This window comes from Lasioglossum baleicum, chromosome 15 (assembly GCF_051020765.1).
Source record: "Lasioglossum baleicum chromosome 15, iyLasBale1, whole genome shotgun sequence".
Lineage (NCBI taxonomy): Eukaryota > Metazoa > Arthropoda > Insecta > Hymenoptera > Halictidae > Lasioglossum > Lasioglossum baleicum.
This window is the reverse complement of record NC_134943.1, coordinates 5852899-5974794: the sequence shown is the minus strand read 5'-3', so window position 1 is coordinate 5974794 and position 121896 is coordinate 5852899. Positions and strand designations below refer to the sequence as shown.

The 121896-nt window shown below is 44.1% G+C and overlaps 2 protein-coding genes and 2 long non-coding RNA genes across 6 annotated transcripts; 3 read left to right on the top strand and 1 right to left on the bottom strand.

The window, feature by feature from the left end:
* Positions 1–13784: 13784 nt before the first annotated feature.
* On the top strand, positions 13785–73939 carry LOC143216143 (sodium-coupled monocarboxylate transporter 1). 3 transcript variants are annotated; one of them, XM_076438966.1, is made up of 6 exons: positions 13785–14004; positions 60808–61210; positions 62602–62776; positions 63503–63654; positions 63880–64020; positions 70550–73939. In XM_076438966.1, the coding sequence occupies exons 2-6, from the start codon at positions 60852–60854 to the stop codon at positions 71679–71681; spliced, it is 1959 nt and encodes a 652-aa protein (XP_076295081.1). In that variant the 5' UTR covers positions 13785–14004; positions 60808–60851; the 3' UTR covers positions 71682–73939. The 3 variants fall into 3 exon arrangements, with proteins under 3 accessions (XP_076295081.1, XP_076295079.1, XP_076295078.1); XM_076438964.1 differs by lacking the exon at positions 13785–14004 and adding an exon at positions 14030–14389; XM_076438963.1 differs by lacking the exon at positions 13785–14004 and adding an exon at positions 14433–15836.
* Positions 15821–42513, bottom strand: LOC143216145 (uncharacterized). Its single transcript, XR_013010521.1, has 4 exons — positions 35560–42513; positions 35220–35388; positions 30910–31083; positions 15821–29299 (listed from the first exon to the last, which is right to left on the bottom strand). It is a non-coding gene; the product is annotated as an uncharacterized LOC143216145 (long non-coding RNA).
* A 7268-nt stretch (positions 73940–81207) lies between the features above and the next one.
* LOC143216144 (putative aminopeptidase W07G4.4) lies at positions 81208–98967 on the top strand. Its single transcript, XM_076438967.1, has 7 exons — positions 81208–81486; positions 85074–85182; positions 92366–92513; positions 95161–95513; positions 96606–96884; positions 97487–97726; positions 98250–98967. Exons 1-7 carry the CDS (start codon positions 81209–81211, stop codon positions 98667–98669), a joined length of 1827 nt encoding a protein of 608 aa, XP_076295082.1. The 5' UTR covers position 81208; the 3' UTR covers positions 98670–98967.
* An 18065-nt stretch (positions 98968–117032) lies between these two features.
* Positions 117033–118430, top strand: LOC143216499 (uncharacterized). Its single transcript, XR_013010571.1, has 2 exons — positions 117033–118012; positions 118100–118430. It is a non-coding gene; the product is annotated as an uncharacterized LOC143216499 (long non-coding RNA).
* The last annotated feature ends 3466 nt before the right edge of the window (positions 118431–121896 follow it).

Sequence of the window (121896 nt, the reverse complement as noted above, 5' to 3'; positions counted from 1 at the left end):
CGAATCATTATGATCGCGCGCTGATAGGAACGTGTTGGCAGACGCGCCTCGCGAGTACATCCGTGTATAACGCCGTTACAGTGTAATATAATCGCGACCATTGATTCGACGCGACATTAAACGCTGCCGGCGCTCCGGTGCGTTAGGGTGGGGGAATAAATTACTTCGATTATAGTTATTCCCCCCGTGAGAATAGTCTCGCGTTTGCCTGAGACGTACGGCCGCGCATTGCATGGGGGCACACGCGGTGCACCAGGATTTATGACGTACGCGCGGGAGGATCGGGTCGATAGGCGTCGTGCGTCATTAGACGCCAAAAGGTCCCACAGAGTATCGCATGATATTTAAGCGGCGTTTGCATTTCGATCCGATTCCCCCTGGTGCATCGTATCGCCGATGCAGGGGGATCCTGTCGCCGTGAAATATCTTTGCTGTACGCGCGAGGGGGCACAAGGGCTTGCAATTGGGCCTGGACTACTGGCTTGTTTGTTGTTTGCGCATAGGTTGTCAATGGATGTTTGGTATCGGCGCTTTCCACACCATCCACATACTGTCACTTTACACCTGTTTACACTTTCGTGTCGCGTTCAACTCGCCCCCCATTGTCGCCTCTCCCTTTCAGTCGCAGCCCGACGGAATTTTATGGTGAATCGGATGACAATTGTTGGCTTTCTGGATTGTACCATTTGCGTAATCTTCACTTCCTCGTCTCGCTGATGGTGTGGGATATGGTTGATCCTCTCTTATTCAAGAAATTTGGGGGGCACCCTTTTTGACAAATTGATAACGTTGGCTTCCCTCTCGTTCTCTTGTGATTCTCTCTCTCTCTCTCTCTCTCTCTCTCTCTCTCTCTCTCTCTCTCTCTCTCTCTCTCTCTCTCTCTCTCTCTCTCTCTCTCTCTCATTCACGCTCCTATCCAAGATTACCTTCAGATCTTTCAGAGAATATTCTATTCTGAATTCTTATGAGAAATTAACTAATTAATTTCATTAGAGATGGTGTGATGGTTGTTGTTTTTAGATCGATTAATTTTAATTGGCGTGACTTCATTCATTTTTTGAACATTTTTGTGTCACTCTATTATTCCACTTTTTTCATCCAAATCATTTACGACGTAGGCAAATTGTTCATTAACTATATAGATTATCTGGATGGATATGGATGGGCGCTATCATATTTTCATTCTACAGAAAATAACAGCGCAGTTGAGCTAATTCCCATGGGGATTCGAACCCGCGTCGACGGCTTGGTAGACTAGAACCTAATCCACTTCACCAATGACCTTACATTATCATTAGAACACTTTACAAGGATATATCGCACCTAAAACAAGAGAAGGGTCCACGAGAAATAGGAGGAATATTAATATGAACAACATGTTTACGCATTATACTGTATGTACTTTTATAACGTGCGTGTACAGTAAAGGAGGATGAATGAAATTGTGAATTAAATAACGCATGTGTTATCAAGTACACAACATACTAAGTGAACGTTAAAAATGGCACAAAATAAATTGAAGAATAAATGCTAAATTTTGTCGCTCCTCCTTTTTATCAAGGATTCTGTGAACTGTACCATTTTGGTGTATACAGTCCAACCTGTTTAAAAATTTGTACAATGTCTATTTCCATTCACATGTTGTTCAGATGTAAGGTGCTTGAACTCGCAAATGTTTTCGCAGAGTTCCGCGCGTACACACGGTAAACTTCCGGGTAATGGGAGCTCAGGATGTTGGGGAAATCGGGTGCCGTGACAAAATTAGCTCGGATAGATGGAGTTTTACTGCAACGACACTCCGCCGGTCAGGAAGTGACGATACACGGCCATAACTAAAACAATCGGAGAACTTTCGCGACAGCGACGCTGTTTCCGCTCGATTTTAATTTCGCATAAAGTTCGAGCAGCTTTCGCGTAACGGGCCGATGTGTTTCGGAACCGGTAAGAGAGACCTCCCCGGGAGTTTTAGAACTTCCGTGTTGTCGAAGGACAAAAACGAAACGAACGACAACACGCAGTTACTTCTAAATTCGGCTCGTCTGACACGCGAGGGAGCATGATCGATGGATAAACTTCTACGAATAATTAGCCAACACCGTTCCCATTATTAACAAGGCTGCTCCCGTCCGAAAGCGTTGACTGCGCGCGTTCGCAGAGGCTTTGAATCTCAAGTGGACGAGGAAGATCCGAAGACAGCCTCCGCACTTTTTCATTACGCGAACGATGCGAAACGGCCACGCGAAAAACCGTAAAAATCTCGTAAAACGCCCGATGATGCGAAAAAATCCACGCCGCAGAGGCTGCGCCACGCAGTAAACATTTTATGGAGGCTCTGTTCGAAAGTCGCAGAAAGGCTATTTGTCTGATTTGTTCCCTTCTTCGTTCCTTCGCTGACCCATTGATTCCTGCTTCCCCTTTACGGTGTTCCGAGACCAGGCTCCCCGAATCCACAGTCGTAAATTTAATTCTTGAATATCGCTACAAAGTGTTGACTTCAAGCTGTCGAGAGATACAGTCACTAACTGTCAAGCTGGGGGAAGAACCGCGCGAGAAAAACTTCCAGACTATTACGACGACTACCACTAAATCCTTCTAGTGTGTCTTCTATAATTTACGGCTTCAGAAAGTAAATAGAGTTACACGTTAACGAGCAAGGGTGAAGTTCGGTTGTTTTGTTGCCGCTGATAAGTCTGTGGTTGTCAGGAAGAACGCCGCATGTCACATAATTTCACTTTCGAGATATTGCCGTTTAAAGTTTTCATCACTAATGCTTTTATATAGGACATCGGTTAAATTGAATTATTTTTTCAGCCTTTCGAATTTATTTTCATGACTTTTCTGGTAAATACATAAATCCTATACTATAGAGCTCAATTAATGTATAAACTCTAATTTTTGAAATTGTGATATGCGGCGTTTTTCCTTGCAACCACAGAAGTAATGAGGCGAAAGTTGTTGATAAAATCGCATAGCAGGGGAGAGATTTGCCTGTAAGGATTGTCAGGATCTTCTCGACTTATAAAACTCTGTAACAAGCGAGCAGGCAAGCACACGTGATCATCGTATCCAATTTTCCTCTTTCCCTGTTATTTCGTGAATGAATCAGCGTCGGTGTAAGCGAATCTGGGAACTGATTGCAGCAAAGTGGCCCCGTGCAATTCATATGTTTTCGATTCTTTCTACGGGTGCGTCGGGATCGATTCGTTTCCAATCGACGAGTAAATTCATCGGGCGAGCTCGTGTGGACTGTTTCAATTTTACATGACCAACAACCGGGGAGAATAATTGGTCGAATTAGCAATTCAATCTCTTCGAGAGAGGATATCGACGAGCGTCGACGATCCGTCTCGCTGTTGCGAACGTGAACGATTCGATCGCGGATTTCATTCGAGTTTCGTCGAGCCTTCGACCGATAGCCTAGCTATCCGAATGCGATAAACAATCACTCCGATGCAAGATGAATTATTTAAAATATGAGTCATTGTAGCTACTATTAAATCTTGTTCGTGCGCAGGTAGGTACTCGTGTACTGTGCAGGGTAGCCTCTAACAAATTCCTCCCGGTAGACAGATTTCAAGTTCTCGACGTTCTCGTGTATCAGAATCGACCCGGCCATCAGGTTTCGTTAGAAGTTCGCAGGACACAAGTTTCGAGAACGAGCGCATTCAGGATTCAAGAGTCCCGGAGGCTGTCGTTGATCCTTCGAGACCACTTATATCCCACACCACGGTCGCTTGTGTAATAATTTGTTGCTATAACTATGATCCGTGCCCGCTGTGTGACCGTTCCGTTCCGTTTCACGCGGCGCTGACTCGCGTTTCGGGAATGAGCCCGTCCGGGGTATCTTGGAAAATTTACGGGGGCGAGAAATTTAAATTCAAATCGCAAGGTCCGTGCATTCCAAGGGATGATTCCAGGATTCAAGCCTGGTAATGGCTTCCGGAGTCTCTGTGGCGGACAAGTAACATCTCGGAGAGAGCGGTAATTCTTTTGAAGTTGTCCAGCTAAAATGGGGAACAAAAAGCGCGGAACGAAATCTCCCGTCAGTCTTAAATATTACATCGAACGAGGATATATAGTTTGCCGGAAGATTTATCGTTTCTTACGGCGAGGAAGATGTATCCTCGATCGGCCAACGATCGCCGAGGGCTCGACGGAAGTGAACGACGGCGTTAACGATGACGGAACGCGAGCCGACCCAGTTTCATCCTTTCGCGAGCACGCTCGGACGAAAAGCTGATTTATCGCAAGCCCCCTCCTATCGTCAGGTAATGGTACATTAAACTCCCCCTCGAATTTATGGTGCATTATTTCGGACGAGTGTATATCTTCTTCGCGGCAACCGGCATCGGTGCCCATTCGTCCAACACCGCAAAGCAACAGAATCGTAGGTGCGATTTAGGCACCTTCCTTCTCGCGAATTGGCCATAGACTCTTCTTATTTTTCTCTTCAGTGTGATATCTTTTTCTACCCAAAATAAATAATACAAATAGATAGATGAAGTTATAATTCTTCTCTTCGGTGCGTTGATTTTATTCTTGACAATTAATCGAGAATTCCTCGAGAAAAATAGAGAATTTATTTCACAGATATTTCCACCCGGTTTCCGAATTAACAATTCGTGAACGTTCGCAGTGTCAAAAAAAATTTGCCAATGTTCCGTCTCATTATCCCGGGTCTTTCGATTTTACGGGAACTCGAAAATTTCAATTATCGGCCTCATTATATCGTCGCCGGTCGTCTCACCAGCACAATTACGCTAACCGAGTAATTTACTGTCTTATATTTCGTGGACGGAATGTAACCGTGCGCGCTGTTTCCAATTTCCTGTAAAATGCGAACGGTGCGGCGCCATGTTTACGAGACGTGGCTAAACCATGGGGAAAACAGGGGCTACAATGTGTAACTTTGCTTATTGCATATTTTAATGAAGCTACCGATGCCTCGGGCTGATAGGTCGCAATTCCTTGCGCCTGTATAAAGAAATTGTAATTCAAATAAAACTACGTCCGCTTCTATCAACTACGATAAAACATTTTGCAAATGTTCGCAGAGAAATAATTTCTCAGAGTTCAAGTACTTTGTGGTTATAAATCGCGATATATTAATATTTACATTAAATGCCGAATTTATATTGTATTGATCTGATGCTTCGATAGCCGGAGCACGATCTTGGCATTATCCTGGCTGAGGGTAGCAACCATAAGAGCCATAAGAGGCGTGTCAGCCGAAGCCATCGCGATCCTTTCCCCCATTTCCGCGTTATCATAGAACACGGTCGCATCTGTTCCTTTTTCTTCAGGAAGCAGATAAATCTCCCGGGACATGGGCGTTCCCTATAGCTGATATTATATCATAATTGGTAACACGGAGACTTAAGGGACCATCTTATAGCGTCCTGGTAAATGTATCGAGTGGGGTCTGTTACGGACATAATTTACAACCCTACGAATCCCTTCCTAGCCACGTTCCGGTGGAGAAGAAGAACACCCTTTTCTCCATATGTTTCATTCTACATGCTTCCGTCCCCGTGTATCTTCCTCGATGACATCCCATCCTTTTGCTCCTAATGTTTTGCTCGAACTGCACCCTTCAGCGTGTTCCATCCTTGCTCGATACTATCCAAACTAAAAAATTTCATACACGAATGAAGATATTTTCCTCGTGAATATATTTAAAATCCCAATTCTTTTCTTGCCAATTAATAAAAAGCTATTGCAGCCATCGTTCCGCAATAACGTCGATTACCGAACATAATTCTAGTTTATTGTGCCGCACAAAGAATGATAATCCCTTCGGGACTTTTTCATTGAACCAGCACCAGTCGTCGTCGTTGTCGTTGTCGTCTGCGGGGAAACTGTTGACCATTCTTCAGCAGTTGTGCATGGTCGTTCATTACAGCTTCAATTCTTTTCTTTGCCCAGGATCTCGTCTTCAGGTCTTATATTTAGTTCCTCAAGATTATCTCACCGTCCCAGTTTCGTCGGTTCGCTCGAGGTTCTTTAGTATTTCTTGCCCCGGCTTCTCTTAACCATTATTCTTCCACATTTTTTTCTCCCCCGCTTTTCCCCGAGCCCGGTATTCTCGTTTCGAGTTTCGAGGGATCGCGACGTTTATACGCGTTCAGCGATCCTTGACCCAATCAGTCGCGAATTAATTCGCAAAACCGAGGCCTCTCTCGCGGATCGGCAAACGCGGACAGCTACGAGTTCGGTCGCTGCTTTGTAGTCGGAGAGTTTCCGGACACCTCCGATAGTTCGTCAAACTAGCTCTCAACATGGACTATTCGCTAATCCGGAATACTCTGTAATAATTGTACTGCTTCGACCCTCTTGACGCGGATCTGCTGAGTCTCGAACGAATTTATTCGTTGACAATAATCCTATTAATAGTTGAGACCCTCCCGGATTCGCGAGATACATCATTTCTTGATAACTATTAACCCCGAGATTGACGAGATAATACGCCGCCACAGAACTTTCGTAAAACCGGATGGAACTACGGAGGAAATGCCGATAGTCTGTGCCTCGCTCCATCGCACAGTGGTCCCAAAGCCCGAAAACGTGGCCAAAACCTGAAAAATTAAATTTCAGCTAGGTAAGTTTTAATTATGGGGTTGGTTATTTTAAGAGTGTTTCTACTTGGGGGTAAACGGCAAGAATGTCGCATTTTATTACCTGTTCGGTTTCATTAGACAGTGCTTTCATACTCTTCCAAGCCTCAGTGCGAATTTTAAGTGCACAGTATGCAAAATCACGCGCTAAAACTTGTTTGACCACCTATTTCATACTATTGTCTTGTAAATGAAATAAAAATCAATTGCAGATTTGTTTGTACCACTATTTTTTGTATTGTAGAGCAGGTATTCTGTGAGCTTTGAAAGGGTAATTGAAAACATTCACGTTCCTGGATTAGATTGAGAATTTGTGATGTAATGCTTTCAAGGTCGCTGATTACGATTCTGAACTTAGAATTTCGAAAAACAAAATGTCCGATCCAAAATGGCGGACGGGTATTTGAAAGTATGACTCGACTTTTATCTGGCATAAGAAAACTGTCGCAAAAGAAGTTGATGAGGACAGTGACGAAAATTGAAATTTCTCTTTAACTGATTTCATTGCTAGACTGATTCAATAAACGCAATTTAATGATAGGTGTATTAAAGTTTTATTTACCAATGCCTCATACCTCCATTGCAAATATTGCCATATTTGAATCAACCTTACTGTTCCATCAAATTTTTCAATTCAAATTCGTAATCAGAGATCTCTTGATAACATCGATAACAACAATTTTTACCACGTTTTTATTAGCTCGTTATAGAAATCGAATCATTTTTTCAAATTCCCGTCCGCCATATTGGATCGGCCATCTTGTTTTTCTAAATTCTGAGTTCATATTCGTAATCAGCGACCTTGAAAACATTGCATCACAAATTTTCAATTTAATCCAGGAACGTCTTGAGGTTTTTGTCCACGTTTTCGGGCTTTGGGACCACTGTGCATCGGTGCTAATCTCGCTTTACTAGCTCGCTTCAATGATTATTATTAAAGGCATGTTATCTTGACATGTTCATTTGTTTCTTAAATACTATTCTGCATGACCTAATTGTCTGAAGTTACGAAGAACGTGTGCCAATTTACAGGAGAGATGGGACTCGTTAAAATGGCTGACTGAAAGGTCTCACGTCATGCAGCTTCAAAGGCAGTAGGTTGAAATGATTTGTTCAAAGGACTCGTTAATCTACGGTGGAAGAAGCGACACTAGCAAACGCAGAGATTGATCGAAACTCCATTGGAATCGAAGCAGATTTCCTCGGAAATCGTAGACCTGAACTTCAAAGAAGCTCCTGAAAGTAGAAGGTTGAGTATCAATACCGAAAGTGCTTTGTAACTAAAGAAATAACCACCGTTGTTATCAAGAATTAGAACCTCTCTCTCTTTTCAAACTACTATTCTTTGATGGTAATATACAGGGTGTTTTATTTATCTAATAACGGAAATATCTTGTGACGCACTGAAGTTACAAAAAAAATTTATTTACATAAATTGTTCGGTATGAACAATCATATGGTGTAATTTTTTTCGGGACTATGATGGCGGGGAGGGGGATTTCAAAAACAAAATAAACGTAGTTTTTAAAATTTTCAATATAGGCTCACATAAAAAAAGTTGTAAAATGCAACTTTCAGTATTTTTTCTACAATTTCGATCAATTGCAATTTTTGAAAAAAATTTTTTTCACATCCTGTAATAAACTAATTGTTCTAGCTTCCCAAAAAAGGTCAAATCGTATAGTACAATATTTAAAAAATTATGGTCTTTTTTAGAGCGTCCGAATATTAATTCGAGTAACCGTATCTACATAGTTTTTGTTACAATTTACTTTCGATTCTATCACTCCACCTTTCTTCGTCTTTTTCATCCGTCTCTATCCGACATTCCTTCGAGACTCATCTGGTCTCACTAGTCTAAAGTTTACACATCAGAAAGTTTCAAATTGATATGTGCGTCCGTTTATTCTAAAAAAAATTCTCAAAGTTGCCAGTTTCTTGTAACTGTCACAATGTAGAACCCATTTAAAAATGGCTACCTTCTCCTTCACATACCAGAATGATGCGACACGGTCGTTATCAAAGCAAACACATAAATGGCCACAGCCACGCCCACCACAAAAGATGACAACACGAATGAGGTGTGGGGAAAATCGGAATATTGTCGTAGAGGGAGCCTTCTGGATGCGTCCCGAATCCGAAGGTCAATTTCGTCAGTTGCCGGCCTTCAATCATTGTGGGGTAAAGGTGGCCAAAAAAAAGAGAAACGCGCGCGACTTTTTCAAAGCAAACGACGAATGGCCGGGCCGCGGGCAAACGAGCAATCCAGAGTGTCCGCGGGGCTGATTTACGACACGCGCGGAATACGGGTGAGAATTCCAATAGGAACGGGGATACTTTATTGCAAACGGGTCCCCAGTGCCTGGTAAAGATTAACACGTAACGCGCGCAAAAATGGGATTACACTGTAATTTCCGGCTCGTAACGTATGCACGCGCGGAAAGAGGATTATAGTTGCTCCCGGGACGTCTGCGTCAGGAGGATATGCTTCGCTCCTGGAACCAGCGAACAATCTGCAAGTGACTCGAAGATTTTAATGAATTTCGCATATACAATGTTCCCGCGATTGTTGTGAGAACCTCGGAAGTATCGAGTCTCAGGAAACGAAATGGTACTACGTTTTTTTACGTGTGTGTGCCGAACATAGATATCTTAAAAACTTTTCCAAGTGTAAACGACGATCCTGGGTAAACAGCGGTGCTAAGCGGGAAATTGTTGTATTGTACTAATGCTATTCATATCATATGATACATCAAGTATCATAAAACCCCAATTTAAACACCCCAATACCTTAATTTCTATGTAGCGCAATTGACCACCCAAGAGGTAACCCCCTAGTAGTGCGGATAGAAAAGTCACATCATCCGCATACCCGAAAGTCACATCAATCGCGGGAACACTGTACATGTACTTCTGAGCAAAGCTCTCGTTTACAAAGAAACTCCACTGATATCCACAAAAAAAATTTGTAAAAATCACTTTTCTTTCAGATCAATTCAAAATTCATGAAGCAGGTAGCTGTCTCTGGCACGAGAGTAACACGTGCCGGCGCCAACATTCAGCGCGGGTGGATACAATTCCGCTTGAACCTTGCCCTGATATGCGCGCGGAATGTGTGCCAGGAACTAATCTTTGCTTTGTGATGGAAACAACCGAGGGCGTGGGTGGCAGAGAAGACGGGGGTGGATCGAAAATGGCGACAATTGGAGATACGCGGCGCGAAACACTCAAGTTCAACGGCATACACGAGTGCATATGTTTGAATTAAATGCAAATGTAAACGCGAGGCAAGTTCCTGTCCCGGTGCACACGGATTCGCCGACGAAAGTGTCTCCTCTCGTGAACGACGAGGGAATTTCTCAGGGAAATACTCGCCCTCGCGCGAGGGCTGTTTAACCCCTTGCTATATTATTTTCTTCACGCCTACTATGATTAGAACGTTTCTATCCGCAATTTTGAATCACATTCTACTGAACGTAGTTCCTTGAGTGTTTGATAAATTACCGCTTGCTGGTTATTCTCCCTCTTGATATAATCACGAACTAGTGATATGATTATACGGGATGATGAACGTGGTTCTACGAAATTGTGCTTGTCGGAAGCTTGTTAGCAAATTGTTAGTTAAACTCATAAATTATTTCTGTTTCTGAGAATACATTGCAGTACATAGTGTGATATGTAGATTTGTCGTGGCAATAATGATGCAGCAGGCTTGAAACACTTGATAAATGGCAGGTGTCATTGCAAATGATGCTGGATATGTTATTAAGTAAGATGTAATTGTTCTGACGTTTATATTGGAAAATGAAATCTACATAAATACACTTGGATACTCTCAGAGCATCTACAGAAGAATAAATTTCTAACAGATCCAGTCTAATAAATGAAACGGTGCATAAAAATGAATACTCTCATGCATATCCATAGTCTACTATCAATTTCTCTGCAATCCTCCCGGACCTTGTAGGACAAAAACGAATTACCAAAACCGCGGAAATAATTGCGTCACGCACGCACGTATGACACGAGAATTTAATCCTCGGATCGGCGCGGCTCCTAGCTCGAAGAGGCTGCCAGGCATTCGTGGGATATAAGTCCAGATTATACTGCTCGGTTTACCGAATTTCGCGACACCGCGTATGCTCGGCGTATAACTCATCGTCCTGGAAGCCGGCGCACCTGTAGGTGACGATGCCTGTCGCACCGTGCTCCCTCGCTGTTTGATTATGGGAGACGTCGCGACGCTGAGGCGTCTCTTCGGACGTAATCCATCGTAACAGGAGGTACACAGGCGCGTGACAAGCTTGACGTCAAACGACCGTGTTATCGCGGTGCCCTGGTCTCTCGGTTTGTTTGCCCTGCGAATTTCCAGAAATCGTTTGAAAAAACAGAAAGTAAGGAAAAGGCAAACACGAAGACGCACTGATTTACAACGGCTCCAGGCACAGGGGGCGCTACGGAGATAGAGAAAACGGTTTCGGATGGTTCAAGGAAGTTGGAGGATTTACGTCGCCGGGTTTGATCAAATATTATTTAGCAGATGCGATTCACTTGCCGGTCACGTTCCGCGGCGGTGAGTAACGGACTACGATCGGTCGGCGACTGCACCCGGCTATTGTAAATCAAGCCTTTAACGCCACACGTGGAATCAAGGACGACGGGATTGGCCAGCCAGGAATTGATCGCTCTAAATATTTCCACGGGATCCTGAAGGATTTCTAAGCCCTAGAGATGGAGGGCCTTGTCAACTTTTATGTCTCCGCGGCGTACAGTTCCTCGAGAGAAGTCACGTTGCTGCCACTTCGCAACGTCATGTTTGTACTTTATTAATTTCGTCGAAAAAGATTCGCAGAATTGCCAGGTCTTTACATTAATTTTCCTAACGTGTCTGAAAAAGAAGATTACTCGCAGCAGGTCCGCAGTTCAGCGATCCACGGACAGCAAACAGTGCAAGAACAACGAGACCCGTGGTGCACGAGGAAGTGGAACATGGTCGGGAAACCACGAGAGGAAATCGTCACGGGGTTATGACGCCGCGTTTGTTTACGAGGCGGCTTTGGCGTGGAGAGGAGGACTTTATCGGGTTCTCTAGAGGTGAATCACTTCATCTACAGATGTATCGAGAGGCTCAGCCGGGAGTTCACGCGATTACGTAAGCGAGAATATCGCGAAGACGCGCGTGTATTCGCGACGCTTCTGGCATCGTCGTCGTCACGCTTCGAAGCAAGCAGAACGCGATCAACCGGCGCGGCGTTCGGATCAACCTGATTTCTTCGAATAAAGGAGCCAAGCCCCGTGGCAATTCGTCTTACCGTTAGAAACGAGCCGGTCTAATGGCCGCACGACCCTAAAATCCATCACCATGACTGATTCTACGGACTCATTAAACTGGAAAGGGTTTCGGAACTTTCGGGGTAAATGTTGCTTGACAAATGGGGGAGAAAATCCCAATAAATAATTACAGGAGAACCTTTCTTATCTGAACTTGTCTGGGGACAAGGCTGTTCAGATAATAGAGGGCTCGCCAGTCATTCCCAGCGCTTTTATTAGATCTCCTTTGATAAGAGGAATGGACGTTTAGATAAGTGAGCTTGAAGATCAATTTTAGGGTTCTTAAGATAATACAGGCTCACTTTGTTAATTCATATTGCCAACGGTGAAGGCAAACTTGACGACAGGTTTCTTTTCTTAAAAAATTTTTTTCGTGGTTGTACGAAGAGCTTCCTCTTCTTATTATATAGATTACCAAAGACATTTTCAAAACAAGTAGGATAACCATATCAGATGCACAATGAATGAACGAGCGAACGGACGTGTGGACAAATTCATTGAGAAGCAAAATGCATGCATGGTTGTCGTTTCGAGCAGAGGCTGTCGCTGCAATTTCGAGTTTCGTTGACACAGTGGAAACATTAGGCGAAAGTTAGCATCGGCAAATTGCGTTTAATGCGGAGCGCTCCGAATAAAATAGAGAATTTCTGCTTCGAAATATGTTACTGAACCCGGAACTGGACGTCACGTGTTCTAACTGACTGAACATTCAAAGTACATACAATGGTATATAAATAAATCCTTTCTTTTTGTTCTTCACGTGTATCATGTTCGCTAAAAATTATAAAAATTATTCTTTATGGTTGTCGTGTGGAGAGTAGACAGAACGATTTGCATCGTTGCAGATGGACCTCGTTTTACCCCTTATTCCCCCGCGGGATCACGCGATCGTTACGCAAAAATCACTTGTCACGCTAAACATCGCTGATAGCTGAGACTGGTGGATCGGTTACCGGTGTTCGGTTTCAGCCTAACCGCGATTCACCGTGCGCTATACGTTGCGTGACCCATGATCTCTCAATCAGGCGATTATCATTAAACGGAGGATGTTTGTGTGAATACAATGATTTTGAGAATTACGTCAGTGTGACTAAACATTTCTGCGAATTATCGAGGGCTTCGCGGAATTTTAGTTGATACCAAACTTTCGATTTCCTCGATTTTTTATAATGAACCATCATGAAATCGTATAATTAAACATTTGCTATAGGCGCACAACAACACAATTCAGAGAATCAATTTTTTAGTCAGCCATCGCTTCATAAATTACTTTGAAACGTATCCAGACATTTTACATGTAACACTGTTATCTCTTTGGAAGAATAACGAAGCCTTTAACAAACTTGCAGTTTGCCTCTGCCAACAAGGCGCTAAAAATACCTATCTTATTCACCACTCTAACAACAAACGACTCGGTAAATGATTCAGCTATCGAAGAATAAATTTAATAAACTCTTGATGCTCTGCGCCTGCTAGAATTACTATATGTATATAGAGTTCAAATTTGAATAGATTGCTCCATAAAATAAATGTCTGCGACTATCTTCTTTCGTATCAGTTTCCTAAGACAATTTGATAATGTTTGGCTCGAAGCGTCAATTTAGTAACGGTCTAACAAATTCGTTTCGGCACCCGGAGCTCTCGATGATGAACGTCCCGCGGCTGGTGCTACCTGGTGCCTTTATTTATACCGAATGGTAATAGAGACAACGCACGCCGGCAGCATGTGCTCGCCGCAGACGTTGCCAGTGGTATTGCACGGTGCCAGTCTGTCAGGGGAACACGGTCGCGGCTACGTTTCTGCCTTTTTAAATATACCAGCCCGAACTCTCCCGGCTTCCCAGTATTACGTCGTCGACTGACCACGGCGCACGTCTTCTGATCCGCTTGGATCGAGCTCGATCGCGCGGCTTCGGCACGATCCGTCTGTTTATCGAACCGACGCGACGTACCCCCAGTGTGTTTATTGATCGAGACACCTTCTCTGTCGTCGATCCTCACCCCGCTTCTCTCACTCTCGCGATCTATTGTTCCCGCGATCATCCTTCGATCCAAACCGGTACGTAATCTTCTCTGCTTCGCTAACCGCGATTCGATCGATGACTACTAGCTTATGTAGCATACTACTACGAAGCTTTCGTCCGTGTTGTGCAACCATTGTCAATCGTAGACAGCGCGTTGCTCCGCTCGTTTCGGATGCAACGTGTATGATGTAAGAAATATTATAGCAAACAGCCCGAGCCGAATGCCAGCTGTACCTCGGTCCCGAATGATTTATGAAAGAGCCGCGTGAAAATGTGACCGGTGTTGATAAATGAAACGAGAGACCACGATACTTTCGCGTGACTCCGTGGACACGCTGTGGGAGTTTGAATGTCAAGTTCGGTGCCGGTCGAGCGTTCCGCCGACTTGCGGAATTGCGAGCCAGCTGAAAGAACATCTTTGTATGTATTAGTACAGTTTAACAGTAAACTTAATGCTTGTTTATTTTATTTTTAAAATATTTCGACAGAATCCAGATTTTATCAGATCGATGTATAAGAACTTTTTTAGTGTATTCCTTGATTCAAGTACATGTTATCATAAATTTACACATTCGTGCATTTACCATTCTGAATCTCTGCAATTCCCTCTCAATCGAAAACGTCCATTAACCGCGATAACCCCGCACGAACCACCGGCACACACCGTAATCGGTTCAAAGGAAAACAGCAAACTGCAGAAACGGTGCCTGGGGTTTGCCGAAAAAATCGCAGACTCTAATCGAATCTCCTTGAAAGCACAGATTAAACCCGAACGGCGCTGGCCGGTATGGAAATTCTCGGCTCGAATTTTTTTGTCAAGCGAGAGTCGGTGGTTCGATTGGAGGGGTTTTCGGCCGCGGCGCATGCCGGGTACGTTTCCCGATACACGCGTTTCCGGTGTCGCATCACGGCGGGAAACGTGTCCCGCGGACTTCTCGGGCCACGTACAAGCGACTGCTTATTGCAATGCAACTCGATCGAGCTAACGAACCAGTCGAGCACGTCTGTTTGAGTGAATTAACGAGGACGAGTCCAGTTTCGTCCTCCTACCCCTCTGGCCTTCCACCACGAACCAACAAGGTTCGATTCTCGCTCTCCGTTTCCATCCGCGTAGAGTTCCGTCTCTCTTCCACCGATTGCTACGGGTCTACCCGTTTTTCTCGTCCCACGACTTGTTTCTGTGCCCTCTCTTCCCTTCTCTCTTGCTCTCCTCGGGCTCCACAGTGTCCCTTTTTGATCCACGAAGTGCCCCGAAACGCTGCTCGCCTAATCCCCTTAAAATTTTTACTTCGAGGGTCCAGCAGTTCGGGCGTGAACGCTCTATCGGGTCTGTTGACGTTTGCGGTGATTGTTTGTCAGTATAGTGAATTGTAGGAGGACTTGAGGAGTTTAGATAGTAGGACTTGTTGTGTAGAGTGGCCTGGAAATCGTGAAATAATTGAAATTCATTGTTTGTATAAAAGTTGTAGAACAATTTTATCAGTGGACAATTTTAGAAGATATTTTAGTACAATGCTGTTGGATCATGTACAATAGATGATTGTGAGCTATTGTGGCTGAAGTTATAAGTGAGAACTGGCGCCAGAAAAAGGGACAGAGGGTTCCAGGAAGGGGAAACGAATTTTTCGGGTGTTGTTCGAGTTCGGAATCGACCGGACGTGTCACGGAGCTGGTCCGTTCCTTTGTACGGGAACACGGAGGTCCTCGAAGGTAACTCGGCTTTCGCGAAGCTTCGAGATATCGGGTTCGTTGCTTTGACGAGGCCCAGGACTCGGCTCGAACGGATGCTGGACACGCGGCACGCTCGGGAATGAGAGGATCCACCGTGCGGAGGCGTCGTTGAACTCGGATTAAGAGGACCGAAGAGGTAACTGCTTCTTTGTCCCTCGTTTCTCCTTCTGCGACGCGCCGTGTTTACTGAAACGATGTTCCACAGATCCTCGGGATGCTTCTCGAATGCAAATTAATCGATCGATTTTTCGCGATTCGGCGCCGGCTGAGATATCGACGATATACTTCAAAATCCACGGAGAAATATAATTATTTTTTTATTAGTATGATTTTTACTGTATTTTACATAATGAGAATCTGTAGATATCGACCTCCGTTTTACGATAACCGGTAGACTGATCGACCGTTTAGCATAATAGGTTGCACAGTTCACGTAAACAATTTGGGAAGCTTCTTTTTGTTATATTGAGTGGCTCATAGAATGTTTAATAAGATGAATAGACGTCTCTTTCGCTTAGGATTATGTAGATGAGAAGGTCGAGCTGTAAAATTCCCCTTTGCATGAACATCTGTGGTTATTGATGAATTATTTATAAAATGTGTACGCTGAATTACGCTTCCTCGATCGAACACGTTTTATTTTATGATTAAGATTAAACTGGCCTGCTAATATTGTTATTAGTAATACTTCGTTGTATATATATTAAAGAAATACATATATTTAAAATTTGCTACGAAGCAAAAGAAATGACACAGGAAAATCTGATTGAACCATTACATCTCCGAACAGTCTCCTTCGAATACGGAAAGAGCGAGACATTTTATGAGATCTTTTCGTTCATTCCATAAAGGAATATTTAAAATCTAATAAAACACCCCTTTGACAATTTATTCTGCAACGCTTCCCAGGGAAGAAACACGAATGCGATAATGATACGAAAGAAGTACGCGAAATATTATTTTTCTCCTTCCGACGTGGAATTTCCGGACAGTGATTTAAAATGGCAGATAAGATGTGCGGTGCAACGAGAGCGGAAAACTTTCTTTAATCAATTTCTACGCTTAATGTAGCCAAAGGTGCGAATATTTCGGCACGACTAAATGCTCTAGCGTGTTCCTTACGCACCTCGTAGCGCTCTTTGGCAAATCGAATGGAATCGCATACATTCGGAATGGAAAACGCTCGAGTTCCGCTCCGGGATTCTTCGTCCCGCTCGGCGGTCATTTGCAAGAGCGCGCGCATTACGCTTGTGCACGCGTGCACAGGCCTCTTCGGGATGAAACGAGCGTACCTACGAGTCTCATTATACTCGCAAATTTGTTCGATTGGTAGATACGGATTCTGGGCAGGAAACGCTCGGATATTAGCCATTAGCATCGAGGAACGCGATCAGCCGGCCGGATTTCAGGCATGATTATTCGTGTCGCGTGATTTTCTATTGTGCCGCGCTGAAATTCCCTCTAGAAATGCATAACACGCCGCGGAATCGCGAGCCTCTAACACCCCTCTCCCCTCAGTGCCCCTCACTGCCGGTTTTCGCCGCTCTTCCGCGAACACCGCCATTTTATTTTCGCCATTTCCCTCCGGCCAGCCTTTATATTTAGATTAAGGGAAAAACGACGAGCGCGCGGATAAATTAAAACAAACGCGAGACTCGCCTCCGTTGCACTCGCGCGTCCGACCGCGATAATGGAACGAAATTATAGAAAAGAACAAAGAATAATGAACGGCCTCCGGGATGAAACCATTCTCTTCCCGGGTTGATCGCGTCCCAGGCGCGGATCCATCGATTCATTCTCGTTTCGCCACTTTTACGGCCCGAACAATGAATTTCCGATTTTGTGTTCAACATTTTATTTCATTGCACAAATTAGTATGATTTTATCGAATTTCGGCATCGTTGTTGTCAATAGACATTTTACAAGTAATTATCTTCGGGCTAAGGAAGGTGAATAGTCTATTTTTTCCATTAATTTGTCTATGTAATTGGCAAGATACACTCACAATCAGTAAAATAAGTCTCCGTACACCCTTTAAAACAGAATAACTTTTTTATAATTATACCAAATGACTTGATGTTTTGTAAGCAATTAGAAGCATTGGTTTACTAAATGATGTGCAAAAAATATTTCCTAAAAATTACAATTTACAAGGTTGCATGCAAAAATAAAAAAGGCACTTTTCAAAACTTTTTTATTTGGGCCCTTAATAATAAAAATTTTAAATATATGTTTTGTAGATCTATAGTAGTTACACACCTGCTGAAAATTTCATCGAAATCGATTGCCATACACACGAGCTACAAGTGGTTAAAATAGGTGAAAACCGTAGTTTTACACGACTTTTGATCAGTTTCTGCTTAAAATCCACAGAATCGTACATCTTTCGACGCGTGTCGTTTTTTCCTGCGTCAACCGATTTCGATTAAATTTTCAGCATGTATATAACTAACATGGATCTACAAAACATATATTTTAAATTTTCATTGGGGACCCAAATAAAAAAGTTTCAGAAAATGCTTTTTTTATTTTTGCATGTAACCCGATCAATTGTAATTTTTGGAAAATCTTTTTTGCAGATCATCTAGTAAACTAATGCTTCTAATTGCTACAAATAATCAGATCGTTTGGTACAATTATAAAAAAGTTATTCTGTTTTAAAGGGTGTACGGAGACTTATTTTACAGAGTGTGTCTGCTTATTTTCCAACCAGTAGAATAATAAGCCCGAGATAAGGAAGATTCTAGACGTAGATACTAGTTCCATTAATCCTAAGGCATACGTCAGCAGAATCTTTAAGAGTCAATTTGTCAAACCTTAAGCTTTGCGTGATTAGATTGAATGCCGACTTAATTCGTTTCCTTGTTCGCTTTCGGTTGTTAATGTGTTACCGGCATCAGAAGAGAAGTACTGTTACTGATAAATTATTCTGGAACTGTGAGACATTTAGTTGTAAGAAACCAGTATTTACCGTTTCTTATCCTTTTTGTATTCTAACAATACTGGGATTTATATTCATGAGCTGACTAATTATTCTTTTTATAAAATCACGACGAACTCATCTTTTTCGTAGAGGGAACAAGAGAAAGAGCTCTCCGAGAGAAAGCGTCTGTCCCAAACGAAAACCACGCGCAGAATTGCATCAACCTCGAATAGTTCGAGGCAGAAGATCGTCGCCAAACTGGCCGGTCAGTCTGCGTTCCGAGTGTAAAAATAGTTATCGATATAGCGAACTCGAGAAATAGACGTGCGACGCTCAAACTCCTCTTGTCCTTCACGCGACACGTGTTTACCTGTCCGTAGAGGCGCGAAAACAGGTTTGCGGAGGAAACGAACTTCCTACGGCTTGGCGCCATGGCGAGGATTCCTCCCATGGGACGAATCGGCTCTCGTTTGTTCCCATGGACCATCGACCCTCGTTTCTCTCGTTCGTTCGCCCAGAAAATTATCGAGAATCCACCGTACTGTTCTCGTTCGTGCATTCAGCACAAAATGAACAGAAGAAACATCACACGGTGGAACTACAAGAAGAATTTTAAAAATATTCTTGCACAGACGGAAAACTTTAATTTTATGCAAAGACCCACACTGTGGTTCGACACCACACTTTGAACTTTATCAATACTACTTTAAATGAAACAAAAATCTGCATTCACTAAAAATGCTCGCAGGCAATTCACCGCACTCGAAAGAATAAATGCAGGGTAATAAAAGCCCGCTTAGGAATTTGATAACGCGAATCCGGTCTGCCGCAGCGGGTAGAACCGGGTCCTGAAAAAAAGGAAACCCATAAAAAATAATAGAACAAAAAAAGAGCCGAGTCGTGCTGACCGTGGCACGCGTTAAGCATTTTTTTTATGCCGTCAGATGTGCTGGTTGTCTCCCGTTTCATAGACGACCATTGCGAAAAGTTCGCGCCGCGGGCAACGACAGTGGCTGTAGAAAAAAGCACGGACCTTCGAAAGTATGAATATTAAGGAGGCTCCGTTTCGGTCCTGAGATGAAATCTGGCCGGGTTGTAACTACTAGAAGAAATTTTCTTTATTAATGCCCCGTGGAAGTTTCTGGCCGAACAAGCACAAAGCGCAGAGCCCTTTTCTCTCGCTCGTGATAGAAATAAATGTGGCTGCCGACATCCTTCTCCTGTCTACGTGTGTTGGGAACAAGATAATTGAACAGCTTGAGGAAATTGAGCCGCGAAAGGGGAGAGATTTGGACGTTGCTCCTTCGACCCACGTCACTTTCCCAATTTATTTGTAAATGTCTTCTCCGTACTGTTCGCTGTCGCACTTTCGTTTCGATTTTGTTTCTTTGTTCGCCTTCTCGCTTATTTGGTGCACTTGATATTTCCCTCGCTGAATGCTGAAACAGGAATCTTGATCCAGGGTTGGGCATTAATCGATTAAAACTTTAATCATGATTGATTGATTAATGTGTACAATTAAAAAAAAAGAAATTATCGAAAAATCGACGATAGATTCAATCGATTGATGAAGTTAATCGTCAATCGTTGATTAAAAGAAGGAATCATCGAAAAATCATTGATGAAGTTAATCGTCAATCATTGATTAAACAAAGGAATCTTCGAAAAATCGCCGATTGATTCAATCGATTGATGAAGTTAATCGTCAATCGTTGATTAAATTTTTGCCCAACTCTGTCTTGATCGTTTATTCACTTGTGAACAGAAAACTCCAACACTTTGCTGATGGTTTCAACCTAACGTAAAATAAATTAAGGATTGGGCTGGAGAAATCGAATTTCAGTAATTGTAAACTGAGAGTAGGCACTTTACTCTTTAAAACAAACATAGAAACAATGTCGTATGATTTCTTTACACGTAGCTGCGTAGTTTCAAAGTTCCTCAATTGTTCATGGTCACGAATTAATTTCTGCATCGAAATCTCCGAATCAAAAAATGTTTTACAGGCGACGTCGTTTCACGGGCGATTTGTAACGCTTTTTAAAATGATTATAAAAGTTCTTAATTCGCGTGTTCCGCCTCTGAGCCGAGCAATTATTCTGTAACACTCTGTTTCGATTTCGCCGAGCGAGATACGATACCGTTTGACGGGCAACGTTGCGTTGGCCTCGCAGAGGAAGAATTTTATTCCGCACAGTTTTTCTCCATTCGAACGCGTACCAGCCCCCCTACGTATCGCAACACTTTTTTCCCGGGGCTTGGTCTCTGTAACAAGAGAACTCTGTATTCAATTAGCCGGGCACCACACCCCCTCTTTTTTATCCGTTCGCCAGGAATTTCAGGCGAATTGCACCTTCCCGTGACCGATTTTCCTATTTCTTTTTCTCCCTATGATGTACACGCGTTCACAGAGCTCGCCTTTTGCACAGCTCCGCCCATCGGGAACGATCGATAGCCGCTGTTCGAGCGAAACGGGACGGGTTCGTGAACGGATTCGTCGGATTAAGTCATCGCGAAAATTACTCGGCGGTCATGCCAGTCGGGGACGAATGGTATAGCTCGACAAAAGTACCCCGCAGGCTCCTGTACAACGTGTAGATGATTTAATCGAGACGAGGCAAAGGATGGGTCCGCGTGGACCCATTATGAAATCACGTCGACCGAATCTTCTGGCACCCGGCTCGTCAACTTTTTAATTATATAGGCTGTGCACGATCATTTCCAAAAGCGTTACTGCGCGAAAATGAATCATTTTAATATATCTGTGCAAAATGTGTGTGTGTGTGTGTGATCCTTAAAAATGTTCATCAACTAGAACGAAGTCAATTCAATTTAATTTAGTCGCTGTCTTACCAGCATTTTCATGCTAAATAATTACCCGGAATTAATCCAGCTTTAGACTTCCCCTTTAATGTGAAGTGACAATGTTCCCGGAGAACGTTCCGACAAAATCGGTAAAATTAAAAATAATAAATCTCGTCTGGCAACGTCTCACGCTCTGGTTCCGGAGGGTCCAGCGAGGTTTAACGATTAACGACATCAGCCCCGGACCTAGTCATTCACAGTTCCCGTCGTCGACCCGGTTTTTCATTGGGAGAAGCATCACTTAGTCCTTTAATTAGAACGCTTGTTTCTTGTCGTCGCCGTGGAAGGCTGTGCGTCAACTGTAATACAAAAGATGCTTCGACAGTGGGAGCTTGTTTATTAAAACAGGGAAGCGCACTTTGCGTCGTGACGACGACGACGAAGACGCGCTGTCGAGTTCCCCGGCAACATTCGCTGTCATCCTTTCTCCTTTTCTCTTCATCTATCCGTCCATCCATCTCTATCCCGAGTCTATACACGTAGAGACACTCAAGGCTCTCGCTTTGCGAAGCTGAAAGAGCGCGATAAAAATACAGTTCGCGCGACAATAGCCGGGCATTAACTTTTCACCGTCTTCCCAAGCCACTGCCTTCGCGCTTTCCCCACTCACCGTCTTCGTCCATTACCGTTCGGCGGCGCTCGGCAATTCCGCCGAGAATTCTGCGACGGAATGCTCTAATTGAAATTTTCGATGAAATTGATTCCACGTCGAGGAATCAAACGGAAACTTCTGCTCAACGGGGAAGTAGAATCGATGGGGGAGGGTAGTTCGAAAGTTCTATTGTGTGACTCACTTTCTATGTGGGTGCCGGGTTACGAGTCGATTGGATGATTAGTGGAAGAGTTATTGACTAATAAACGAGTCAATCGAGAGGAAAACGCGAAGCAGATACAGCCTGCAACCCTTATGGAAACGATAGTGATCAAATTCTGGGGTGAAATGCCGGGGGATATGATACTGGGGTTGTCTTGACGGGTTAGGGTGCAGGGAAAAATTATTTTATGAGGAATGGCAGCTATTTACAAGTCCAAATATTAAATTTTATAATACTTTAAGAGGACTTTCGCAATTCGAAGTTATAACTTCGAAAATATCATGAATTATAACATAAAATTTCACAGAGATCTTCCTAAAGAATCCAATTACAATATACAGTAATAGAAAAAATTATTTTCATTACCAAAAAAGGGAGACTCTTCTTTGAATAATGCAGTAGTCCACGAAACAAACACAGACCCGATTTTCGGTGTGCCAGGTTTGAAACAAGAAAGGGATCCGTAACAAGAAGCTTTTAATTCGACCGGAAAAAGCTTGCAGCCACTTTGGGCTCGTTCGAGCGTAGCACAAATCACGTGTGACCACGAAGGGCGGAAGGGGTTGGTCCTTCGTCCTCATGATGGCGCATATCCCCGGGCCCGAATTAGCCGACCGGTCGGAGGATTAATTAAAAAGTTTCGAGCTGAGGCAAAGTTAGCTCGGCCCCCCCGAAAAACACCAGCCAAAGTGGCTCGTCGCGCTTCACCGGTTTAATCGTTGACTCGCATACATTTCCCTTCATTCGGTCACCGAAAGGGGGTTGACGGTTCCGGCCGTGGCGGGGGTGGTTTCGGGTTTGCGAGGGCGGGAACGGATTTCCCCGAGAACTGTGAATTTCGAGCCGGGTCAGCTGCGATCCTATCGACGGCTATAACTGTTTTCCAGGCCCGAGGATTCAGTGTTTGACAAGAATAACCATAATATAGTGAAACCGATACTCTAGCGGAAAAAAAAATACAAACACACGCTGACTCAGGTGTTTGTTGTCGAGAGCTGTCAGAGGTGATGTAGTCACGATTTAGCTCTGGAAGCGAGTGCATTGAAATTTTATTCATTTGAATTATATCAGATCGAAATTTGGATTTTGTTTGTGTGTTCTAAGAGAATGTGTGAGTAATGTGATTAATGCTTTTGTGTCTAATTTGGGCTTCATACGTGTGAACTTGTAAGTACCTTGTGTTTGTTTCGTAAAACGGTTTAAGGAAATCGTACACCAATTGTTTTAGTGTCAACGATTTTACAGATGTTTGAATTTGTACAATTTTCGAAAAAACATGTAAAAACAAGTCTTCAGTTTTCCATTAAATGTAGCCCGAAACAATTTTTCTCAGGAGAATGAACGATTTATTGTCGCACGATTTTTTTTCACGAAATGATAGGAGCTTAATTTATATTAACGACTCTACGATACTCGGGAATCGTTTTCATCTTTCTGGCGTCTCCGTCAATAAATTAAGAGTGTAATTACGTATTTAATTCAGTTCTGAAATATTATTTAAATTTATTATGAACAGCATGGAGTGATCTACGAGCTCTTTCTACCAGGAATGCTGACTCGTTCCCCAGCGCATTGGTCGGATCGATGCAGTCTTTCGCTGTGGAACAGCACGGACATCCCATGACCCGTCGATTATTTGATAAATAGATAATATATTTTATACGATGCAGCACGAACGAAATAAACAACCGTAATTAATGAATATACATATTATTATATTGTGTAAACGGGACACCTGCGGTTTCCAGGTTTGAATCGATTCGTGCGGTAATATCATTCGATGGTCGCTCGACGAAAATCTGTCAACGTTCTTTCCGGTTTTGCAGTCGTTTTATTGTTGATCTCGGGATATTGTAAACTGAACACATTCAAATATTGCAGTACAAATTTCTGTGCTACGGTGCTGAGCTAATTGTCACCCGTGTTGAATTTTCAGTTATTGTGATTCTCGATCGGTTTTTATATATATGCGAGGTCGGAAAATGTTTAGTACCGCGGAGAATAAAATATAATTCGTGGAACAGCGCGCGCGCGCGCGTGTGTGTGTGTGTGTTCCCTCGAGTTGTTTCATTAAACATGAATCTGGTAGACTTTTACAGAAGCTTGAGAACTATGTATTATTCATAATCGGATTATATTTCTGTCCTTTGTTTCTGTTAAAAGAAGACAGCTCCAAAGCTGTGAGGAAAACTTCTACCATCGTGTTTTATAACTAAAGAATTTCATTATAATGGATTGCAGTTAACCCTTCTAACCCTTAATTAATCGGGACATTCACAAAGTACATTTATTGTATATTTCTTTAGATATGTAGAACATATTGACACTCCCTCTCTTTTTCCGAATGAAAGCTGTAAAATAATTTCAGGGTTTCCCACGAGCTCGCTTGTGTCCAGGGGTATTTTCATTCCCGAGAAGCTATCGGCCGTGACAACCACTTCCCGTTCAAGGAAGAACTTAACAGTTCTAGTAATTTCCTTCGTATCCATCGCGAAACGGGCTTGTGGGATCGTCAGTCCCGGCACGTACGCTCGACTTGCGATTTCGATATCCCGTTACAGGCAGCAAATATTTGCGTACGAGAGGTGCGCTCGCCTGAGGGAGCGGTTGTTGTGTCTGTTCCACGGGGCAGCGCTCGCATCTTTTCCACCGGCGAGATTTGTTGACCCGTCAACCCCTTGACCGAGCGAGGATCCAGATTCCGTGCTCTCTGTAGATATTTGCTGGACCTCCGGATCTCTCGTTCCTAAATTTTCTCACTCCTAGTTACGTGTGTTTCAACGCCATTTGCTGAGTATCCAGTGTTGCAAACACGATTTCTGGTCATTTACGTTGTGTTTACGAGAAGTTCCCAAAATTGATCACAGAGAAAACTGGATTACTATTTTTCTTTTATGTTGGACACACCTTCAACTTCTATATGCTTTCCAAATCACTAAATTAATTTATTCATTCGCGTCCATAAATTTTTGTCTTCCTTTCAGTTGGCCTTAAGGTGGAGTGGGGTAAGTCCGCCCTAGTTTTTGCAAAGTTGGACTTTAAACTGATGTATTTTCAGTCTGGTATGTAAAAACTTAACGTTCTTGGTGCTAAACTCTTGCCACAGTTATTACTGATGAATTACTATAATGTAGGATTCTAATTTTGCTTGAAAATTATCATTTTGATAGGATATTGTACAAGGTGTCAAATAGCCCCGAAAATGGGGCAAGTCCGTCTCTGAGAGTTAAAATTGCTTTCGAACCTTGTTTCAAGGGCTACGGGGCAAGAAACGAATTATTATCAAGCCTGCTACAAAATGCTTTTTATTGCATTAAATATATTGTTGTTTTATAGTTACCCATATAGTACGGACTAACCCCACCGTGATAGTACGGACTTGCCCCGTGTAGTAATATTTACGGGGCAAGATCATCTTAGTGCCTTTCTCAATAAATTTTAAAAAATACAATGAAAACGGTTTATTTAATGTAAACCTACATCAATATTTGTTGTACTTACCTAAAATGACAACACAGAATATATTAATAACTTGTTAACTATTGCACGTTCAGGGTAACCTCAAAGTTGTGCGTGTACCTCGCACGTGACTCTTTGGCATTGGTTGATTTAAGCGAGGAAAACACCTTTATTCTTGGGCGACATCTATGTAGAATAGTTCATACTAACTTATACTACATTGATAAATACAAGCTAGAGAAATTTCGTTCATATTATAATAAAAATAGCCAATTAACGGACTTGCCCCGTAGATGGACTTACCCACTCCACTGATAGATCTTGTTACGACTGATAAGTATACATACTACACTGACGACAACCAAAGCGTTAATAAATGATGTACATCTCATCACTCCGCTAAGTAATTGAGGTTTATTAACTTCGTCATATCAAATGGTCGACTCAGTCTGCTAATGAAGATCTCAAACTGCATTCAGCAAATAACTTCCTGTTTCAAGTTCACAAATAAAAATCATTTTAAATTTATTTCTCTCTAAGGACGAACATTGAAAAGATTATCGATTGCAAAAGAGAACAACCCAACCCTCCAGATGCCCCACATTTAATCTTCAAAGCGAACGCAGACTTGCTCCGACCGAAACAAGTAGAAAAAAGCTGCACAACCCTCTGTTCCCCAGCGAATTATTAAAAAATAAGGTATTCCCGAAGAATGCAGTAGCAAGAGAAACAAGCCAATGGGTTGGCAAGAAAAAGAATTCAAAAGATCTCGTCGAGGAGGTTGAATTCGCTTTGAAGCAGGCTAAGAAGGGGCATCGACACTGCAAGAGGAGCATTTTTGTATACATATTTTGTACCTCGGTACACGCAACGCGGTAGTCGACTCCGAGGAGCGCAGGGTGCAATTGCGTAAATAGCTGCGCCATTGTTTGCGTTCCCTGCACCGATTGTCGATTTTTTACTATTCTTGAGTTCTACTCCGTTCGTGCTCGTGAGTGTAAACACCGCTGCCAATAAACAGTTGGTTGCGCAACCGGAAACACGGTTTTCAAACGGCGGCCGATGAATAAGCGCTGAAACCACGCCGAAGATGGCATAGTAATTATATGTACCACAGTCACGCGAAAATAAACTTTTTCGAATTTTGACAGCCTCCTAAAGACGACAAACGGGCAGGCATTATCAACGAACCTGGCGAAAATCAGAAAACTAAGTAGCTCAGTGCAAAAATGAATAAATCGATGTGCGAAAGGCAGCGTCGAAACTGATTCGACGTAGAAACAGAAAGAGTTAAACTGTAAACATTCCCGATCCGATTAGAAGTTGAATAGCGAGCTGGGATTCGCAGAGAAGTACGCTCCATCCCGGATAAAGAAATTTAATTGCGCAAACAAGAACGGACGTGAATTAAATGAAAGTTTCAGACGCGAACGGGCTCTGAATATCATTAAGAAGTTTAATTAAGTTCAGCCGAAACAAATTCCCATCGCAGAAACGTTGTGTCTCGTCTACCCCGCGGAACGGACCCTCCATTCTCCTTTCATATCTGCTCGGTTTTCAGTTTCGAGGCGAGAGCACGGGGCCCGTCGTCACCAAATTGAGCTAACTTCCACCGTTATCTTTTAAACTTAGCCGAAGGAGAATCGCGTACATTCTAATATGGGGTTAAACTGGCATTATAAGCGAGACTTCGCCGTTATTAAGCGATATTAAAATCTTTCGCGGACCGGCTTCCTCGCGCGACACGTTGAAGTCCTTGCTTGTGGACACCGGACCTCGTTTATTATGGTCTTATGGCCTCGTTTCGATTCGTTTTGCATTATAAAATTGCTACAATGACTCAACACGACGCCGTGTATATTTCCTTCCTGTACATCTGCTGCGCGCAGTTCTGCCGCCAGCGGTCTAAACAATTTAAACAGCTAAATTAATCTCACCTGTGCAGAGATCCCCTGCCGCAAAATTGCGGATCGGTTTTCCGCCAACGGAACTGCTCGCGCTATCAATCAATGGGCCGAAAAGTAGCGAAATTGATGAGCGAAACGTAGAGACGGGCTCCGGGTGCCCATTTTTTTGGTGCGAGAATTGATTCCGGCGCGGATTGATTGGACTCCGACTTGGAATGTAAACGGTAAATCCGTGTCCGTATAGTATGTATACGGTGTGATGAAACATAAGTCGAATTTTTATAGACAAATTTTAATTAAAAGAGATCAAATAAAATCTTATATTCGGTGGTAATAGCCTTTGTCAACCGATCAATGTATTGTGTTGGCGTAATCAAGAGTTGGTTTTTTCCAGCAGTTACGAACCACCCTGTATACGTATCGCGTTCGACGAACGACCGAGGCTGAGATCGATGGGCTTCCCCGAGATCTACAGATCTACGAAAAAAGAAACAAAGAGTCGGCGATAGCCTTGTGCCTGGGAGAACTCCAATTACACGGTCAGCGCAGCACGCGACGAACCACGCCGCGCCGGTTCTCCGGTGCGGATTTCATCGCGCGCGCGTTGCGCAACTATCCTCTTCGAATCCTGACCACTGGTCACCCTGTTCGTTCTCAACGTTGCTTTTTATCCGTTCGCCGGTCGAGCCGGAATAAAGCCATTACCGAAGGTAATTATTTATCCGGCCGTTTGTTTCACACGTGTCATTAACGGCGGCGAACGGTCGCCACCGGCGGTGTAGCGTGCAATTTTCGTCTTCCGCGTAATCATTGAATCGCTCACGACTGTCTTCGCCGTTTGTCTCGCTCTCTCTTTCTCCTCCCCCCTCTGTTTCTCTCCCTCGGTGAGACTGGTGAAATTAGACTTGATTGCCCGACAATCTGCGGGATGCGTCGTTAGATTATGCAAATTCTGGAAATCGCTTTCTGGGACTGCAAAATTAAACGAAACATCTGGAAAAGGAATTCTAATAAACATAGTCGTAAGAGAAAATATCTCGGCCAGTAAATTCGACTGTCCTGATACTCCTAACATATTAGTGCTACGATAAATGAGCCGGCACAAAGCGACTCAAAAATCCACGAAATTCGCAAAGTTTATCCGCGGTTCCAATGACCTCCGCGTTTATCAGACACTCGTTTCTCTTGTTATCGCCGGAGAGACACTTGCTACACTTCGATAATAATAATATGAACCCGGGGCCTCGCAATTTCGCCTATTAATTGTAATTAATTAGTCACAGCGGGGAACACACAATATACGTCTAGTGGTTCTATGTGTACTATACTCTCTCTCGGTCTCCTTATCGTGACAATTTCGGGAGCAACGGGCCCAGGAACGCAGTCGAGATACCCGAAACGAGGAATTGATAACAGTGTCTCGGTATTTGGGGGACACGATAACAAGGGAAATCACGCGCTGCCGATCGTTGTTCACGCGTTTCGCCAGACACGCACGTGACGACTTATCTGGTGGCCAGTTATACAATACCCATCGATGATAAACGTCAATTAGACAGCTCGAGACGGTCGAGTTTCTGGTGCGTCGATTCCTTGCTGTTGCGATGTCAGTGTATTACTTTCCGGGGCTCTGTAAGCAGTAAAAATATTGTTAGAAAATTGATTTGATCCAGTTTGCGTAGAAAAATGTTCAAACTGAAATTTCCGATTAGAAAAATTTAATTCCCAAAAAGGTTAAAACAGTTGAATGTTAATTGGAGAGCTGAATGAGGCAGAAGTTTTTGAATGAACCTCCGGCAAATTCGATGGCGGGGCAAATTTCGGAAATCACGCGCGACAAACAAGTTTCGGCTCATGTGGCCATCCGCATCCGCGCGTCTTTCCTGCGGCCTTCTGTATAATACACGCTCTTTAAAAGTTAAACCTTGTTAGCCGCGCTCGTCAGCGGCTATTCAAGCGATAGAGTCACAGTTTTTCGGGTCACGCCTCCCTCCTGCTCGCCAATCTCTTTTCGGTATCAGAATGTTCCCGCGCATGATGATTGCGGGCATGAAGCAAACCGATATCCGACAACTCCTCCGGCGAACACGGTGATTGCGCGAGAGATCGACCTTATCGTCTCGATTCGATTAAACTAAAGTTGATTCGCGAGCTTTTCAGTCGCCCGCTATTTATACGGACGGTTCGATTGGTTTCGTACAGAAATAAATCACCGGAAACGGGAAGCACTGGTTCGATCGAACTGGTTCCATCGAACTGGAACAGGTGCGAAGACGTGCTGCTACGACGAACGTGTCGTTTGTACCTGACCTGGATGTTTATGATTGATTCATTGACTCGTTCATTTTCCGGTCATTTACAGATAAGTGATGGAATTATTTGTGTAGATTTAAAAATTGATTTTTGCAATGGTTTAGGGTACAGCAGGCATGTCAAACACGCGGCCCGTCGACAAATAGGCTCGACCAAAACGTTAACTTATATATGGTTTTCTAACCTGTGACAACACTGGATTTCTTAAAATATTAAAATTATAACAATTATAAAATGTGTTTCTTCTGTTTTTATTGCGGCCCCCGAATTAATTTCGGATACTTAACGAGGCCCTTGGTGGTAAAGGAGTGCCTGGGGTTCAGAAAGGCCAAGAGGAGTTAGGGGGATTCACGGTGCCCCCGGAATCCCGTGGTAGCGACCATGGCGAATTGGTATCGTCGGCCAGGCGATTCACCTTGATAACAGCGGCTCGGGACTTATCTCACGCTTCCCCGCAAATTACAGCGTGGCTCGCGGCTTCTCGGCCCGAGGCTGATTAGATCTAGGCACAGGCGGCCGGGGAGTGGCTATTTCACGAGGAACTCGCTAATTTCGGAGTTAATACCGCATGCGGCAACCCGTTCGATCCGCAAGGATGGAGTTCGTGAGCCGAGTGGCACGGTTCCCGCGTGTACGTGACCCTCCATTAAACGTTCATTTTAAGACAACCGAGCCCCCCTCGCTTCTACCGACAACTAGCTTGTACCCGACGCCCCATTATCTTACGCGATTTTTAAATTTTCGCGCAGGCGTCATATATGCGTCGATCTTATTTTTAGATCATTTGTTCAACTGTTGATCTACAGTCTATAGCATTGGAATTAGTTTTAATCCAGCTCGTGAGAGCTGTATTCAATATTTTTGGATGAAACAGGATCAATACTGTCAATATACGAGCAGAGAATGTTAGATTAAAAGCATAGTCACCTCATAAAACACGGAGACCGTCGAAGTCGAGGTCACGATATTTGATACAGCAACAATGGAATTCGATCGTCCAACTGTGGCACCTGGATCCTCTTCGTTCCACATGTTTCAAAGCTTCACATAATCCTCAGCTTTTGGCAACTATATTCAATATTTTTACCGCTCGCATGGAGTCTGAAAGAAGAGCAACTCTTTCAAACGTCGAAAATTGAATGCTAGACTCAGCAGCACAGTCACTTCAAAAGGTGAAGTGTTGCAGTACAAGGGGTTAAACGTAAAATCGTGGCAGCCTCATTTTATTTTTATTTTTCCAGCACGGTTCCTTCGTGTACAGCGTACGTGACCCTCCATTAATCGTTCATTTTAAGACTACCCGCCTCTCTCTCTCTCTCTCTCTCTCTCTCTCTCGACTCTCAGAATGGCAAGGAGAACGTACGCAACGCAGCTGCTCCATTATCTTACGCGGCTTTTAAACCGTCGCGTCGCACGGACGTCATTCGTGAGCCGATAAATCATCGCGATTTATTTTTACCGGCGAAACAGATGATTATCACCCGAGCCCACTGACGTGACGATCTTATCACTACCCTACCCAGTCATCCCGATAATTGCCTGTACTTCGATTCCTGCCACGCGATAATCGATCGCGCATCAAGATTACGGAATTGGACATTGATGACGTTCAACTGAGTAAATCCCTTTTGACGGTTCAAATGAATAAACAAATTTTCTAAAAATATAACCTTATAAATGACCACAAATACATACATCTAATTGCTAGACTGCAACGCGTGACACGCGTGCAGAATCTGCGTCGGGATCGAATTATATGAATCCCGTGGCGTTGTGTTCTTCGATGTGCCGACAATCAAGAGTCCATTGTTACCCGGTAGCTCCGGGAAAAAACAGAGGAGTCCGTCTGCGAATCGTATTTACCGACGACGAGTCGCGACTTCGAGGTGTCCAATATTTAATATTAAATATTTGATTTGCTCGTGCCGGTCCCTTCCACAATCTCAAACATCTTCGCCTTTCGCGACGTAGAAAAAATTTCGCAAAAACCGTCCTCTCCGAAGCTGTTACATGGTGTCGCAGGCGAGTAGAAGAAAATTGGTTGTTGAAAGGAGTTCCAACAACCGGGCCCGATTAAACACGACGGAAACTTTGTTTCTTGGGAATTCACCCTTAAGCGTGCTTAACATTTTTGCACCGGGAGCACTGCACACGGCTTTATTGCAATACGAATCTAGAATATAAGAAAATTCTTTCACCTAATTTTTGTTATCCTCGAACACCGTAAACACTGGAGCACTTGTAACTTTGGCTCTCAGAAAATTCTTCCTGAGGGCGCTCAAACTTTTCTGCAAAGAAGGGTGTGGAGAATACGACCTGCAAACTTTTTCGGCTTTTAGCACAGCCAATGTAGAATGTTTAAAATATTTTCCAGTTAATTTTTATTACTTCCTGCCGTTGGCATGAGTGTTATGAACATTGAAGCTCAGGTAAACTTTCTCGAAAATGCTTCTCTGCGGATGCTTAAAATTTCTCAAGAAGAAAACTCTGCAGAATACGATGTTTAAAATAGAATGTGCTGGTATAGAATATGCACAAATATTTTTAATTCATTTTTATGATCTGATGCCGTTGTTAACACTGTGCACATTGAAGATAACTCTCTCCCTCAGGAATGGTTTGAGGGTGCTAAACATTTTCCGGGAAGAAAATCATGCATAAAATATCGCCTTCTGAGTTTTTGTCTTTGTCTTCCGCAGACAAAATCGCGAAAATTAATAATTATACGGCGAGCGCCTGTCCTCGGCAGGGTTTGCGGGCCTTTATGCAAATATATAAATTTCCGGGGACCGGTTCCCGAGGTGTTGGAATTAAACAGAGATTTGTCCACCCTATTAAGGGCTCCGCGGGGTAGAAAATAAAACGGGACGGCCGAGAAACTTTCCAGAATTCTTCACAATGCTCGACTTTAAATCGCGCCACGCCGGCTATACTCGGGATTCTCGCCCCGCTAATGATCCTATTTTCAAGTTTCCGGGGTTAGCCGATTTTTCCAAGAAGCCTCTACAGCAGGGATTAAAAGTGGATCAACCTGGAGTCAGTTAGCCGACAATGACCTAATTTCAAGTGGCGCTCGGGCATCGTCGTCGCTGAGAGAATTGGAAAATAGAGAACCTGGAGCTAGAACCGTAAGAATGACGGAATCGTTCCTTAGGAAGGCTCTCGTCAGGCAACGGCCGTGAAAGCGACGGTAAATCAACCGGGGTATCGTAGTTAGGCTACCGTGGGAACGTATATCACCGTCCAATTTCGTCCCGCGGCCTTTTATATTCCTTCGTCGACGTTTCTTCGCGGCAGCTGTACTATACACACTGCCGCCGGAGCTCCATTTTTATCAATCCGGACGATTTACTCTTGAAATAACTGTAATGCAGAAAAATGCTCCGACCGCGAGTATCTCGCGGATCCTTCGGGCGGATCGTGTCTTTCTCCTCACCCTCTCAGAGGTTTTGCAATCCTTGGTTTCTTGCAGCTAGACTACCCGAAGCGCGCACTCTGGGAGAAATTTGTCCGTGTAAATAGTTCCCCGTGGCTATGAGCGTGTTCGAATGAAAAATCAGTTGGGGATCCCTGCGGAGAAAATGCATCGATCAGAAAACTCCGATGCAGCGCGGAATCATCGATACGCCATTATTTCGTTCCAAAGTCAACGGACTTGGATGCACCTGAATGAACAGTGACATAACCATTTTCACACTCGATCTTTTCTTAAAGGATCTAAACGTTTTTTTCAGTAAGAGAATGTTTGTGTGCAGACAGTAATTTTCACCGTTCTTATGCAAATCACGTGAATTTAGATAAATGGCAAAACTACTTTAGTATATACAGTGGGTGTACAAAGTATTCGTACACCTTTTAAAAACTAATAACGAAATTAAAAACTAATAACGGTTTACGAAATGATATGCAAGAAAGATTTTTCAAAAGTTATAATTCACAAGGTTACATGCAAAAATAAAAAAGGCATTTTTTAAAACTTTTTTATTTGGGTCCTTAATGAAAATTTAAAATATATGTTTCGTAGATCTATGTTAGTGTTATACACATGCTGAAAATTTCATTGAAATTGATTAACATACACACGAGCTACAAGCGGTTAAAAATGGTGAAAATCTTAGTTTTACACGACTTTTCATCAACTTTTGCTTAAAACCGTCGTCGACGAAAAAGAGTTGTTTTTTCCTGCGTCAATCGATTTCGATGAAATTTTCAACATGTGTATAAATAACATAGATCTACAAAACACATATTTTAAATTTTCATTAAGGACCCAAACCAAAAAGTTTTAAAAAATGCCTTTTTTATTTTTGCATGTAACCTTGTAAATTATAATTTTTGGAAAATCTGTTTTGCATATCATTTCGTAAACCAATGCTTCTAATTGATTATAAAATATCAGGTCGTTTGGTACGATTATAAAAAAGTTATTAGTTTTTAAAAGGTGTACGAATACTTTGTACACCAACTATATCTAATCATCATTATTTACGAAATGTAAAAGAAATTATCTAAATCGAGCTAACCTCTAGAGAATACCTCCCTATTTTATCTGTAGTAAGCAACACTGTATCTAATCTTCTAATTCATTGTTAGCGCGAACGGAAAAAATAAGAGTGGTTATGTGAACTCTGATAAAATGTAATTTGTACAATATATTCGCAGAAATGATTTAGTATCTTATCGGTAAATTGCATATATAATCGGGAGACCGCAAGAATTTATGAAAATTTCGGTGTTTATACAGTCCCAAGTAATTTGAAGGCTAGTCCACTATTTGTCTATATTCAGCTGATATAGAAATTTCTTTAAATTGACAGAGTAACTATTTATCTATATTCAATTCACAAAAATTTTTTAAACTGACAAGTACCAAAAAATGTCTAAAATTGATTCAGTTGAATCAGAACAATTTTCAAATTTCGTAATTGATATTTTATAACTTGGACTTATCAGTGGGATATTAGCATCATTATGATAACATCTTTGTTATCGCAGCCTGAGGCAATACAAAAGCATCGGCAAATCCATCACAGAAATCATCTCAAATTCAACAAAAACCGTGGGGTGACAATCGTCGCATAAATCACGATTTCAGCGTAGATTAAAGGCGATGCCACTCCATTTTCCGTCACTTATCAATGCTGTGCGTAACAAGGAACATCTGACGTAATTGAGAAGCGTGTCGAAGGTCACCAAGCATATTGTAACAGTTGCCGAGATCTAGATGCGTGACTCACCTTAATCATAAAACACGGAGACTGCTGGAACCGAGCCCAGGACACTTGATACAGCAATAATGAGACTCGACCATCGAACTACGCCACCTGAGTTCTTTCTAACCCTGGTTGTTCGAAGTTCATCTCAACTCTTATAAGCTGCTAATCTTTTCAGCCGCTTGCTTTGAGCCTGAAAGAAGATCAGCACTGTCATAACAGAATAGAAGCATAAAATTGAATGTTGCACATAAATGAAACATGAGAAAAAATATTTATAACACTCCGTGATGTCCCACTAGCTACTTTAATTACTGTTTCAAAAAGATCTATCATTCATCCAACACTTTACCAACTAACTCACCTCGCAAGGTTCTAACAGAATGTTCCAGCAATAGCAATTTGCGAACCCTGCAATCTCCAGCGTGCAATTAAAAGAATGAGACAATCCTTCCTCCGCAAATCGGTGTGAACCGTGAAATCAGTGGTTAAGGAGGAGCCCAGGAAAATGGATGTGTGTTTAGAAGATTGTTTAATAACAGCCGAAAAAGCCTTAGTCATCGCCTGACATGCCATAATCGGAAACACTTGGGTTCTGAGAGATTAGCGTTGATCATCGTCGACGATTTGATTCGCGGAATAGCGAAATCGCGCAGATCCGCGAGCCGGTTTGCAACTAACCAGTCTCTATTTCGCGAAGTCCCCAACAGGGTATCCATTCACGGAAGTAGATCGTGCACTGATCAGCGGATTTTGATCCCCGCTAGATCACTAATTAAATCGTCAACTCGTTTGCAGCGGCTATCAACGGCGAGTCGTGCGTGTCTCTTGTTATCCGGTGCAATGAAAAACACGTGCCGCCGCTTATCGATCGATTATGGCATTGCACGTAACCGTCGCGGCGGCTACACGTGGATTGAAAAGACGGGCTCCGGACGGCAGGTGTTCCTCTGTCAATATGTAGATTACGAGATCATGCATGTACCATCTGTGAAAGTTCCGAGGGAAATTTTTGATTTCCACGTTATTGGTTCCCCCGCGATCCCGACAGATCGATGGGGAACGTTGCTCTGTTCGAGGCATGCTTCAAGTATCGAATATTAAGCCTTCCTATCCCGTGAATTTTAAAAATTCGATTTGTCCGCCCAGGAAAATTGTCGCGAATTTGATAGAAAGTTTGGTGGCGCGGTGCGGAGCGGCGTCTCACGCGAAATGTAGTCAGATGGAACTTGGGAACCGTAACGAAGATAAAAGTGGAGAAAGGGAAATTAGTTCTTGCAAATTAGTGGATAATAACTTTTTAATTCGTAGCAGTCTCCGGACAACGGAAAAGCGACAATGTTCTCGAAGAATCGAGTTCTGCAAGTAATAATGATGTAAAATGACATGACGTTTCGTTGGTACTTTAAAGTGGTGGTGTTCCGATGAAACGAAAGCATTGAGAGTGGCATTAATACCGAGCCGTCAGACGATCGTTAATTGAATTTAGTTCGCGTTCGATCCGCAAGAATATTAATTTGCATAAACAGCTGCAGTCCGATTATAATCGACAGCGGAAATGTATGTTCGTCAAACTGTTACCTAACAGTCGGCGTGACACAACTGGTCGTTACAAATCCATTACACGATATTATCTACTATCGCGTTTAGCCGAAACCACGATTTTTCTTTACCGTATCACCCTGTGCACACGACGAGATTAGACCGCTACTGGACTGACTGTAAAAACAGTGGAAAATTTTCTCCGTGACTAAATCTGACTTCAGGATTGAATCATCCTTTTCCCAACGAGAGCAAAATAATTCGTATACTATCCACAACATCTTGTTTGCTAAACACCTCGCAGAATCGAATCAGCCTCTGGGAACGATGATCGATTCTGAAAATGTCTAGTCGGCGTTGTTAAACGAGACGACGAGTGAATCCGATTACGGCGAGGGGTAAGATAAATAAAAGAGAAGAAAGAAACATTTACGTGGTGACTGGCAGGCGGGCGTTACCCGTCGGATGCGTGTTCCTCGAAGAAAAATGATTTCCATCGAAGTTACGGGAAGCGGTTACGAGACCAAGACTATTATTCTTCGGTAAATACGTAATGCCTGCGCGCGAGCTTTTACGAGCGAGTTTTGACAGTGTTTGCGAATCCCCGCGATTCCCAAAGACCGAGAGAGAGAGAGAGAGAGAGAGAGAGAGAGAGAGAGAGAGAGAGAGAGAGAGAGAGAGAGAGAGAGAGAGAGAGAGAGAGAGAGAGAGAGAATATTCTGTCACAGGGTGTGCTGTTTTATTTGACTTACTTACACTCGGCTGTTTGCCCGGGCGAAATTTATTACCGCCTGTGTGAACCGATTGTTGACGGTATAATGAATCAACGCGCAATGTTTGCTCGCGGATAAATCGGTTAAACACCGTGATCAGCACTCTACCATAATACGTCAAACTTGCATAATATTAAACCGCTAATGTTTCCGGTCTGTACGCGGCGGAACTTTCCAGCACGACGACCATTTCTATCGCAACGGTGCGCTGCGGTGCGGTGGCGGCTGCCGAAAATTAAACGAAGTTACGCGAAATTTATATTGCACGACGCCGGGACGGGACGCGACACCGCCACACTCTCCTGCACTCTACTCTCTTCTCCTTTTTTCATTAATATTATTTGTCTCTTACCGCGGCCGCAATTTTAATTCGGCTCCCGGACACGGGAGGCGCACGCGGAATTTTAATTTCAATCACGCGACCGGCACGGTTTCACTGCGCGAGGACACTTCGCGGTCGCGTAACGCGTTCATCTGCGTGAAAAAACTCGTTTCGAAGAAACAGATGCGGGTTTCCAGTTGATCTTTTATTGACTTCCACCAGAGGGCTTCTCCCGATGAGCTTTTTTTATTGTTGGCTGGACGGGATATTGGATTTTGCTGCGTTCTTGTCTTTCGCGAGGTCTTTGAGAATTGTTTGTATACACAGGCACCCCTTGTGTAACGAAGAGTGACGCACTCGTCGAAAACGAAATTCTGGCGAAATATCGAGGAGAATTTATGATGCAAGTCTCTACTCAAACATGGCTTTTGCGATTTGCATTCCAGGCTGCATACCTTTGATAACACAAGTCCATTTTTCAAGTGTATTTCTTTGGAGGTTTCTTTCTGCGAATTACAGGGGGCACGAAGTCGAATTGAATCTTGCAGTACATGGCTTCATCCAATTACGTTCTTGCTAGTTTTTGCAAAAATTGTTAGTACATTCTTTTGTAGATGAGTAATAAAGATTTTAAGGTTGTACACAGAGAGATCAATATTAAAATCTGTGCTACAACATTAAGTATTAAGCATTGTGATACAAATTTCGTGGACGTTAACACAATAAAAAGCGCCCAACAGTGCTATCATTGTGAAAGAAACAAAAGCTTGTTTCGCGGAGAAAATAGCTGGAGGATCATGGTTTAAAAATTGTGATAAATCGCGTCCGGGACAAGGGGGATCGGCGATATTTTCAGGACCGGGGGTTTCGCGGAAGATCTGCGAAGCCGAGGGATCCGCGTGACTCGCCGCGATAAATCAATATTGTCCTCTCGTCGCCGATTTTAAATTGCAAATCTCACACGCCGGGAATTACGACTACCTGAGCGACACGCACAGCGCAACGTGATGTTCGGCACGCTCGCGGACGTCACTGGTTCTACGGGAGTAAACACCGTGTGTGTACATCGTACCGTGTGTGGAAAGGACGCACGCGTCGTAAATCTGCATAGCCGTTTTTTTCTGCCGAAAAACCACGCAGATATGCCGGAAACGGATAAGGAATAGAGACTGTGGTACATACACGGCGCAGTACGAACATCCCGCGTGTCAATGTCTGTCTCAGAAAAAAAGGATGATAAACGGCTTAAGATCGCGATCACGTGACCGCGAATTTGCCAGACGAAAGATGGATCTTCGCGAACGACTCGAAAATATTTGTAGAATATGGTAGACTGCTGAAAAACATGAGTTATGGTCCTTGGGACTGTGACGACAGTCTTCATGCACAACTTTATGACTAGACCGCTGATCTTCAGGTTACAAGAAACATTGAAATTCGAATAACAAATGCTCAATTATATCCAAAAGTATGAAGAATTAATCAACAACAGGTTTTCAAACACCTGTAAAGACATTTATAGATGCTAGTAATATTTCTTTGCTGGGACGTGTTTTTAAACATTTGTTTTTATGAAAGAATAGCAATTAGTAATATAATTGCGCAACACGTGGAAGTTCCAACGCTTAGAAAAAAAGACGACAATCGGAGCCTTAACAGTGTGTTAAGCATTAAACTGAACAATGGTTTTTCTACTCCCGTTAACGAAGAATTCATTATAATGCTGACGTATCGTTTCGTAGGATTATAAACTCAGACTTGGTGATAGTTTTCAATGAAACACTATAATGAGTTACGATGACGATCAAGATTACGTACGTTCGATCCGGTTATAGTGCACCGGGTGCTGTGGTTAGACTGACTGAGTCATCCAGAGAAAAACTACTATCCCCTTGACATTACGCATTGAAACGCGCTTAGACGCGATTGACGATCAGTTGCTGCCTCTGGCGATCTGGTAATTGGATTTGATTAGGGCGATTAGACAGCGAAATTAGGCACTTGAATATGTTCGGTTCCAGATGTGGCATGGAATTTTCTGCTGTTGTTTTAAACTTGTATAACTGATGCCAAAGCTCTGGTCCATAAAGAGTTCAAATTATTCATTTGGTCCATTACTTCCAATTCAGATTTACGGTTATTGAATAATCTGTTTCGGAATATATGTGTGAGGTTGCATCAAAGTGAATAGTGAAGTTTGGATTTCGTTCCAACTATATTAAAAATTAACTACATTCACTAGAGTGTTTTCAGCAACTTTGTAGTCTGAGATTTCTTGCTGTGTGCATAAAAAGATTTTTTAAAATTTTTCACATGGGATTCCACGATCTGCAACAAAGTAATGTCGGCCAAAGTGCGACCACTTCGAGTTTAATTCCGTCCGCGTTAGGTTTGTCCACTTCATTTCGAATTAAACTAACTCAGTTTAGATTCAGATGTCGCGTAATGAACCAGCCGCATAAAAGGGAGTCCTCCGGCAGCTTCATTCACCTCGTGACATTTTACGAACATTCCCGTACGTTCTACTCCTTTTCATGCGAACTATTTATTCATGCTGTGTAATTTAACGGTTCATTATAAATTGGCATGTCTGTGTCATAATCAATGAAAAAATAAATCACGAAACATTGTCTCATAATTTATTCGTAAATCACTTCAGTCTTTACATTTTTCTTTTTCAAACGATTCATCGTAGTTAGCCATCGAGTCCGCCTTTCTGCCCTAAAATAAAGGAGCCTTGAAGACAGCGACAACGTGGCCGAGCATCTAGCTCCGGAGAATTACTAATTTTCGTTAAATTGGTAAGAACACGGCCTGGGTCGAGCGGAGAAATTGCAAGGCGACGCCGCACCCTGGCAATTACGTGCAAAAAACAGAATGAGTGTCACAAAGAAATTCCGTCTACCTTGATTAAAGTCGGATCTGCATCGCGCGTGCGATTCTGAATTAACTAGGATCCGCCTCGCAAGAAGATATTTTACTATCCTAACTGCGCCTCAGTGGAAGACACCGATAAATTATTTCCACCGACGGACGCAAGAAACGCCCGGAACCGAAAGGAAACGAAGAAAAAAAAAGAAAAGAACGCAAACAGACAGCATAAAATGCATACTATGGGCGGTCGCTTCATCCGCTACCCCGTGTTCAATATTTCATTCTCATTTCACCGGGAGAAGGAGAGAGAGAAAGAGAGAGAGACGGGGGAGAGTAGTATACTTCATTTCATCCGTTGGACACCGGGGGAGCAATTTAATTTTCACTGAGGAAGAAGAAACGTTATCAGCTCTCGAGATGTTAAGGCGGGCGAACGCCACAAAGGAAACAGTTGCGGATAATCGCGCTCAAATATGTCCCATTAACTAGCATAAAGAGTGGCTACGATACGCGTGACGTTTAATTATGGAAAGCCGTGAAGAATCGTGAACGAACGAACACGATCGATTGATCGGATCGAAGGAACGATTTCTCCGTTGCTCGTCGTTGGTCGAATTGTAGATGCGGCAAAATACGATCTCTAGCCGCCGACAGCGACAATAAATCCTCTCGTAAATAACCCGCACGCGTCCGGCGCTGACAAATTAATTGTCGATGCGGAATACGGCCGCGTTAGTTGCCAACGAGGAGACCGTCTCCTGTAATTAACACCGTCATCGGGTGCGAACTGCTTTCGAACGGTTCTCCTATCGCAAAAAATACCGGATTGCGCAACGTCCGTGAGTCAGCCAGCTGTGAGCCGCGAAAATGAATGATTTTATGCATGTCGCGTTTTTTTTCGAGGGTTCAAAGGCTCCGCGTGAATCAAAGATTTGTTGATTTTACTCGGGAAGCTTCTAATAAATTGTGAATTAACTTCGACGATTACCGAATGCCCTGCTGTTTTCACACTTTTTCTACAGTTTTCTACAGCTGTTGAATTACTGTATTTCATTTATGTGCAGCATTAGACGTACACAAAGTGATGATATTACATTTTGTAATTGGCAAATTTTCGCACGAGGCGCAGACCACTAATTATAAACAATCGATTAGATCTCTTTTCGTCTGCTGTCTGTGCACCGCCGATTCTTGCGGCCAATAAAATCTCGCGGTAAGAAAAAGGGATAGAGAATGAGCCGTGAGTCGCAAAACGAACGGAACTGCATTTGCCGGTCGCGAGTTTGGCAAAAATTTAAATCACGTCGCGTGGCGCCCGCAGGAAAAGCCGCCGCCGCGTCGGGGTGAGGAGCTCGAACTTTCCTGGCCCGATCTGACCGCCATCGGTCCCCGGTGCATCTGGAGAGAAGCCAAGTGCAATGTGACGCAACGGTGCGCAATGACGTGCCGCGATGCATCGTAGGGATTAAACCATAGCCATCGTTTCGAGTAACGTCCGCTCAAACACGGAAACAACCTGCCCCCTCGTCGCGATTTACTGTACTTCAAAACCGGATTCAACCTCCATGCACCTTCCACCTTCAGTGTACATTCTTATTTTTAGAAAGCATGTATTGTGAGTTCATTCTACTAAAAAAAAAACATTACATCTACTCTCGAAATTAAATACCTTAATGTATATTAAATTCTGTATAAACATTCATCTCGCGTATATATGTATATAGGGTGTCTTAAAATGACCTGACGTTTTAAATTGCGCGCCATTTTTTGTGGCGAACATAGAGTATTGATCTTTGACAACTGGCATCAGGAAGTATTGAGGTTCAGTCATGGATAATTACACAATCGAGCAACGCATAGAAATTGTGAAAATTCACTACGAAAAATGGTGAAAATTTTTCAGAGACGGTTCGAAAAGTCTTGGTCGTCATAATAACCAAAAGACGTGCGTACCTTTCGAACTGTCTCTGCAAAATTTTCGCCATTTTTGTAGTGAATTTTCACAATTTGTATGCGTTGCTCGATCGTGTAATTCTCCATAACTAAACCTCAATACTTCCTGATGCCAATTGTCAAAGATTAGTATTCTATGTTCGCCACAAAAAAATGGCGCGCAATTTATAATGTCAGGTCATTTTGGGACACCCAATATAAAAAGAGAGGAGGAGGGTAATAATGTTAATTACATTTTACATGAACTTCTCATTTGTAGAGTAATTAAGCATCTCGACAACAATTGGTAAAACCTGAAAAATACAAAATCCCTTCTGTATCGACTTGCCACTATGAAAATGAAGTTGACAAGATTAGAAACATCAGAGAACACGTCTAAAATGAATTGAAGGCCTGTTGAATGAATAAATCAGGTTACCGGAAGCTTTCCTCCCCCGGCGACTTTTTAAACAAACGTTTAAAAAAGAACGTGTAAATGATAGCCGTTGTTGCTCTCACACGCGGGCCTCATTGTTTCTAACTCGCCGAGCGGAATGTAACACGCAATTCAAACAAGAAATCAGTAAACCGAGGGCGTGTTAACGTGTCGAGTGGCCGACAGTTTTCAGCAATAATCCACTGCTTTGTGCATGGTGTGCGGCACGTTGAAGCCCCGGCATTCACGTATATACGATCATTCGAAATTCTATGCACCCAGCGTACGCGCAGAATGTGTATTACTACATTTTGGTTGCTCAACCGACGAAAATAAACCGCAGCTGCTGCCAACGATATCGATACATTAAAATACAGTTACGACAGACTCACGGTTTCGGATCGAGCCTCGCGGGGTAATAAGTAATCGAGCGTGGCGCTTTGTCGTTTAGTGCATCGAGTGTAAGTTGAATTTCATTGGGACTCATCGCGTTCTTAGCTCCACCTAAATTGTGACACTCAACAGGCAATGCAGACGGAGTGCTTAGTAGATTTTCCATTCCTAGAAGAAATAGAAATTGATATTTAAAGTGGTTACGTCTACCGTATTCATTAAAAATGCGCCGAATTAATTTCCCCAGTGGATAATGGCCAATTTATTTATGTAAGTACGTTGTTCCTTCATTTTTCTAAACGATTCCCACGCCCGTCTCGTTCGCCTAATAAACCAACCGCATTCTCGTCGAGATAATGAAATTGCTGGCATCGCATTACAGGACGAGCGGAAGTAAACGAGGAAAAAACCAACATCCCAGTCGCCTGAGCGAAAAGCAACTCGCCTTCTCGAAAATAGTTTTAAGCTAGTCAGCTGTGTCTCGGCGAGATGAGACAGATATGGACAATCGGCGGGGTCTTAATTAGATACTGAAACGACGGAAAATTACCGTGACGTCCGATGAAACGTGCGATTCTACGGAGCTCGTTTTCTCGCGTATTGTTCGGTGAAAAATAAAATTGGACACTTATTTTACTATACAACATAGACGACAGTATTATTCGATCGAACATCTTGCGTCAGAGGCCGTTATCAGTCATGAGACTCGCTTCGATCGAGAACACGAAGCTACTCGGTGATAAAAACCAATCGGCCAATTAACGATGTCCTTAATGCGAGCTGATAATTCAGGGGGGCCTTCAAGATTCGAGGGAGATCAAGACATCAACGCATCACGGGTTAACTCGAATCGGTAAACAGCTGATGATCTTTGCGACGGAACCAAGCCGGATCATCTAATTAACCGATTTTGTTCTCGTCGACCGATAGCCAGTCTTCGTGACTTCTGCCACTAATACGACAGTCGTGGACGTAATAACCGAAGAATTTAGAAAAATCACGTCGAACATGGTTTACGACTCAACTGGACAAACAAATGTGATTAATGAGTTTTTTCTAACGGAGGCTGATAAAGAGTTCAGAGCGAATCTTTGACATGGTGGTCACGAGTGAGTATGGCTGCTATTATATAATTTTACGAGTGATTATGTTCAGATTTATCGTCGCCGTTTCGAAGAGTTCATAATGTGCTAAATATAGACGGGATCTAAATTTTGCCGATTTTAATTGCGTAATTAATAATTTTGTTTATGGCATCTGGGAGCGGAGGCTCGCTGAGTCAGCAAGATGGCGAGACAGGAGATGAAAAAAAATCAATTTCGTTTGTTTTCAGAAATAATACAAGAGACTTTAGTATTTTAGTACCGAAGTCGCTGAACATTCATTTCAGTGGCTGTCCAAATCGTATTTCAGAGAACTCCAATAGAAAATCTATAACATTCACGATAGAGCAAATATTAGCAGTAAAATTTTGCGAATGTGATATTCAATATGTGGATTTACTACGTTCAAGTACCTAAAAATCGAACAAATTATGATCGCGAGCCATAGCGGCTCTGAAGAAATTTAATGGAAAATCTATAACTTTTAGGGTGATACGATACGTATAATAAAATCCTATGAACGATATCCGATATCTGGAGTCATTATATTGGTTATGCCTTCAATGGCCGCCATTGGAACGTCTAAGAATCGGAACAATCCTAAACATAAGCTGCGTGGTATCGTGATTTGAAGAAATGCTGCGGAAAATCGACAAAATTTATATTGGGACGACTCTGATGTAATAATACTAGAATTTACTGATATTCGTAAGATTTATGAAATTTCAATAATTGTAAATAAAGAAATTAGGAAATCACGAGTTTCAGAGGAAGTATTAAGAATGTTGTTACCCTGCTGCTAGTCTTCGTAGCCTCTACCCGTGACTTCTGTCTGGCGGGATAATTGTTGTGTTGCGACGGTAATCGGACAATTGCACACCTGATAGATTTATTGCGACTATGACAGGCATGCCAGTGAGCGGTGTGTGCCGGTTTTACGACCGTGCGATTAAACAGTAGACGGTACGTGTACAGAGAGAAGTCTAGTCTGAAGTTTATCATCCTAATGCAACCTGGAGGCTACCAAAAGCTGTTTTGACAACCTTCCAGAGCTGCGTTCTGGCCTCGAGGAAGGCTGTGCCGATTATGACACTGTGAGGGCCGTTTCGAGGCGAATGGGGACAACTGTCACATCTTATATTCTACACAAATGCATGAATAAATTAACGCGACAACAATTACAATTGGGTGCAAAATAATCCTTTATCCAAGGATGAATGAACTAAAACAGATTGAGATTAATATACAGAGATTTAATTAAATAATTGTATGAGAATACACTTTAATTAAGGACGCATTAATAAACCTTTCTCGTTTGGTCAAAATGAGAGCGTTACTCACCAACACCGAGGGCTAACAGGCACCACTATGTCCAAAGCAGTAGAAGCGTTTATGCGCTATTCCGAGGGTACTAAAGCGTCGAAGGAGTAAACTTCGCGGTAATTACTGTTTTTATAAATCCGCGGATAGTTACATAAAGTTTTATCAACTATAGCAGCCCGGTGACACGAAAAGGGCCGTACAATAAAAAGTTTCTTAATTACGATCGGTCCGGTTAAGATGCTTGCGATACTGAGGAGTCGTTCAGCAACTCGGAGTGTTCCTAAACGAGGACAGAGAGAGAGGAAAGGGTGGAGTAGAAATTTTGCTTAAACAGGGGATGGGATAACTACCCCTATAAAATCGAGCGAGTGAAATTTCATGCTTGTTTTACTCGGTGCAGGGATAATCAAGTTGGAAGTGACTCAAATAGGCGATTTCGAGTGTCCTCGACCATCGAGCACGACGATCATCCTTGTCATGAGTCGATTCTGTCTTCGAAAGCGCTTTGATTATATCCTACCGGCGGAACTCGCGTAGCCGATGCTGATTAAAAAAAGAGACCGAAGCTCATGCAATATGCATACAATCAGCCGGCAAAGCCTCGAGTGCTCGGCATGCTTTATCGTTAATCTCCGCGAGCCAATTACAAACACCGTTATCGCGGCAACGCGTCGTGCGAAAAGATTTTTATGTGGAATCGCGGAGAACACTCTCCGTCGGACGATTGGGCTTACACTGTCATCACTGATCCGGTGATCGCCGGCCGCCCGCCAACTTGATGCCGCACGCCGCACGCCTTGTGTGGGGGATCATTACAAACCTGATCAATGTTATTCATTTATTTATCTTAACACAGTCTTTTCCCAGTAATCAGTACTACAGACCAGAATATACAGGTTGCATGCTTCATGCATTTATAACGAAAATTAACATAAAAATTTAATGGACTTTCAGAAAAGATAATATTTTTTATATGTTCGTTATCCAGGAAACACGAATAAACCAGAAATACGAAATGTACTGCATTGCCAAGAGAGGAATATTCATATTCATGAAGTCTGCTGTTATGTTTATTATGGCTATTTCTGTATATATTAATATTAATGTTTGGAACTGCGATAATAGATTTTGTTTCTTTTTTCGTTTTATTTATACACATATATTCTTCCATAAAAAGGTAGGAAGAAGCATCATTATATCTTTTAAGAACTGTCTAAATTTAATTAATGAATTTATTAGTGTACTGCTACGCAGATTTTTGTGGCCAACTGTGTACGTACTTCCCAAATATGTAATCCAATAATGAACCGAGACTGAACAATTTTTAACCTTCCACCCTTTTGTAAACAATGGAGATTAATAAAAAATATATAAAAAAGCTTTTTAAAAACCACGCTTTAAATTATTTTCTCCTTTTTAGTGCATTTTAATATAAGCGTGGTTTTTAAGAAGTTTTTTTTATATATTTTTTTATTTTCTACTTTTTAGACTTTTTTAAATGGAACCCAAGCTATAAATTATAGTTATTCGGAAGTTATAGCCTATAATAATACTGGTATGAAATAGTAAGATATAGAAACGCAAGATATGGAAATACGCGAGATAGAATGAGGGGATGACACCGAGACATGACACTCTAGACTCTAGATGGAGTCCGAAATGGAACTCTGAATGAACGGAACACCACGTTGACTGGGGATCGCTGAATGCGATGACGTACTATGTACTGAGTGTCGCGTGTGAGGTGTGACGGTTAATATTAACATTTTTTTTCTCCCGAACGCACATTTTAAAAAAAAATTTGTTTTTTAATATTGCATTGTCATCCAGGTTTGAGCTATGTTTAAAGTTTCAAGTCTCTAGTTCAAGGGGAAGTGGTTTAAAATTCGATTACAAGATTTTTACGCATACAACAACAACAACGACAACTCGGCAAGCTAATATAAGTGTGGTAAAAAAAGGTAACCATAACAACAACTGCATGTCCAACGTGAAAACCGAGTCAGATGAAATTCACATAGGACAATTTTGGACGCAGTCAAAATTCCGAAAATCCGGTGGAGGTTAACGCAAAAGCTGATCAGTCGCCACGGGAAATTCTTTTTTCCCGTGTCGTGGAGGGATCCGAGTGGCAGAAAGCTTCAATTAAATTTGCAGGCGATTGCCATTTGCGGCAACGGAACCCCGACGTTTTGCGAATCGTGGCTGGGTTCGACGTGCAGGAATGTTTAAAAGCGAAACGTTGTCGAACGCACCTGGGTTACCTCGTCGTCTCCTGCACTGGCATTGTTCTCGACCTGGCAGAATACGTTTCTTCGTGGTGGCACTTCGTTTCTCGCTCGAGTTTGTCGCGTTCACTTCGCTGGGTATCCTCGTCGGATCTCGTGAGCCGGGCGAGTCGACTTCATCGAAGTAGAAACCAGAAACCTCGTTAGAGGTCGGCGAAGTGTACGGGAACAGGAACAGGAAGTCGGGCTTATCGGTAACCACAGGGCACGCGTCGCCCATAATTTCGGGAACATCGACCGCCGCGAAAGAACCTCGGATCCTGAAACTGTTTCTCCTCGGAAAATATTTTCCGAAAACCTCGACGAGCTTCCGGGAACGCGAAATATTCGTCGGTTCGCCAAATCATACTGTCGGCTTGCTAAATTCTGATAAATGTCCATGAAATACAGAATAGAGCTTGGTACAACTGTGACTGTAATTCATAGAAATGAAATACAATTTAAAAAATAATGCACAAGTAATAGGTGTACAGATTAATTCGTAGTGAATTTACTGACCAGTTACAAACATGCACGCGATCGGTCAACATTTGCTTCATCTAAATATTGCAATTTAAAATGAAATTCAAATTAATTGACTATGAGAGCCACAAATGAATTTGTACAGCTAATAATGTTCGAGACCATTGCATACCGTCATTAGTGAACATGCATTAATTTCAATAGAAGTATTGTTTTGTTTCAATCAAAATTTATTATAGAATTGTTAAATGATACCAAAATGAATATCATTTCTTGCTTTCTTAAAAAATTATATTAAATTCGAACGATGGACTTTTGGGACATATTAAATCAATATTATTAATGCATTAATCATTGAGTACATGGCGACCAGGTCGAAGTAGAGTGAAACAGTAATAAAAGGATGTACTAGTGGAAAGATTCATTTCGTTTTCTATTTCGCTGAAATTTTTGATCCCCGAAAAAAGAAAAGCAGGAAATTTCTGCCGGAATATCCGTATGTTTCAACCGGGGAAAATCTAATTGAATTTGTATGTTCTCTGCGGAGGGAACACGTGCCGGTCCAGTTCGAGTAGATTTCATTTTGCGACGCTAAAACCTCGCTATATGGTCGTGGACATTTTTGGTCAAGTAAGGAAAGCAAAAATTGTGGGAGTGGCTTCACGATCGGTGCATGGAATGAAAAATTCAAGTCGACTTGGTCCAGCTCAGTATGCAGTTTTAAATAAAATGAACTAGCTCTTCTACAGTGATTAATTATACTTGATATATTTATGTTCAAATTCAGCTTAATGCAGTTCCAATTTCGGGCAGAAAAATCCTCCGCAAATATCGGACTGCAATTTATACGCGACTGACGCCGGACAACAAAATCGCGCAATTTCGCAACGAATATCCCGCGGACCGCAGAGGACCGTGCGTCCGATCGGCCACAAAAATAGAGAATAAACCTGGTGGCACAGTCGTGTCCTGCTCCCGAAGTAAAAAAGGGAGCATTTAAACAAATTCGGTAGCGTGACACGCGGCTCGAAATAAATTCGCATAAATGTCGCAAAATCCGCACGTTCGTGAGATGATACGTCAGCGCAGGATTCGGAGCGCGATAAAAATTTGATTGGGCCGGCTCCCGGAGAGCTGATCGTAGGATCACGTATTTCGAATAAATTTACACGCGCTCTCTCTTTGCCGGCAATGAGTCGCAATCAATGATATGGCGCGTGACTGTCGGCCCGGTCCGGCGCGACACGGCGCGGCGGGTCAACGGGCCGGCCGAGCCATCAATTAAATTCGCGGCCCGCCAATTGTTTGTCTTGTGACTACCGTTCTCGTGATCGACTGGCTTCCTTGAACTCTCGGAGTATGTGTTCGCCGGAATCACGCGCTACCAGCTAATCGATTCGCCGAGACCGCAGAAAACGGGACGACCGCTTTTCCGCGAAAACCGCGATCCTCCAGGTGCCAATCTGGTTTTCCCTCGTTGGAGAATTATTTAGATTCCGTGCCGATTATGTGTAATTGTGGTCGGTGATTGTAGCGTCTTCGTTCGAACGAGAACGGCGAAGAAAGATTCGAGACTTCGCACGTACAGTGACTCCCATTAATATTCGTTGTCTTTAGTAAAGTGGTTTCGCACATCATTATAGAGTAGATTAATTGGTTATTATTCGTCGAGGTTTGATACAAATCTTGTGTTCGAATCTTAAAATTTACATATTTCCCATGACATTTGAATAGCTGTAATTGGACACGCTATCTTCAGCTTCAATTATACTCTGAGAGAATGATTTTTGTTATTATTTCTAGCATTATTTACGCAGATAAGTGTGGATGGTTATTGGAAGAAGATGGCGCTGTTTAATAATGGAAGAGACGAGCAATAGGCGATGCTTTAGACTGCGTTCACAACTGGAAGTCATTACCGAAAGAATTCAATTCATTTCACTGACAAAATTACATGAAAAATGTCTGTACTACGATCATTTTGCTCATGATCTTTTAGATCGCTTATATTTTTCTCTGATGAAATCGATAGAGCTGCTCCGGAGCGTCACGTCGCGTCAGTGAGAACGCGGCTTAAGGAGCCACTGCCAGCGAGCCCGGTAGTCAGCACTACTCAGCACACTGACTTCCGCGATTGGGAATAAGTTTCCCGATGTCTCCGAACGATTAGCATACAATGTGTGAGGTTCTTTTCCCCCATTCTTAATGAATTCTAATCGCCGGACGAAGCTAATATTTGCCGAGGAAACTTGAGTCACGTGTAATCTTCCGGTCCTTGGCCCCTGACACTTTCCGATAAGAGTAGTGGAAAAATTACTATGAAAAATTCCATAGAAAATAATCCTATTAGGTCCCCACCCGGGTCTGATCGTTTGACAACGTCGTCGACACGACGGAAGCACGGCAAGCAACAAATTCCTACCGTTCGCTCTTTATCGCCGATGATAGATGGGTTCTGTACTAGTTTTCAGCTAATCGCACGTGTATTACGAAAGAGCCGGTTCGTCACGTGTCCTGCGTTCGTAGGCGCTCTCTCCTTTCCTCGGAACCATCTGTTTACGAAAAACTGCGATCACATCTGTCCGCCTTCGCCGTCGTCTTCGATAATAAAAACTCGTTATGACTTGATATGACCATTTCCCCATAATTTCTACCATCCAGAGTTGGGCATTAACCAAAATTGATTGATTAATGTGTACTAGGGTGGACCTTATTTTTTAACCAAAAAAATCTTTTTGTCTAACCCCCAGAATTGTGACAAATGTTGGGAAAATGATCTGGAAAAATTTGGGGCCGATTGGATCATGGTATAAAAAAAAAATTAAACCGACTTCGAAAAAACGCACTAAAAAGTATAAAATAATTTCCATTTAATTTATGTGAATACACACGAACTTAAATACAATACCATCTTTTCGGAGGCGGCGCAACATACATAGCAAAAAAAAGCGAAAAAGAAGGCACATACAGATCGAATTGAGTAACCTCCTCCTTTTTCGAAGTCGGTTAAAAAGGACGCGCAGCAAATTTGAAAATTTTGAATTTTTTCAAGCTTAACATAAATAGAGGTTATGATATTATCGTTGAATTTGTCTTTTTTTTCTCTTTAATAATCCATATATAGCATAAACAGTTGTCAATAGAGAAAATATCCGTGACCTTGGAAACTTGAAAAAATGATCTTGAAAAAATTTGTTTTCTCTGTAGTGGTTATTAACCTAATTAAATTACTCAGAGCCATGGGATCTTGCATTCTACAAATACAACTCAAAAATTTAAATTCTTAAACTTACATAGGATAAGAAAGAACGTGGACTGCTTATTAAAAAATATCAACGATTATGTTATCTTGCAGAATGATAGTAAACAGGTCTCCCCATCTATTCTCGGTTGGACAACTTAAATAACAGTAGGAATGTTTGCAACAATGCAAATATAGTACAAATTACGACAACGTTACTCAAATATGTTACAATTTAAAATTATCCATAGAATACCACATTTAAAATTTTTTGCAGATTATCATGAATGTATGCATTTTGCAATCTGCATCGAATGATCCCGCTCAAAAGCAGACAAAGTGGCACGTATTTCGGAAATTTCTAATAGCGATTCTGGAAGTTTTTCGCGAGTGAGAGCATTCACTTCTGTTTTCGTTGGCATCAAAGACCGGTGCCAGGGGATTCGTAGGAACGCGAGCGATGCTCGATCATAGGGACAGGATCAAAAGCGGTTTGGTCGAGCATGGAAATCGCGATGGGATGTTCTCGGAGAGCCGTGGCCAGGAACTCGTCCGGCAGACTTTATCGATGGCCAAGTCGAGCGAAACGTTCTCTCTCTTCGACGATTATTCCACGTGTAACACCCGCTCCCGTCGCATTCTTGCGATCTTTGATCGCCACACCGTGCTACGCTCAAACGCGGAAACGCTGGATTTCTGGGAACGGGTCCGGTTGCTCTCGCGGAACTGTCGAAATTCTTGTATCAATCGATGTAAACTTCGTATCCGAAAGCCTGAAACAGAGCACTTTGTGCCGACTCGATACGATCCCTTCCGCTGCACCTCGAACCGAATCAAAGCCTTGCCCCGATACTTGATCGCTCGTGCAAAACTGACGATGCTTTGCGTGAAAGATTCCCTAGAAATGCAAACAATTATTATAAAAATATTAAGTAGAATGTTGAATCGAAAAGAAATTAAAGTAATGAAAAACGCGACTTCGCTTGACATCATTGCAGTTTATTTCCAGCGATGACGATTGATTAAAGTAATCGAACGGCATATAAAGTTAAAATACACGGCAGCTGTTTACAATAGGAAGCGGTAAATCGCGAATATTTTTCGTTTTTTGTAAGAGCGCTCGAGATAATTGCATCGAGCGATTGAAGTATTAATTTGTATGAAACTCGTTCCCGTCACTGTTGATACTTTTCAACGGTGGACAGCGCGAACATTTCGCGAACACGCTGACGAATAAATATTTAAGATAGCATAAGGGAATTAGTATTGATTCACGTTCTCTTGCGCACTCACGCAAATACATTTTGACGGATGCAATTCGACTGCATTAAATTATGAACATGAAGCTGGCGCGGTTCCAGCAGCCCTTTGCGTATTTGTACAATATTTGCATGAGCATATACGCGTATATTTGTATAGTTGACTGAATTAAGCGACGAGCTGGTGTCTCCTTGACTTGCGAGTTTCATAGTTTCTCGCAACTTTGACTATCTTTCGCTGTGTCACGCGCGGGAATCGCGGATAGTAGAGGCTCCTAGCTTTAAAACGAGTCCAGATTTATTGTAGTACGATGTTTTTTCACGAAAAACTACAATAATTCAAATAACTTCAGTTTCTTGAAATTTGTGACAGCCATTAACTCTTTGACTGCTAAAGGCGTATACGCCCTCACAAGTCTATCAATCCATCAATATACAGGGTGAGGCGACAGAAACAGGCCATCTGAATAACTCGGCTGATATTGGTGTTAGGAAGAAATGCATCAGATGGAACTTGCTTGGTTTCGAGGGGGCATTAATCTGATGTTACTAGCTTTTTTGTAGGTGGACGCGTAAAGGACATATGAAGGTCAATTTAATTTTTTTTTATGGAATGAGGTATTTTTTAATACATCAATCGATGCAGCTGGACATTCGTTATAATGTAATAAAAAATACCTCATTCCATTTAAAAAAATGAAGTTGACCTCCATATGTCCTTTACGCGTCCACCTACAAAATAGCTACTAACATCTGATTAATGCCTCCTCGAAACCAAGCAAGTTCCATCTGATGCATTTCTTCCTAACACCAATAGCAGCCGAGTTATTCAGGTGGCCTGTTTCTGGCGCCTCACCCTGTATACGAAAGTGTAGGATTTTAGTCTATACTTTCAGTGTGTAGTTTGTAGTAAACACAAAATCCGATGAGAAGGTATATATGATTGCAAAAAATGCGATGTAGGTTGATCCATTCTGTACCATATATCACACATAGATTGATTATTAAATTGTTTCTATTATCTTTTTATTATCTTTAATCGTTCATTATCATTTTATTATCATTATGTTAAAATTGTCAAAATGAATTTGTTCCTCATTATCAATTTTGGGTCTATTTCTTTATATTTAATTAGCGTTTATTATTGAAGGAATGTACAAATTAAGTAAAGTAAATTAAAATAGCTTTAAAAGCTACTTGAAATAAATAAAAAAATGGATATTTTTAATTTATTTCTAATTAGTATTATTTTTTTAAACCCTAAGAATGGTGTCAAATCTCCGGGTATTGTTTTGATCACTAGTCAGTGGACAACCAGTCGCAGCGACTGACATGCAAGAAACGCGCCGTCCATATTGATGGATTCCCCCGAGAGCGCGCTGCAGTCAAAGGATTAAAAATTACATATCTAGAATAATTTTATTATCTTGAAAACACTTCAATACCCCCAGCTACACAATACCTTAAAAATGTAGTATTTTATATATCGTCTTAATTCGAGAACGTTCAAGGCTCGCTCGATCGCGAAATGTAATTGTCGCGTTCGATATTACGTTTCCAAGAATGTCGCTTTTATCTTGGACACAAAAGCACGGAAGAACTGCTTCGCAGGGAAAACGGTGCGCTATGCTATCATCGGAGCACGGTGTGCACGGTGTGCACAGAGATAGCACAGAGTTCTCTGCTTTCTCGCGAAGAGATGTAAGTGGCGGGGGACAAAAGGCGTAAGAAAAATTTCACGCGGTAGGTGTCGAAGGGCGCGAGGGACACCGACGGAAACGGCGAATGTCCGCAAAGGAGGACGGCCATCCTGGGCATTGTTCGAAAGTGCGATTCTCTCCCGACGAGCTCCTGCTCGCATTTACTGCGGTCGGCGTCTCATTGGCTGCTCCCTTAAAACACACCCCCGATATTTGTCAACGTTCGCGTTTTCGTGCATTGTGCAGCATACATTGTCTCCTTTTTGCCGGGACACGAGGCCGAAACCCTTAGGTTCTGATTAGAAATGGAGCCGTCCTCGAATTAAATGGGATACGTTCTCAATTTTCAAACTTTCTTTGCAACATTCTGGTTTATTTGCTAAGGTTGTTAGTAGACAGGCACTGATAATTTTAGAATTTTATAAAAATTGTTGGTTCATCTATAAATCACCGACAATCATTTCAGAAAAATGACTCCCATTCGTCTCTGTTATAAATGTATGAAATCCGCAGTAATAAAATCATCAACGAAGCGCAATTATAATTTTCTACGCAACATCATGGAAGTGTAATATACTGCCACCGACATCACGTTGCAATCTGCGTCGTATATTCCGTGAATCCTACGCAAAAGACGAAATTCTTTTCAAACCAAACAAATGAAGTCCAAAACAAACTCCTCCCAAAAATTGCGTCGCCAATCCGGTTCGCCAGCAAATTGCACGCGTCCCTATAGTGTCAGAAGCTCTCACAGGTGGGGAATAGAGTTTCTGGAAGGGGTGGAGTAGGTAAAGCACGTCAGACGGCAAAGGATTACTGTTTTTCAGGGAAATTTCCACGAGCCAGCGCCGAGCGGCGTCGATAGTCGCGCATTCTAACTAGAAGGCAGCCGCGTCTGATCCTTGTACTGGTACAAGAGGCTTGATACCTGTGCAGACGAGCGAACCGACGGAATTGACTGCGGCGCCGCGCGTTTCGACGACATTCACCGTGTGTCTGATCCTGTCTCTTGCCACGTTCCTTCCCTTGTGATTTCCTAGAAGGGTTGCATGCGGTTGCACGCGGGGTTTCACACGAGCTGGGTCGGATCGAGGGGGTTTGGGAACGATGTCGCAGTTATTAATACTATTCCTGCAAAAGCAGTCGAAAGACACCTTTTAAAGTTCTATTCTAGAGCATTGAAAGGAAGATTGCAGGCTCTGTTGTGGATTCTTCCTTATTTTGGCTATGATCATTTGTCTCTGATGAATTGATTTAGGTATCCGTGCAAGAATATTGATAATCGCGTTTGTACCGGATGATTTATTGTTATGACGCGTGGACAGCGAATGCATTTCATAAAACATTTTCAGGTTCGTAAAATATTCGAAAGCGTTTACGTTAATAAAAATTGTAGACATTTTGGATTTATTGTTTGGTATCATTTACTGAAATTTGCATAGAGGCATGCAGTTTACTGATACGAGCCAGACAATTTATCAATGCCACTGAAAAGAAAATTATACATCTGTTATCGATTGGTCGTCCATTATGAAGGACTGTTTAATATACATATAAAACAATGAGGACGTGGTGAAAATATACAATAAAATAGTATACAAGCGACTGTCAGTTTTGTTGAAAATGTGGGATGGTTTTAATTGGTCGGCGCGGTTTCCGATTTCTTCCGGGTCGCTGGTGTTTTCTTCGAACGCCTTCCCGGCGATTTGACGGAGCAGTGATTGACAATGTGAATTAATTGGTCGGATTAAACGAGTTCCGATGCGCACGCAGAAAACAAGTGGCTCTTGTGTCACGTGCCGCGAGCGATATAGTATATGAACATATGTAGAATATACATAAATACTGCCTTATTTACGAGGCAGGCGCGTATCTGCTGAACTGGAGCAGATGAATCCAGTTGCGGTATGCACGGCTATCGCTGTTTGCATAATTCGTCACGTACGCGATCTTCGTATCTCGCGTTGCTGGGGGTGAAAGACGGATCGCTGGAAAACTATACTTTTTAGTCGCGATTTTTAACGCGCTATGAACGCAAGGATCCTTGAAGGGTGTAGGATGAAACCTCTGAAACTTCATGGCATTCGCATTTTCATGATCGAGAAAGTCTATTGAACCATACACTAGTCTTCAAAAATTACAAAACATGGATTCATCTGTAGATTTAGGTTACCAGAAGATTGCACGATGTTTAGATCGTAAAGGATAGAGAAAATCACCCGTGAACGACACGTGATCGCCGAGGATAAAGCACATCATTTGTGAACGGCACGTGATCGAAGAGGATACAAGACGTTATTCGTGAACAACACGTGATTGTAGAGGATAGAGCATGTTGTTCGTGCTAGAGTTATCGTGAAAAATATATTGGTTTGACGTAGGCATCGTGTCAAAGTATTTCGACAATCGATCAAATCTGATCGAAAGCCTTTTATCGTGATCGTAACCCGACTACTTTTTAAATATGATTATTACGTGCAGAATGAATTAACGATTGTACATAATAATGCTGTAACGATGATTATCCACTATACCACGATAAGTTAAATGGTGGCGACTGAAAAATCATGCTTTTATCTTCCAGGTTATCACATTTTTTTAAGATTTTGCAACAAAATAAATTCATGCAAGTAATGCGATATATATTGCATTTAAATAAGAAACTCTTTTCAAAATGCATCCACTAATTTTTCAGAAAAACTCTTTAATAAATCAACTCTTTAAACATCTAAAAAAAGACAACAGATCAAGTATCTTCGAAATGAATAAAATACAATGACTCCAAGTAACCGCAGCCACGCGACACGTCTCGACGAAGTTTTTGCAATCGCATGAAAGTTTCATGACCGCTCGACAGTCACCGCGTCACCGTGTTTTTTTTCGGTGATGTATAATACATTTAAACAAATGCATAAAACACGAGAATCGATGCTCGAGTTTTTCTCTGGAAATCATTTCCCGGCCGTGGGGAATCTACTCGGAATAGTTTAATCTCGTTCGAATCAATTTTCCGCGGAGGTTCCGCGGCGAGTTTCCCGTAGAACCGTTCGGTTCGCCGAAGAAAAAGTTTCCGCCGGAAGTTATCTGGAACGGCAGTTCGCGCAAAAATGAAGAGGCGTCTGTCCGTTATCGGAGTTCACGGAACTCGCAGATCCGACGAGCGAACTCGTGCGGTTTTATTCGCTGGATCTGCGAGAAGAACCGCATAATCTCGATCCTGGTGACTCGTGTATGAAATGTTTCGTCCGCCCCCGCACAGCTGAAAACACTCACTCAATCGGCCGAGGGAAATGGGTTAAATGCGCCACGGTAAATAGCCGCGATTGATTTTGCATTGTAATGCCGGAAACGAGAGCTCGCGGATCTGCTAACTCGTATAGCTACCTAGCCAAAAATGTGGCGTCCTTTCTCTATCTAAAAATGTATTTGAACAACATGCATGAAATTAATTTAATTTTCGTTCTGTGAAAAAAAAAACAAAATCGAGACATACACGTGACGCTCGGAGCATACGAAAATTAATTTCTTTTTCCTCGTTCGTCTGCCGGACGGCTGAAAGTTTTACATGTATTTATTATCGTGCTGTTAATTAATATTAATTAATCGGCTGTGGAATAAAATTGTAGTGTTTGGAGGATTATAGACGAGACAAATACTTTGCATCCGTTACCTGGCAGTACGATATTTATAGACTAATGATTCATGTGGAATGAAGATTATACTTAACAACTCTAGTTGATTAAGAGCGTACTCAAACGTGTTGGAAGGCGGTTTTGAAATTTGAAATCCAAGTTGCTTAAAGAAACGATGTTCTATGGTCTTCAACTAGCCTTGGGCCAGATCCCTTTCCCACTTTCTTCCTGGAAATTACTCGTCAAGGCTACGGTTTATGACACTTCGAAAATATCCGAAATAAACCCTTAAACCGTGCTGCACCATAAGGTAAATCCGGGTCCGTGTCATAATCCGCCCCTAATTGCTTGCCTCGTCCATTCGATTTTTATGGAGACATGTTTGTATAACAATGCGATAACTACCGAGTTCTCAATAAAACGCCTGACTCAGAACGATTACTTTCTAGGAATTAAAATCGAGAAACTGAAGTACCAAGTATACTGTGCTACGTGATATAATGATCACTGCAATAAATGGATTGCAGGATTTATGCATTTATGATATAGGCAAATATTAGGAATCTAGTAGATCGGAGATTTGGAGAAGGTTCTGTGATACCTGTATTTTATTATCGTCTTAGTGAACTGTTGTAGCAATCAAACAAATTACACTGTGTGTGCCATAGTAACATTTTTATTAAACGGGCTACACTAATCGCGAAATGAAACACGCGAAATATGCAAAAGGTTAAAGAGCAGAGATATGTACATACATATGTTCGTACACCAGAGAAGAGATTATAGTTTAATTCTGTAGCAAATTAGTATTATGTATGGCTGTTTAGCCCACTACTGCATTTAAAATTAAATTAAATCTTCAAAAAATGTGCCGTACGAAACAATCGAGAACCGACTTCCGCGAATTTCGACAACAATGCCGGGTTCACGGGGTCGGCAGAATCGTCTTAAAAAATTCGAGCCATGCACCGAGTATCTCAGAAGTTCGATCGCCATTGTTTGACTAGGCCAAGAGCTATCAAAGTCCCTTTTCGAGGAAGCTACTCTTGTTTTGGCTCAGCCCTTCTTGGCCCTTTTCTCTTGCCCTCGAAAAGATCGATCGCGGTTCAATTTTCTGCTCGACCGGAGCCTTGTACTCTCAAAACAGCAATCTCGAAATAAAAATAATTCCACGGTGCTGGGAGAATAGTAATTCTTGAGAAAACATGATCGCTGGTGCACTATAGACAGCTGGTGAACTGGACTGCGAATATTTACGCCAATATTGATTTTTGTGGGATTTGCATGTGAAGGAGTCATATTTGAATTTGATTAGTTTCGTATAGGTTTACAGTGGAGGTCAATATTAATGTAATGCAATTATTGAATTGCAACTCGGCCAATTTCCCCATACAGAAATAAACATATTCCTTCATCCACCGTCATTCAATCGTGCTCTCAAGAATCGAAAACTTTTTCGGAATTCGAAAACAGCGCTCTCCGTCGAATTCCAAAATCTCGAAACCACGCGAATCACCCAACCTCCTCATGACTCAATGCTAAGACAGAAATCGTGCAGAAAATCTGCCATAAATTGCATCGCAGACACCCTCGTCATCGAAGAATCGCGTCGTAAAACACTCGGCGCTGTGAAAACAAGCCCGAATCACCTAAACGCTCGTCTAATACCGTCATAACAGAATTCCCGGCCGTATCCGAGTAATCTTCGTGCCGTCGATCGGGACGAAATATACGGTGGGTGTATCCAGGAACGAGTGTGTGCTCTCTGTCATGCAAATACTCTCGCGAAGAGACCGCGCCGATAAACAACAGCGATACGCAGATAAGAAAAAAAGCTGGACAGGCACCGGCTGTCTTGGTCTTCTCTAGTCCCTTCCACCGGCAACCCCTCCATCGTTATCCGGAAGATAGTCAGCGTCGGTCTCCGTCGCTCCCGATGGCAGCGCTGTCTGTCTCTCTCCGGGTGTTGAGCATAATAACGTGAAGTGGTTAACGGTCGGCGTTAGTCAGTACGTTCCGTCGACACCGATCGCGTCGCATTGATCGTATCGGGACCGAGAGAAAGACGAAAATTGCATTTGAACATTTTCAATTCACGCACACATTGCAACACGCGTACACACCTTACTCGAATCATTTGACGTCTATAGACACTATAAACACGCGTACCGGAAATTTTAAGGACAATCATTTCGCCTAGATCAATCTAGAACCTAGGTTGAACCTAGGTTCAGTAAACTGTCTCGCGTCCGATTCAAACACGAAGCCCATAAAGACGATCGCAGAGGTCACAGCTAACGTCGACACACTCGGTTTTCTCGGTACCACGAAGGACTCGAGGGTAAGGGTTGACACCGGCCAGCAGGACACTCCAGGATGACGATCAACCCGTCGTCCATGGTGATCGACTATCTGGTGTTCGTCGGGTGCATCATCGCCTCGTTCGTTATCCCACTATGGGAGAAGTTCCGGGGACGACGGAAGGAGACCACCAAGGCCGATTATGTGTTTGCCACCGGGAGCGTATCCATGGGTGCCATGATGCTCTCCATTGCCAGGGGGACTCTGGGAGTTAGGTCTTTTCTGGGGTACCCATCCGAGCTGTACTACAGGGGCAGCGCGATGTGGGAGACTGTTTATGGTATGCTTCTCGCGTACCCCATCGTCTGCTTCATCTTCGTTCCTGTTTACTACAGCCTCGGCATCACGTCCGTCTACCAGTACTTGGATATGAGGTAATTGTCTACTGTGTTGACCCGATTCGCGCGTGCTAGGATTGGCTGAAATAGGTGTCTGATGCTGGGGTTGGTTTGCATGGAAATTCGGGATGAGTTTTGGAGATTGATGCTGGTTGCGGGAGTGATTAGTATGAAGGGCTGGCTTTCGGTTCGAGCTCTATTTGTTCCTGATGGTTGTTGTTTTGTCTTGACGGAAAAATGACAAAAGAAAAAAAATAAGCTTGCGAAATTCATTTCCAGTAAATTAGCGAAACCCTCTGAAACAAATTTCCTCGCTAAATAATTTCGCATTTCAACTACAGCACGAGTTTGCCTCGCGAAGTACTTTACTAATCACACCAGCGACAAAAAGGCAATAGAATCTCAAAAAATAGTAGCATCAGTGTCAACAGTCTAAAGCACAACCGTCGCGTCATTACAAGAATTCAAAGCGAGGCTGCACGGGGAAAAATTAATTTCTTTGCCCCGTGAGGTCTAACGTGTCGATTCTAACACATAAGAAAAAACGTGCAAACAAGTAGTGTACGACAGCTGTTGATCCATCATCTTCAGAAAAAAAACACGTTCTTTCATACGAGAACTACAACGAAAATAGATTCGACTAAACATAATTGGCTATTAAAATTCCCAGTCCCCTAGCGCAAACACGCTTAAAAGACAGAAACATACTAGCCAATGAATTATCGAGTCGAGACCCCGCGCGCCGCGCGCCACGCCGGTGCGCGTGACTCATTTTGTGTTTTGTCGGCTAGGAACTATGCTTGCCGCGGCAATTAACGGAGTCACTATACTCGAGAGAAGCTATAAATAATCCATTCGATTCGCGCAAATTGCTTTCCGATTCCCTATTTAAGACGAAAGAAAACAATGGAAGCGGAAACTCGTTCGAAATTCATTTTCTTTTCTTCTCGCCGGCCGGGGGGACGGGGAGGGACACCGAAAAATTAGTTTTCGGGGCAAAAGGGATTTAATATTCTCCGTTGACGGAATAGCGAGCGAAATCTCGGCTTTCATAAGGGATCCCCTCTTCCACTGTTATTCTATCAAAATGACGAGACTTGACGGATCACGGGGAAATTTAAATTCGCCGCGCTGCTCGCTCGAAACCGAAGCTGCTTTACATTTTCTGTTTACCTCGGGGCCCCTGCATAAATCGTGTCGAGCTTCATCGTCGAGAAACCCTCGTTGCGTCTTCTCGATTTTACCATTTAGAAAAAGGAAATAACCCCGTGGATAATCGAAAGATTTTGATGAAAATAGTTTCGCGCTTTGGAAGAACACACGCGGTTCGGACTTTGATTTCGCGGCGGGCCTTGAGAACGTCTTTACGCTTAACGATTATGTCCGGCCGAGTCGAGACCTCTTCTAATTATGTTAATTTCGTCCAGGTTCAAGTCGAAGCTAGTCAGATGCATCGCGAGCTTCTCCTACGTGATACGGAGCCTGCTGAACTTGGCCGTCACGATATTCACGCCATGTGTCGCGCTGAAAGCCGTCATCGGGCTGCCGTACTGGGCCAGCATCGTTGGAATCACATCCATATCGGTCATCTTCAGCGTCATGGTATGTTCAATGGTCACGAGACATTTTTCTTCTTTGTTCTGAACTGGAAAATCAATCTTGAACAAAGCGAATCACCTTCCGATATTGGACGCTGTTCGATCGAAAAGAAACAATTTTTATTGATTTTCTGTAATGTGCAATTTGATTAAAACGTCACGGAACGTACAATGTATTGTAAATACTTTGTTATGTTGAATATTGGATAGTAGAAGTTTTATATTGATTGACGTCGCATGTAACGGGCGAGAATTGTCTGCGGAAGAAGACAGGTCGCGTCTTGAACACTTTAATCGCGTTCTCCGGGTCACATTTACGGGGCATCAATTATTTAGAAATCGAGAGAGCACGCGAGGCTGCTTGCCCGTTCGAGTCACATTTCCGGCCGAAAGGATCGTAAATACGGGACGAGTTCCGGTAAACAGGGGTCGGAGACATCACCTGATAGCGTCGCGACACGCCGCACACTTTATTGTGATCTGTAAATTTACAAACAATCGTTAATAATCCAGTCTTCGAGTTTTTGTAATGTAATGTAATATGATGTAATGTAATGATGTCATCGCCTTCGTGAACGTTCGATCGTTGGTCACGATATCGAACAACAACGCGAATAATTAATTTGATTTTCCCTGCGTGGATTATGATTGTTGTCGCGAATCTGTGACGCAAGTAGAGTCAATTGATTTCGCCGGTGGAAATGTAATCGAACGATCGATATTTTTCCAGGGAGGACTAAAAGCAGCCATTCTCTCGGACGTGATACAAGGCCTGACGATGATCGGTGTCTCTTTAGTGATAATCGTCCGTGGCACCGCCGATATGGGACCCGATAAAGTCGTGAACGTGACGTACGAACGCGGTCGGCTTGACTTTTTCAAGTAAGTGTAAACATTCAAATCGTAGCGATTCCAAAAATTCGGATCCGATAACGAAATGATAGGGCTGGATAACGACATTATCGATCCATTGAACAGAACAGATTTGTTCTGAAAGATGCACTTGAATTGATGGACCTTTCACGTCTGAACTGATAACCCCCGGCTTACAATTTTATGTTCAATTATTATGTATATTTATCTTCTAAATTTCATTCTTTTTACCAGCATGGACATGGACCCAACACTGAGAGTGACCACATTATCAGCAACTTTGGGTCAGCTGTTCATGAGCCTGTCCATCTTCGGCTGTCAACAGAACTTCGTGCAGAGGTATTGCAGCATGACTAGTCAGCGGAAGGTCGTCAAGTGAGTATTAAGTCGATTTTTCTACATCAACTTCCTCAGGTTCGCCAGACCCATAGTCGAGGTCGCACGTTCTCCATATTTAAACAATTATCTCATAACATAATCTCAGACGTTGATAGAAGACGCGTGTCCTTCATCTTCGTATCATCAGCTAAAGAAATTGCTGTCCTTGGCTTTGCTCGAACCATCTGACAGACTGTTTTACTAACAATGCAACACACAATTTAAACGAGACACACCGTTAAAATAGAAATTAACAATGAATATAAAAACATTCATTGGCGTGAACGCTGTAGTAAAAACTTTAGCAGGTGGAAAGTAAAGTGAGACTTTTTGCAGATTCTCCCAATGCATTTAATATTTTGTATTCCACTCACTTCTGTCGCAAGCGCATAAAATCCTTAGCCCACATACTACGTCAGTTTATGGCAAGGGCGTACTAAAACTGCTACTCCGTTCGAACAATGTGTCGTATGGTCGTGAGACTTGAGGTATTCATTGATAAGGCTATCGCTTACACATTTCAATCAAAGAAATAGCTATTATTCGTGTGGGAGAAAAAAGATTCGTTCTATAAAGTATTTTGATCCAGAGCATAAAAATCATCAATTCATGATTTTGAGAATGAGATATAAAGTGAATTGTTGGTGTCGAGTTGAAAAATACATCAATTCCATCTCGAGAGGTTTGATTATGAACAAATACAGGAAGATTGTCGTGTAATTACTAGATGGTGTCTACGAGTCGGTAAACATAGTTGTTTTGAATTCTTGGAACACCTCCATTATAATTAATATAATTAATATTCTGAGAGCTATAATAACAAAATAACGCAACACATCCTGCATAATTTTGTATACCGTGATTAACCGTAAAATTTTCTATACTTCAGAGCTCAGCAAATTTTTATTCATGCATTAAGCAAAATAAAAATTTGTGTGCAAGACACAGAAGCTATTTAGAATTTATTTCTTTTCTTACAAGTTTGGATATCATCTTATATAGGTCTCATAAAGAATAACCTGGCATCCAAGAGCAGAGTTGGGCATTAATCGATTAAAATTTTAATCATGTTTAAATTTATCATGATTAATCATGATTAAATTGATCATGATTAATCATGATTAAATTGATCATGATTAATCATGATTAATGTGTACGATTAAAAAAAGAAATCATCGAAAAATCGACAATTGATTCAATCGATTGATGAAGTTAATCGTCAATCGTTAATTAAAGAAAGAATTCATCGAAAATAACATAAAAGCACGTAAACAGAGTTTGTATTATACATATAGACCAAATGACAATACACCTAAATTCAGTTTACATTATTTTCAGTATTCATATAGATTTGATTCCGTGTTTCATTTAGTTTCAGCAATTAATCAATAATCAATTATCCGATTAAATAATTATGACGATTATTAATCGTTAATCGCAATTAACGACTAAAGTAGAAATTTAACCGTTAAATCACAATTAACGATTAATAAATATCTAATCGTTAACCGCAATTTTTTAACGACTAAAGTAGGAGATTAATTGTTAATTGTGATTAACGATTGAAATAGAAATTTAGTCGTCAATCGTTCATTAAATGTTTGCCCCACTCTGTCCAAGAGCCACCCTTGCTGGTCACAATAAACTCAAAGAGCGTCTGCTCGGCCAAGTTTAGCAACCCCAAAGACTATGCTTTCGAATAAAAATCTGGTATCCGAGTTCCGGGTGAAAAGCACGAAAACATCGTAGCAGTGTGATTCGATTTGGGTCGGAACCTCCAAAGCAGCTCGCGCAGTAAAACTATGAAAATTGTGCGAGTCGAGCTCTCGGTTTCGAGCACAGCTCTCAGCAGCTTCCCTGATGTTCGAAGAGGGTTGAAACTACCCCGAGACGATCGATGAGAGAAACGGGGTTGCAAACAGGAGCCGTGGATCGAGAAACGATCGAGACTCTAGTTGTTTGCTCCGGGATTTCGATAAACCGGGGAGAGGGGAAGCCGATTACCAGCCAATCAGAAATGAAAATAACGGGCAGATAAGTGTTACGATTTGCATAATGCGGAGAGCGGTTTTCGTCGGTTATCATGCGGCGTCACGCGACGCATGCTGCCGGATCATAATAATGACCGATAAGGCAGCCTGCGCGAGCGAGCGCCCGCGCGGTTATGGCAAAAATTGCGCTTCTCTCGGCGCGGCGTGACGATGACTCACTTGCTCGTGTCTGCGAGCACGATTGACCCTTTAATTGAAAACGTTACCCCTAACCGCTACGCGAACCCGTCGAGGATTCAGGGGAACGAGTATGGAATGATCGAGAAGATCCAGTTCGAGCATGAATCCCACGCGGAACAGCCGATTCCGCGTACGCCATCGTTAAAAATTAATTGTGGGGCTCGAGAGCACAGTTTGATTTGCCGATTATTATTAGTGTTGCACACTAATCTTTTTCTTCCAGCATTAACATAATAATACCCTTTTTAAAGAAACTGTTTGAGGGAAGAGGTATACCAGTGAGAGTAACGAAATTAAATATGCTAAGTAAATATTATTATAGGAGTCTTTCTTTAGTGAAATTCGGGAGGCACTTTTCTGATCAAGTTAAGAATTAAATATTAGACATCCAAGGGGTTGAAAAGACAGACATTTCATCAACAGTGAACAGTTACTTCGAAATTTTCATCCACAAAAGCCATTTTTTCAGAAGAAAGTTCACTTTATCGTTTAACAAGTTTAATTGCTAAATTAAATGTCCGCTTGAAACTCGTCGATTAGTTGATAATTAGAAGTTTGTACACCGTAACCACTTTACACAGAAAATTGTGGCATGTTCTCCTGCGTTCATGTTTCGAAAAATTGCTGACGGTGTTCGTTTATATAATCTCTTTTCTGGTAATGTTTGTCATTATTCTCTGTTTGTTCTGCGAAATTGTTCATCAGCAAGACTGTAGCTAGTACTTCTAATTCGTTCGCAGCTTGCATTGTTTCTGCGGAATGTCTGACTTGTTAATCTCTAGCATAATCGTTTCAAAATTGTTCGTCGTGCAACTAATGTATTATTATTGTGGTATAATTAAAATAAGAGGCACGATTGTATAACTGTTATCAGTTAAGGTCGTGAACAACTTCCGTTTTTAACATTATCTCAAAAAAACATTATCAGCTAAAACGTACTATTAAAGTTCACGTTGGTCAGAATTATAGCCATTACGATTGTGCAAAACTGTTTTCCTTGAAATATTATCAGTCCAATTTTAGTATCCTACCATAATCCACGTTTTCACTTACGTAACAAATAAAAAGCCACGTTCGTTGAAAAACATTCGCATATTCTTGAAAATTCTCGTTGATAAAAATACTATTTAAAATACTTTCCCACATCGTCATACTAGTCCTTGTTTTTTGAAAGAATATTCGGATACTTTATGGATCCACTGTATGTAAAGCTGAATAGAACATGATCCTGCAAACTATCTACACGACAACAAGCAGACAATAACTTTCTAACTCACATGACATACGTGTTCGAGTCTCTCGTGTTTTGCATTTTGCGGTAAAAGGACACAGGATTCGGGCTGCGAATTCCCGTTGCTTTGGGGCTTGTTAGCGCTGAAAAACGAGGATAATGGCGACGGTAAGAACCGGCATGGCAGCGTGGATTCGCAAGGGCTCTTAATCCGCGGTTTTTCCGCGAATAAACCCTTCGGGGACCGTGATTTTCTTGGTCCAAAGTAAACGGTGACCGGCTTTATCAGCGCGACACTTGTTTACATATCAGACGCGTAAAATGCTAATTCCGTGCGTGCTCCGAAGCCGTACCGGGCTTCTGGAAATTTCTGCATTCACGGGCCAGCCCCCTCCACATCCCCGAAACCCGTGCAACTCCGACGCAAATTGCGAATCTCAGGCGAACGCTGACCTCGCCACGACCCGCCCGAATTTTCGCCTGCCGTTAACGTCGCGGATTTCCGCGCCGCGATTAAACGGATTAACCACCCGGAAGCAACCCTTTTTAATGACTATAGTGCGGATGTTTATGCAAAGTGGAAATTGTCCGCATCTGTTGCAAGCACCAGGAGACACTTAGGAATTTCTTTCTTGAACACTAGATTCACGGAGATATTAAGCGTGACTATTTTACATTACATTATAAAAACAACAAGAGCGTCTCCATGAAAATATTTAAGCAGTTTTTGATTGATATACGTCCAAAGAAATAAATTTGTTGAACAATTCCTCATGGACAAGAAATTGTGCACACGTCTTTTAAAATGTACTGTGAGAAGCATTTTTTTTTTGTTTCGCTACAAAGATGGCGCGTGTACCGTAACTATGGATCTGACGCGTGTTTCACTGTCGACCACTCACACTGAAAAGCGCACCGTTTCCGCGGAGGCGTCGAAAATAATTCGCCGAGTGCTCAGCAGTTCACAATGCCGACCAAAGCTGAAAGATCCGTGCCGAAGGAAGTATCACGCGTCCACGGTCCGCTTATCAGCCATTTGACGGTTCGAAAAAACCCGTAGAAGAGAAAACATCGCGGCGCGCGCGATGCATACAGTTTTTCCCGTCGCTTCGAATCTCTACGGGCTTCGACAAAAAAAAAAAACGAAAAAAAGGGGGAAGTACTCTGCAACGATCGCGAACAGTTTATTTTCAACCCTTTTTTGGGATGAAATATCGACGATGAAAGGTCCACTTTGGAGGAGCCTTTGAAACGACAGGACTCGTTTAATGAGGGCTCATGACTGGTTAATGATCCGGAAGAGGCGCGATCTTTCGGAATTTTTTCCGGGAACAAATTAATGGACCTGTTTTTAAACGAGGATCTTATTTAATAATACTGCGTACATCGTGGAAGTTGTAGTAACTTTTTACTGAGAAAAATTGAGAAATTGCTGTATTCCAAACGCTATTTCCAAAAGAGTCAAATCATTTTGTTGGAAAAAAATTCCTAAATATCGCGTTTCTTGAACGTCGTGTTTCTGTCAGTCAGTAATGTTGGCTCGGCTCTTCAAAGTATAAAGTATAAACCTGAATACTGTTGCGTGGTGTCACGATGAAAATGTTCCAGCGAATGGGTTTTTATTAGAATATAATCGCGGCACGCAGCGATAAAATCGTCGACGCGTATGCAGTTTTATTGGACTGTAATCGCGGGCGTAATGTCACGCGGAGACACGCTTCATCGTGCGTTTCGCGGCTTTATTGCTCTGAGAGAAGGATGCGTGTCGCGGTGATTTCAGATAAAACCGCTGGATACACGTTGCCCCTACATAATAATCCTATGGCTTTGAAAACGCGCTGGAAAATGTATTTTCTTCCGTAACCTTCTGTTTCCACATTGCTTTCATTTCTGTAATAATAGGAGGAAAAAATAATCTATTGTCGTTAATACTATTGATTGGCTTGAATTGTTGCTCGAAATTTTGCTTCGAACTGTTGCTTCTGCTAATTATTTGATAAAGTTGCAAATTAGGTCTCATCCAGGCCCTGTTCCAAATTCCTTTGCTCCCCTCTTTATTTTGTTTTGAATAAAAAATGCCTCCGTCTTTCAATAGGAGATTTCGAGAAAGCAACCTATGTTTTACATAAGCATTTAGTATAGTGTGAACATTTAATGGGGGTTTGTTCAGAGCGTACCCACCCCTTCCGGCGGATGATTAACGACTAGTGCAGTCGGATGAAAAATCGGTTGGGCGAGGGATCCGGCAAAAAGGTAAATTACTCATCGGCACGTGTAATGAGTATGCACAGCGAATGTTTAAACAAGAAGTAACGTTCGAACGCTTTCCGATTCGCGAAATTCCGGCCGCACTTCCGTTACCACGTAATCAATGGCTTCTGTGCTGAACGAGGTGGGGATGGAGAGACGGGGTTAAATGGCAGTGTGCCAAACTTTCAGTGGCAGCCAGTCGGCGTGGCGAAAGGTCAACAATATCAAGTGGGGTACGGAAAAAGAGACATACGGTCCCCGTTGTTACAAGCGGGACCTGCTTGCTCCCTTAGAGAGGCTAATCCGATTTGTTCGAGCGCGATGGTTTACAGCCATACGCTTATTAATCATTTGGTTCCAATCAGTCACATTTCTGCGTACATTATTTAACAATATATTCGTGGACTTGTGTTTCTTACGACTGACTCGGAAATATTTAATTTTGCCTACAGATTCCCAGATTGCTAATGACACATGGTGATTAAAACCTACTTGGATTCAGAAAATTGTAGCAAAATGAAACATTGAACAAACAAAATGACATAAACACACAGGCTTTAATGATACCGACAAAAACAAAAATACAGTAGAGATTGCTCGTGAACTTAAAATCGTATTAAAACCGGATCCATTTATCAGGAACACTTAAAATCACATAAACAAAATCGTTATATAACTGTCACGTGGTTCAGCAATATCTGGCAAGCCACTAATTAAATCTCTTCACCATACCACATTGCTAACTTATAATGATCATACCATTTTTCAAATAACACAATTTATTTCACATTTTCATTGAATCCTTACTTTCCAGGACGATGATGGCCAACATGCCCATAATCTTCGTGCTCTTCTCACTATCATGGGTAGTGGGAATGGTAATCTTCGCCAACTACGCCGACTGTGATCCCCTAACTCTGGGCTATATCTCGAAATTCGACGAGATCGTGCCGTTCTACGTCGAAGACAAGTTCATGAACATGCCAGGTCTTCTGGGTCTAGTTATGGCAACGTTGTTCAACAGTGCACTCACCTTGGCAGTCTCCAACTTAAATTCGTTAGCCACGGTAACGTTCGAGGACTTCCTGGGTCAAATACCATCGTTGAAGAATCTGAAGGACAAGCAGCAGTTGAACTTCATCAAGCTCATCAGTGTGATCTACGGTGTATTGATCATTGGCGTCAGTTTCCTGGTAGCGATGCTGTCAGGAGTGATCGAGTCCTCAATGTTGATGACATCAGCCACCTCAGGTCCGCTACTGGGAGTCTTCTTGCTGGCCATGTTGGTACCATGTGCTAACTGGAAGGGCGCCGTAGCAGGAATGATCTTCAGCCACATAACAACCCTCTGGATCACCTTCAGCCACCTGACAGTAAGCAACACGGTTGAGACGCTACCGCTGTCAACGGAGAACTGTCATAACGACACGTTCTCTCCGTGGATTACTCAGCCAGGCCGCACGTTCTACACCAGCCCCGGTTTCATGAACGCAACCGAGAGCGTGGTCCTTAACAGCGTTGGCGACGAGCCCACCAGCTTCCTGCAGTACCTCTACAGTATCACCTACATGTACTACGCTTTGATCGGCAGCCTCACCACAGTCGTCGTCGGCATCATCGTCAGCCTAATCACCGCTGACGCTGAAGCAGATATGTACGAAGAACATCTGCTTCATCCTTTGGCAGTGAAGATGTCAGGTTTCTTCCCCGGAAGACGGAGACTGTACGCCAGCAGCACGAGGCTGCAGAACGAGCACAACAACATCAACACCACCTCAGCATCCTCGGTGAACTCCATAGCAAACGGCGCGGAGAAGACTCTTCAGGGAACCGTGGATGATAACGGAAAGCTTCACATCGATATCGGTTACATCGAGAAGCTGAACGCACTGAAGACAGTCTCCCTGGACGTGACCAACGAAGTTAACAAAGGCACCAGACTGTGAAGGGTCAACACCTTGGCTGTGATTCGCGAAGATCACCTGGTTGATCAGGTGATTCAGTGCATAACCAACTATAGAAGTTCGTCGGAATTGGCCGCAGAGTGTGCGATCCTAGGGATTAGTTAGTTTCGAAAACTTGTAGAACGCCCTAGGATCTTTCCCAATTTGAGCACGGCTCGTGTATAGTGCGATGAGCCAGAGGAGGTGGTCCCTGACTCGTTAGATTTTGCATAGTCTTGAAAACTCAGATTTAATTAGTCCATAGTAGAGATCTTCTGTAACTCGTAAGGTAACTTAGAGGCCTATAGACAGACCAGCAGGGCTCGAGACAGCGTCGCGCAGGCGCTGGTGTCACGAGACCGTCTGGGCCGATTACTCCGTGTTCTGGCTCATCTGTAGCCACGCCCTCCGGTGACTCTGGCGCCGCCCTTTGGCCCCGCACGCGGTCGATGAAACGGTTTCTGTACTTCTAGCGAATATTTCCGGTTGGAGTCGTTTGAGAACGACACGGGGTCGAAGGCAGTACAAAGTAGGGAACGTGACACATCGACCCGCGTACGATCGTATTCTTAAGCGAAACTGGCCCTGGTGGAAAATATTCGATCGAAATCACAGGTGGTGATCGTTGAGAGAATTACTCCTGTGAATAATAGTATTACATAGATATTTAGAGAGTTGGTGCGATATATATTTTTAGAAGAAATATTGATCAAGTGACGAGTACGCTTGTCTTTTTACTGAATGTGGCATATGAAAATTGTAAAAAAATTTACTTAGCATGACGGAGTATGAATACACTACTCGGTACTCTCAGAAATTGTTTGAGCAATTTCCCCGGCTTCGGTATGTGGTATGTGGATAACAATTGTACCCACAATTTTCTTGATCTGTATCTCGTAGAAAATCGAACATGCTCAGCTTTTATGGTTGTATTGTTATACTATGAAATTGTCCACGTCAAATATACGAATGATTACAGTGCTAAAGGCTTGATTTGTTCGATCGAATACTTTCCGCCGGGACGTTCAGTTTTTTCCGAGCATCTTCCTCCGTTGGCCGCAACGGGTTCGAGACGGTGGCATTTATTGGCGCATCGCAATGCAACTGCAACTACCGTCGACTCGATTTTCCCTAGCCCGGAGAGCCAGGCCCTTTCTTCCTGCTGTTTTTATCTCGGATCACGAGACTGACGGCCCTCCACTTCGATCGACGAACTTCGTACGCGGAGCACTTAAGAAAACGTAGTTTCAAGTTTGTGGAACTTCGCCCGACATTTGCGAGCCTTCCCGACGTTTTCCGTGGTAGGGTTAAAGGCGTTCGCGAATTTTGCCATACGGACACTGTACGTTATACGTACACGCGCGTGAAATACTCAATTGTTTAAAATCGCGGTCGGGTTGTTCATCTTCCTCCAACGACTGCTGGCTTGTTTCGATAAACCTGACTGGGTTCGCTTTTACTAGGTTTTTACTCAAGACGTACTATGCGACAATTAATATCCAACAAACAAATATTTTTCGCAGAGATTGTCTCGGGAGAATTGAAGATCTCAGCTGATGTATTTTTCTCATCCGGTGTATTTTCGCCGGGGTTTACAGCTTCGAATAGAGAAATCCGTCTACCTCGCAGAATAAGCTCGCTCACAGCATAAATCTCGGTATTTAAAGTCCACCGCTTCGCGAGTAATAAATCGAAGAACGTCGAAGCGTCTGAAAGCAATTCGGTCTCTTTCACGTTCTGCAGATTCTATTTTCCGTCAGGAAGAAACATTCGTGATTCGACCCGAGCGCACAAGAGACAGTTAACTAGGTTGACATTTCGATTCGCCGTTCGGATAACGGAGAATGTTGATACGAAGCCAGCAGTCTGGTAACACGGTCGAGCACCCGGCCCCGCGTTGTTAGCGTGTAATGAAAGTATTGAATCGTGATATAGGATTGCGAGGAATCTGACGGGATCCGGTGATCCACGGAAATCGAGCCGAGACTCGGATCCTTAAGGTCAGAGATACATGGGGTTCATGATTCTGAATTGCGATGATCGAGCGTGTTTGTGCACTGTATGCGTGTGTGTGTCCCCACCATTGTCGGGGTATCTCCATAGATAGCGATATTAAGTAAGTTTTATACATCGTAGGCTAGCAATTATTTTTATAACGAGTAGCTGATAGTGGCGTTTCGACGTAGGTTACGAATGATCTGAATATTTATTTTCTTCTTTTTGCATACAAATATATCACGTTTTATAAGTGTTGAGTTGAACATCTTGGTCTTTACTTGTTCATAAATTCCCTACCACGTCCGTTTAAAAACTGCACAAATTAATTTTCCGCTAGCGAGATGGCTTTACGCGGATGGCATGAAGTTCTTAAATGTAAAATCAGTCACATATAAATAGCTTGTAGTGATTGCTCGATCACAACAGATTCCGCACAGATTTGCAGATATCGTGATCCACTTGATTGTGTCACGTTCTCGCGATTATTCAAATGAGAAATAGCAATGTTATCGCGTTAATCGGAGGTAAGGTATTCAACTTGTTCGATGAGTGGTCTATAGACATCGATTCACTGATTGATTAGATAAGTTTCTCGATAGACGTCAATGGATGAGTATGATAATCGTCTGACGTGACAACCGATCGAGAGCGTAGATACCCGTCGGCGTTGAATTTTATTAAACTACGATTAAGAGACGACGAGCGTTCACCGATCGGATAAGCAGACCGCGAATTCCCATCAATCTGCTACGCTTTAAATCGGACAACTATCGGCGAACTTTCGGGGAAAGTTCACCGCCGCAAATCTATCGCTCTCGGCGGTTCGATAAATTTAAACTTGCAAATTCACTGTCGCGATCGAGGAATCGAATTCGAGCCGGTTCAAACCGAACCGAACCCGCGGAAATCAGCCATTCGTCAAAATCACCGGGAGGTTCTTGAGCGAGCGTGATACCGCCGCTTTACAACCGCAGGCGCGACCAATTGATCGCGGTAAAGCTCTTACACCGTACAAACACTTGTTTATTTGCATTCTTGTCATTGCAAGCTGTAATTAAACTGTTTTGGTACAAATAATAGTTAGGCCCTATGTCCACGATGCGTCGCGTCAGAGACGCGTACACGTACGCATGGCGTATGAAATGTAGACGCTTTGTTTCATTCACGAAACGTTGCGCATTCTGTAAAATGCTTGAAATTTAGCATCGTCTTCTGCTAATTCTCTTGCAGCCACAAATATTTTACAATTAATATTACTGCGAATGTAAGGGTGCACCCAGAATTTTCTTGTTCTTCTTCTTCTCCGTCGAATATAATTATTAAAAATCACATTCTCTCCTCGTCGCTCGACATCTTTGTTCGCTTTTCGTAAATAACGTGAAGTTTGGCTCTACGCTTCGTGTATAGACGATTGCGGTATTGTACGCTAATCGGAATGACGACTAAATGTAGCGACGATTACGCGACGATTACGCTTCGAGGACACACGTCAATTATTTTACATTAGTTTGCAGCACTGAAACGTGCAGCAGTCGATATTTTGTCGCGTACGCGTCTCTGACGCGACGCATCGTGGACATAGGGCCTTAGTAAACGCGCAGTTTAACAATGACTATAACAGTCAACGTTTAATTCAAAGGTCACTCGTTGCCCCTAGTAGTCCACCCGTTCCCCAAAGGATTCCAACCCATGTTTATTATCATTGTTGACGTAGTTACCCCCGGATAATATATAAAAGCATGCAGCCAGCAGACAAACGGCAGAATAAACAAACCCGTGAATTTATTCGCACAGCAAACGGTGCCGTCCAGTTGTCAGCACAAACGTAACCCCGCCCACCCTGTCGAAAATAAACAAATAAATCTAAAGAGGCTCATTGGAAGCGTCGAAAAGGTGGGCGACGGTTGCCCATTATTTCGTCCGGACAAAACCGAGCGTCGATACAAGCCCGGCGAAAAATATCGTGTAAACATCGAGCAGTATCACCAGCGTGACGGATCGCTGCGGGAAATGGTCACCTGTTGACATAGTCTCGGGAGGCTGAAAAGAGGGCTGCATGCGGCCGTTTAAAGGGCAGGTTATCACCAAAACACCCAGCGGAAACCTGTGAAACCAGTGAATCGGTCGATTCGTCGAGATCCACTCGGTCGAGAAGCGATCTCGCGATAAAACCGAAGCCGAAGGATCGATTCAGCCTGAAGAGAGAAGCGAGGGACATCGATAGCTCGCTACTCATTTTTTTTCCGAGCACCGACGCCTGTTCTCGACGTCGAGGAACCTCGCTTCCCACGATTTCCCGATCGCGATCTACGAAGACCGTCTTCGGTTCGACTCACAGTCCCCGTCCGGCCTTCGAGCAACCGTAAGACCGATGCACCAGCCTGCAGCATGGCGGTCGAGTCGAGGCAAGTGCAGTTTTCATCCTGTCAGTAGCATTTTTTCGTTGGTGATCGAAATTGAGGCTGTGTTCGTAGGATTTAATATGGCTCCAGTTTCTCAATATTTTCAAGTATTTTTCATGGAAAATTATTAATATTTCTAAGCCAGTACATTATCTACGAAAAATACTTTTTTAACCACTGCATTTTAAGTTTCTACGACCTGAAGGAGCATTGATTAATAAATTAATCGCATTTGACGGTTTCCCATGGGAATAATTTTGGTTACAGTCAGGATAAATATTTAACTTGTCGCGTCCTTTCAACAGCACCAGTCACGCTGTTTTTCGGTATTTGCGGACGATGATTAAATTATATCGCATTTACGCGCGGTAAATTACCGCGGTTGATTTCGGGGTTTAATATTAATTGATACCGTTACGGAAATATTATAGCTGTCAATGGAAAGTTTCGTTTACAGCGCATAAAGTGCAGAATAACTCCATTAACAGACTGCGTTATTTTCGATTTGACAGGCACGCTCGTGAATAAAATTTCATTTAGTTTTGGATAATACGAAATTGGCTATAAATTTTGATATTCCGCGAAATGAATTTCATGCAACCAGTCTTTTACACTGCAAGTCAATTTAGGGGTCTCTGAACTGGTCTACGGGCACTGGAATATCATGCACGCACCCGCGGTGTAATTACCATTGCTGGTCAGTGAATTTTAGCGGATGGATCTTCCTCTGGAATAGCCCCGGCTACTTTGTTCAATAAGCTTCGACGTGTAACCGCTGAGAGAATTAAATCGCTGCTGTTTCGGGTACGGAGTGGATTAAAGTCACTTTGCTAGTCGATTTCGCTGGGAAAGCAAATTTCCCGCGAAACGAGATTTATTTTACAATTTCGGGTGATTTCCGCGTGAAGAATCGCCCGACGCCTTGTTAGGGGATGATAAATATCGCCGCATGCCTGACAATATACGTACTTCCCCCAATTTTCCAAAACTGCATCGCTAGTTTCCGCAACCCTCCCTCCATGTTGCATCAACCTGTATATCGTTAAAGTTTTCGTGTTTCCTTCCGTTATGGAGGGATGTTTATTGTTTATGCAAATACCCAGCCCCACCCCACCGAGCACCAACTTAGTTTCCCTATTAAGCATCTCATTACCATCCCGATTAGGAGCTTTATTAATTAATAATTATACGGAACCTCAGCTCTCTCTTGCGTTCAGTCTTAGAAAATCTGTCATAATAATCTTCTTCTATAATAATATTAAACGTATACCATTCCTTGCGTTATATAGGGTAAACTGTACAATGGTTGACACCTTAAGCCAAAATCTTAGTAAAAATCTTTTTATCTTTTTTTGTAATGTTTAAACGAGCTTAACGTGCTATTATTATAAGCTAATAGACATTTTTCTACAAAATCAAACAGTTTTTAGAGTCATAAATCTTTTATTATAAAATATATTCATTGAATAACAATCGTAAGACAAATAGTACAGTCATTGACACATTTGGTACAGTTATTGGCACAACATGTATCAGTTATTGGCACTGAAGAACTTAATAGAAATTATTAACTAAATAAAAATAAATAATGGAAATAGTTTGTACCGCATGTAGGTTTCAATTCTGCATAATGTATAATTTACGTCTAAAATAATATCAGCTTAATATGTAGAAATAACTTAAGAGACGAAGATAATGTTCAAAGAAAAAACAGAAAAATATTTTAAGGTTCACATGAGTCATTCGATTCAACTCTTCTTTTTGTGGTGAATCTTCCTCTTTTGTAAATTTGAAATAATTTATTTTTGTTTATTTAAGAAAAGATCTTTATATGTGCCAATAACTAGTGCAGTGTCAGCAATAGTACAGTTTACCCTATAACTTTTTACACAGAGAAATCACATGACTACCTGTGCTAATTCGCAAAAATAGTGATCGTAGCAGCGTCAGCACACTAAAACAGCAGAAATAGCTTGGAGTGACGTGTACAGGCGGCATAAAATTTATGGACAAGTTACAGCCTTTCCAAGGCAATCTGTCCAATAATCGACGGCCGAAATGAAAGTGTAATAAATGCAGGCGGGTTGCAGGCGTTGTTGAACGTCTCGACCCGCGGGACCGATCCGCTATGCGAAACTTGCCCGCACACGCAAAAAGACAGGGCGCGCCCCCTGGGGCAACGGGGGCTGTTTCGCGGGGCCACGCGGATATCTTCGAGAAAAGTTTGTTTCAACGACGAAGGACGCGTGGGATTCGTTTCAAGGAAACGAAACGGGGATTCTCTTAAAAAGCCACCGCGCCGGTGCCGGGACTCGCGGAATTTCAAAGTAATTTGCACGAAAACGGAATCTCCAATTTTCTTCTCGGCAACTTTCGAATGAATTCTTCTTCTTCTTCTTCGTCCTTCTACTACTACGACTACTCTTCCCCATCGGTGCTTCCGGGAGATGTTAAGGTTCTCACCTTGAAACGCGACACCGAGGACGCGGAAAACTTTTGCTGGGACAACCGAGCAACATACTTTCGCGTGTCACCCGGGGAACTTCCGGTGTTGGGGCGAAAAATTGATGTCCGCGGATGTCGCGTCGCGTTGTGAATCTAAATGGAACTTTGGGAAAGTTTGTTCGAATTTAATTTTGAAATGTTGCTCCAGAGATCCGCTGTGATTAGAGTGCGAACCTTTGTGCACGCATGGCGTGTGCGAAAATCGAGAATGTAAGGTAACGTGTGACAAACGAAAATTAATTGCGATTTTTCTGGTATATTCTGATATATTCTGATATATTCTAGTATATACTGGTTTAGTAACCCATTTCGAAAAAGGAGGAGGTTACCCAATTCGATCTGTATGTGTCTTTTTTCGCTTTTTCTTCTATGTATGTTCACCGATTACGTCGAGATGGATGGACCAATCGGAACGAAACCTTTTGCATCTTGTAGAGTATGTCTCCCGATTGGTCCCTTGAAAACAAATTTTGCATTTTTTCATTCTTTGCGGTTTTTATTGTAAATAACCATTAAGTCCGAAAAACCATCCTACGGTGTTCTACAAATTCTGCTCGTTCCACTAAACAGTGCGAAATAAAAAAATGTTATAAAAACGAATTAAACCAACTTCGAAAAAACGCACTAAAAAAATGTACTAAAATTTACTAAAATGCACTATGCATTTAATTTATGTGAATACACACGAACTTAAATACAATATAATCTTTTCGGAGGCGGCGCAAACTTTAAAATTTTCCAAATGACAGATGTTGCTGATTATGACTTCATTGGAATATGGTGAACTTGGAAATCAGTAGGTGGGAAGAGAAGATACATTAATATGTGAAAGCATGAAGGAGAATTTAAATTAAATGGAAATTATTTCATACTTTTTAGTGCATTTTTCTAGTGCATTTTTTGTTTGGTATATTTTTCTATCATTCTTACCGAGAACGTCGCTGTACTTAAAACAGAAAATTGAAAGTAGACCCATCAGGACCCAGTCGTGTAAAGGAATGTTGCTTTCTGACAGGAGTGGAGTAAAAAGAAAATAAAAATGACTGAAGAACGAGTAGTCGAGGGTAAACAGCTGAAAGAAAGGGTACCGTGAAAGAGTGCTACGATGAGGAAGACACAAACGCTCGTATCGATCAAAGAGGAAAGAGTGGAGCATCCGTGAGCCTGTTACGTGGATCTTAAGGCGATCATTCCGATCGAACAGTCACTTAGCGACGGTGGCGAGCACTCAGGAAATACGTGGGATTTATGTTCCGCGAGATTCGTATTGAATCGAATCGAAGTTCGCTGGTAGATATCGTTTTAACGTCGGCCGTGGATCTGACCGTCGACTTTTCTGCCTCGCGGCTCTTAAGTCGTTCGCTGTGTCAATGTTCCCTCGTCGAAACGGGCCCGGCTATCAAGTATTCTTTGTGCTGTAACCTCTCTCGATGGTTAGAATCGATTCTATCACCCACATCCACCATCCTCCTTTAATTCTCATCGATAGTGTTTATTGTACGGGAGCTGTGCCCAACGATTTATCTACTTTAACAAATACAGCTGCTAACTATGCAAATACATTACGTAAAAGATCAAAGGCGCAGATATTTCGACTTTACGTTACGTAAAACTATCCGAACCCGACATAACTGCTGCTGGCATCATCGATCGAATACACTGTGACTATACGACTATAAATCCCATCCTCCGATGATTTAAGCTTGCCGCGAGAATTAGTGCCGGTATCTACAACAATTAGAGATTGCGAATTTCCAATTGTAATCGGACTTTGATTACTTTAATTAAAACTAGAGCCGCCCCTCGTAAATACACTCCGAAAGCGCGCACTGCCTCCGGTTTATACTAATGAAAACTCTAATATACCGAGCGCTGTAAATTTTCTGCCTCGACCTCATCATTCTGCAACTTTTAGCGGGAAAACGGAATTTGCAAATAGTTGATACGTCAAAATTTATTCCCTGCATTCAGGATTCAATTATCGTGCCGGTGTTACTAGTCTATTGTACTGAATATTAGACGACGCTTTATTGCAATTAGATTACTGAATTCGAAGAGGCTGCTGAAAAATTAAATTCATAGCAAAATATACATACCTCTCGCTCGAGGGTGTCCACGTCCATCTTCAATAATTAAACGACTGTCACAGATTAAATTGCAATTAGTTATTTCAACCTTGTTTTTCTTTTTTAAAAATTTTCATTCACTCACCTTCATTTCACTTTTCCAATTTTTATTACGCCAAATAAATTGCTTTGAACTCGCGGAATGTTCGAGGCTACCAGGCTGTCAATCAAGCCGTTAATAAATGCCACTAGCACCAAAAATTTCCGGGCAACGAAACAGCATCGCCGCGCAAATTAGATTCAAACCGCGTGATAAATTGCGCCGCGCGGAGGGTTAATCTTGCGTCTCGGGTAGAAGCTGTGATCCATAAAGCCGGTGTCTCCTTCCGGTTCTCTCAGCTTCGCTCAGATCAAGCTTGTCGAGATGAATATTGTGTACGGACGACGACGACGTCCCGGGTGTATCATTTACAGTGGTGAAATAGTCGATGTCCCAACAGGTGTCGATCCGAGCGTTGGTTTCGTTAACACAGATCCGGGTCCGATTCGTTTCAGATGGATGCCGTGTCAGCTGAAGATCGAGGTGAACATATGCAGCTGCGATTACGACGGCATAATCCTGGTGGCGGGATGCGCGCCAGGATTCGACGAGCCCGAGCCCTTCAGAACCGTCCTGTACGCCGCTGCCCAGATCGATTCTGCTCTGGGCGTGATAGGTGCAGTTCTGCCCATCAATCTACCGGCGAAAAGGCTCGTCTACAGTCCGACCGGCCCGCTCAATATGGACTATCACGACGTCAGAAGCTTTGCTGAGGCGGCCACCAAAGGGATACAAAGGTACAGTTTTGGTCAGGGATAGATCTTCCTTATCTTCGTCATAGGTACTCTCATGGTGGATTCATTTAGAACGTATGAATTTTTTGAACACTTTTTTTAAACAGGCTTTTTGACATCAATATTGACAATATGATAGTGTGAATGACAAATTAATTGGGTAAGTCCAATTTAAAAAAGATTCGGGGCGAAAAGATGTTAGAAACACCAGTGTATTAATTTCAACTTAAGGTGGAGTGGGGTAAGTGCGTCAACGGAGCAAGTACGTTGCCCCATTTTCGGGGCAAGTGCGTAGTAGTTGACACTTTGTACAATATCCTATCGAAATGATAATTTTCAAGCAAAATTAGAATCCTACATAATACTAATTCATCAGTAATAACTGTGGCAAGAGTTTGATACCAAGAGCGTTAAGTTTTTACATACCAGACTGAAAATACATTACTTTAAAGTGCAACTTTGCAAAAACTAGGGCGCACTTACCCATTCCACCTTACTAAAATTATTAAAGAAGGAAATAACTTTTTCCTTGGCCTGTGTATTTTAAAATTGATGCAGAAAATTGTTATTTTGCATAAACATCCGCAGTCTACTAATTGCCTTTGTCGTTGAGTTGTTCTACTTGCACGCAAGATCGCATGCTCATTCGTTCATTGGGAAATGTTTAAAAAGTGGTATCTCGTGCAGTTTTGTTCGCAGGTGCACCAACGTCTGAGGGTTTAGAAATAGCTCCCCATCCCAATTATAATCGAATCTATTTAACAACACTGAATTCATTATTGAATCGCAATTAATCAATGATCAGCCGCACCACCGAAACGCGTCGCTATCCCCGCGAGTTTGAACAAAAGCGGCGCCACAGGGACGCGGCGAGGGTAATTCGTGCGTAATTGCTTATTAATTACGCGGTTTAATTGTCGGCAGATCGGGCCTGTCGGATCATTAGACGAAACTCCGATTACTTGTTTCTCTCGAACCACAAAGGCGATTTCGCGTGGCTTGGCAGCACGTTTAACTTTGCTATTGCTTGGCAGCTCGCTATCACAGAAAACGGCGTTCATAACAGAATTTACCGACGAAGCGGAGACTGACAAGCTCCTTGAATAGATCTGTCTAATCTGGTAGCTATCTTAGGCCACCTGAAGCCTGTGAGAAATTGGGGGTCTATGAGAAAATGATTAAACTCTCGAAAAGGTGGCTAACATAGTTCTCAGACTCTCAAAACCAGTCGAGAGAATAATTTGATTGATGGGAAACTAATTTTGTAGGTGTATTCTGAATATCAATATAATATACAGTAATTGCATTATTAGCTAAACATTACGCACAGATTTTTCATGTCGATTTAATGATTAATATCGAGGTATTGGAATTGTAGTATAGTTTAAAACCAACGTAATTTTTCCATTCAGCCGGTACAGTAATTTGTAGCACGATGGAGTGTTCTGCATGAATAAGAGATTCGAAAATGTACAGTGATATTTTAGTAAGAGTACTTCCCTACCCGGGAAAATTGTTTCGAAATTTATCGTGCACGCGTGCTTCCGATTACAACGATGTCTGACTATTGTTGGCAGTTTCTACTTGCGGTAAGCGATGCTCGCCGTGCAGCAGTGTCTACGTTCTCGATATCTAGTATCAATTTATGGCAGGGTGGTGTAGATAACAGGTATTATGGTATCACTGGTTCAGATTCAGGATAGTAGAAACGGAAACTACTAGTCAGACGTGAGAACTGTACAGCGATCAAGTGCACGCGCACCGGATAAACTTTCGGGATCTGGATCAATGTCAGCCTATTTCGATCCACAATATGAATATCGTCATTCAATTACTCAATGTATAATAAATTAATTAAACGAACCGCTGTTATATTAGCTGTTGATATGTCGACATATTCGATCGATACTTGTACCAGTATGTTTCAAAAAATCGATAAATAAAGCAATGGATAGTCTTAAACATTATCCTAAACATCAATTATAAAATTGTAAAAAACACCTTTTAACGAGTGTCAGCGCGTTGCAAAATGAATGGTCCACGAAATATCCACTCGACATCGATCTGTAGTTAGTGTCCCCTCACTGACCCCTCTGGTCGGTCGCACGTTTTCGACCTCCCCCGAAGACTCGCCCTGTCCTCGAAGCCTCAGGGATGATCGGTGTCGCGCGGGGAGCGGATAAATCGAGCCGGTGAATATTTATAAGAACATATACGGAATAGTTAGCCCCGAATCGTGGAAGGGTTAACCGCGCACCGTCGCCTGAATGATTCATAGGTGCTATCGGTTTTTGTCAAGGCAGGTGGGCCACGCAGAGAGTGGGGGTGGATCAGGCGTGTCTATTTATGATTGCAGGATCGCGGTCCGGAAGGAGAAGAGCACGGCCGATGTAATAAATTCGGAATGCTAGCTCCAGCGAGCACCGATTGATGAATATTTATTCCTGATTAACTTTTCAAACGTGCCCCTTCTCGCCTCGCCGCCTCTTTCTTCGTACCAGATGAAAGCTGGGAATGGTAGAAGTACAACAAAGTATTAGGTTCTTGCAGACGAAATGTCCGATTTTAGAATGCAAACGTTACGGCCGAACTCACCGCCCCTTTTAAGTGTCCACATTCCCAGTTAAGTCCCGATACACTTAATTCTGTCCCGAACGTAGTGACACTTAACCGTGGATTACTGGTAATTATAGAAAGTTCGGGCACTTTGCTTTCGGGCCCCGACGTCACGAGTCTCGTCTCCGAGCGGCAAAATTCCTCGCGAGTCTCAGCCCCCACGAAATTTCCTTGAAAAATGAAATTCCACCGCCGCCAATCCTCTCCTCTCCTCTCCGCTCCTCTTTCGCTCCTGCGGGCTGTCCCGATGTTGCCGTGGATTCCTCGCATACGTCGCCGACACTCGCGAGCATGACAGCCGCAATACCGCCGCGAAATGAAGAGGAAAGAATAACTTTCTCGCCGTCGTCAGTCCCTTCCCGATATTGGCTGCGATCTTTTGATTCCCTGTCCTGGCCTCCTGAACGACGCGTACGAATGAAAATCCTGCACTCGTCTCTCGTTTGCTCGTTCGCGGTTTACTTGACGTCCGAACTCAACACAACAGGAATTCCCCAGTGATTTTCAGCCGTTTCCGGGCAACCGAATCGGTATTCCTCAATGGAAAAACTTTTTCGGCCCTGTCTGCAAACGTTTGTTCAGAAATTAAACGCCGTTCCGCAGAACTGCACCGCGCAAGTGATTGTTTTGATTACCGAAGAATATCACAAGAAATGTGTTTCAGCATTTTTCAGTTGGGTTGTATTGTTTGGGATAATCTCGGAATATTTTATTTTAATGTTTGAGTATTATTAACCCTCGTCCACCCCTCGTATCGATCAATAAAAATAAAGAGGCAGAACAAGGCTTTATTATTTCCAAACGATCGAAACGATTACATGGATGACTGTAGATGGACGTCATTTTTCTATATTTAAAGAAAAAAATGCAGGTGGTAATATTGTGCCTTAAATATTTCTTTGATTAATTCTAATTCGATGATTTTACGATTCCATTTGAATATCACTAACCAATTTTTTAATTCTCTACAACAGAGCACTGAAGGCTGGAGTTAGGTGTCCTCTGTTGGCACTTCTACCAGATGTCCGGTTCGAAAATGTCGAGTTAGTGACACTTCTAGGAGCTCTGGAAGGCCTCTATGTGGTGAGCATAGTACTCTATCAGTCGCCACTAATTCTTATTAATTTTATTATATACAGTCAAACCTGTTTTTGTGCGGTCTTTTTTATGCGATTTGTTTTGTGCGATCTTTTTTATGCGGTATATGAATATCAGATCAGATCAGCAGGACACCCTGTATATGTACTGAATTATGTACATTTTGAAAATTTCTCCATGTTTAAAATGACAAATTAAAATTGTTTAAAATGTTTCCATGTGTAATTTAATTATTTATTTTGTCTGGAAAGCACTTAACGTTATTCCGTAAAGCTTCGACATATTTTCTGAGTGAGACTTTTTTTATGCGGTCTCTGACCACCGCATAAAAAAAATTTTCTTTAATATGTTGTGAAAAATTATTTGTTATAGCTATTTATGAAGTTTCTGAATATTTTTTTTTGTGCGGTCCCTATCTACCGCACAAAAGCAGGTTTGACTGTATGTTAATTTATCCACACCTTAACACCCCTATACATTTCCATGTCCACGCTAACCAATCGTAAATTGAAAAATGTTTCCATTTGAAAATTGAAAATTCTGCGGGCAAACCCAGACACATTCGTGACCAACTATAGTCAGTTTGAGACGCGCGTAAGCAGGCCAGGGGGGAGATTAGTAAACGTCAGCGCGGCTGATAAATGCGCGGCGCTCGATCGTATGCAACACGGCTGGTTAAAGCGTTTCCCAGATAGTCGGTCGAATTGTGGCCGTTCACGCGCCATTTAAACCAATCAAACAGAGACAACGCAGATGGTTGCATCGCCCGGTGAGAGAGTGGTAGAAAGCGCATAGATATATACACGATACTGCATATTTCAACGAAAGAGGGAGATGGTTGGAAACGAGCCGTGTTTTCGCCGACGGTCATGTTTGAAAGGAATCTCTCCTGGCGTCGTCGTTTCGATCCTGACTCGATCGGGCCAACATGCCCGGCAAACTGACCTAAATCCGGCGTGTGTCCACCCGGAACCGCCAGTGGCGTCTTAATCCATAACTAATGACGGACCTCGCGTCACTCAACGTCCCATGAAACAGCCATACTTCGTGAGCTCGAGCCAGGTTGCTCAGTTAGGCTCTTAGTCAACGACTCGACCCTCACACCTACGCTAACAACACACCAGCTTCGTTATCTCCAGGGTTAATTGCCGGAGCGGAAACCAATCTGGCTGAAAAGCTCAATTTTCGAAGCTTGCGCGGGCTGAGATCATTTTTCGCCGAGTTTGGGGATCATTCGAGTAACTGATACCGGGAAAGGATAATCGAGAAATGGAAATTGGAATACGCGGAATTTTCTTCCATTCGATCGTTCTCTATATTGTAGATCAGTACAGCAGGGTTTACAGTTACATGTAATACCATTTTTGATATTCCTCTCCCACTGTCTCCGACAACAGAACAAATTATATAAGATGCTCAGACTGTGTTGTAGCCTATTATCCAAGGTAATAGTGAGATTATGTGAGTTGTTCGAAAAAATGCCCACACTGAATATTTTAGAGATCCTATTTGGTTCTCTAAAACTAGCATCAAGGGTGGAAAGTGCGCAGCGCATAGTTTCCTGGCTGCACTGAAGGGCTCCAAAGGCTCCTGATGCCTTACGAAGGAAGTTTACGGTGACCCATAAAAGTTCATAACCCCATCGCTCCAGCTCGCTCGCTGGAAAAAGCGCTTGCCGTGGACGAGACAAAACACACATGACTCCGCGTTTGTGCTTCACTTTTCGTAGGTGCAAAAAAACCGTATTATCGAAAATCAATCGCCCCGGGTCCAGCGAAATATTTCACAAATTCCGGCGTTACCTAATTCGATAGCAGCCATACCGGCGCGCGAAAATGAAACCAGTGCAGCGAAACGACCACCTAAAATATTTAATATATTTACAGCTGCCCGCGAAAAATTGAAGTGGCGTATGAAAATGATGAAATAAAAAATTCCTTGCAACAAACGTGTAGCAGTCGAACACTAACCACGTGATTTTTACACAGAGTTTACGAAAAATATTGAGGAGAGGAAACAGCAGTGATATAAACTTGTGAACGAAGCGTCCTGTAAGTGGCTCTTGGGACGGAAAATGTGAGAAAAACTCACCTGACCGTTAGTTTATCTACTAGCCACGGTTGGACCAGGTAAATTCGACAGCAACAAATGGTCCCCGGTGGTCGGTGGATTGCTTAACATTATTCGGCGGTGTTTTCGAACAAATTCGAGTTGTACGTGGCGGTGGAAAGCCCTCGACGTGCTGGCCGCGAGTTTGTGTGTCGGGCCGGCTTGTCACCGGGCCGAATAAAATCCGCGGTAATTCGGTTCGACGACACTTTGAGTAAACAGCGGCCGGTGACAGGTATCAGCAGCGAAACGCGCGGTCAACAGAGCTATTAAACAAAACCTGTCAGCGGCAGCGGCGACGCGGCCTGCGCTTGATGGATAAGTGTGTCTTACGAGCGGAGACCTGGCCGGCCACGAGGATCCATTGTTCATCGACGTCTTCGCAGTCTGTACATGGAACACGGTTCGACTCGATGGGCGGCACGCCGGTCTTTGATGGACGGTTGACACTCCGGCTGGACAATCCCCATCGCGAATTGAAAAAGTAAAACACCGCACCGCACGTGGTCAAGTTTAATGGAACAGTCTTGTTTGACGCGGCCCAGTACGTCGGGATCGATCATTTTTCGAGAGCACTCCGTCACCGAGCCCACCAGGAAATTATTAGAGGAGAGCATTGACACCTGACTGGTCAGTAAGGAACCTCAATGTGACGTGACAAATTGATTCGGAACTGGATTACCATAGCTGCCATTTTTTTCGAAGTGAAATCGGACATGTAACTTTGTAATTTCCGAAGCCCTGAGATTGTAATTGCTTTCTGTTACTCATCCAGATGAATTCCTCTTTTCGTGTTAATCACCGATTTCTGAATAATCTATCCAGGGGCTAACGAACCCTATTTGCACCCTATTCGAAGGGGCATTTCACAGGCCTTTCATCCCTTATCTTAGAGTCTCCTGCTTCTGTAACTTTAAGTCCTCGATGCACAGGGGTGGATCAAGGTAGGAAGTAGGGCGCGTGCCTTTTCTACGATGAACAGCATCGCGACGACGACGACGGAGACGAAAGGGGTGAACGGGGGTGTGTAAGACGGGCGGAGGAAGCCGTCTTGCCAAGAGTAGCGGATGCCTGGCGTTCCTAAATCCTGACGGCCAGCGGGGCGACCTAATTAGCGAAATACTCGAGGCCCGGACTGCTCTGTGTTTGTGCCATCGACGTCGGAGCCTCGTGCCTTCTTTCGTCGGCCCGCACTTCCGCCGTCGTTTAACCAGCCCCGCCGGCGGGTCTCGCGAATAAGGGGCATCGTTTTCCAAATACCGGAAGACGCCCTCGGAATTCCGACGCCACGTAATCGGAACGCCGTTCTGAGCATCGCCTCTTCGTTTCGCCGTGTCTGCACCGAGCCCGCTTCCGTTCTACCACCCCCTCGTCACCCTCCCGTAACCCTTTTCCCACGCTTTCTCACTTGTTACTCCAAGCCAGCCCCTTCGTTCCGTTTTTCCTATACTGTTTTGGGTTCCTTCATTTTTTCGCATGTTTTCCGCGAGAGACTACTCTCTCCGGGAGTTTTCGGGAATGTTAATGGGGGTAGAGCTGGGGATGTTTACTATATATATAAGAGATGGAGGGTATGGTCCGAGGGAAGCTGTAGGAGAGTGTAGCCATAGTATGTTTGGTTTATTCGTTATTTCAGCTTGCTCTTTTTGAGAACAATTCTTTTCATAAGAGTTTTAGAAATCTTTATGGAACTAGGGGCGGGAATGTTAGCTGTAGGAAAGCTGGAAATCACAATGAACTGTAAAGAAGATGCAAAAGTGAGGAAGGAGAGGATGATTTATATTTTGCATGATGGAGATATGTAAATGAGGGAGGGAGAGGGTTTTCAGCCCTTCAGCACAGGCTTGAAAGGTTTTCTACTTGTCCTTTGACGTTCGAAGGCTCGCGGAAGACATTCGTGGTTTAATCCTCGAAGAGCTGCCGTCACAAGCTAATTGGTTCTCCAGATACCATCTTATGATCTGAGGTTCTTCAGGAGCTTTCTTGAAGACATGAATTTATCTTCAAGGTTCGAGACGGTCGTTGAAGGGCTACCGTGGTCCTCATGAAGCCCTGATTCTCGCAGTTGAAATTTAGCACACTAAGTGGTCCATTAAGAGTCGTTTCTGAAATGTTGGAGTCCTTCAAGAGGCACTCCAGAATCCTGGTCCATCCAACGGAGTCTTCTCTTAGGGTAGGTGTTCTTTAAGAGCCTTGGTGGTCTGCTAGGCTTGCTGGACATCCTGAGGCCTCTTGGTTGGTAAGCGAGTACTAGATTCTGTATACAAATCCCTTTTTCGTTTTCTTCGAGTAGATTAATATTGTGTTCATATAATTACTAAACGATGAAATGGTATTCAACGTAAAAGAGTTGTGAAAAGATTATTTAATCTTTTCAGTAATCAATATTCCAACAGCGCGAAAAATAAAATTATCACTACACAATAACAAATGATCGAAGCCGATTAATGAGGCAACGATCGCAAACCGGAAATAGCCACAGTATCGATGCTCGTGGGAATCCAATACCTTCCGATTACTGCTGTCGTAACCAAGAAAGCCAGTCCTCCGACGTTTCAGCGAGCATTTAGCAGTAATAATGCAACCAGGTTCGAAGAGCTTATTCAGGGTAGGTTCGTCCAACGAACAGAAAACCGAGCCAGAACAGTAGGGGAGGAATTGTCGGGATGAAACGAGAGAAAAGCGTCGCGGTAATCTTCGCAAGAATCACTCACCAAGAACTCTTCGCCACCATTGTCAGCAGAGTACAGTCGATTCTCAACTTCTCCGCTCGAGTTGGGGATTTTCCGAAATTTACCGGGATCTCGGAACTTGTTCCTTGGAACACTTTCAATTAAAATACAGTGCCTGCGATGCTCCGAGTATTCTGGCTTTTCGAACAACAATTCCACCAAAGTCAGAAGCTCCAGTTATAGGTGTGATGTAGAATACAGAGTGGCTCCGAAATCGGGGAATTATTCTATATGGAAAAACAGGTAAAAAAAAGGAATGACATTTTTTTGTTCTACGCCACATTTTCTAGAAAAGTTTTATATGATTGCACGCGTATTCGATGAATTTTAGGATTCAGAGGAAGGCAACAACAGACTTGCCGATCGATGCTCGGAAAGCTCTCAAGATTCTTATTAGCGTCGGACGCATTACTGCGGCGCTAAACTGCTACAAAACGTTTCCCGTGATTTCAGGCTTTCATGCGATACCGCCTCGCCTGTATAGGGCCCCGGACTGTTCGCCTACTTCGAAATAATAGCTATCGAGGCACAGCGAGTATCTATACCGTGGCTACGATACGAGCAGCGAATACATTAACACTAGAGACTGTGCTCCATCGTTCGTATAACGAAGATGCTTGAAAATCGAAACACCGATTCTCTTTTCCATCCCCTCGAAACAAAAAGAGCATACCAACGAACCCTGAAGAAATAAGAAAAATGGAGAACAACACTCAACTACCTGTTTCGCTTTCCGCTCCGAGAGTTGGGCTTTTCTGGAGTGAAGCACTGGAGAGTTCGCGTTTAAAGAAGAAATTAATATATTTTTCAGACTTGATACAATACTTTAGCGTATTTTAAGCTGAAATTCCGAAAACTACGTCGTGAATTAATTTTGGATCGTGGAGTGATCAACGCTTTTTGCTAATGGATCAAGAGTATCAAATTTATGTGCAATCAGCAAAAACTAAGAAACTTCGAAAAGTAATTTACAGAATAAGTCGGAACGTTCTGGTTGCTGAATAAATTGTTCCGATTTTATGAAATTGTCGTGCTCGACTGCGTTGAAAATCTGTAGGTTCGTGGAATAATTATGCAGAGATTAGAGAGAATTATCGACAGATTCGTTGTTGAATGCGTATTCGAAAGGGCTGGCGATACGTGAAGCAGAAGGGCGCGCCGTGTACTTCCCTCTGGGTCGAGGGTGAAATATTAAAGGAATTAATTCGAACGCGGGATTTCGAATGAAACATACATCATCCGCGGAAGTCCGTGCGGTCTCTTATGAGCCGGTGATCCAGTAATAGGATTATCCGCTTTAATATTTTCTGTACAGCGGAACAAAGCCGCTAAGAAGCTACGTCGGAAACTCGGCTACCACCGGGACGGCCGCGATACCTACGAGAACCAGCGGAAACTTGGTCTCCCGGGCTTCTGAAATATTCCTGCGGAGTTCGGTGTCTTCCTTGACGCCCTTCGGGATCTCTATTCGTCTCTCAGGGCTCGCATCGTGGCGCCTGTTCACCTTTAACCTGTCACTGCTTTCGCTGAATCGATTTTTCTATTCTAGTTCGCAGTTGTACGAGCCACCTCCCAATGAATTCTTAAATTCTCCTCTATTGGGTACCATTCTATCCTCGTCCGGCAGTAAATTTGCCTCTCACGACGGCCGAGAGGAAAGTAAACCTTGATAATGATGACGATTTCGTATGTCATGTGTACTGGCTCTCCAACAAAGCGTGATAGGTTCGACGTAAGACACAAGCACATTTGATCACTCAAACATTGAAATAGAGTGGGAGAATAAAGAATTAAAATTCATATCGAAGAACTTTAAAATTGAGAACACAACGTGTGAAACATCCTATAGCCAGCAGCTGTAATTATCAACATTAATAAGTAATTTTATGGTCTCCAATCTTTCTCCCCTATCAAGCTAGCCCATAGAAGCGAAAGAAATCTGCATCGATCGGTGCTCTACTTATTTAATAGCACGTATAGGCTGTTACAGGAATAACGATCGTAATCTTCAAAATTGACCGTATCTGAACTCGTAAAGTTTCAACCTTCTATGTTCGAGTACCATCGATTTCACTTTATCACTGAAATAAAAACTTTAAAACATCTTAAAAACAAAATGAAAGTGAATTCAGTACGCTAAATCAAACTGGAAATTTCATTGAACGTCAGAAAGACTGTAGCCATTGGTACCCTAAGCGAATTATGGCGTTCAGCCCGCGAACTTCAATCTCCGCGCTCGTTGCATAGTAGATCCTAGAATTTCCGAGTACGCTTAAGTGTCATTCAGTGTTTCCGCAGGCTTTAATCTGTCTCTACCGTGTGTCCAGCCCCTGGAGGTGCGAGAAATATGTCCGGACCGGTGCTACAAAGCGTGCCAGCTGGCCGTCTGGAGTCCAATTTGCAGTAAGAAGCTTCAGGGTATCGTGAAGCTGGCCTCGGCGCTCGAGAGCGGAAGATACGTCGCGAGGGACATCGGTAAGTCCTTCTCCGGCCGCAATTCCTGTTGCTTTATCGAGCGGAGTCGCCGAAGAATAGCCTGCCCCTTTCCTAACCCCTTCTGACTTCCGTCTTCCGTGGAAATGGAACGGCGGAAAAATCGCCCGTGGCCGGGGATGGCACTTGCGGGGTGCAAGTCGCAGCTGCGACACCGTGAACCTCGCCATTCATAGAAACTGCAAGACTGCGGTCCCCGACAAGATCACGCGAAATTTTCGCTTGCAGACGCACGCCATACCTTGGGTTGAAGGGTTGCTACCCTTCTCTCCTGTGCAAGTTCACTTGTCGCTAGTTTCGAAACTCGACCGGCTCTGCAACTGTTTGCCGATGTTGACTGTGCGATAGACGCTCTGTTGACCTCGTTAGAATCGTGTTTCCCCGTAGACAATTGGGGATAGGGGTAACGAATTGTTCGGATTTGTTTTTGGGAACGTTGTACTGGTGTCCAGAGCTCTCATTTAGAAGGCGATTCCCAGATCCTTAGTTCAAGGGTATATGTATAGCTTTAGTTTAGACTCATTTCTAATCTTAACCCTTAGCAGTCGAGGGGTGACTCAGAGTCACCATTAAAAATTATTATATCAATTTTTCATATCCATAAAATGAAAAAAATCATGTAAGGTGCAGTGGGGTAAGTCCGCCCTAGTTTTTGCAAAGTTGGACTTTAGACTGATGTATTTTCAGTCTGGTATGTACTTAACGTTCTTGGTATCAAACTCTTGCCACAGTTATTACTGATGAATTAGTATTATGTAGGATTCTAATTTTGCTTGAAAATTATCGTTTTGATAGTATATTGTACAAAGTGTCAACGGACGCACTTGCCCCGAAAATGGGGCAAGTCCTTCTCTGAGAGTTTAAAGTGCTTTCGAACCTTGTTTCAAGTGCTACGGGGCAAAGAAAGAATGATTAACAAGCCTGCTATAAAATGCTTCTTATTGCATTATATTATATTGTTCAGTTTTATAGTTCTCCATTTTTAAACAAACAAAGGGTTAAGTCATTCGTAGACTGCAGATTTAGAACCAAATTGGATAGGTCATATACTAATACATACTACAGTAATATATCCATCATATTATTAAAAGAGGAAGTGTATTTTCATTTAACATCCATGTTTTACAATCGACCTGGAGGATATTTATTTAGCATAAAGATCCGCAGTCTATTCGCTAATATAGGTTTCAGGCGATCCCGTGTTCTTTAATGGGGGGGACTCTATAATTGTACTAGAATTAAACGACCACAAAACCAGAGCAGTTTCGTAGAGGATAGCTTAATTTCGATAGGCAAACCGAAGCCATCACGTGCAGAGAGTAACCCACTAAATATTGGTTATAAATCTCTGTCACCAAATTGCTGTCCCGCGGCTGGCCGATGGTATCGAAATTAGTCGTAATTAGTCCACAGATGTTTATGCATTTATAGCACATATATCGGATGAATTTGTGAGGACCTCGGCACACGACAAATCTAAATAGAGATTAATAGGATATTTACATATATTTTTATAGGATTTATATATTTATATAGGATTTATATATAGGATATTAATAGGATATAGTATGTCTTCTCTCGGCAAGCTTCCCATCATTTCAACATATCCATTCCTCGTTTAAAAAATATTACATCGGCTACAAGGTTCCTTATGGTGAACACAAAATAATAACGCAATTAACTGATATGTTCGTCTTCTTGCGTTATTCAAACTTGCACATATATTAAATGCATAAACATTTTCGCTCGGCGAATTTGTAGCAGATATGACACAAATTCGTGATGGAGCGCTGTATAATTGAATAGCGTAAGTATTCGATTCTTGAATAATGAACAGGTCGGCAGCTCGGTCCATTAGGAATTCACGGAACTCGTCCCGCGGAGACAGCTAATCGGGAGCCTGTGACCGCTCCACTTTTGCAACGAACATTTAAACAGATTGTCCGCATAGCTCTCGCTCGGGCGTGGTCACCGCGGAATTCCGTGTTTCGCATAATTCCGCGGCGGACGATCCAACGCGGGGCCGAATCCTGTTCCTTTTATCCATGGCGCGGGACGCGGGGGCCGACATTTCTTGGCGGCCGACGGAGGAATGTAAATTTCAGCTCGACCGGGATCTACATTTTCTCAAGAATCTCGGGCGTTTAATTAAGCGGGGAAAAACTTGTGTACACGCGGTTTCGGCGACACCGCGCCGCAACGTCGATCCACTTTCCTATTTAACAACGAGGCTGCAATGCTACCCTTGGAAACCACGGAGGAACGGTACTCGCTGTCAAGCTGCCGGATAATCTCAAACGTTTTGTGAATCGTAATTTTCATCGAAACTCCCGGGAAGTTAGCCGGATTTAGGTATAGAATGGAATGGGCTGCGGCCAGACGCGGCTTTTAGTGGTAAAACTAAGTAAAAATCTTCTTCTCCCTCTGGAGCAAACTGTAGATGCCATTTATGCGTTTCATTCTTTTTATTCGCGTGAATATCGTTTTTTCAGTGGAGTAGATTGATCTTCTTGAAAGAGGCCTCGAAACCTCCTCTTTTTCAGCTCCACCTCGGATTGAAATAACACCAGTTTGAGTTGCAAATCGGTTTAGAGTTTAGAGGCTAATCTAGCATAATTCATTCGCGCAGGAGGAGCTGATCCAGAGAGGATGGCGCCGCCTCGAGTGGAGGAGTATCTGGCAGAGCTATTTTGCGGCTCTAACGTGACGATGCAGGTGGTCTCCGATCAGGACACCCTGCTCCAGGAGTATCCTCTGTTCGCGTGCGTGAATCGAGCCGCGTCAATGATCCCCCGGCACGCGGGCAGGATTATCTTCCTAACCTACGAGCCCCCTAATCCAGCCTGCGTCCTGGAAACGATCATGCTCGTGGGAAAGGGTGTCACTTACGACACCGGCGGCGTCGACCTCAAGATCGAGGGCACAATGTTCGGCATGTCGAGGGACAAATGTGGGGCGGCCGCGTGTGCTGGATTCATGCAGGTGCTTTCATATCACACGCCTCGTAAATCATCGTTAAGTAATATTCGGAACGACCTTACACCGCCGCAAAAACACTGCATTGCCGTTACCATTTATTCATCCCTTTTTCAGTTCTGTCGCTCATATTTCCCAATTAAACAATCCTACGGGTCCGCGTACACTATTGTGATGGCGTTCTAAATTATTCCGACAGAAAGTACTAGTCTATTTATTAAATATCAAATTTCACTCTCACATATTAGTCATATTATTCTAGACAGAATATTTTCTAATCGAGAGCAATAAGAATTTTTTAATCGATGAGAAAGTAGTCATTTTCGAGAACGTGAAAATGATTCTAATGTAGAATGCACTGCAACAGTAGAGTGAAGTATTAGCGTGCAACAGAACGAATTCATAAATATTAATTTTCTTACGCGGGTAAATCAGTATTGCGGGCAAGGTTGCACGCGGGACAATCCGATAGTTTCTCCCGTGAATAGTTCCAGCTTTGTTAGCGGAGACAATGCGCTGAAATTTGCCAGTACATTACATGTAACAGATTAAATGGAGATTGTGCATTTCATTTCACGACAATTAAGTCGGCAATTTAATCGACGCGATTACATACGCGTCCCTATGACCGAGGGATTCCGCAACACGCATTCGACGGTTCCAACACTACCTTCCCCATACAATGCAGAGTAGTTGTAGCCGACACACAATGCAAAATTAACAGCAGAGTAACTTAATCCAAATTTATATACTGTGCTCCCGTTACGTACTCAGTTTGGCTTGTTTTTGAACGTAGTTGTATTTACTGCCCCGGATATCCAACTATTTAATGCGTTGTCTATGCTGCATTTCCCAAATAGACTTTCCGGAATAATCAACAACCGGGAATCCATTAAACAACTTTTCATAACACCAGCGTTGCAACTTCTGCATTCAATTTGAAATACTGTACACATAATTTTAAAACATTCTGTTCTCTTTTTTAGACAATATTTAAGCATTACAGTGAAATAGGAAATAATTAAAAAATAATTTTGTTCTAAGCGCAACATTGATTGGCTACAAAGACGAGTCAGGAAATGTGTCACGTGTCCGCAGGTGGTGAATTTACTGCAGCCGCCGACGGTTAAAGCCGTGGCGGCTTTGTGCGTCGTGAGGAACAGCATCGGCGAGAATTCTTACGTTTCCGACGAGGTGATCACGGCGAAATCCGGGGTTAGAGTACGTGTCGGGAATACGGACGCCGAGGGTCGGATGGCGATGGCCGATGCCCTCTGTCACATCAAAGAAATGGCCCTGTGCTCGGTTAATCCGCACATCTTTACCGTCGCGACGCTCACTGACCATGCGGCGCTGACGGTTGGCCGGGGATACTCGGTGGGTGTAAAACTTTCCTCAAATTAACCTGCGAGTTTCGCATCGTGGTCTCTAGATCGTCTTTAGACAGAAACAATTCTTCTCCTTTTGAATTTTCGGTTTCCAAAGTTTCAATTAATTTTTACTGGCTTTTTTTTAAATTGATAGGATTATTATCGTTTATTTCAAAATTTTAGAGACAACACCTATGTCTCCAAGTTCGTGGAGCTCTCTTTTGGAGCTGTAGATTTAATATGAAATTTTTACAGTTCATAAAGTTTAACTCTAGGTTTACAGGACCTATCAAAGTCCTAATATCTTTAATTTATAATTATCGAGATTATAAAGATATATCCACGAGGAAGTAATGAACATATTTATTTCCTTGGCTATACTTACATTATAAAAGAATGGCTACCAGTTTAGATACACTTGTTATTTTTATAAAGTAATGTAAAGTAATTAGTGCTACGTAGACCCAGTGTTAACGTTTGACGAAAGTAAATTTATATTTGAAGGCTTCTTGACTGAACTCAAGAATTTTATTGCGTCAAAGAGCAATTTCTGAATTGTTTGAAATTGGGGAGATCCTAGATCGAAAAGTAAAGATCCATCTCCTTTAGATTGCCATGGACAACGCCGTGGCGCGTTTGGTCAGCAACGCGGAGAAGATTCAAGCGTCCGGCGAGACGATGGGCGACCCGTTCGAGATATCGAGGATACGCAGAGAGGACTTCAATTTCCACGAGGGTCGCACGGAGGGCGACGACATTCTTCAATCGGAAAGCCAAGAAAGCCTGAAGACGGCGAGAGGACACCAGGGCCCGTCAGCGTTTCTTATCATGGCCTCCGGCCTCGACAAGGTGAAAATTCATTTAATTTTTAGCAAGACATTCAGTCGAGAACATCTGATCGCTTTGACTTCGATATTGAAAAGCAATGCTGACATATTTCTAAGCCTCTATAATTTAAGATCTTTTCGTTGAATTCATTTTTTGTAGTGCCTTATTTCAAAAGTTCACAGTATGTGGCTTTCAAACAAAAGTCCAACGATCCTAATCACTTAGTCCCACACTTGAGGCTCCCAGGATCTGTCTGACCACCGACCGTACATTGGAGCTAACTACATATATCATTGAATCCGGCGGAGCATGCGGTTTACAGAGACGAGTAGCAATATTCTTTCAGGCTGTTTCTGGACGCCGTTTCACGCAGTGTATTTTCTTCGCCGCGAAGGTCGATGAATTTTTTATAGGCGGTGAGCTTAGCACAAGTACCACGAGGAGGCGTTAATGGCGGATTAAAAAGCTTTTCCATTACAATGACGTTTAAAGCCTCGTTTATCCGCCCTGGCCGGCATCTCACTCTCTCGCGTATCGATTGCAGCACGGCGCCTGCAGCTGTTCGCCCCTAAAGTACACGCACATCGACCTTTTCGGACACCTACCGAAGCCTCATCACCTGCCTTACAGCGGGAACCCGGTCCTGGCATTGGCCTACTGTTACCTGATCCAAGGAAAATGTCTGACTGTCAGGAACGACCTGCCGTTCGAGATGCAGTACGTTTGCGAGACTAGCTGCAAGCCTATTTGTCTACAACCCTGCCCACCCTGTCCACCTTGTCCTATACCCTGCGAGGTCAAAGTCTGCCCGCCTTGCGATCCCTGCTGCTTGCCAAATTGTTACCAGCCACCACCTTGTCCACCGTGCATTGTTACACCAAATTGTTCACCTTGTGGAGGTGAACCTGTCACTGTTGTCGATCCCATTTGCAGGCCGAATGTACAGAGAGATATCTGTGGTTAACGATTTGATAATAAACAGATAAGAAAATAGAATTGATGGTGTATGTTGTCGATTTGGGAATGTCTCAATGCTTGGAATATTTTTATTGAATTTTATTGAATTATATAGGTCTAGAAGGGTCTAGTGGTTTTTTTTTATTGTTTTAGGTATGGGGTGTTAAATCTTTATGACATTCCCCGGGATCACACAACCCCGGGGTGTGTGGGACCCCCCTAGCTGTGACCCCGAAAATAGGGTCTAGCGGTTTAATTGACAGCATGCGTTAAGTGTTTGGCCGCGCGGTCCCTATTTACATGCGCTATCCTATTCTACGTTCGGTGCGGTCGGTGAGGTAAAAAGAAATAGCGGATCTCGGAGAATGTAACATTTGATGATAATCGATATGGTTCCGTGATGATTCGCCTTCTCACCGACGAGATGCTGTCGGCGGCATTCTGTTTCTTACTCCGGCTACAATATATCCTAGAGGGCGTAAGAGAACACCGAATTATTCGAGTGAGACAATCTCTTCATCGGTTTCACAGATTTAAATCTTAAGTTTGTGTCGTTGTCCAGGCTAAAAATTAGACTAGGGGACTGTACCGAGAATAGGTACATCATATTCTCATGAGCACTCATATTCTCTCTGTTAACAATAACGTGTCGGTGATTGGTCTACTCCTATACCTCGTTTGTGGTATTACCAACGATCGCTGTCCTGTTACCTTCAGACCGTAACACTGCCTTTACACCCAGTAAAGTCGGTTCCTCTCTACACAACAGCTGGTATACCAGTCTCCGCAGTTACCACGTTCGAAAACCTGCATCGGAACCGTGCACCCAGGACGCATCTCCGCATTACTTTCTGCAGGAAGTTAATCAACGGATTCATTAAAGCCGGAAGCGTTCGGCTGACCTGGCAACCTTTTCCCCTCCACTTCCGACGCGGTGCGCCGATGAGCACCGGGCTCAAGAGTCACATCGGTTTTCTCACAGCAGCGGCGTGCCGCAATTCTCACGGGCCCTAGCCGCGGCGGGAAAACACGCGGCCGCTTGAAAAATCGGAAATCACACGCATTCCGTCTCGGAACTGAGAAAACGCCGGCGACGGGACAGATGCCAATAAGCGTTCCTGGCCTATTCGTGGAATGCAATCTATGCGGTTCGAACCGGGAATCATCGAACCTTCCAGACTGTCGATCACCGGCGCGCGGTGTGTCAGTGCCGCGGAACACACGCAGCATTGTACGGAACAAACGAGTCTGCATTGTTACGGAGGTGCGCCTCCGCTATCAGAAAGCCGATCGGCTGGTCCAGATAAGGCGGACAAGGCCTACAAGCCTCGCCGCGACGGCCAGAATTGTAATATTATCTGGCTGATTGCTAAATTAACGCACCTCTGCCCGATAAGCCTTATCACCAGCCGAACACGGGGTGGATTCGTTGAAACGGCGATAAAACGCGAGCACCGTGAGGATTTCTCGGAGAACGATTGGCTTCCCTGTGAAACGATAATTACACGCAATTTCTTTCGATGCGGAGGATCGATGGGTCCCTCCGAAATCGAGACGCGGTCGTCGAACGAAACGAATCCAGTGTTTTGACGGGAGTCGCGAAAGCATGCTGCCGCGAGCCTGGAACTCGCAGGCGCACCTTGAACAGCTCATGGAAGGGAAACTTAATTACGGCCACGTCCTTTCTTAATTAAGAGAAAATGTTTGGCGTATCTCGGCGAGATTACCGTGTACGAGTCAGGCTTCCGTTTGCTCGCTACCTGCGCGCCGTCTGCTCTCTCACGATCGAAAGCCCGATCCAAAACTAATTCTTCCATTCTTTCCACGCGAACGAGCGTGTCCGCCGCCTTCGTCCCCGTGTCTCCGTCCCTTTTCACCGGCTCACCTCTGTCTATCGACCGGTGGATGAACACCCGAGCCCCCACTTCCATCGTTGATTCCCTGCAGGGGAGCCGCAGATTATCGCAATTATCGTGTATCGACTGCCGCTCGGCTCGTGTGAGCGTAGGAGACTACCATCCGGGATGATTTTCCGCGAGCCGAGCTGTGGTAAATGGAGCAGCTCGCGTTTCGAAAATGATTTTCTGCTATCTCCCCGACGTTTAATATTTCAAATTATTATTGCTAATGATAATCCACCAGATTATACAATATTGAGAGACAATTGAAAAAATATAGTAGTGATTATAAAATTAAGTAATAAAATTGTTATTCTGGAATATGATCACTTGTGTTTTACTTTCTTATCGGGCACGAACTTCTGTAAGAGTCTAATACATTGAAGCAGGTCCGGACCCAAACATCTCAGGACCAAGGGTACATTCAAAATCCCTAGGAAAGGCTACCAATCACCCTGGACGTTTCTGTCCACAAAACCCGGCAGCTCGTCGGGTTAGAATGGTCCGGGTAGCACAGAGCCTGGGGCCGGTAAACATGGTGGCAGTGGTAGCATTATCGTCGCGGTCGAGTATCGCTTGGTCCGGTGGTACACGCAAGTTGACATTGTTTGAAGAACTTGAAGCGAGCAAAGTCGTCGGGCGGACGACGAGTCGAAGTGGCGAGAAAGGTTCGCGAGTAGGGAAGAACCTCTGTGGATGGTTCTGTTGAAGAGGTAGAAGGAGGAGGATGAGGCCAAGAACGATGAAGGAGGAGGAGGGTGCGAGGAGGAGGAGGATCAGCAGCAGCAACAGCAGCAGGATCAGGAGCCGGGGCGAAATAAGCGGGACAGAGAGGCAAGTCGAAACATACGTATACAGGCGGAGAAGGCGCGCGCTGCCACGGCGAAGAAGAAGAAGAAGAAGAGGAAGAAGACGAAAAAGACGAGGCGACAGAGAGAGAGAGAGTTGAGAGAGAGAGCGAGAGAGAGAGAGAGAGAGAGGGAGAGAGGGAGAAAGGGTGAGGAAAAGGAGGGGTAGGGGGTGGTAGGGGCAGTGTGGCGGGTTCGACGGCCGGCTGGTGGCCCAGTGACCGGGACCGGTTCCCTCCGCGGTTCCTCCTTCCGCCTTCCTTGCAAACGCACAACTGCATCATCTCGGCTCGCCTCTGTCCCCCTCGCTGTGCCCCCTACCCGTGGGCCCGCGTTCTGCAGCCTTCCTTCAGTCTCTTCCTCTGCATGTTCGTTCACGCTTGTTCGTTCGCCGCAGCCGCTGTCTCTATCATCCACTTCTCTCCTCTCCTCTCCTCTCGCTCTCTCTCTCTCTTTCTCTCTCTTCGCTCTGACTCCGCTCCGCGTTTCTTCGTCTTCCTCTTCCCCCCGTGGTTCTCCTCGTCCTCTTCCTCCCTCGTGTGTTCGTATTTATCAGCCCCCTCAGCGTGTTCTGGTTGTTGTTGTTCCTGACGTCAACGGCCTCTCCGTCGCGTCGCCGTCGATCACGCGAAAGCGTCAACCACACGAACAACCACCGCTTCTTTATATTTTTTATACTTAGACAGATAAGACTTTCTTGCTCCTCGGTACTCTTCTTCCTGGGCCACTTCTTCCCGAGTAGATGCACCGTTGTCATGGTCGTCTTCATTTTGCCCTTCTTATGCCTAGTTACATACGCTTAAATTTACACCAGTTTGAGAGCTAGCAATTCAACTGTCACAAACAGGGCACATTTTTTATCTCCTTCCTTAACATTGTTAGGTAGCTTCACCGGGCTCGCGGCACAGACAAGTGAATGGTGGGAGAAGAGTGGGGATGACTCATGTAAATTTAACCGAGCTCTTCTGTGCTTTCTGGCCCCCTCGCTCTTCTTCTTGGTCCTCTTCTTCCTGAACGGCTGCACCATTGTTTTCATTTTTCCCGTCTTCTACTTTCTTGCCGTCTTGCTCTTCTTCTTGGTCCCCTTCGTCATCAAGAAAGTAGCTCCGCACCATTGTCGTCGCCATCTAAGAGCTTGCTTGCCTGCTGTCTCCTTCTCTCCGGTGTTTCATCTCGCTCGCCTACTCTCGACCCCGTCGTTCTCACCCTCTCCAGAGTCTCGGCAGCACGCTCCACGCAGACTGCGCCGAAGAGGTCACACAGCTCTCTTCCCTCTTTTCATTCTTCCTCCGCTTCGTCCTTCCTCCTCCGCCGAGGCTCGTTCAGTGATCGAGCGGCTATAGCCGCGGCTGGACGCAACTATTTATCCCACGCATCGCGGGATCGCGGCACCAGGACAGGAAGACCTCTATCTAACTCCAGCTCTTTCCCTCCTCAATCAGAAGAGGAGAACGCGTATAAACGGAGGGATCCTGTGGATTCGTGATGGGTACCCTCGAGAGTCAAGGGCTTGAAAGGAAAAGTAGTTCTATGGGACGAGGAGGGAAATAGTATCGAGGGGAGCACGAGGAAGAGTAGAGGAAGAGGCAAAAAGAAAAAGGAAGAGAGAGAAAGGTAGCTCTCCGAGGGGGAAAGGAAGTGAAAGTACGAGAGGAGGCCTGCGTTACTGGCGCATCCGAGATTTTGTGCCGTCGTTCCTCATCCTCGTCGCACGCCCCTCCCCCTTCTTGTTCCGAGCGTGTACCCCGTCCGCGTCCAGCGCCGATAATTTGTCGGTTCGTTCGTAACGAGCCGAGAAACCAGGAAGAGAGGCCGCAGGAAGCGAAGAGGATCGTCTCCTCTCTCCCCTCTCGTCCCTGCTACTGTTGCCTCTCCTCCTCCTCCTCCTACTCCTCCTCCTCCTGCTTCGTCTTGCTCTCCTCGTCGTTCTGCTCGAAGGAAAGTGATTTTCTTCGAAGCACGCTGACCCCGAGAGACAACGTCCACCATTGAAATCCGGATTACGCAACCCTCTCGACTGATTCTTCTTCTTCCTCCTCCTCCTCTTCTTCTTCTCACTTCTCTCTTCTCTTCGTTCTTCTCGGTTCTTTCTCTTCGTGTTCCTCGTTGCACCGGCGTGACCCTGATGCTGATGGCCAACCGCCGCCGAGAGAGAGCTCTCCGAGCTCCGCAGCCTCCGCCGACTAAATTATCGTCTATTCATCGGTTTCAATCGGTTCCACGTTTATTACGTGGCCCGGCGAGACTCAATGCCTGGCTGTTACGTAGGTGTTTCCTAAGAATGGCTTCCAGGGCGCACTCGCCGGTTCGACTTGCTAATACCACCGGTTTCAGGTCAATGGAAACACTCGCCGCGGATGAGGCGAGCGGATTTTTCTACGCATTCTTTCCCAAGATCGTCGAGTAGCCGATTTAAATAGAATTCCGAGGATCCGGGGAGATTCTTCGCGCAAAGATATTCGCGCGAACCGAGTTGCGAAGATTGCTCGAGCTGTGCGACGGATGTTGCAGGACACCCGGTAGCGGGTGAATCAATTATTTGGGCGATTGAGGTGGACGTTCTTCTTTGACTGAATTTTGTAAACTGAGACATTAAGGTACCGGAGGTTATTGAGGCTGCAAATAAACGAAACTAACTAACTAACTAAGTAGCTAGTAACACTCAATTGTAAGGAAGTAAAAGGATCATCAATTGCTAAGATCTCAATCTCATCCTCCTCCATTAATCACAATGTTCAGTCTCAGACCTTAATTTCTCGATGATAGTATATGTTCCGTACATTGTTATGTGATCGACAAACAGTGTAAATAATTAATCAACCCGACACCGAGGTATAAATTAAGCCAGGAACGATCAAACGATGATTAAAACCTGTGTATCATTTCACTCTTCAAGTCTCGATTGACTAACAATGAGTCTGTATTCGCTGAACAAGTCTTCAGACTACTTCTAAATTCCCGACTCACTAAAATCCTCAACCGGGACTTGAACCCGAGACTTAAATTCTCGAATATTCCCAAAACCTGTTCAAGAGCGTCTACGATCCCCTAAGCAAAAACTGCTTCCATCCGCAAGAAGCAGTGGATCGTGTCCGAAATAATTCGAACACGAGTAGCGACAAGCTTCCAGGAGACCGTTGAGCAAAAGGAAGAGTCCTCGGTTGGACCATCGAGGATACTTTAAATAGCATACCCGGCTGGCAAAGTAGGTGAGGAACCGGCTACAGAAAGAGAGACACACAGAGAGTGGGAGGAAGAAAGAGAAATGGATCTCGATCATGGCGAACTATTCGTGGTAACGGTACATCTCCTGGAACCGCAGGTCAAGCTACGGTTTCGGATTTATTCGGTGTTCTCCTGTGTCGAACGTTGCCGCGGGGCCCGGGCCCCTCGTGCAGCGTCACGTGCTCTAGCTTCTGTGCCCCGAGGGGAGGGGGCAGGCCGCTGGCGAATTAGCCTTCTTCTCAGGAAAGTCACGAGACCACGTCGAAAATTCCCGGGCCGAGCGGGACGTGACGCGAATCTTGTTTAGGGTCCGACGGAACCCACGGACCAGCGCCGGGCCCCATCGTGCCAATAATTTCTATATCGGGCCTCAGCTAGACGAATGAACACGACGTCATCGCTGGACTTCGAACCTTTAGGCAGAATAAAAATTCTTTGCATTGGGCCAAAGGGATTAGCGGTCAGGGCCCCAGCCCAGGTAATAACTCATGCGCGTTGAGCCCGATCTATGGGTCCATGGATAGAAAAAAACGAAAAAGTCACTCGGTCGCTGGGGAATCTCTATGGTGGCTCGCTTCCTCAAGTGGATCGGTCTACAGACTCGAAATCGTATGCGGTAGCCATTTATTTGGTCATCGCGAGAGGAGTTTTATGTTCAGATTATCTTCGATTGGGCCCAACAGGTTTATTCCGGTTGACTTTATTATTTCTCCTTTTTTTCTTCTCCCTCTTCTTGTACAGCTTGACGACGAACCGAGGAATTCATAGAAGCTCTTTAGAAGCGAATATTGAATCTTTTAATCAAGGTTACCAGCGTCTCGAGAGCACAGAGATTATGCAAGAGTCCTGACCAGGCTAAGGTTGGAGGCATTGCTCAAGTGATACTCGTAGGTGATTTTATAATTAAATTTACGTTAACGAGCCTGTAACCCAGATCCGACAGGGATAAAAGATTCGATGATGCGGTGTCGGAGAGCTGCGTGCGCTCTCCTGGTTCGACGCGTTGGCTAACTTTTATGACCCGGTCGAAAGACCAGTTCGACCCGATAGACTCCCTCGGAGAATGCTTAATTCTTCCGTGAGACGCATTCCGATGGACTTAATTGAAAATTCTTCAGTTCTTTATTCATCCATTAAACATCCGCCGCGGAAGACGATTCGATCGGACTTAAAAGTGGCCGGGATTTATCAGCCGCGCCGAGGAATGAAGCAACGGATAAACAACAGCGAAAAATGATTGAAAAGTCGCGAAATTAAAAGATTAAAATTAAACAATTTCTAGGAGACTCGCCAGGTTATCCGAAGAAGTAAAATCCCTGAGAAACGAGGGAATATTGTAACGTGTGCCAGAGTGGCATAGTTTTTAGCGGTGAAGTCCAAAGTCAGAGGGCGTGGTTTGGATCAAGGTCTCGGACCTTGAGAAGATAGATTGGGCAATCATTAATCCGGTCCACGAGGCGTCGATTATTTTCGAGTATCCGATGTGGGGAAATTGATAATTTGTTAGTAGATAATTATTTTTAACCCTTGACAGATTTCAAATTTTTTATTTCCCAATTATTGAGATTTTGAGATGGAAACGAATTTTGTAAAATAGACTTTTTTTATTTTGGAAAGGCAGTATGTAAGCACGTCGGTCTAAGTGCTTGGTAGTTCTTCCAGTGTTAAGCAGTTAGTTTTGAGGAAGGCAGAGTATTGGGTAGGGGCTGAAATAAAGCACGTTTACCCTAATTCAGGGCCTTTAGCTGGCTTCTCACCTGGCTGGTATCTCGTCGACCGATGTACATGCGCGTGTGCACGCGAGCGAGAGAAGCTTCGTATCCGTGTGTTTTCCGTCTGCTCTTATCGTGAATCTCTCCCACTCGGCTTTCCCCGGGAGCCGCCGGATTCCATTCTCATAAATATTTGAAATTCGCAGTGCGCTTATTAATCGCGCGATTAATTAATCCCTGCATAGGGTCCGCTCGGTACAGATAATAACCAGGTGAGGTAATTCCGCGATATTTAACTTGGGATCCGCCATTAGGCAACCCAAAGGGAATAAATCCCTACCTACATTACACAGATACACACGTCCATAGGATATTTCATTCTCTCTCTCTCTCTCTCTCTCTCTCTCTCTCTCTCTCTCGCTTGCTCTCTAACATACTCTTCGTATCTTTTTCCTCGTCTGGCAACCTGGACGCGAGCGCTAACGAGAAATAAAATCTAATCGCTCGAAAAGCTGAATCTCCGCCGGCGTCGCTGCGTGTACAAGCGGCTCAGATGACTTGCTACCCGCCGCGGAGTTAGAGCTACGTGCTATTGACCTTTACGCTCAATGATTCGCCATAGGCTCGCGTCAGTTCTGAAGTAATTGGCCGAATAAATTTATTGCGAGTGCCGCGCGAGCTACGCCCGGCGTATCACGCGAGATCGACGCCTTCCCCACCTACCTAAACGCCTCTTTTCGCACTCACTATACTTGAATCGTTCGGATAACAGAGTACCTCTATCTACTCCTTCCACTAACACTTCTTACGTTCCATAATGATACTTGACGATTACAAAATTGAAGGATGTAGCATCTTCGCATTTCGTATAATTTGTAGCATACAAAATTGCCCCTGAGGGCAATGCTTTATGGCGAACAATGTGGAAGGAAGAAAAGCGATACAGATTTTATAAATTATTTTCTGATTGCTCCTTGTTACATAAATTTCCTACTAGGAATATTTTACTATTTTAGGAGGAATCATGCACTTACGGCTAATCCTGTTCGCATAAGCGGAGTGCAGTGCTAATGCCCGTGTCTAATAGACCATCGATCGTCGACTAATCGGCCGGATCGATTATTGGGGTCCGCGCGAGGCCGTTTGACCCTCCTCGATCGAATCCACATGAGAACGCGAGGACTCGGAGGCCCCTGCGATCGATCATAAGAGGTCACCTGCTCGATCGACCACGAAATTCTTGTCGATCCCTGGATCGAATCCACCGAACGTTGTTTAAGATCGAATAGATAACATGTCTATCCGATATTGATTACAATTGACTCGTTTAAAATTTTTTTTCTTGTAGGATATGAAGTTCAACGTCTTTTGAGAAGTAGACTAAGAGAGGTGATATGGAAACAAATATTAGCTCATTATGCTAATGCTATGATTGGAATTTGAGCCGGAACAATTCGCTGATCTAGGAATCATGGGAAGCTCGCGACGATCATTGAATCTTTCATGAATGTGGATGAGAGCCGTGGCTTCTGTGAATAGCGCTGGGACTGATTAAAAGTGACAGCAGTCTGAACCGAGAGCATGATGGAATAACTTCCAGAGTTTTTATTCTGAATGACTGTGGTCGTCAAGCTGCCAGACTACCGAACGATTTTAGGACATCAAGGAAATTACAATGCTTCAGTGAGCAAAACTATTAAGATACAGAATTAACGCTTAGTGTAAACTATATTTCTCTCTGTTGGCGATGATTATATAAGACCCTTTCCCTCCCACGATTATGTTAATTCTTATGATAACCACAGGGGAAGTGCTGTTCACGCTTTTCGAATTTACATAACGTGTAAAATTAGGTAAATTGATTTTCTACTGTTTCGAAATTGACGCTTCCAGGTTTCGCGAGTAGTAATTAAACCGCGGTTTTTTCATGAAGGTGAAAAATTTAATGTGGTAGAGAAATTGTCAGCAAATATGCAGTTCACTTATATACAGGCAAAATGACTTTTCGATACCCTAACGTCTATTAAGTATCACGTCCGTAATCATCTCGGCGAGCAGAATCGGTCTCGGTCATAGCGTTCCGCAGCCTCTCCCACGGGCGGAAGCAGATGCAGACCACGGGTAGCTCGTCGATTTATCTATTCGCGCTTGGTGTCCGCGGTTAGGCGTTTATTATCGACTTTCCTCGAATTCCGCTTGGCGATCCAAGTCGGGTAGATTCTATCTGCCGTGTGTGTCTCGTGTTCGGCGGTTCCCGTCGATTCCTCAAGGAAGGACATGGGGCCTTATATAAGAAGCATTCGCGGGCCCCGGGAGAAACGAGGATGAGAAGAGGACACACGCGGCCCAGGGGGATAGGGCCGGTGAACGGGGAAGACAGACGGATAGAATGTAATCTATTAGTCTCGGTCTAAGACTGGCTGGCACAAAGAGGAGTCATACCGATCGTGGAACATCGCGGAACCGGTCCCGACCTCCGAAGATTAACGAGAGGGAAGGGAGAGAAGGTCCGCGCTCCTACAACCGGAAACGACGATGCTCTCCGGCCTCTCTCAGCCAAAATCGTTCGGACCCAGTCGCCAGCCAAAAAGCAAAAATCTCGAGGATTATTCGGTTGGCCCGGTGAACTCGGCCGGGGCGAGATTCCGGTCTCCGGTGACCCTGCGCGTCGCGTCGCCTCCGAAAGGGGTCTGGGTTAAAAGGAGCTGAGGACAAAGGAGGATCCTCCGAGAACCAGCGAAACGAGAGGATCCCGAAAGGATCCACACGGAGAGTTCTCGCTTCGAGCACCCAGTATACACACCGCGAGACGAGGAACCGGGGAACACGCTCTTTATCTCTGTCCCTCGCCCCCTCTCCTCTTTCCCTCCTCCGCAGGTTCTATCCGAGTCGGTTCCTCTTTCGTTCGCCTGTCTCTGTCGGCGTCCCTCTCTAGTCTCTTCCTGTTCCATCGTTCGTCTATGGTCTCTGTCTGTCGTTCAGTCTCTCCGCTCTACCCTCTCACGGATCGTCCCGGGGGCCCTCTCTTTCTCGCTTCGCCTCTGTGCAAAGTAAAGAGGAGAGCTCTCTGCCTTGGGTCGTTGGCCGTAAGTCGCCGTGACCCAGTGCGAGCGCTAGGACATTGACTCTGGCATCGCCATCGCCATCCGCGATACCAACTTCCCTCCGTCCCTGGCCTCCCGGGCCCCTCAACCTCCTCCTCCTACTCCCCCCACACCCCCTAACCCCTCTCCGCGGGGTCCCCACACCGACGGGGCCTCCACCTCCTCCCTCCCTCGCACACTGTACCTCCCCCGCTCCCGTATCGCCTACCGATTCCTCTATACCTCGTTCGGTTTGCACCGACGACTCGTACGCCTCCTTCTTTCTTTAACATCGTCTTCGTCTTCGTTGTCTTAAACCTCTTCATCTCCTTCTTCGACATCCGTCTTCATCCTTTTTGCCAGACTCCTCTTCTGCGACCGTCGCTGACGATGATCACGCTAGCTCGTCTAGCTTTCGCTGGTTTTCGCTACTTCCTTGTTCACTGGCTACTTAAGGGATTTTGGGTGAAGAATGAAGACTCTGCGTGAGCGAAGATGTTGGTTAAATGATCTTGAGATGGTTTATACTCTACTCTCGTCTTTGCCATTGGCTCTTACCCACCAGTGAAATTGCTCTCTGCGTACTTTCGTGATTTGAACGATTTTGGTCGAAACAAAATGATAAAAATGTTAATTAGCTTGTATCTAAATTATTGCTAAACTATCTGCACGTGTAAACATGTGATACCGAAAAGAAGCGCTCAGAGTACCGTTAGACACTAATCAGCTAATTTCTGGAGTTTACTTCTCGGTCCACGTCCTTTCATTTCGCCATTTTGAGCCAACAAGTTTCCTTATCGCGTTTCCTATCAACTTTAACGCGTTCGACTACCAAATACCCAAACGATAGCGGTTCGAATACCTGTAGATATTAATCACTCGCGTGCTCTCATTGTACTCCTTTTCGCCAGCATGCTTCCTTTTCGCGTTTCCTGCCAATTCGAACGCTTCCAATTACCAAAAAGTCAAAAACCAGGACTGGGTACCAGAATGTCACTCAGGTGATTACAGGACAACCCTGTTCGGTGTCCGCGGCGGAAATGGGTCCCGAATATGGTAGCCCATGGAAACTGTTGCATAAATTGGGGTCTGTTTACGGAAGGAGCCGGAAGGAACGATCGCATGGCCGCGCGGCGCGGCGCGGCGTGCGCTCGCGCGCGTTCCTCGCGGGAAGTGGCGCGTTGTGGTTTCTTGGTTTATGAACCGAGGCCGTGGTAACGATCGGTTTCTCCCCGAATACTATATTCCGCCCGGGATTAATCGACGCTCCGGTCCTGTTGCCAGTTTCACTGATTAACCATCACTTTCTGCCACGATCCAAGAAGACTGATGAACATCTGTGCAGATGAATGCAGTCTAGTGACATCACTACTGCCTCCTATTTGCAGAAAATCTTCTTCTACCAGTTGTGCATCACCTCAGACATAGCTAAATTAAAATCTATAGGTGAGGGTCGATTAGATTAGAATGGTAGAAAAATTTCGTGCATGCTTAGAAGTGATTGCCGCACACAGGAAAAGAAAGTGTCGCATGCAATGAACCACTTCGGTTTTCAAACCTTTGGAAAGGTCTTTGTAAAGAAGACTTCCTCGACTGACAAAGCGGTCGAAATTTTCTTAAGCTGTTCGCGGGCGTGTCTGAATAATCCAGAAGCAGAGAAGGATGGACAATGGGTAAAAAGGTGGGATGGAGACTTGACCCGCAGCAGGCAATACTCGAAGTCAGCTGACTTCCACCGCCTCTCAGCTGTGAATCCTCGCACAAGAATAAACGATGATCCGAAAAATGGGACAAAATTTACACCGGTGCATGAAAGAAGGAAACCCTGGAAGAACGTCTCATTGAATACTTGCGCAATGATCATTGTATAATTAGAGTCGTCTCGGTTCTAAAAATAGAGGGCCGACAGATTGGAATCGTGCGTACCAGGCGGAGTATTCACGTTTAAACAGTTTTCATGGTTGAGGTCGAGCCGGCCACCTTGAAACGAGGTGGAGCGTTCAATGTCAGCCACCAGGTTCACCCACTCGACCCGGGCCATGAGAGACACGTGTCCCTGTCCACCGAATCGATTGTTTCTGTGAAAAAGTTCTAACGCCTCGCGATTGTTCTCACCGTGTGCCCCGGAGAATGGAAAATTTACCGCTCTGCCCGTCGGTTGCCATTGTTCACTGGACCGATCGCAGATAAAAACGGGGAGATTCTAACGCCTCGATGCGATCTGCCGCACACCGAGACCAAACTTTTCGAGAGATAAATGATCGCCGCTGAAAAATTCACTCTTCGCTGACCATAGCTCCTTTGGGGTCCAGTTTTTTTGTTTTATTGTCGCGGTAGGCGCAGAATTTTCAAAATCGTACATTCCAGGTTGACATCTCGATCTTTCGAAGCTCTGTTAAAATTTACTATTCAATTTTCAGCATCTTCCGTCCGCAGTTTCACTATTTTGTTGGTCAGAGTATTACACGATTCCACGGATTATAAATTTCAATCAACCTAAAAAAATTGTGAAAATTTTTTTGCTCCATTAACCAAGCGTGCAGTGCATTCAATCAGTAATATAGATCTTTGTAACTTCCCCGACAGTTCTAACAGCAAATCCTGCTAAGTCATCAGCAAGCAGACTCAAACCTGATCCTCGGCAGCCTAAGAAACGTCAAATTCCGGCGTCCGTTTCGCTCTATCGCAGCGACACCGTCGACAGTCAGAAAAACCGGTGTCCCTGTTCATTGGATCGCGTCCAATCGGCGATTCATCGGTCAGACAATACATGGTAGCCGTATCATCGCGGTATCGGCCTGCTAGCGTCGTCGAGGAGGAGGCTTCGTTCGAAGGCTCGTCTTCGAAACCTGATTTTCTCCGTTTCACTTTCACGGATGCGCGGCGCGGCGCGGAGTCTAACTCACAGCCCGGCGTTGAACTTCCTCGTCTTCCCCAAGGAAGGTCGTAGAGGGAAGCGAATAACAGAGGAGCCAGGAGGGCAGAAAAACCTGGAGGAAAGAGCGAAGGCCGCTGGACAAAGAGAGGGGCAAAGCACGACGAAGAGAAGACGAAGAAGATCGAAGAGAGACGAAGTAGAGGTTCTAAGCTCGCATTTTGTACGAAGCGTTGCGGAGCGTGTAAAGCGTCTGCAAGCAACGAAACTCGAGGCTTCTTTGAGTCAATCGTACCAGGAAGACCGGCGTCCAATTAGGTAGCCGCCAACAGCGGAAGCCCGGCCAACTTCCCGATCGTAAAATATATCCATCCTGATAAGCGACAGAGGTCCTGGCTCGCTCGGGTGTCCTAATGAGATGCACGGGAAAGGACTCGGCTCGCTTTCGCGTCACGTTTCCTCGTGCACAACCACACTCCGGCGACATAGAAGACCGAAACTGTAAGCCCACGGCTGGGTCACTCGAATTCGGGATTCACGCGGGCCACCTTTTTAACTAACATCTATCTATTTTTTCCCCCGTCGAGGGTGCAGGCACCGAACAGAGAGAATCGTTCGTTCTCTGCATCCCCGTGTCACGTGTCCCTTCGTTGATTGATGGAAGGAAGTGTGGCGATGTGCGTGACGCTTTTTCTCTCTTCTCTTCTTTTAGTTGTGATCATGGTTCCTTGATTCTTTTTTTGTGTAAACACGGGCCTGTAAGCTGCGGAAGATGGTCGGGATAGCAGTTCCAGGGAATCCGCTTCTACTTTGACGGCTGGCTTAATTGATTCTCGAGTGTATGATGTGAATATCCAAGCGTGGGAACCCTGGCTACGATTTGAGTACTTTTAAATCGGTTTACCAATTTCAACACCCAAAAAGCGCAACAAGGGTAGCAAAAAACATGTCTCAAGTTAAAGGATGAATCCCAAAATGACCGTTTACATAACACATGCTCCAAAAAATTAATGTCCATCGGAACATCCGGAAACTCACCCTACAGACCACGAACTCACCCTCATCCCTTAGCCACGTTGCAGGACGACGTGAAACTCTGTTAGTTCAATGATGCCGCGCACGTTCCCCCGGTTTTTTCTTATGGGAGGGGTAGGTCATCCCGTTATGCATTTTTCCAAGGGAAAAGGGGGAGGAGGTAGCGGAGAGAAAGGCGAACAGGCTGCGCCAGGAGGGAAAAAACCCGGGGAAGCATAGGAACGTCGTATGAAAAAATGCTGGCCACAGACAAAAAATCGGTGCATCCTGTGCCCTGACCTCTCGGAGTAGCATTCGGGTAACGCGGATACCGGTCCGATCGGCTGGCCAGTTCGAATACTCTCTCCTATACGTACATCCTATCCGATCTCGTTCGCCGGACCCTTTTTTATTTTCTCCTTTTGGATTCCCTCCGACCGCGCGCCACCCTCTCTTTTTCCACCGTGTGTCCCGTGGTCCCCTTTGTGCGCGCGCTCTCTCGCGTATTCGATTACGAGAATCTCGTGTTACGCGGCTGGCGCGTGCATCGCCTGCATCGAGACGCATCCGAGAGGCGTCGGGACGCTCCTTCGATACGGTGCACTTCGGTCTATGGAAGATAAACGCAACTGTACTGTAATTACCGTGTCAAACACAGAGGGGGACAGGTGTGACCAACGCTATGGAATTACTGAAAAATAATAAATTAGATAAATGATTTTTAAAAATATAAATAAAATAAAAAATATTACACCCAATATACAGGCATGGTTTACCTTCCCACTATCCACCACTTTTTAGAGTGATCTTCTTCCAGATTTTTACATTTAATTATGAAAGAAGGTGTGTGCGTGTGCATATTATATCAGTATAATCAGTATTGATTTTTCTTCTTAAAGAGATTCATGATTGGTCAACAAAAAAAAGTGCGACGGAGCTGTTCCCCAGGATAACACGATCACAGCAATGGCAATGTTTTCTCGGAGAACAGAGCGGGCCAAGAGGGACCCGGGCTATTTATTACCTAATAAAATTTGATACGGCTCTAACAGGGGTTGCTAATGAACTCTCTTTGCTGGCGGAGGTTTCTAACAACTGCGTTTTGTTGCGAGCCGATGGAAACAAACGATTCCACAATGGACGCACGTCCGGCAGTCGTTCCTCGCGGACACGGCAGGCCATCGGTCCTCGTAAAGGACTTTTATGAGTTTGCGAACCTCCGAAAATAGCTGCACAATCGGAACCGGTTTCGGTGTAATCCTCGCTGATTTCTGTGTAGGCCCGCAATTTCAATAAGTAAACATTTCCGTCGCTGCAACCACACGACACAATTATACCGGTTTTCGTCGCGAGCGCTCTTTATTTTACGGATTTAGTATTAATTCCCGGGGGCGGCGAATGAGCATCCGGGTACGGAATTTCGTATGAAAACGCTGTCGTTCTGGTTAACGTTGTTTTGAAGAAAAGGAACCGGGTTAGTGTTCAAACACGGTGGAGTTATCGCTCTTCGTCATCTGTGTAACCAATTTTCACCGTGGGACGATAATGAGAACAAACTTTGGGAACGCTTTAGCAGAATTCGGGGAACGTTGGGTACACGAAGATGTTGGTGTACCGAAGGAAGAAGAGAGGTTAAATATTGTTAAGTTTCTTGTGTGTTAAGAAAATTGTCTGACTTTTGAGCTCTTCATTTTCAATCGAACGAAACGTGATCGTCAGAAATGAATCTGAACTTGCGGATGACTCTCGCAATCAGTAAACAAAGAGAGACGGCGGACGCGGACGAGACTTTCGAGCAGCGTGGATCGGCGAGTAAACAAAACGGAGTGAAAGGTCGGCGAAAGAGCGGAGAAGGAGCAGTGAACGAGAAACAGGAAGTGCTGGCGCGAATCAAATTCCCGGTAGGGTCACCGGCGAACCCATGCCGATGGCTGTGCCATGGTTGCGGTGCCGGTGTAGTATGGGAGATCGGCGGTTACGGTCAAGGACTCACTGACGTCAGCCTCGCCGGTCGTTAAAGTATTTAGGTCAAAAAGTCACTGTTGTGTGTTCGCCATTCATCGCAGAACTTGCCGTGCAAACGACCAATGTCCGATTTTACTGGGAATCGACGCCCGCCATGGGAGAACAGAATCCGCAACACACTCATCGGGGAAGCCCGTTTTTTTCGTCGGGTTTCGCTAATTATTTGAATTGCAAATCCCAACGGCGCCGCTTCAAAGAACGAGCCCCGTCGTCGTCCCGTTACTGGGGCATTAGGCGCAGGGACGCGCCTTCGAAAAATCATCCTCTGTCGTCGTTTCGCGCCGCCATGATAATTGGGAGACTCTCCAGAAAAGAAACCATCTCGCCGCGTGCTAATTCCCGAAAACGAGCGGGATAGCATCGAAGAAGAATTTTCTCGGCCGGACTTGTTTTTAATGGGTTAGTAACGTGTTTTCGAGATGAGGACCTCGTGCCGGCGCCGCACCTTAGCCTCTACAAATGGCCGCAACGGTACACTATCGAGAGTTCCGGGGAACGATATTGAATAATAAGGTTGCTGTAGCTTGTCGATAGATATTTTCGTCTCGGTTCTTTACATTTTGTGCTGACTCACTTGGCCAGGAAATTTGCATTTCATTGGGCTCGTGAGAATCGAGTTTCAGATGTTTAAAGATACTTGGAGATTGAAGTAGTTTAAAAGTGAGACACTGTAGGTTGAGGACTACTTCTTTGGTTAATTTTGTTATTTCTGAAAATATTTAAAAGATATTCCTTGAAGAATTACGTCATTTTTAACCTCGTAAAAAGTGTAAATTGACCCGCGGCACTTCCTGCACTCGGTTCGGATAGCAGAGGGCCCACAGTAACAAGTATACAGCAGTAACGGAGGATAGCAGGGAAGAATACAAGGGGTCCCCGGCGGTATCGTCGGCGCAGGGACGACAATGTCCGGCGATAACGAAAAGAAAGGAACAGCGGCCCGTAACGCGAAAATAATGGAACACGGAAACAGCCGGGGGCAGGCACGTGAAAACCGACGGTAATTAGAATTCTTCTGGCCACGTAACATCTGCGCCTAATACAGGAACTATCGCGTGGGTATAATCAGGGACAAGAATCGCGCGAACGAAACTCCTCCTGTTCTGCGTTACGGAAGAACCTTCGCCTGCTCGTTCTCGCTCGCGCGAGCGCGTTCGAAGTCTTTCGCCGTGAAAAGGTGGAATCAATTTGCCGGTCTCTGACGTAACAGCAGGATATTATATCCTGAAGACTCATTGTATCCTCGCCGAGCAAGTTTATCAATGGAATGCATCCGCCTCTGCGCGTGGCCGGCGATTTTCAAACACGCAGATGTAGTCTCAATACGACTGCTCCATTCCAGCCCCCTTTCTTCAGAGTTTCCGGCCAGCTTCCTGAACATTTTTCTGCAAATAGTAGCGGTCCGAACAGAAGCAAACTCTCCTGGATCACTAGGTACCTTGATCTTTTTATCCTAGAATTTTTGGACGCTTGGAATTGCTGAAGTTCTCAAGATAGCATCTGTCTATGTAGACTGTGAATTATTTTCTACAGCTAATATATAATGTTGTAGCATGTCCTGAAATAAAAGGGACGAAACAAGTTTGACCAAGAGGACTCGGAAAAATGTTCCCAGGCATACTAAAATCGCACGTTAGCGAGGCAGCGAAGTCCCGAGGGTGAATCGTCGATCGAAAGGTTAATTCCCTGGTCGAGAGGCTGCGTCTTGGCTCCCGCGGCAGCGTGATCCTGCTCGTGACTGGGTATAATTAACCTTTTCCCTGACACGAATCCATCGCCGATAAAAGTGCCCACGGAGACAATAAATACCTCGGGCAGAGGCATCCTCTTCGAGGTCACGTCGATCGTTTTCCACTTCCAGCGAGCGCGCGCGCGCGTACCGGTGAATGACGGACTGCCATGCGATAGGAATAGATAGTCGGCGGCGGCGGCGGCGACGACGGCGACGACGACGACGACGATAACCGACGAAGAGAACGACGAAGAGCGCGACGACGAAAGGCCAAGGGGAGAAAGGAAAAATAGGAAAAACACGAGGCGCGTGTGGGCAGACCGGCACCTATTTTCCTCGCGCTCAGGGGTCACGGTGTCCCCCCACCCTCTCCCCTCTCCAAGGGAACCAAGCGGGGCCCCGTTCGTCTGCCCCCTCCACACCGTGGATCGGGCCCAGGTGGTTTGCAACCCCCCTCGATCAAGGAACGCGTCGGCTCGCGTACCGCGAAGCGCAGGTTACATAATTATTCCGGTCGTGCCTCGCGAGCGTTTCTTGGCCAATGGGATTGTGGTTCTATGGGACAGTGGACGGTGTCCCCATAGAAGCCACGCCTCGTGACCCAGACTCCCACATAACTGTTCTCGAAACATCATCGGCAGTCCGAATGAATCGACGAGGAAAGAAAGTAGCCGGCCCGACGCGGACAAGAGCGAGAGAACCACTACACAGGCGGAACGAGACCGACGCCGGCACCGGCGAACAGAAGGACGAAGAAGAAGAAGACGAAGAAGACACGCATTGAGTATTAGCGATTCCCGCGACGCCTCGGCGGAGTCGCGCAAGTGTTTGAAATTAGACTTCCCCATAGACGTCGGCGTACACCAGCCAGCGCACGATTTTAGGGGACACGAGAGGCTATTGATGGTGGTCCATCATCTTTGACCATGAACTTAAGAGTTTGTATGATTTTTATTACAGCATATACTTCGATAAACCTGTATAATTGTTTTTAATTAAAGCATCTGAAACCGATCAATTGATAGGTGGTGGTAGGTTTCGTGTTAACATCCCTAAAGTCCGGCAATCGGCGAAAGTTCAAGCGGACATCCTTCATCTCCATGAAAGCGGTCGCGCGAACAAAATGCTGCGGCATGTAAAACGATTTGAAAAGATCTCTGAATTCCTGACATTGTCGACCGCTGTCCACTGACCAGCCTAGAGAGGCGAGTGTGCCACACGCCCGTCCGTCAAATTAGGGGATGAAAAATGGTCCTGGATCGGCACTTCATGCCTTAGGCTACTTTGCGGTCACTCTTTCTTCTTTTTTCACTCGCGTGGCCGCACTCACCGGGAAAATATCTGCCAGGATTACCGGGGAAGAATGCCTCTCGGACAGAGTCCACTGTAAAGGGCTTTTTAGTTAACCGGCGCCCATTCATCCCTGAACGAAGGGACACTCGAAGGGCGGCGTGGTAGTCGTGAAAGATCACCCGCGGACGGATGACAGATGCGAAAGGGTCCGTCGCGCGGCTAATTGCCAATTAAAAAGACATTTCTCGTGGTCGCACGGCTGGACAAAGTTTTTCCCGAGGACAAGGCGCCCTGTGGGCCATCTGCACGATTTTCCAGAACGGCTGGACGTCGATCTTCTTTCATACAACGATCATTCTTCGAGCAAACGGACCATCGGGGCGGATTGTTGTCGAGGAACAAATGGTTTTTTAAACAGACGCGGCGCCCACCCTTGCTGGACCTTACCCCGGCCCTTGAAGCCATTGTAATGCATGAGCATTATATGCATATATATGTATATCCTGATGCTGAGGCGTTCAAAAATTTATGCAGCAGAATTTCCATTATCTGGACCTCTGGTGTCAGGATTCTTTATTGAATACTTTCCACAAAGTTTGATTTCAACTAATCTATACATATTAATTATTAGGTTGTCATCTGTGTGGCAGCTGTATGGTTAAAACAAAATTGAACACATGAATCGTCACTAGTTTATTTTAATTTCCTTAGACCAACTAAATTAATTGCGTGCACTAAATTGCAGTGTCCGAAAAGAAAAGTTGCGTGTCTTCAGCGTAGCTTTAAGACCAGTCGGAAAGAATGGAATATAAAGCGTGGAAACATCAAGTGTTCGAGACGGACGTCCCACGCGATCCTGCAGGGAACCTCGTGTCGCAGGGAGAAATGACGCGCGACGTAGAGTTAGCGCGATGCAACGTGCAACGCCGGGGTCCCGGAAAAGCGATATCTCTGCGCGCGTGTATAGCAGGCTCGCGTCGGTCACCGGTTCGAGAAATATCGTTCGTCGAACAATGGGAAGGAGCGCTTGCTTAGGAAGCGATAACAGAATCGAGGCAGCATATCACGGACCTTGAATTGCGCCGGGCACACCTCCGTTCTACCATTACGCGGCCACTTGGCACCGGCCACGCTGTGTGCGTCTACCAGCCGCATACATCGCGAATTTTTCCACGGGGTGATCTATGCGTTCTACGATTACGCGGCGTTCTTCTCATTCTCGAAACGCGCGCCGTTCCGGCTCGAAGAGAAACGTGGATCGTTGCCACCGGCCATGCGACCGGACCAACAGTCTTCCGTAGTCTACGCTCGTGATCAGTGGGATGCGGATCTTTAAATAAAATAAAAATGTTCAAAGTCAATTGCAAAGACAGCCATTCCTTCTCTTAATAATTTTATTAAACAACAGGCAATATTATCGTGTTTCGGAAATCGTCTGTAATTTTCACTGCCTCGTGTTTTACCTACTCGTTCTTCTCATGGAAAGTTGAATGAATCTCATGAAAGGGGTAGAACGCCAACTAATTACCCGAAACGATCGCTGTAAAAGAATCGACGGACACCACTCATGATCTAAGGCTCGCATATCAAATTCCCTGGTGTTCGAGAGAGAACGGAACCCCGCAGCCCATCGAGATCGATCGTTTCAAAACCGAGTCCCAACGGCGGTCATCGGAGCGCGACGCGTCCGATCGAATGTCTTCGATAATTATTCCCGCTGCAGGTACCGAGAGAGCGCATTCATCCCCGGGGGCGTTGATCGACTTCCGGGTCTCTCCGACACGGTTGTCGATCACGTGGATCAAATTCGAGCGTTTCCAGGAAGAAATCGATCCTCCGGAGACGCGGCACGGCACCGTGGCAGCGTGTGCACCATGTCCACGCGGCCCTGCCATATGGACAACAAAAACGATCTCTCGATGCTTCTTTTTTGTTTCTCCGACCATCGCATCGTGCCCCTCCCGGAGGATCAAAGAGAAGCGAAGGCAGCGAGCTCGATGCAATACGAGATACACTCCGGAAGACGGGCCCTTCTGGACAAATCTTGTGAAAGGGTTCGACGAGAAAGCGGGCGAAACAGCTGCTTTTCCACCGGCGCTGTGCGGCAGGAAGACGTTACGGAAGAAAGGGGTGAAAGAAGGGAAAAGGCATTGAAGCGGGGCAAGGCAGAGGGACAGGAGGAGCGAGCAATGATCCGGAGACAGGATACCTTTCTCCTCTCTGTCCAAGCTTCCTGATCCTCCTTACGGACTGCGGAGGGACCAAAAGGGAGAGAGAGAGTCACGTGTCGCGTGCCACGGCACGTGATCCTTGCCGCGCACGCTTCTACGCGTCGTCGACGTCGATCGTCGCGTATCGAGCACCGATCGACAATGCCCAAGGAATCGGGAAGGATTATGGTCGTTCATTCATGCCGCCTCTTTCAGACACCAGGCCCCCGGGGCCCGGGGACCCGCTTCCTCGCTTTCTTTCCGTGCGCCGGGGACCATTGTTGCGTCACACGGCATTCGCTGTCGTAAATCTGTTTTATAACACTGCAGCGGCCTTTTGTCGCTTGTTTTACTTACTGCAGTCACTCTGGACACTGTGTTCGGCCCTTCCCTTTGTACATTTTCCTGATTTTATTTATTTACGGTTGTATAAAACGCTTCTGTGAATGGTCGTCGTTAGACTGGAATATAAGAACATTTGGAATGCAAGAACGTAAAAAAACATTTTCAATCACATTCACGTTTCCAATCGACCATGCCAATTTTACGAATGCTGAATAATAGAGTTCCTTACAGACATCCCAGTTATCCAGGGTTAAACAAGAGGATAACAAGAAAGAAGAAGAAGAAGAGGAAGAGAAGGAAGCTGGTCCTACCCTAGCAAGACTGGGTTAAGTCCCAAGGTCCTGTCGTCTCGGAGGCAATCCCGAGCTCTCAGGACGCGGATGCTTGTCCCGCGGCTGCGACCTACAGAGTCGAGCCACCTTCCACCTAACTGTACCTCCACTCAGATTGCAGCAGGATCGAAGGAAGTCTCTCGCTGAACGAACACACACGCGTAGACCCGTCATCGGTCCAGCATCTCCGCAAACCAACTTCTTTGCTTCTTCTTTGTGTCCTTTTTCCCTTCGCTCTATCTCCAAGGAAGTTCGAAAGATGTCACATAAATTGCACCCTATACATACATATATTATACGATATAGAAGACATTTCTGTCAAAGAGTGGCCAACAAAACGAAGGAACCCCTCGAATCTGAGATTTTAAAGAAAATGGAGACAATTTGGAGAGATAGGACCACACTTTCCACATTTTGGTACTATTTCCATGCCAACAAGGAAGCCGCTGAAGACACGCCTGAGATTTCAGAGATACAGTACTACTACCCACCATGTGGTACAATTTCCGTGGCAACATGGAAGGATAGAGGCGTTTGTTAGCGGTTCAGCAGCAAAATACGCAGCCACCAGCTCCCGAGCACCATCGGCGAGGGGTTCGGAGGATCGGGGGAACGGGTACGCGTGAGAGTGCCTTTTATGTA

Bases quoted from the DNA above. Each gene is read 5' to 3' on its own strand.
- LOC143216144 (XM_076438967.1), top strand. From the start codon at position 81,209: ATGCCGTGTCAGCTGAAGATCGAGGTGAACATATGCAGCTGCGATTAC. The intron at 81,487-85,073 runs GTACAGTTTTGG...TCTCTACAACAG, and splicing joins GCCACCAAAGGGATACAAAG to AGCACTGAAGGCTGGAGTTA. The intron at 92,514-95,160 runs GTAAGTCCTTCT...TCATTCGCGCAG, and splicing joins ATACGTCGCGAGGGACATCG to GAGGAGCTGATCCAGAGAGG.
- LOC143216143 (XM_076438966.1), top strand. From the start codon at position 60,852: ATGACGATCAACCCGTCGTCCATGGTGATCGACTATCTGGTGTTCGTC. The intron at 61,211-62,601 runs GTAATTGTCTAC...AATTTCGTCCAG, and splicing joins TACCAGTACTTGGATATGAG to GTTCAAGTCGAAGCTAGTCA. The intron at 63,655-63,879 runs GTAAGTGTAAAC...TCTTTTTACCAG, and splicing joins GGTCGGCTTGACTTTTTCAA to CATGGACATGGACCCAACAC.